The following is a 144,179-nucleotide window of genomic DNA, read 5'->3' on the forward strand; positions in this document are numbered from 1 at the left end:
CCATGGTATATGACATGGTGCGGTACTAATCAAAAGTATCGTAGACTCGCGGTATTACACACATTATGGTACTACTCACAGGTAATGAAATTCGCACATGTAATACAGACCTATGGTGTTTCACACATAGCGGCGCCATTTACAGGCAGCGCAAACCTATGGTTTTCATCACGTAAGTGTACTAACCACAGGGACTCGTACTATCCCGTGGTGTTCCTTATATAGTGGGTACTAATCATAGGCAAGCCAGAACCCTGGTGTCTCTCATATAGTGCTACTAATCACAGGTACCGTAAAATTCTGACCGCGCGGTGCTCCTGCGTGCTACTAATCACAAGCCTATTTGGTACCTGACATACTGGACTAAGGACAAGTAATTGCGACCCTTGGTGTTCCACGCCTGGTGGTACTAATCACAAGTAGTTTCACGGTTCTAATCCAATCATCCCTTGGTCGCCCATTTAGTCGCCTCTCACGACAGGCAGGGGATACCGTCTGCCTTCCCCACCCACAGGGAGTGTGTGTTTGGTCCGCGAGAGGTATTTTATTTCCCTCAAGTCCGCCGGCAAGCCGGTTAGGACCCCCTTATCCGCCACCTGGGACGCGCCACGTGGGAGTATCACCTCTCCCTCTGCTACGCCTGCGTAGCAGGTTCGTGGCCAACCGTATCACCTTCTCCACACACCTCCTTCACCGATACAAATTATCTGGCTTGAGTGACGGCGTCACCGTCTATAAGACCCTCCTCCCCCTTCATAGCAGGGATGAAAACAACAGTAGTTGTCCAGCTAACTTTTATGATGATTGAAATGTGAATGAGCATATATACTTAAAGTAGAAATATATTTGCTAGTTGTAGGTTTTTACAGAATTCCCTTCTTTTATTATTGCTATTGTTCATTTTATATCATTCGACCAGTACTTCTGTATGGTTCCGAGACATAGAGTATAACCAAGAAAGGGAAGTAGAAGTTGCAAGTCTTTGAGAATAAAGTTTATAGAAAATTATTTGGCCCGTGGTTCGATACTATCTCTCAAAGCTGGCAGAAAAGATCTAATTATGCGATTTGCAACCTTTCTCGACAACACACTCTAATGGGTGTGATAGAATCTAACACACTGCACTGGGCTGGACATATACTGAGGATGCAGGATAACAAAGCACAAGTAGATCTATACAAGGGATCTCTTAATGGGAAAAGATCTTCAGGGAGATCCCGAAGCACTTGGAAGAAGGAGATCAACAAGGTATGCCAGAACCACCAAACTGATAACCGTGAAGAGCGGGCGCAATATCGAAACTGATGGAAGAGGATTGTGAAATCGGCACGGGAACTTCACGTCCCTCAGAAGCCTACGGAATGAGTGAGTGAGTATTGTTAGTTTTGTAATTAGCCACGTGGCCCTGATCGTAAAGGCGCGAAGTCTACATGGTCTGCCACCGCGGTTAGCCGATTCGAGTCCAGCTGGTGGCAAATATGTTCATCATCAAAATAGTGACCAGCAGGGAAGGAGAGGTAGTGGTATACAATTTCTAATCACTAGATGACGTGTCATTAGCCAGGATTCAGTTTCAAACCTCTCCGCTGTGCTCACGTGGAGTGAGGAAATATGACGCTGTTGACGGTAATTCGTCTGTCGGATGGAGATGTAACGCTTTGAGCAGACCCCTTAGTGCTATTCGACTGAAGTAGGCTATGTGCCGGCACCGGGTTTCAACCTCTCCCTTCCTACTAACATATATCACGTCATTGATTTAATCTAATTAACTCCTTCGATAAGGTTGGCATCAGGAAGGGCATCCGGTCATAAAAATCGATCCCGTACAGCAGCGGGTTAAGGGTTGGACATACACATTGTTAGTTTTATAATTGTAGTTATCTTCATTTCACCGCCGTCTTAATCCTATGTACTGCCTGGTCTATGCTATGCGGTTAACATGCTGCTCAACGTGAGCTCTTGGAGTCACAAACCTCCGCTAGGGGCGCCAGCTAACGCACCCAGTCTATCTCCATACCCACGTTGTAGTGTTCCCGTTCGTTTGCACCGAGTGTCTCTGGTTGTAAAATGATGAATTGTTGTGTTTCTGTCTGTACATCATAGCAAGGAATTAACATTCTTCAGGTGTGAGATTTCATGACATCCCCCAAGTAAAGAACTTTGGGGAAATTGGCTTAACGCTATAACAAGGCAAGGATGAACCAAGGGTAGTCAATGGATTCCATACGATTATTCTCTTGTTTTTAGCCTGAATTTTAGAGATGAAGATAAAATATAAAACCAAAAGTAAACTATATTGAAGCCAGAGAGTGTGCCTAGTTCGTTTCCGAATTATCACCATATAAAATATTTAGGCCATATTGTTCTGGGACACTTCGTCAGTTGCAGCTGTAAGCAATCCAACATGTCTGCTCGCCATGTGACATTAATTATTTTTTGGGGGGTGGACCGAAGATCCATTTATCTTCCGACCATGTTAAGGCATAGGAACTGAAGTTTTTTGTGGTTAACATTATTGAATTCCAGCAACTGAGATATGCCCAACCTGTTATGCTATACTTGGGCAAGTGATTAATTTGAATTGAAAGGGCATACTTCTACGTCACGAGAACGGTGTTGTTTCAAACGATCTGCTCCTTTAACAGGAGCTGTGACAAGTTAAATTGTGTGTAGTCTGTATGCATAATTAGCTTCATAAAGGCGACTGAATATTTAAAATTAATGTAAGGTTTGTTGATTTTAAACCCAAGTGAATACTGAAACGTGCTTTGGGTTGAATTGAATTTTATTCCATGTTCTTTTTTATTTAATTCTTCATTTTCATTGTTGTGGTATGCTTCCGTCTTGATAACGGTTTGATTACCGCGCTTTGTCGCGGCGTAAGTCAGTGTTGTAACAATACTTGAGATGTTCTGACGCTCGTTGTTGTGTGGTGTACTTATGCCGTTGGTGTGATGAAATGGATCACGAGATGAGTTGTAATTGCTTCAATTTTATTGCGTTACTTTATAATGGTTTTCTTTCAATCATTTATTGTTTTCTCTTTTGACGTGGGCTCTTTCTTTATTTAATTTTAGCCTACCTTTATGTTACTTCTGGACATTATCGTTCTGTTGGGGGCGCGGATAGATGTTTTCGTTTGACACGCTTCCGTGTTCACTGAGGTATCTCAAACCATGGAATTATTTATTGTAAGCATATTTATGCCTGTTGGCCTTTACTTGATTAATAACAATATGGAAAATTGTAAATGGGTAAATTGAAAGGGGCGCGCACCCAGAAAGGTGCACATAAGGCAGGGCCTCCCAGGGTGCATGCGCCAGGTGCATACACTGTGGACGGTGCAAAAGACGACTTCGCTTGGATGACCAGAGTGCAGACCCCCACTCCTCGATTTGGAGCAATAGCGCTGTCTCTTTCTTTCTCCACGCCTGTCTCGCTCGCTACCCCTGTCTCCCTCTTCCTCACTTGCTCCGCAGCGCTCCAAATCCGAGCCGAGTTGAGCCGAGTAGCCCAGAGACGAAGCGTTGGTCCGAGCCGTGCCGAGCAGGACCGATGCACAGTGCACGGAGCTTTTGCGCCTCGATTTGCACGCGTGAGATTTTGGGCGTTTGAGAGGCCCTGACCTAAGGTATAAATGACATGAAAAATCATTATATCTTCTTTTAAAAGAAAAGGGATTCGAGCTCGAAAAGTAATTTGTTATGAACTTCAAATGTAAAGGTCAAGCTCAAGTTAAATTGGTTGAGATTGTAGGTATTCTAGCTTGGTGACCATACTTGGTGGTAATTCTTTGAAAATGAGCCTTTTCATTAGTTTTTCTTTTAAAGTTTAATTGATTTCTATTTGTTTTATATATTTATATTGAACCACCCACCAGAGTTAATTGTCTTTCTTATATTGTATTAAATTTGGGTCCTTAAGCGCGACGGTGTGTGTTATTATAGTGAATTGCTCTCCCCCTTCTACTCCTTACACTCTCTGTTATGGTCGTTGACCTATTGGTTTTGCCCAGATTCCATCGCTTCCCTATCCTGTGTTTGTGTTTTATCGAGGCCCTTCCCTCAATAGTTGGCGTGATTCCGCGCTGGAAGGCGCCTCTTATCTCTTTAGTGGTAGTGCTGACAGTCGAAGACTTGGGCTGCGGTATTGTGACTTCAGTTGTTTGTTTGCCCCACTTCTTCGATTGTTAGTACGCCACACTAGAACCAATGTTTCTATCTTTATACATTTCGTATAGGGAAAAGTGAGAACCTGTGAGACTCATCCATGTGATCGCAGTCGTAAATTTCTTTTCAGTTTTGACTATTGAATAAAATTAAAACCTACAACCTGTTTTCCAGTCAGTGGCCGGTCAGGAATGGAATGAATGAAGCCCCTATCTTGCGTCGAGGATAGGAATTGTGCCGGCTGCCGAGGCCTGTCACACTCCTCTGGAGCAATGATTAATGACTGCCGGATGAAATTAAGTGATATTGGAGTCTGTTGCTGGAATGAAAGATGACAGGGAAAACGAAGTACCCGGCGAAATCAGTTATGACTATTACCGTTTGATAAGAAATGTGAGATCACAGTTCCTAGACAGGGAAATAACAGTAATGGCGTCATCACCTCCAAATATGTGGAAGTTTATCGCCTCAGAGAGAGACTTGTATTTCAAGCCTGTTCGGCATTACGCAAAAACACATCGAACAGAGGAATTTGGAAAAGATGAATGTTTTGGTGTACAAATATTTCCCCAGCGGTTACTGCTACTATGAAAGTAAACCATGCCCTTTTATGAACACAAGTTTAGATTTTTCAGACGTGGAATCGACGTATGCTTCATGGAATCAATTTACAGACTTTTCACATTCCATGTCATCATTGACAGAAATCAGCACGTTCGGCAAAACAACCCAGATTGTGTGCATTTCTATTCACCAGCAGATAAAATGCTACAATGGTTGAAATATATTTTCATCGAGTACATTAAAATAATTCATTTGGAATCAAAACGTGCAAAACTGAAGTATCTGACTAATGAGACGGCAGATGCTGTCTCGTTAACTGTGGAATCTATAGTGGAATGTGTGTCTTATCTGTTGCAAAATGGGTTCTTTTATTCACTCACTAGATGGTTTTCTGGAGACGCAATAGAAGCTCCATTTAGTGCAGGAGGATTGGGTGGTGGATATAAAGACATGACGGACGCACGCACTGCAGTGTGTGCTATAAAACATATCCTGAAATCTGGTCATGAACATAGGGTCAGCGGAATAGTGATAGAGAAATGTGTGCGTCCACTGCTGGTAAATAACGGTAAGAAAAGGACTGAAAAGTTGCTCCGTTATTCCTGTCGAGAAAATTCTGAAATTTTATGTGCCATGCAGCAGTGGGATGATTCTAATATGTCTAATGTAACTGGTAAGATGTTATAAAATTTACGTTTCTATATCTTAGGCCAAGTTCATATATGAAATTTCAGTTTATGTATGTGTATTATATTCTCAATTAGGGTGACGTGAACGCTACTGATCCACGAAATATCACTGTAATATTTGTCACATATGAAAGGTAATCATTGATTTACTCAAATAAAGTCTAAAATCCCAGGTAGATTAAGAAATTATGGAAATATTTAATTTTACAGAATACATACTTTACTGCCTTACAGCTATATACAATTTTTTCTGCGTCGCAGGGCTTCCGTGTTTTGTTTATGTGTAACACAACACTTTCGTGTGTCATGTCTTTGCTCACGGTAATGCTTTGGTGTCGTGTCACTTCAACTGTCAATTGTCTAATAGTGCTGTTCCTTTAATAAAGTAATATATCTGTTGGTCCAGGGATCATGCTATTTTCCGGTTGCTTCGGCACGAGATTTAGCTCTTGTAATTTCCTTATTACATGGTGATTTTCGTCGTCAAAAAAAAAAAAAAAAGCGATAACATTCTTAATGTTGTTCACCTCCATTTTGCTTTTTGAACTGTCCGCGCTAGACAAATGCACAAAGATAATAAGAATTCACAGACATGGCACTTCCATTCATCGGTGCCAACCCTGGACCTCAAGAAACAAACAAAAGACGGCGCGAGCAGTGATATGCAACATGATGGACTCCTGTTTACAGCTCGTAAGTACGTATTCATATTTCTTGCTAGTAACGACGGTATTTCTTAATCTACCTGGGATTTGAGACTTTATTTGAGTAAATCAATGATAACCTTTCACATTGTGACAAATATTACAGTGATATTTCGTGGATCAGTAGCGTTCACGTCACCCTCAATTAGTAACGTGTTAAGGACTATTTTTCGTTTTATATTGGTGTTACGAACGAACTCTCATTTAACGAGCATGTGCTCTGGGTACGGTAAGTGCTGTCATCTGCAGTGTCGCTGTAAACGCAATTCTCGGCGCACAGAGCAGGAAGTATATAGAGATTCAGACGGCGGTGCTTCAGTTATATCGTCGTGTTATACATGCTATAATTGTTTATCTTATGACTATGTCCATATTTGCCCACTGCTACACTAGGACGAAACGTTGGTAATTTCTCGATTGCAAAGGCCGAATTTTTTTTAAACATTTGCAATCGATGAAATAAAATCAGGGTTTCCTTCTAGGAACCTTAGTTTTTGATATATGCCAAAGGCAGGCATTTATACAACTGGAGGTATTTCCTTCCCCTAGTGCACTGTCACTGCACTGTCCTACATAGGAGGATTGCAGCGGCGTCTCAACGGCACGCTAGCGCCAGCGTCTTGAAAGGATGAAGAATTCCAACTGGTGAGCCTACTGCCAATAATTTCGTGTGGCTATTTCTAGCCGAGTGCATCCCTTGTAAGGCAGACCCTCCGATGAGGGTGGGCGCCATCTGACATGTGTAGGTAACTGCGTGTTATTGTGGTGGAGGATAAGGTTTTGTGTGGTGTGTGTGTTGCAGGGATGTTGGGGACAGCACAAACACCCAGATCTCGGGCCAATGGAATTAACCAATTGAGGTTAAAATCTTCGGCCCGGCCAGGAATCGAACCCGGGAGCCACTGAACCAAAGGCCAGTACGCTGACCATTCAGCCAACGAGTCGGACAGCCCACTGCTACATTGGCGGGTAGTTTCTCGATTGAAAAATCCTGAAGACTTAAAGAGCTTATATGTTTGCGTTGAATGCGATAAATAATAAATATAATCTGAATCCAATAGCTGTAGCTATTAGAACAACAGTTCAACAAAGTCCACACATCTGTTTTGACTGGATTCACGGTCATTGTGGAGTATCTGGAAACGAGAAAGCTGATATTCTGGCAAAAGCAGCGGCTACATCTAATTTGGAAATTTCTTATGACAAAACGTCACCTACCTACGCTAAAAAAATCATAAAGAAGTACGTAATCAATCAATGGAACAACGTTTGGACTTCTTCCACTAGAGGCCAAGTCACCAGAGAAATATTCTTCCCTGAGGTTTTCAAAGGCCAGCAAAGTAACGTGTTGGTGCCAAGCTTTGAAATTACTCAATTTTTGACTGGTCATGGCAAACTTGGTTATTATTTTCATCGATTCGGAATAAATCGTCCTGATGGCTACGGGTGTGTCTGTGGATCCTTACAAACAGTGGAACACCAACTGTTTGAATGTGCTGCATTTGAAAGAAGGCATGACTTAAACTCTCATTTGAATTATTGCATTATCAAAACCCCTGTATCATTTGTTTAAGTAGCCATGCTGTTACAAATATTTTATTAACTTCAACCACTTCATTTTCCGTCGATTAGATACATGAATTCATTTTAATTGTAAAACTGAATATGTATTTTAATAATAATAATAATAATAATAATAATAATAATAATAATAATAATAATAATATTATTTGTTTTACGTCCCACTAACCACTTTTTGAGGTCTTCGAAGACGCCGAGGTGCCGGAATTTAGTCCCGCAGGAGTTCTTTTACGTGCCAGTAAATCTACCGACACGGGGCTGTCGTATTTGAGCACCTTCGAATACCACCGGACTGAGCCAGGATCGAACCTACCAAGTTGGGGTTAGAAGGCAATATGTATTTTAACTATAACCCTAGTATACTATGCAAAATAGGGTTCCAAACTGCTTTCGATATTCGATATTCAATAATAATAATAATAATAATAATAATAATAATAATAATAATAATAATAATAATAATAATAATAATAATAATAATAATAATAATAATAATAATAATAATAATAATAATAATAATAATAATGTTTTTCTGCTATATTATTTAAAATTTTCATAGTTTATTGTATTTTTCCTAGGACCAGGTTTTATTTTGTGATACAAGGAATTATTTGCCCATTATTTTGGTTTCCAGCAGAAGAAACATGCATTAGTTCAGCAAATACCTACTTATTAATGGATGTCTTCCCAGCCTTTCCCCAGTTATCTGGGGACAGCACATTGTAGAGATGTAGCCTGGTTGTACGACCGGGTGCCCTTCCTGACGCAAACCTTAGTTGAGGAGCTAATGAATATGAAATGAAATGGTGGATTCAATTGGGTAAGGAAATGGAAGGAACCGGCTGTGGCCTGTGAATAGGAACAGTCCCTGCATTTTTCTGGAAGTGAAAATGCGAAACCACAGGAAACCATTCTCAGGACAGGTAGTGGGGATCAAACCCACGCATCTCCCGAATGCAGAGCTTGGCTCCATAGCCGTAGAGCGTTATCACGCGCGGCTGCCCCAGTTGGTATATCCATACCAAATGTTAGCTCACTTGGTCTTGTAGTTCTGGTGTGATTGAATGAGAAAAAAAAAAAAAAACACCACCTCATTTTATGCTTTTATTTTCTACCGCTTTTCCCACACTGGTCGGGTTGCGGGTGCGAATTGTGTCGCACAATTGTTTTTCCCGCGTTTTACGACCGGATGCCCTTCCTGACGCCAAATCTGTATGGAGGGATGTAATAACTAACGCGCGTTTCTGTGGCGGTTGGTAGTGTAGTAAATGAAATGCCGTGTGGCCTTTTTGAATTGACTCCCGTAGGCGACCTGCGAGTCGTGATGAGGACGAAATGATGATGAAGACGGCACAAACACCTAATCCCCGTGCCAAGGGAATTCACTAATTATTGTTAAAATTCCCGACCCTGCCGGGAATCTAACCCGTGACCCCTGTGACCAAACGCCAGCACGATAACCACTTAGCCATGGAGCCGCACAGTAGTGTGGTGTGTTGTCTGAATACGAAGAGGAAGGTGTTGGGAGAAAGAGGAACACCCAGTCCCCGAGCCAGAAGAATTAAAGACAAGCGATTCAAATTCCAGACCTGGTCGGAAATCGAACCCAGGACACTCTGAATCGAAGGCCTCAACGCTGAGCATTCAGCCAAGGAGTCAGACGCCACCTCATTTTATGCTATTTCATGAAATTTCGCCCAATGATTTGTCGTGAAGACGTTTGGGAAGACGGATAGACAACCATCATTTCATTTTCATGTATAGAATTTCGCTGAAAAGTTAATCATGGTACACATCAGCTGAAACAAATTCGGCCTGACAGTAGAGATGTGCACATCATCAAGCATCTGTATTGGAACCAAACGGCTCGCTTCACAAATTGGAGACCCCATTACTCAAGAGAACACGATACAAAAAGTTGCGAGACAAGGCTGGATCCTGTCTGCAATCTTTTTTAACTTAAATTCTGAAGATATATTTTCGAATTGCCTTTGGTGAAGTTGATAAAGAAACAGAAAACACCATCCGCTACGCAGATGGCACGTTGATACTTGCTGGCAATTCAAAAGAAAATCAATTCCTTTTGGCGAAGTATGCTGATGCTTGTTCTTTAAAGGAACCTAACATCTAAGGTCTTCGGCCTAACGAAGTATGCAAGGAGTTTGGCTTTCAAATAAACATTCAAAAAACATAATTGAAGACAATCATCAAACAGAAAATATCCAACGCAGTTATAACCATGGATGGAATTTTTTTTTATGTTTCCAGTACAGTAGAAACTCGACTATCATGATCTTAGTTACAGGGACGTGAGGGGCGTGTAGCGATTTCTTCAAACCTGGCTGGATTTTAAGCTTTGAGACTTCATAACTCTTCATAATCTTTATATATTGTACCCTGATGAGATAGCCCCTAGTTTCATGATTTGATTTTGATATGAGAAATACAGATATATTGGAATATTAAATAAATACAGTGTCAGTTTTGTGTGGACGGGAGAATTTCAACATGATCGCGACAGTCCGGCGCCACGGTAAGCTTGTCATTAAGGGGAAGAAGGTTTCCTGGTCAAAAGATAAGAGGATTAAAATCTAGAGCTCACAACAACAGAATAATTACTACAAGGAAGTGAAAGAGTATATATTTCGGACCAAGGCCGAGCAGGTGTATCGCCAATACCGAGAATATGACGTACCGGGTATTTTCACGCCCGAGGCATTTGGTGTGGCCACGTTTCACAGGGAGAGATTTAAAACTAACCAAAGCGGTGCTGACCAATGAGAAAATTTATCGTAAGCCCGCAGAGAAACCAACATAAGAAAAACTCAGAGTGAACTCCAGTTAGCTTCTCCGATAACAATAATTAAATTATTCCAACCACATGATTGAATAGAGGGGATTTTTGTGATATCATTCCCATGTTGATTAATTGTAATCATAATAAATTAAGGTATTGAATTCGTGGAAATGACCCACGCTATCTCGCCATTGGTCGAGATGGGCACGCCATCAGGGACGCCGAGTTAGCGCGCGAAAGGTGGAGGACAGAAATTAAGTGATATTTCCATGATCACCGAACGATAGGAGTTCAGAATACGACACATGAATGTGTATCACCAGTGTATTAAGTAGGATAAAGCAAGAGATCCAACTCCGCCTGCATATGCCGATTTAGGATAACCAACCCCCCTCTCCAGAAGTTGACCGCGGATGACCCCGGCGGGAAATCATATCGTCCATAAAAGTCCAGTAGCAGACCTCACATCACTCAGTTCTTACCAGCACTCAGTTCTTACCAGTCACCAGTCGTTATCGGTCACCAGTCGTGTCAGTCGTAATGGAGTAGTTGAGACTTTGACACGTTGACTCTGTAAGTCAGTACCTCGGGACGTATTCGAAGTCAATTAGAGCTGAAAGTACGTGAATTATTAGGAGAATGAATACGAACAGTGAAATTATCCATAGTACCGAGTGTGTATAATCAGTACAATTGTATGTTGAATTTAATGAATGTTATGTGTTTAAATAATAAATAACTAACGGAACGCCGATAGTACCTTTGGAAGGCAGTGTGCGGAGCCTGAAGTAAACACCTCAAGATAGACGGTGAATAACTATCCGAGCAGGGAATTATAGGAGCTAGGCGATGATCAAGACGGCTTGAAAATAAACCAGGAAGTGCCGGTTGAAGACGCGATACGCGCCGGTTCAAATGAACGACATTTCGCCGTAATGTGTCACGACGTGTGTTTCGGGCGTATATGAAGAGTAGATTGTGCGAGTGTCATGGGTCTAGGAGCACCTATAAGTGTTTTGTTTGTTATTAATATTTTTGTGTAAAATAGTGTAATAAGGTATTAATCATGGGTAGTCACCCAGAAGTGTTTTATTGTGTAAAATTTGTATTGTGCGACATGATGGACGTGTAAATCACCATGGGGCCGTAAAGCCTATATCTCCTCCGCTACGAGACAATGGAATTCTACATAGGAATGAGTACACAATTTTGATATTTAGGGGATGTTATCGCGACTAAACGGGGTTCAGTGTAAATTAATTATGGTTACTTAACATGGTCCGCTTCCCGAGTCCATGATTTTATTTTTTTGTTAGACGGACGAACTAATTTATATTAACGTAATAATGGGTTAGATTAATTAATTTGAGCATTTGTTTGTTGTATATAATGTAAATATGGGATATATTTCTTTCAATTAATGCATGCTGTTTGTAATACTTTGACTTAAGTTCATTTCAAGTGTTAAATTCCTTTTTTGTGCTAACCCATTTATTTGATCTTCAATCACTGAGGTGATCATTTGTAATTTAATTAGGAACAATTTCTATTAGACAGCCAGATTATGAAAAAGCCAGAGTATGGAAGATTTGTGTTGCGTACGGAAGGTCATTAAAATACTAATAATAATCATGTTTGTGAGTCGACAAAGGAAAGTAAAATAATAATAATAATAATATTTGGGCGTGTAGAAGTTAAAGTATAATAATAATAATAATGACGGTGCTTCGCGAGTTAGCCAGTGCAAATATAATAATCAATGTGGAGATGACATGTAGCGTTAAAGACTTTCATTCGCGTAATCAGTTTAAATTTACGTTTTTGGACTTTAATTTAACCATAAAAATTTTGTTTAAAAGCGATATAGGCACGTGAATTAGAATGGTCACGATATGTTAAAAGCCCAGAATGATTTGAGCCCATATTTAGAGTTGGAAGTCATGAGGGACGAATATCCGGCGTGAAATAAGTTGAGCCGTATTGTTTGTAATGATGAAATAGATGAATCTCAAGGCCTAAGATGATATAAATGCATATGCCGGTGTTCTTAGTGGTAGAATCCACGCACCGAGGATTATTTTATGAATTAAATGTTTGAAGAGTTCCGATGAAAGGAAATGGACTTCAAATTTGAAGGAATAGTTTAGCAATCGCCGGCATTGGAGGTATTTGCCCAGCCGCGATGTGCCATAGGTTGTGAGATGTGTCTTGGGAGGACAGGTGTCCCCATATAAAATTAACGGCAGTACGAAGTTGAAGGTACGGTCCCGAATACCGTATTGTCCCGACCGATATAAAGCAGATCTTAGTGGTTCATAACGGGATTTAACATATGTGACTAAATTCTAAAGAGTGGAAATTAAAATATCATCTTTCCATTTTTAATAATAATAATAATAATAATAATAAATGGCTCCGGGAATGAACCTGGGGGGAGTCCATGTGACTCCGGACAAAAGGGAGTGAAATGCGTCGTTGCCGGCCATCTGCAACATAACATATTGGATTCAGCAAGAGAATCCAACTAGCCTCTTTCACTCCAACTCCAGCACGTAACCTGCACGAGGTGTCCCTGCTAAACTGAGCAACCCAGTGGAGGTTGGGTAACCAATCCCAGCGGAAACTGGGTCAGTGAACCGATCAGTGCTGGGGGCTTCAGGGCTTACAACCCTGATAGTTAAAAACTTGTTACCTTCGGGTGACCTAACCTAATCACTTGTGTGATAGACTGTATCAAACATGAAGTACAAACTTAATGAACATAATACCTCAGGTGGTAGACGATCCACAAGTAGGTCATCGGATTCTGGGGGACCTACACCTTCATGTGACCCAGTCGGATCTAAACGAAACTTGAAACGAAATATTACGTATCTAGCCACAATCAATATAAACTCCTTGATCAAGACCGGAAAGCTTAAGCATACACTTGATGTACTGAACGACAAGAACATCAGTATAGCAGCTCTCCAAGAGACTAGGTTTCCGGACGAAGAAGCCATAGAGTCTCAAGGATATAGAATATATAAAGGGAAACCTGGTAATAGAGTAATGGAAAATGTACCATTCCTTGGGACTGGTTTCGCAGTACACCATCTACTGGTTAAAAGCATACTTGACTTTTCATCACCAAACGATAGAACATCGGTGCTTTCCTTCAGATGCAAGAATAGGGGATACTCAATGATTAACTTCCACGCTCCTACCAATGACTCTAACAGGAAAAACCCAGAAATGACAAACCAGTACTGGGATGCCCTTGAAGAAACCCTTGATAAAGTACCAAATCATCATACGACTATATTGTTAGGAGATTTCAATGCCCAGATCGGTAGAGAACAGAAATACCGGAAGATTGTCGGAAGATATCCTGCCCATAAGAGAACCAACAAAAATGGGGAACGCTTAATCAGTGTCTGCACCAAGTATGGATTACTTTTGATGTCTACAGCTTTCAAACACCTTCCCAGAAAGGCAATGACATGGCGATGCCCAAATAGCATGATGGGTGAATTCCAAATTGACCACGTAGCAATAGACAAGCTGCACCACAGGGATATTATGAATGTCAAAGTGATACGAGGAGCCAACATTGACTCTGATCACTACCTGTCTCTGGTTAAAACGAACCTGAAACCACTAATAAAGACCACGGGTATGTTAGCAAAAAACACGAAGATCCCTAGGTTTGATATCACCAAACTCAAAGAAGACAGCACTAGTTACCAAGAGAGGCTGATTCATAATACCAACAGGATTAACACATCTACAAAATGGGATCAACTTAGGGATGCCATAACAGTAGCGGCTCAGGAAACAATCCCCAATAGACCTAAAGGGAACAAGCATCCGTGGTGGTCCAGCGAATGTGATAAAGCTATAGAAGCTAGGCGGCTAGCGTGGATCAAATGGAATGTACATAAGAACGAAGCTAATTTACAAGCCTTCATTGCACAGAGGAAAACTACGTCGAGCATCATAAGAGGGGCCAAGAGGAAGCACAACCAGGAACTGATTAAGCAAGCAGAGGAGGATTTTGTAAGGAACAACTCTAGAGATCTATACAAGGGCCTCAAGCAACAAACAACCCAATTCGCTTCCCCTGCTTTACATCTCCAGAGACCAGATGGATCGCTGTGTCTTAATGACAGCGATTGTACCAAGACCCTAGCTAACTACTTCAAAGGACTCTTAAATGCAGAAGAACCTATTGAACGTCTCCAAGTTACAGAACCAACTAACCCCAATACTGAGTTTATCCCTCCTCCAACGTATGAAGAAGTCAGAGATGTAATTAAATTACTCAAGAACAATAAAGCTTCGGGAGAAGACGGGATAGTAGCAGAAATGCTAAAACATGCCGGAGAACACACCTTCAGGAGCATACATAAAGTAATTCTGGACATATGGACTAGTGAGAGGCTCCCAGATGATTGGACGTCAGCCATTATCCATCCAATCCACAAGAAGGGAAGCAAAACAGATCCCAGTAACTACAGAGGAATATCACTCCTTGCTGTTACCTATAAGATATTTTCCAAGATTCTGGAACGCCATGTCACAAGACAGTTGGATAAAGAGTTAGGAGAATATCAAGCAGGGTTCAGAGCATCGAGGTCCTGTACCGAGCAGATACAAAATCTGAAGACCATCCTTCAATACAGCAAATCAAGAGCTCGACAATGGGTAGCTATATTTGTCGACTTCCAGAAAGCATACGACTCAGTAGATAGAATTACTCTTTACAATACATTAAGAGAACTAGGACTTAACGACAAGATCAACAGGCTGGTGCAAGCAACCTTGCACAATACCACAGCCAGAGTAAAGTTTAGAGGACAACTCTCGGAGAGTTTCGCCATTAAAACAGGGGTGAGACAAGGAGATGGCATCTCATGTATATTATTTAACTGCGTTCTGGAAAAGATAATTAGAGAGTGGATGAGATTCCTTCCAGAGAACACTGGATTACGGATGGGGATTAAAGCAGACAACCTGAGGATACCATGCCTAGCCTTTGCAGACGATCTGACTTTATTGGCAAATGACATACAGGAGGCTACTATTCAGCTCCAAACACTGCACTCAATAGCGGCTAAAACGGGTCTTTTGATCAACATAGGAAAGACCGAGTTTGTTACTAACATCAAAGATGCCCCTGGAAAGATGAGAGTCAGTGATAATATCTACATCAAGAGAGTCAAAAGTGTAAAGTACCTTGGGGAATGGTTCTCAGAGGACCTCAGCGAAACAATGGCTCTTGAACACAGGAGACTCAAACTAGATAAGGCTTACCATGCCTGTAGAAAGCTGTATGCTTCAAAAAATCTGTCGATGAATGTCAAACTAAGACACTACAATGCAGTAATCAGACCGTCAGTCCTCTATGCAGCAGAGTGTCTATATTTAACTAAGAAGACCCCACTAAGAGCCCTCGAGGTACAAGAAAGAAAGTTCCTGAGACGGATAGTGGGACCAAGAATTTTACCAGATGGAAGCCGATGGTATCAACCAAATCGTGAGCTATATAAACACCAAGAAAATCTCATAGATGCCATCAGAAGAAGGCGACTGGCTTTTTACGGACACCTATCCAGAATGGACTCAAATAGATTATCTCATAGGATCTTCAAGGCTGCTAACAAGGGCAAAGCTACTGGGTTCGTGTGGATGAAGCAAGTGGAGAAGGACCTTTCGGAACTCCACATAAATCAAAACGACATAGCTGATCGGAGTAACTATCATACAACTCTTAAAACTAAATCCTTTGTAACATCCCTCACAGAAGTTACCCACAGACCAAAAGACGAGACCAGGAAATGGTCTGAGGAACGTAAGATTGAATTTAGCCGGAAAATGAAGGACTACTGGGCCATCAGGAAAGCTCGAGGTACCAACAAGAAAACAGCTGCCAAACCAGCCGCTAAGAACACCAATTGTGGCAAACAACGACGATGACTTCAAGAAACAGCTAAAACACAAGCACCGTGGTCCATAGATGGCCCTAACGAATTAAAAAAAATAATAATAAATATTAAGAAAAGTACTTTTTTTGAAGAATAATTTTTTTATATTTTGGACATAATAATGATGTTGGGAGATGAAGTGAAAGATTTGAGATTTTTAACTAATAATAATAATAAATGAAATATTTGAAAAAGGAGAAGAAGAATAACCAATGAAGGTACTTTTTTTTAAACTTATTTTTTTTGATGAATTTAATAAGAGCGAGAAGTTGAAGTATTATAGAAAGGATGATTACGGGTTACGATAATCACGATTTCCACTATTAATAATAATAATAATAATAATAATAATAATAATGATAATAATAATAATAAAAATATTTATGAGGAAGCTGATCATTATATTGTGCGGATAATTTAGGAGGAAGAACTAACCTTCGTTTGAAACGTCGGCAAGGGTTGGCATATAATCATCCCGGATGACAAATGATAATAATCAAATACCGGATTATAATCGAAATTAATGATATAATAAAATTAATTGATGGTAGTCAAAGTTTATGCTAATGATCAGATAAAGAATGGTAATGATATTATATAATAATAATAGGAGGATATGCTAGGGACAGTCATCCTGTGTCGAACTGCTCCGAACCACATGTTGGGTTTTCACGGGGAGATAGCGGTAGATACGTAAATAACCCACGGACGGCACATGTTTGCAGGGTCAGAGCAGAGTAATGAACCTTTCCGTACGTCTTGTCGTATTGACAAGTGTAAATATTAAAGTAGCTTTTGAGTTAATGAACTCTACCTGGTGTGTTTGTGAATCTGGAAATAATAGGCTAGAGTTTGTCCGTATTATAAATTCCCGTTTTTTCGAGGCGATAACATTTTCTACGGTGGGTGTCCGGCTCACCAGAATGTACATACCGGAAGTGTCTCATGTCCAAACGGAACGAGGAGACGACAGTAAAAAGTTACTGTCGTGCCTTCGTCGCCGAAAGAATATCTCCAGCGGTGAAACGTCCAATCATACGGATGTGAATTCGATCCCCAGTAACCAATTGGGACGAATTCACCAGATGTTTTACACTACCAGAGTAGTGAGGTAAAATCCAAGTATTATGTCATTTATTTTTCAGGATTAAAAGTGTCCCAATGTAAATTTGTCATCATGTGTAGTATGCAAAATAAGTGAATAAATTGCTCCTCATTGCAATTTCAATAGGAAACAGCTTCCATATCTTTTCATTGTAGTTAGTCCAGTATGCCCATGGAATTTAAGTTGTCACTTCCCAGTCCTATTATGGAGTCAGAATTTTGTATCCATGAATGAGTCGTCCCCCGTAACCTTAAATTTTCATGCCCCGTTCATCCCTGTGTTCATTTGATGCGCCGATATATAATTTTTTTTGATATAAATTTTTTTTATTCGTTTTCGAACTGATCACCCCTGAGATAAATGCTAGTCTGGGACTCAGGAGGTGGGCGGGTGCAATATATATGACGGTTTGTATGTATGTATGTATGTATGTATGTCTGGAATGGACTAAAAAAACTACTTGACCGATTTCACAGAAAATTTCACAATTTGTTCTTATTACCCCTGGGAGGGTTTAGGAAGTGGTTTGTGGGAAATCTGATGGGTAGTTCGGCATAGGGGGTGAGAAGGGTAAAAAAAAGAGGAAATAGGGGAAGGTAAGTAAACCGCATGACAAGTCTGATCAGTGGGTTGCCTATCCAACAGTATGTGACGATTATGATGTGTTTCTTAAAACTCTTCTCTTTCTTCTTCTTCCTATATAAACGTAGATAAAAATTAAAAGTCCAAGTCCAGTTCCCATGGCATAGGGGGCGAAAAGGGGTGAAGAAAGAAAATATCGACAATGACAGAGATTACGGGTGAATAAATGTGTATGTTTCAGCACAGCTCTCAATCAAACTAGATACACATATAACTTAATATCTGAAAAAAATACTGTAGGGTCAAGAAATCCCTAGCACACCTAAAGGAAGGATTGAAATGTAAAAATCCGAAAAATGACCGATATTAGTGGCTGAGATGGACCGTGACACTCTGGATGCCGTTTGAGCTAAAGTTCATTCCCAATCGGGATGGGGGTTAGAAGGGGGTGAATGTGAAAATAATAGAAAACGACCAGTATTAAAAGTAAGAACGATGCATGTTAATAAATATAGTTTTTCTTTAGGATTTAATTAAACTGTTTAGAAAAATCTAACCGTGTTGAATTAATAAACGCGGGCACCTGCTAGTTGTTTTATATGTTTTACTTTCTGTTTACATGAGGGTTGTATATAAGTGATGTTAATTATATTTTCCCCGCACTAATGCGGGTTCTGTCAGAAAAATGGAAATATACAGATGGGAGTGGTGCTGTGAAATGTATGAATAACGCCGGGAAGGTTTACTAGGTGTAGGATATAAAACGAAGATAATGTCAGCCAGGGAATCTTTGTGCTGCATAATGTTTATACTCAGAGTAACCTTTACGGCAACCCTTAAAGTAGACCCCTAGATTGTCCACAACATGTTGCCAACGATGCGGGAGACTTCGAACACTAGCCGCTTCATCATGTGCGGATCTTTCAACCTCATGTTTAAAAGCGTTGGCAATTTCCTCTTGTGTCCCAAACCATCTCCCACGCAATGGTTCTTTCACTTCGGGGATGAGGTCAAAATCATACGGGGACAGGTCCGGTGAGTATGACGGATGTCCCAGTACTTGCTTCGTCACATCCACTCTGCACAGAGACTGACTCGCTACTACAGTGGCATCACCCTTTGCGTGGTCCCTGTCCAGTGCACCGCCATCTCCTGCTGTATCCATGTACTATGAGTGTCATGCTTCCCAGGACATTTGACCATTGTAAGGCAGCACCATGCAAATATGAGGAAAACATAGTAGCCATGAATTATACAATAAGCCTCGTATTATTACACTTCCTATGCATCTATCTCAATTTTAAAAACTTTGAGTTCATAAATGTTTAACATACACTACTTTATCTACTGCATGTTTTTTATATTATTCGATTTTTACTTATCCGGACGACCAGTATCTATTACTTTCAGATAATCGAGTTTCTACAGCACCTAGGAAGCTGGGTAACACAAGACGGGAATCTAGATGTGGACATCTAAACCAAAATCGCCGTTGAAAGCATGTGTTTTTGAAATTACAACAACTTGTGTGTGAAACAGTCACATCCGATTCGAAGCTTGTTGGCGTATCGAGCAGTGTTATGTGTAGAACTCGGATCTTCAGACAGTAATATGTGGTTGACTAGTAGGAAGAGTCATCTAACCCGCTCTTCCGTAATGTAGTGATAGTAACATAATTTTTAGGGGTTCTGGTAGGCAGTACCCCTAATGTGTATACAAATCTCATAGAAGAACCGTTGTGCAGGCTAGAATATACAGTACTTGTTACTCGCTTCAGTAAGTTTCTATTCCAACATACACCGTGCGGCCAAAAGTCACGGGCAGGGGTGAAATGTGACCCCTGGGCGTTGCGGCTAGCTGCAGCGAAGCTGAGCAGTCTGTCACAGACACCAGTGTCGTGAAGATGGCAACACGTTGCGAGTTAAGCACGGCACATGGGTCATAGCATTGCGGAGATTACACGCGAATTCGGGTTTCCGAGATCAACGGTGTCGATGGTGGATTTTCAGTATCGCAGAGAGAATGTTACCACACGCGTAAACTGCCGCACGGGAAGACTACAGGTGTTTGACGAACGGCCATCCCGTCGCCTCCGCATAACCATACTGGGGGCTCTCGTGTCCCTTTGCTGACACCACGGCACAGAGCTCAACGATGTGCATGGCCCCGCGAACATCGGCAACGAACCATGGAAAAGTGGTGGCGATTGGTATGGTCCGAAGAATCCCCGTTCCAGTTGTATCGACCTGATGGGCGCGTGAGAGTGTGGCGTATGCTGTGGATCCTGCGTGTCAACAAGGTTGTGTCCAGGCGGGAGGGTGGCTCAGTTCTGGTCTCGGCAACGTTCTCATGGTCGCAATGAAGCCCCTTTGTCCGGCAGCAGGGAGCGCGGACATGTTATGTGGACATTGTGTCAGACCATCTGCATTCCTTTCTGGCCCTGGAATACCCTGATGGAGATGCCATGTTTCAACAGGACAATGCGCCATGTGGTGACACGCAGGTGGTTGGAGGTGAGCTTCAGTGAAGTTACGACCCTAGATTGGCCCTCCAAATTCCACGATCCGGATCCAATCGAGCATTTATGGGATGCTGTCGACGTTGGTGTACACTCCATGAACCCCACACCAACTACACAAGACCAATTGTGGGTAACAATGCAAGATGCGTGGGTCCAGATCCCTTCAGAACGATTCCAACACTTGTTCAGTCGATGCCTCACCTTACCGCTGCCGTTTTGAGGGCTGGAGGAGGAGCAAATCGTTATTAACATTACATTCAGGCTCTTCCCATGATTTTTGGCCACTCAATGTATTAATGCCTCAGCATCCGGCACTATATATGTGTTACTAGTGATGTTATATGGTGTCGAATGATAGACACTAAATAATCAAGGAACCAAGTGGAGACCTTTGAAATGTAGATGTATTAGACTATATTCTAGCTTATTCAAAAAAGGCTTTCACGGCCGCAGATCTAAAAATCACAGGAATAGAACCAAAAGCTGGTTCTATTCCTGTGATTTTTATATTCTAGCTTGTTGGAAAATCCTTTGGATAGGCGGCGACACCAGCAAGTAGGTATTCCTTAAGTCTTTACCGTCGCACATCCTTGAAAATGACAAATACGATGTGATGCAAGATAGTACGGAAAGGTAGACGTGGAGAGAGAAACATCCAATGAATGATTGATACGATAATTATTTAAAGAATCCCAAAAGATGTTTCATTGCACTGTTCTGATGAACTGACAAAAGACAAGTGACAGGCGAGGGAGCGGGGGCGTGGCGTGGCGGAGGGTTAACGAACTGACTAGCCAGTTGGACTCACGCCTACGATACAGTACTGGTATTAAGCCACCTTGCACTCTATGCTAGAAGTGAGAAGTGGAGAATCCGTCCGTCCATCCGTTCTACTGGATCGATTTACTTCATTTTTCTTTTAATCTCTCCGAAATTACCTGCCGGTGAATCAGAAGACATTGACAGGTCTCTAAGTTAAACCAACTCTGAGTAATCATAACATCAAATCATTAAATGGTCACTCTAATAATTGCAGGCGAAGACTTACCCTAACCCGCAATACATTCTGTACTTAGCAGGTTGCTAAGCGACTAACACTTTGATTATTCTCTTGATTATTTTCTTCCTAAGTAATGTCATTGCATGCAGCATGTTTGATTACTACCTGTCAAGCCAGAGAGTATACACTTCCTGTGATCACAGAAGAATACTATTCCCTGCTAAATACTCTTCGATTGTCTAACTTTTTCAGCTTCCAAATATATTCAGCAGATGGCAGAGCGTTCCTAGTAACTTACATGCTGCTAAGATAAAAAATAAGTCTAAGTACAAACTGACCCCATCATGACATACGCTGTACACATTATCTGGGAAAATCTATTGAAAGATAACCTAGCAACACTAGAAAGAGTGAAGGCCGCGTATGTTAATTCTCTGTCTGGCAAAAACCGCTCCTTCGAGACTAACCTATGAGCTTTTTTTAATGTCACGCCGACACAGACAGGTCTTATGGCGACGATGGGGGAGGAAAGGCCTAGGAATGGGAAGGAAGCGGCCGTGGCCTTAATTAAGGTACAGCCCCAGCAATTGCCTAGTGTGAAAATGGGAAACCACGGAATACCATTTTCAGGGCTGCCGACAGTGGGGCTCGAACCCACTATCTCCCGGATGCAAGCTCACAGGTGCGCGACTCTAACCGCACGGCCAACACGCCCGGTCCCTCTGAGCTCATAAGACAGCCGTTCTATATATAAAAATTGGGATTAAAAGTACTATTGTCTCCTACGACACAATACCAAGCTTTACATGAAGAACTTCAGGATAAATAAGCGAATATATGGATAGGTTTTTAACAAACAGACGGCATGCTGTCGTCAGACTGGATGAATTCTGACCAAGAATTGGGGCATGCCATAACACACTTCTTATTAAATGTTCATGAACTTACTGAAAAGGGCAGGAAACAATATAACTACGACAGGAATATCAAGACGAGTTGTCAGACCTTTTTTTAACGAATGCTGCGGAGCAGCGCGGGTCGTCTACTTGTCTATTGAAAGCTTCTGGGCTTCATTTCTTCAAATACTGTCAGATGGACTTGGTCTACTATGGTTCTGAACCAGAGTTTGGAAGTAATCGACTTACTCGTAATTTTTAATTGTAATCGTTAGTTTTTACAAAAACTACTTTCTTTCTTTTTCAGTTTACCCTCCAGGGTTGGTTTTTCCCTCTACCGACTCAAGGGCAGTGTCCTGGAGCTTCAGACTCTGAGCCGGGGGATACAACTGGGGAGGATGACCAGTACCTCGTCCAGGCGGCCTCACCTGCTATGCTGAACAGGGGCCTTGTGAGGGGATGGTAATATTGGAAGGGATAGACAAGGAAGAGCGAAGGAGGCGGCCGTGGCCTTAAGTTAGGTACCACCCCTTTTTCCTGGAGAAGAAGTGGGAAACCACGGAAAACCACTTCCAGGATGGCTGAGGTGGGAATCGAACCCACCTCTACCCATTTGACCTTCCGAGGCTGAGTGGACCCCTTTTCCAGCCCTCGTACCACTTTTCAAATTTCGTGGCATAGCCGGGAATCGAACCCGCGCCTCTGGGGGTGGCAGCTAATGGCACTAACCTCTACACCACAGAGGCGGCCGTAATTTACTTCTCGAATTAAAACTGTAATCGTTACATTCTAGCAATCGATATATATCACATCGAGGTTTGGAAACGCTGTACCCCCAGCACACGCAAGAGGCGTCACGTCAAGGGAGTAAAGCCAAAGGTACTATACACACTCGTTCATTTACACGCAGCTAAAAATGTGGCGGCGAAGGGGTTAAGGAATTCTCATTCCCCTATTTGAATAAATATTTTGAATTCGAGGGCACTCAATAATAGCAAGAACACGAGTGTGAAATGTATTGGTGGAGAACAATTTTTGAACTATTCCAAAGTACCATGTTCAGTCTCACTGAACGATGAAATGAAATGAAATGAAATGTCGTATGGCTTTTAGTGCCGGGATATCCCAGGACGGGTTCGGCTCGCCAGGTGCAGGTCTTTCTATTTGACTCCCGTAGGCGACCTGCGCGTCGTGATGAGAATGTAATGATGATGAAGACAACACATACACCCAGCCCCCGTGCCGTAGGAATTAACCAATTAAGGTTAAAATCCCCGACCCAGCCGGGAATCGAACCCGGGACCCTCTGAACCGAAGGCCAGTACGCTGACCGTTCAGCCAACGAGTCGGACACTGAACGATGATAGTCACGTAATGTCTATATAAGCTGCCGTGGATTGGTGGTAGAGTGTCCGTCTCCGGATCCTAAGATAGCGGGTTCAACCCGGCGGGGGTAGTCGGATTTTTGACGGGTGGAGGAAAGTACATTCGACACTCCATATCGTACTATGCCGCGTGTAAAAGATTCCTGGTGACACATTTGGTGTTTACCCAAAAAAATCCTTAAAATTCACCCACAAACACCCAAGAGAGATTCGGTTTACTCTGTCTGCCATTTAGCAGGCCTAGAGTAAAACTGAACGTCGTCATTAACGAGCAGATGACGTCAAACTGAAATGTCTGCACACGGTTGCTGAGGCCATACCATTATTATTATTATTATTATTATTATTATTATTATTATTATTATTATTATTATTATTATTATTATTATTATTATTGTCTGCATACTAAAACAGGAAAAATCACACGACATGAAGTGATATATTGCTCTTTGCGGAATTAGGTGTCAATCTAGCCCCAGGTTAAAAAAATACGTCAGTAATTTCCTAAAGACTTGAGTTTCGTGATTTGTAATTTAGTTGAATAAAACCGTAACTAAGCCCAGTTTCTGTTATTTTATACTTTTCCAATCACAGATCTGAACCCTTCTTTTGAAAAATAGGGAAGCGGCAGAATTTCAGCTTTAAACACAGTATATAAAAGGAGAAGACTAGAGACAAATTGGCAACAGTGTCTATCATTCTCTTTCTCTCTTTCCGTATACATTGCCGCCAACTTTTCGGCACTTTATGTTATACCACCACGCTTTCTCTTCTATGCTACTGGTTGGAATTAATCACAGGGTTCCCTCTTCCCTCCTCCCACTCCCTTGTCCCCTCTTGTCCGCCCTGCCCCCCTCACCCTCACACAGGACGCCTTCTCTCTCGTTATTAAAGTTTTCTTTCATTCCTTCTCTTTCTCTTCTCTGTGTAAGTGAGAGAGATGTAGAGCGGCATGTGACGCAGGGATATTTTGTAGAGTTCGTGTGTGCACGGGCGAGTCTCCATAACTTGTAATGCTGGTCATCCCATAACCTTACTTCGTTTGAAAACTCTTCTTTTCCTCTCCCTCGTGCTTTCCGAGAAATTAATATGCCTGCCTGTCAAAAAAAAGCTCATTTAAGCCCGTAGTTTTCACACTACAGAAAATTATCCTGCGCACTCAACCTGCAGATTTGTTTGATCCTCACTAATGAGGAGTTATTATATTTACTGGTGAGATTAAGGAAGTCAGTGAGTGTGTGAATCCCTATTCAGTTCCTGAGGGAATAGCCACTGGCTATACGCCCCCCCCCCTCCGACTCCCCACGCCACAAGTTACGTCTATCGTATGAAGTTAAGGACTCTGATGTAGGGTTATAACGAGTTAATTTTGCCTTCAGTGTTCTTGTAAAAGGAGTACTTGTACACCTTGTTCAACCCAATTACACAAGAGGTTTAACAAGGTCATGAACAATTACTTGTACAATGTATGTATGTATGTTCAGTCCGTCAGCGATTCCGCTGGTGGAATCCTCAACAGCTCTGCCATCAGCTGTCATAGATGGCCTAGGCATCACTGAGGAGTCGTACTAGGGAAATGAGGAGTGAGGCATTTTCACGTTGCTTTCCTCACTGAGCCAGAAGTTGCTATTACATATCAGTCTGCCAAGCCCACTGAAATGCATGCACCAACCGACCCTATGGGCAACATTTTCACACCATTCATAGCAGGGACTGGCTGCATAAGAAATGGCATTAGTAGTGTCACTCACACCTCAGTCACTTTCATATTGTCAAAGCCAAGGATTACCGGGCGAGTTGGCCGTGCGCGTAGAGGCGCGCGGCTGTGAGCTTGCATCCGGGATATAGTAGGTTCGAATCCCACTATCAGCAGCCCTGAAGATGGTTTTCCGTGGTTTCCCATTTTCACACCAGGCAAATGCTGGGGCTGTACCTTAATTAAGGCCACGGCCGCTTCCTTCCTAGCAAAAAAAAAAAGCCAAGGATTAGACAGACACAGATCTATGAACGTAACAAAATTGCTCTAGCCTATACCAGAAGACATAGTGTACTGTAAACACTAGGTCCTGCCAGCAAAGGCATACTTGTACAGTGTGCTCTCCTTAATTCGAACTCCATGGGGAATCAGAATAAATTCGAATTATCCAAAAAGAGGATATACGTGCACCAACAATACTCTGCGTCCATACAACCGACAGCGTCAGCAACATAAGAGTAACATGACTGCTTCTGGCTTCTAGAGAGACCATCCCCAGAAATTAAATCGAATGGCGGCAATCGTACAGACTGGACAGAAATATTCAAAACAAAATTTGTTACCACGATTATAAAATTCTCAGTGGCAAAAATTCGGAACTTATTGTACAAAAATATAGTATTTTACAGCATAAAGATGTTCATATTCTTGAGTACATTGATATTTCTTTTACGAAACCAACAATTCAATTATTTTTCAAAGAACTTGTGAGCTAATCTGTGTGCTTTGGCAAACACGTATTGGTGTCAGAGAAAGCAAGAATGACTGACTATTTCCAACGAAAACACAGTCCAGCACCGTATAAACACACAAAATTAATTCATGGTAATGAAACATTATTACAATATTATGTATTCTACGTCCGCCTCTGTGGTGTAGTGGTTAGCGTGATTAGCTGCCACCCCCGGAGGCCCGGGTTCGATTCCCGGCTCTGCCACGAAATTTGAAAAGTGGTACGAGGGCTGGAACGGTGTCCACTCAGCCTCGGGAGGACAACTGAGTAGAGGTGGGTTCGATTCCCACCTCAGCCATCCTGGAAGTGGTTTTCCGTGGTTTCCCACTTCTCCTCCAGGCGAATGCCGGGATGGACCTAACTTAAGGCCACGGCCGCTTCCTTCCCTCTTCCTTGCCTATCCCTTCCAATCTTCCCATCCCTCCACAAGGCCCCTGTTCAGCATAGCAAGTGAGGCCGCCTGGGCGAGGTACTGGTCATACTCCCCAGTTGTATCCCCCGACCAAGAGTCTGAAGCTCCAGGACACTGCCCTTGAGGCGGTAGAGGTGGGATCCCTCGCTAAGTCCGAGGGAAAAACCGAACCTGGAGGGTAAACAGATGATGATGATGATGATGATGATGATAATGATGTATTCTACTGTACCTACTGTACTTTAGAGTAATGTTTTCACCCCAAAAATATGCTGTATAAACACTGGTAAAACCGTATTTACAGAATTTACAGTCGTATATACACAAAATTTAGTAAGTGTAACGATACACAAATTCAGGCGCGCCGACTTCAGGTCAATTATTGGTGGTGGTGGTGGTGGTGGTGGTATGATTAACACGAACAAAGACACGTGAAATGAGGAACAATTATTAATATAATACAATATTCACAAACAAACAGAAAAATAATAGAGCTAGTTTCTCAAACACTTTTTGAATGAGTCTTATGCATAGATTTTTCAATAATATTCACATGTAAACAGAAAAATAGAAGTTGATTAATAAATAATTACTAGCAGTTTCCCGCTGGCTCCGCCCGCAGTGTATAAAGTATGGTGTTGTTCGTTACTATCCTCACAGATGTATTTGTAAAGTTTCGAGTTAATGAAATAAAGCACACGATCTTCTGTGGTAATAGAATGTAATATTATGTCAACAAAACACTCGAAAGTACATCACACAAAGAAATTGAATTAAACGTTCCTTGGAACAACACTACACGCCGAACTGTTAAAAAGTCCTTCAAAGATCTCCGTCATGGAGACAAATGTACTCATAACTTATCTCAGAATCTACCAATTTAAGTAGTTGTTACTTCAAAAGAAAGCGCTTGATCCACTGAGTGTTTTCAGACCAAAAAGAACTGCGTACCTCAATTAGACCGAAATATATGATTGCTTCAATGAGAAAAAATGTTGAAGAAATAAGACGTGAAATTGAATGTGCACTCATAACTTCCCTCAGAATCAACCAATTTGAATAATTAAGAGCTGAAATGAAAGAGCTTGATCCACTGAGTGTTCTTACGCCAAAACAAAATCCGTAGCTCAATTAGAACCAAAGGTATCATTGCTTCAAAGAGAAAAAATTGAAAATCAAATAATTTGAGGAAGGCGGAAGTTAAGTAATTTATAGTACCTGATGACAAATCTGTGCATGAATACCTTTCATTCAAAAAATGAAGGAAATTGACCGGATAGAATGGTCGGACTGACTGACTTTAGTTTTCGTAATTTGTTTTAATATATAGATTTTGAAGGAATATTTTATGTCATTGAATCAATATTCTAAAGGCTAATTCCTTGTCGATGCAACCACTCTCTTCTTTCATTGGCTGTTCGTTTCAGTTCCATGTAATTGTCACAACCTAACCTCTTCTTCGTCCAAGTACTTCATCCTAGATATTCCTCTTCCTTTCTTCTCCAGCACTTTTATGAACGAACCTATACAAAATAATCATAAGTGCAAAAAATGGGATATCTCATTACTGTACTGTGTATTATACATTTCATGACACGAAATGTGAAAAGCTCTACCACCAGATGTACTGTCTGAACAGTATTTATTGGAAAACAAAGTTCTGTGAAGGAACGGCCGATTTCTAATCTCATTTCTTGATACAAAACCATCTACCACCTTCTCCAGATTTAGCGCCTTAGCAGCCTCCGCAGACTACCAAAATCCACATTTTAAGGGGACTTAACATCTAGGAGGAATTTTCTTTTCAAAATGGCACTCTGCGACCTAAGTGGCAGAAAACGCCTTTCCATCCCCCCTGCACTAATTCCATTGCTCACATTCGAGTAGCATCTAACAGATCAATTTTAGTTTGCTTCGTGTTATTTGAATAACAACCCACCGAGCTCGATAGCTGCAGTCGCTTAAGTGCGGCCAGTATCCAGTATTCGGGAGATAGTAGGTTCGAATCCCACTGTCGGCAGCCCTGAAAATGGTTTTCCGTGGTTTCCCATTTTCACACCAGGCGAATGCTGGGGCTGTACCTTAATTAAGTCCACGGCCGCTTCCTTCCCACTCCCAGCCCTTTCCTGTCCCATCGTCGCCATAAGACCTATCTGTGTCGGTGCGACGTACAGCAACTAGCAAAAAAAAAAAAAAAAAAATAACAACCTGCCGTCGATCAAAATGTTTTAAATCGTATATTGATCCATCGACTGCACAAATGTCATTATATTGGGAGGAAAATAGACTATAGTAATGTTCTTGAGTCTAGCAGTATTGTTATGAGTTGTGCAGTTATTAATATAGAGAAACATTTTTCTGTTAGCCCCATACATTTTCTTTGTCTAGCTCTAAAAAAATTCAAAACTTTCGCTAGTCATCCAGACATTTTTGTTAGCTTGTACTGTACTGGAAGACTTTTAGCAGCTTTAAAACATCTTCACTTATCTGAAATCTTCCATTCGTGAAATTAACTTGCGATAAATTCCTGACTTCAAAATATCCAAATTCAAGCTTTGAAAATTCGATTGATTAAAGTATGAATTTCAAGGGGAATAAACTTTTAATTTATCCAACTGTCGAATGATCCAATGTTGAATTAACCAGAGTCCACTGTACTTGGAATTTAGGGGACTCTTAGCAGATGTAGTTATGATTAGATGCCCGTGAAATCTTTAGGCGACTCGGTGTATAGTGTAATCACTCCTACCCATGTCACCGCGAGTTACCCACCTTATTCTAAAAGTCAGAAATGTGCATTCGAGTGGATGAAATCTTGCCGATATCTTGCGCCAATTTTTCTTGAACATGTTCGTAATGGAATGTTACAACGCTATCGAGTGCCAACCTCTTATCTGGTTCTAGCAATTCCCTCGGGGTCTCGTCGCCTAATTTTCTCCTTTGCTCGTAATCGGCAGGTTCTAACGCGGTCAAAGTAACTAAAAGATCAAGGAACTTTAATTTGACTGGCTGGAAACCTGAACCAATATTCAGAATTAATCATTTAAAGGTGTCCTTGAAAAAGAATCCAATATTTACAGAAGAGGCAGCACGCAACAAACGGAGAAAATAAGATACTATAAACATTGGTCGCAAATCCAACATCTTTGAGTTATGGACCGCTATCACCTCTATCAATGATCATGATGTTCCGATAATTTACGGAGAATCTTATGCAACAAAAGACGGAAATAACGTTTCTATCTAAACATTGGTCGTAAACGTAGTAGCGTGTTGTCTTGTTATGAAGTGGCACCGGCCCATTTTCATAAGCAATGGATTGCTCGGGGAGGGCCAATATCTTGGCCTGCCCCTTCGCCTGACCTTAACCATAAGGATTTTGGTTTTGAGGTCCCCGTACATTATAAGGATACACTACGAGAACGCGTGATCAATGTCTGTGATGCAATCTAGCAAGAGCCAGAAGTGGTCCAACCAATGTGACGTAGGGCGGAAGACTGCTTTGCAATGGACGGCGGTCACAAGAAGCACATGTGAAGAGTAGATCAAGGACATCGTGATGATTGATGATAGCGGATCATAACTCTGAAGATACTGGGTCTGCGAACAATGTTTATAGGACCTTTTCTCCTTCGTTTGTTGCGTGCTGCCTCCTCGGTAAATATTGGACCATTAATTTTTCAAGGACATCATCCAGTATGGAGCGAATCAGCTGCGCTTATTTTTCTTGGAACACATGCAATCTGCTAAGGATTGATTGTCTTTTAGTCGTATCTTAGGCAAAATCTTAATTTTATGTAGACTACATATATTGCTTCCCAGTGCAAGAAGCAGAAAGTGAAGCACATCTTTAAAATATTAGAGCCTTTTATGCAGTGCCCAGTCCACTTCTCTAGTCATTTTAAGATATATTACTGTACCGTGACGGGCGAGTTGGCCGTCCGGTTAGGGGCGCGAAGCTGTGAGTTTGCATCCTGGAGATAGTGGGTTCGAGCCTCAACGTAGGCAGCACTGAGGATGGTTTTCCGTGGTTTCCCATTTTCACACCAGGCAAATTATGGGGCTGTACCTTAATTAAAGCCACGGCCGCTTCCATCCCTACGCCTTTTCCTATCTCATCGTCGCTATAAGAGCAATCTCTGTCGGTGCGACGTAAACAAATTGTAAAAATAAAATAAAAATACTGTACTGTAAAAACTGTGTCCACCTCTATAGCTGTTGCTGGAGAATTGCATATCTCATTGGTCCAAGAGTCCATTTTCTTTGAGAGTAAAGGGTGGACGTGGTATCATGGAATACGTGATACCTTAGGACTCAATACAGACGTGACTATTCATCCATATTTTGTGCAGTCTTGTCACATCAAAATTAATACAAGAAGTTTCTTTCAAATTATGGTATCAACTATTGCACGTAGTATATTATGGCACACACTAGGCGTGATAGTTTACGCCATGTAACCCAATTATTACAGTTATAACGTTCAAGAAATGCTTAAAATCGGGCCATAGGCCTAAGGCTTTAAGACACAATACAATTATTTTACCGGGCGAGTTGGCCGTGCGGTTAGAAGCGCGCAACTGTGAGCTCGCACCCGGGAGATAGTGGGTTCGAATCCTACTGTCGGTAGTCCTGAATTCAAAAACTTAATAAAATAAGCCCATAAGACAAAATATCACTCCGAAAACAATTACTTAAATTACCAAAATCACCAGATAAAATACACCCTATAAAATATAAAAGTTATAAAATATATTAAAGATTGAACCACCCATAAATAATCAATAAAAACATAGAGGGATTAAAATACAATTATAAATATAAACTTTAACCTTGTAAAACTCTAAATGTTTGAAAAAAAATCATTACCATGAGTACGAATTATAGAAACCAATACCGATATTCCTAATGCCCCTTCGCAAACAGAAAAGGTAAAAAACATACTAAAATACATTTCATAATAAAAAACTTAAATATAAATAAAGAAATCCAAATAAACTCAATACAACAAATTCTAAACTCAACAATATAGACAGTACCTTAATTATGCCATGGCCGCTTCATTCCCATTCCTAGGCCTTTCCTGTCCCATCGTCGCCATAAGACCTATCTGTGTCGGTGCGACCTAAAGCAAAATAGCAATACAATTTTTGAAGTGCGAAATTCGGTCTTCTGGAGAACGCAAGTTATAATGCGCACAACTACACGCTTCAAGTTTCTGCGTGGAATTACGTAAAGTAGATAACTGACATCTCAGTTACTGATCTCTTTGTAAGGAAGATATATTAATAATGATGATATAATAATAATAATCGCATGGCCTCAACTACCGTGTGCAGACATTTCATTTTGACGCCATCTACCTGTCTGCTTGTCAATTTCAACGTTCCGTTTTACTCTAGGCTCACTAGATGGCAGACCGAATAAACCGAAATTCTCTTGGGCGTCTATGGCTGAGATTTAATGAATGTTGTCGCGTAAACACCAAATGTGTCACCAGAGATGTTTTACATGCCGACATCGTACGACATGGAGTGTCGAATGGACTTTTTTCCGCCCTTCAAAAATCCGACTACCTTTGCCAGGTTTGAAGCCGCTATCTTGGGATCCGGAAGCCGACACTTTACCACCGATCCACCGAGGTAGCTGAAGTTTATGATGATGATGATGATGATGCTTTTTGTTTAAAGGGGCCTAACATCTAGGTTATCGGCCCCTTATGGTACGAAATGAGACGAAATGAAATTACAAATTAAAAACCCCAAATCCTCCACTGACCACAATTCCAAACGTGAGGACGAAGAATGAATGACCGAGCTCGATAGCTGCAGTGCGCTTAAATGCGGCCAGTATCCAGTAATCGGGAGATAGTGGGTTCGAGCCCCACTGTCGGCAGCCCTGAAGATGGTTTTCCGTGGTTTTCCATTTCCACACCAGGCAAATGCCGAGGCTGTACCTTAATTAAGGCCACGGCCCCTTCCTTCCACTTCCTAGGCCTTTCCTATCCCATCGTCGCCATAAGACCTATCTGTGTCGGTGCGACGTAAAACAAATAGCAAAAAAAAAGAATGAATGGATGGATAGATATGAATTTAAAACCATCAGTGGAACCGACCCAAAGTGCCTCACATGCACAGAAGCTGGCGTGGAACAATAGTATTACTACTACTACTACTACTACTACTACTACTACTACTACTACTAATAATAATAATATCGTATGGCCTCAGCTACCGTTTGCAGACATTTCGATTTGAGGACATCTGGCTGTTTGCTCGTCAGTTTCGACGTTCCGTTTTACTCTAGGTCCGCTATATGGCAGACAAAGTAAACCGGCTCTCTCTTGGGCGTCTATGGCTGAGATTTAATTAATTTTGTCGGGTAAATACCAAATGTGTCACCAGAGATCTTTTACATGCCGACATCGTACGACTTGGAGTGTCGAATGGACTTTTTTGCGCCCTTCAAAAATCCGACTACCTCTGCCGGGTATGAACCCACTATCTTGGAATCCTGAGGCCGAGACTCTACCACGGATCCACAGAGGCAGTGACCAAGAGACTGCCTCTACAGCACGATACTGAAACGATGATGCTTGTAGTCGAAAGGAGTCCAAAATACAAGTCATCGGCCCCTCATAATGATACTTATGGATAGAAAAGTAGAACCATGGTATTTGTCATGTTGCAGTACTAATGAAGAGTAGCGTAGACTCGCGGTATTCCACACATTATGGTACTACTCACAGGTAATGAAATTCGCACATATATTACAGCCCTAGGGTGTTTCGCACATTGCGGCGGCATTGGCAGCCAACGCAAACCTATGGTGTTCATCACCTAAGTGTACTAACCACAGGGACTCGTACTATCCCGTGGTGTTCCTCATATAGTGGGTTCTAATCATAGGCAAGCCAGAACCATGGGTTCCGTCATCCCATAGTGTCGCTCAAAGTGCTACTAATCACAGGTACTGTAAAAGCCGTCGCGCTCTCGTTTGCTACTAATCACAAACCTATTTGGTACCTAACATAGTGGTACTACGCGCAAGGAAAAGCGACCCATGGTGTTCTCCGCGTGGTGGTACTAATCGCAAAGAGTTTCATGGTTCTAATATAATTACCCCTTGGTCGCCCCTTTTAGTCGTCTCTTGCGACAGGAAGGGGATACCGTGGGTGTATACTTCATCTGCGTCCCCCACCCACAGGGGCGCTGAAGTTATATTAAATAATATAAACATAATACAAATCTCCACATAAACGCAACTATGACATACGAAATGTAATTTTTGGAGGGACAGCTCCGAACGAGACATCCTGTAGCGTTCATGCCACTAACTCCGAATCACTACCATCTGCAACTTCTGTGGTGGCGAGCTAGAGCTTATTGGAGGGTTGAGTGGAGATCCGTTGTGTTCTCAGATGAGAGACCTTTTTTGTCGTGGTGCTAGTGATGGCTGTAAGTTGGTAAGGAGTAGGCCAGGTGAGCGCTAGGAACCAAGCTGACAGCGACGTGAATATACTGGAACTATACCAAGAGTTATGGTCTCGGGAGCATTTCTTTTGGCAGCAGGAGCACAGTTGTCGTTATCCCAAGAACCTTGACAGTAGATTTGTACGTCAGACTGGTGACCGAACTGGTTGTGCTGCCATTCATTTGCAGTATTCAATGGAGTGTTTTCCAGCAGGATAACACTGATCCTCATACCGCTGCTGTCCTTCACAGATCGTCGACCAACTGCCTTGGTCTGAGGGATCACCAGATCATTCGTCCCTTGAGCACGTATGGGATATCATTGGGCGACAAATCGAGGGTCATGGAATACCAGCATTAACCGTGTCTGACTTGACCGACCAAGTACCACAGGCGTGGACCTCCATCTCACAAAATGACATAGGCTACGACATCTGTGCGGCACGTTTACACGCTTGCATTCACAATCGTGGCGGCTACAGCGATTTCTGATGTACCAACATGTCCCATGTGTATCTCATAGGCTACTTGAATCTGCAGCCTTCAATCTTTAATCAAATAAATATGTTACCTAGACAATCAGTGGCGTAGGTAAGGTGGAGGGTGTGTTAAGGCGGGATATATCCCCCCATGAGGCACTTGGCACGTCCATTTTCAAAAACATCCATTCAGAATGTGTTTTATTGCACCGTATTTGTATTATTATTACTTTTCATATCCTCTCGTAAGGGCCTCCCTGGCTCAGGCGGCAGGGCGCCCACCTCTCACCGCTGGGTTCCGTGGTTCAAATCGCGGTCACTCCATGTGAAATTTTTGATGTACAAAGCGCAGGCAAGACAGGAACTTTTTCTCCGAGTACTTCGGTCATCCTTGTCACCTTTCATTTTAGCAACACTCTTCGTTATCATTTCATTTCATCTTTCAGTCATTAATCATTGCCCCAGAGGAGTGCGATAGGCTTCGGCAGCCGGCACAGCTTCCATCCTCGCCGCTAGATGTGGCTTCATTCATTCCATTCCTGAATCGATAGAAATTGGAAACAGGCTGCGGATATTCATTTTCATCCCCCCCCCGTAAATTGTATTTAAATTGCCCCCTGGCATTTAACATGTGGTTATTATTATTATTATTATTATTATTATTATTTCTTTATTTCTTTCTTTTTCTTTCTTAATCTGTTTACCCTCGAGGGTTGGTTTTTCCCTCGGACTCAGCGAGGGATACCACCTCTACCGCCTCAAGGGCAGTGTCCTGGAGCGTGATACTTTGGGTCGGGTGATACAACTGGGGAGTAGGACCAGTACCGGTACCTCGCCCAGGTGGCCTCACCTGCTATGCTGAACAGGGGCCTTATGGGGGGGGGATTGGAAGATTGGAAGTGATAGACAAGGAAAAGGGAAGGAAGCGGCCCTGGCCTTATGTTAGGTACCATCCTGGCATTTGCATGGAGGAGATGTGGGAAGCCACGGAAAACCACTTCGAGGATGGCTGAGGTGGGAATCGAACCCATTGCTACTCAGTTGACGTTCCGAGGCTGAGTGGACCCTGCTCCAGCCCTCGTACCACTTTTCAAATTTCGTGGCAGATCCAAGAATCGAACTCGGCCCTGCGGGACTGGCAGTTAATCACGCTAATCACTACACCACAGAGGTGGACTATTATTACTCCTATACCCCTCAAGGAAAAGTTGAATCTACGCCACTGAAAACAATTGCTTAGCCTAAATTGCATTCCTCTAAACTAATGTCTTCTAGGTGTCGGGATTTAATTTTCCACCAGTGCATACTCATCGGTAAAAGATCAACTGGCCTCAACTCCGAATCATACTTCTACTTTAAATTTTGTAGAAAAAAGTTCAAGTTGTTCTTATAATATTTTAAATGTCTTTACAGTATTTATTTCACAAATTGTCTCTTAGAATAGTTTACCATTGTAAATAGAATGTCACAAATCGCTTGTATTATGTCGACTCTTTTATTTATTTTTAATTTTTTTTGCTAGGGGCTTTACGTCGCACCGACACAGATAGGTCTTATGGCGACGATGGGATAGGAAAGGACTAGGAGTTGGAAGGAAGCGGCCGTGGCTTAAGTAAGGTACAGCCCCAGCATTTGCCTGGTGTGAAAATGGGAAACCGCGGAAAACCATTTTCAGGGCTGCCGATAGTGGGATTCGAACCTACTATCTCCCGGATGCAAGCTCACAGCCGCGCGCCTCTACGCGCACGGCCAACTCGCCCGGTCGACTCCTTTACAAAACTATTGATTGTGTAGACATGATATAGGCAGAGAACTCTGCGAAACGCGGCATAAGCCCAAAAAGCCTCTATCATGTCTATAATTAGGCGTCGTGGAAGCATGAATGGTAATACTTATTGTGTCTTCAGGTACCCTCCAGGTAGAGGAAGAATTTAATATAAAAATTCAAAGAAACATTTTGTATTATGTTGTTATTGCGGAAAATCACCATCCATACCAATATGATTATACGACCCGTCACTGCTGTAGTTAACGTGCTTTCGTCTGTGTCACTGAGTTATTATAGGGGATTACTTCCTTCACGTCTTCGGAGTATTATTCCACAGGCCTGGAGTAGATACAATTTGATAGCCAGTGCATTTCAAGTTTTCACTTTAATTCTCTTTTACTTCTCACCTAGAGCTGACCTTCGTTACACTCGCGTGAATGTGTATGGTTATGAGTGGCTTTAAATCTTTTGCCAAGAGCTGTAAATCATGTGTGAGTGATAATACAGGGGAATGTTAGAAATGTTAAGTTATTTATGCAAAGAAAGTGTACACAATTAGAATCTGTGGGTTATTAGTTTGTTAACAAGTAGATATTACCAATTTACAGAAACATTCACAAGGTCTTCTTGGTGCTACAGCGACCGCCCGTAGATGATAAAATATTACAACCTATTAATGGCCACATTACACGTTATAAGCGGGCAGTAACTCAAGTGCTTGGTGCAGCAAAATGAGGTAGTTGGAAGGATAAAGTCAGTATATCAGAGTAATCAAACTGATTGATCGTAATTGTAAACACTACTTAGCTAAGTTTGCCGGGTAAGAGGATGTTTCATTTGTTTACATACACGATTGTTTACTTCGTTCATGATTAGGATGATGGTGTTTACAAGGCGTTGATGTTAGTGATTTATTTTACGTTTCATCTTTTTTCTCCACGTCTCTCGTCCTTTACATAGACGTTTGCGGTCATACTCTTTCCTGACAGGCAGCTTGTTTTGAATGGCTCAGCTAATATCATGAGCGTTCACGATAATAATGTTCCTTCGATATAAAAGGTGTCTTTCTTCGCGCCCTCCTCTACCTTTCCTACAAAGTTGAAATTAAGAAGGGATATCTAATTTACATCGCCAAAGTATTATTTTGTTAATAGTTGGCGTGGCGCTTTTAATATGGGTATGATTTTTGGCTGGGGTCTATCTTTAATTAGTGTCATCAATTTTCCGACACCATTCTAAGCATGGAAAATAGTGTTCATCTATGTATACTAGGTCAATAGGGTCATGTTTTCACTGTGCGCTTGAGAAAATCTCGTATAAAGTAGTGAACCTCGTTTTAGTCCTCAGTCTAGAATTAAAATCCCTCAACTGGCCGGAGAAAGAAACCAGAGACTTGGAATAAGAGACAGGTACGCAATTTCTTGTGGCCTTTCATGTGAAACACATTTTAATAATTAGATCGCGATGACGAGAAATTTGAGCACCCGCCTGATTCAAGACGAAGAGGAGGAAATCACGACGTGAGACGCCAAGCGAACTTTATTCACACATTACTTATTATGAATTGAAACCGTATATAATTTATATTCGCACGATAAATCCTCGTAACGCATAGTATGAATTGTTAAAGTCGTCAATCATCATCTTAGCCATATTTTGGTATATGCAACTAATTTAAGACAATAACAACTCTAGAGTCTAGACTAGACTCGGTTTCATTTATACACAATGCTCGCTCATAGCTATGTTTCAAGACTGACAAGAGTAATGTCGCCTTGCTGCTATTTGGCAAAATTATCAATATTTGTTTTATGCATCCTCAAAAAATAAGTCAGTGTTCTTATGTGTGTTATAATTATTTTGAGGACAACTTGAGATAGACCTGCGAATGATTTTAACGGTGGAAATAATAATTCCCTGACCAGGTATCTACAATTGCTGCGTGGACGCAACAATAGGAATGTTAACTTTTCCAATTCTAAACAAGCCGAAGTAAAATAATATTGTTACCATGAAGAAAGGAATACCACATAATACTGAGATTGTACATGAATAATAGTGGTTTACTGCGACAAGATTTGAGGAAGTGAATTTCAGTTACATGTCAAGTGCCTATTTGATTTTAGACTATTTTTCTCATCGTGTGTGTAATGAGTAGAAACATATCATAACGCACAATAGTGGTTATTATAAATTTTGTAAATACATTCGAAGTAAGATTAGCATAGATGGTATTGTCTTGTATACGGTGATTGTAATTAAGGGAAACAAGGTTAGTATCTCGCCATGTTCAATGTGTTTAATATGACACACCGCGCTGAGTTACCCGATTATTTTGTTTGGAGCTTCACACGACCACTCCATTCTCATGATGTACGTACAGATCGCCCCCCGTACGTTGCACTCTACACCACAGGGCTGGGCAGTAATAGTATTATATTTACGAGGTCTAGAATGAATTTCATTTTCTCACAAATCATGAGCCGTGAAGTGGATACACCAAGTTTTCTTCTGATTTATCGGAACTCTTTATATACCCTGTGGGTAGAGCCTGTACCCTCTGCATGTAGTAAGTGTTCACTAAGAAGGGAAACAGCCAAGGAATCTGTACTCACCCTCTCGTCTTCTAGGCCCAAAAGCATATCCATGATTCTATGTTTCTCCGTGTAGCGGAGAAAATGTTCGACTAAGAATTTCCGCCCTTTCTTATCTCTTCATAGCTCCATTTCATTTATCAATCAATACTGATCTGCATTTAGGGCAGTCGCCCAGGTGGCAGATTCCCTATCTGTTGCTTTCCTAGCCCTTTCCGAAATGATTTCAAAGAAATTGGAAATTTATTGAACATCTCCCTTGGTAAGTTATTCCAATCCCTAACTCCCCTTCCTATAAATGAATATTTGCCCCAGTTTGTCCTCTTGAATTCCAACTTTATCTTCATATTGTGATCTTTCCTACTTTTATAAACGCCATTCAAACCTATTCGTCTACTAATGTCATTCCACGCCATCTCTCCGCTGACAGCTCGGAACATACCACTTAGTCGAGCAGCTCTTCTTCTTTCTCTCAATTCTTCCCAACCCAAACATTGCAACATTTTTGTAACGCTACTCTTTTGTCGGAAATCACCCAGAACAAATCGAGCTGCTTTTCTTTGGATTTTTTCCAGTTCTTGAATCAGGTAATCCTGGTGAGGGTCCCATACACTGGAACCATACTCTATTTGGGGTCTTACCAGAGACTTATATGCACTCTCCTTTACATCCTTACTACAACCCCTGAACACCCTCATAACCATGTGCAGAGATCGGTACCCTTTATTTACAATCCCATTTATGTGATTACCCCAGTGAAGATCTTTCCTTATATTAACACCTAGATACTTACAATGATCCCCAAAAGGAACTTTCACCCCATCAATGCAGTAATTAAAACTGAGAGGACTTTTCCTATTTGTGAAACTCACAACCTGACTTTTAGCCCCGTTTATCAACATACCATTGTCTGCTGTCCATCTCACAACATTTTCGAGGTCACGTTGCAGTTGCTCACAATCTTGTAACTTATTTATCACTCTATAGAGAATAACATCATCCGCAAAAAGCCTTACCTCTGATTCCACTCCTTTACTCATATCATTTATATATATAAGAAAACATAAAGGTCCGGTAACACTGCCCTGAGGAACTCCCCTCTCAACTATTACAGGGTCAGACAAAGCTTCACCTACTCTAACTCTCTGAGATCTATTTTCTATTTTCTATTTTCTATTTCTCTGAGATCTATTTTCTATTTTTATTTACGTTGCTTTACGTCACACTGACACAGATAGATCTTATGGCGACGAGGGGATAAGAACTGTAGGAGTTGTAAGCAAGCGGTCGTGGCCTTAATTAAGGTACAGCCACAGCATTTGCCTGGTGTGACAATGGGAAACCACGGAAAACCATCTTCAGCGCCGTCTACAGTGGGATTCGTACCCACTATCTCCCGAATGCAAGTTCACAGCTGCGTGCCCCTAACCGCACGGCGACTCACTCTAAAATGAAAATTCAGGAAACTCAATCGTCAAAAATTACCAGTGTTTCGCCCAGAGTGCGGCATGGGCTCATCAGTTGGATTCCGCACCTTTTTCGAGACACTGGCCGGCTAGCACGCTGGTAGCGACACCAGTGCAAGCCATACACGTGATAAGCACAATGCAGTGACGACGTACGAGTTGATTGAGTTTCCTGAATTTTCATTTTAGCTATCTCAATCGGAAGCCATATTTTGGTACGGCGACTAACTCTGTTTGTTTCATTTAAATCGATATAATTCATGATACATCAGACAGCTGTAACACCATAAATGAAGGCTGTATATTCGTGTAATTGTTCCCTCGATAAAGGTGCATGGTTCCTTTCGTAACAAAAAGGAAAAAAAGAACACGCGGCATCCCGACATCTTTTTTGAGTTTTAAGTTCAGACGTATTTTGCATAGAACATGTTTCAGTTTGATGAAAACATGCCTGCCTTCCTCTATACATCTCTTGATTTATTCTTAAGGTACTGTGCCTACCAGGACCATATGTGACTTGAAAGGGGGCTCATTGTACAACGCATATGATTTAAGAGAAAAACTGTGGGTAGTATGACGATCAGCATCACATGACAAATACCCCTTAACCTATCCTAAGTTTTGATACTAATTTTCACCACTTCATATCAGTGTCGCTTCAAGCCAAGGATACTCTTTATGACTCACCTATATTCTGAAACTCATGAAATATAAAATTCAAAACAATTTAAGAGCGAGTGTCAATTTTGACTCTGTTACTGTACGGCAAGAACACACAGTAAAACTAGAAATAACTTTAAACTTCAGTTTAAACTGAAGTTTAAACTGAAGTTTTTTGAAATTGTTCCACATGGTTTCTAATGGTTATGGACGAAATTGTAAAGGAAACAAGGAAGAATATGGGAATGGGGAGATATTGTTGACTGGGAAGCAAGCAGCAGCGGCTTACGAGCACAACTTGATGCACTGAACAAGAAAATAGAAAAGTATAATATGAAAATCAGCGCAAACAAGAGCAAGACCATGGTGAAATCAAGACGAGAAAGACAAGAAAAAGGCATTGCGAAAACGGCTGGTCGAAGTCTTAAAATTGTTAACAGTTTCAAATATCTAGGAAGTGAATTAATTCAGAATACAAGACTGGACATGGAGATTAGCAGGAGGGTGCAACAGGGCAATATATTCTACTAGAACAGCTTATAAATCTCATATTTTATCCCGTATTGGCTCAACACAACTAAGTTATAAGTAGGTTCCCACCTTCCAATACTTATCAATATCTATATAATAGTTTTATTAATTACATAATATAAACCAGCTTAATCTTTAGGACATGTTTCGTTCCGATTATTGTCAAAATTTTAGCTGAAGATGTTCCATTATCGGAACGAAACATGTCCTAAAGATTAAGCTGGTTTATATTATGTAATTAATAAAACTATTATATAGAAATTGATAAGTACTGGAAGGTGGGAACTTACTTATAACTTAACCTTAGTTAATTCTACTAGAATGTAAGAAAGCTTGTACGGAATAATGAAGTACCAAGGAAGTATAAAGAGATAATGCACAAAAATGTATTATGCAGCCATATTGACTTATGTGGACAATAACAAGTAGGGAGGAGAGGAGAATTCAAGCCAGCGAAATGAAATACCTAAGAAGTATGATAGGAAAGACAAGGGAATGCAGACTGAGAAACGAAGATGTGTGAAAGGAGGTCGGAATTGAAAGTCCCAAATGAGAGCATTGATGGGAGTAAACTAAGATAATTTGGACAGCTAAAGAGGGTGGAGGAGAAAATATACCAAAACAGATGGTGGAGATGAATTGCGTGTTATAAATCTCATTCCGTATTGACGGCCATCACTTTACGAATAGGAACGTCTTTATGTTATCCTCCTTTACAGTAGAAAAGTGTTTAACTGTGTTAGATGGGACAATGTCCAGGTATGTTTCGGCTTATCTAAAAGGCATCTTCAGTAATGCATATAAGTAACATTTTATATTAGATAAGCCGAAACCTGTACTGTATAGACATTATCCAATCTAACACAGGTGGACACTTTTCTACTGTAAAGGATGATAACATAAAGACTTTTCTCTTTGTAAAGTGATGGAGGTGAAGTTCGAAACAAAGAGAGCGAGTGACAGATCTAGAAGAAGTTGGATCAATTCAATAAAGAGGAGTGCAAGAAGAAGAGACCTGGTCTCGGACAAAATGATGAGAGCTGAATGGCGGAAGGAGAGAGGGAGGTGGAGAAGGGGCATAAATACCTCGACCTGGCAGGAGATGGATAAGGGGAAAGGATGATGATGATGATGATCGTCACCAAATTAATTTGATATTTACTTTCAGTTTAGAAGTTTTTGATTCCCTGGTTATTTTATTGGGTGAAAATGTGTGCAGTTTTATAGAATTTTGTTATTTTGTATTAAGTTCATTATTTTGAACAAAGCGGTCATCCCTGCTCTTGTGTATGCTTTACAGACTGCTGAAATAAGGCAAGTACCAGTTAGCTTATTGAAAACCGAAGACAAAATGATAAAGAACTCCTAAAATAAATTATGCAGTTACCCACGGATACAACCGATAGTGCTCTATATTCTGATTTAAGATTCAAAGGCCTCGGAATTTTGAAAACAACCTGGGAAGTGCGTCTGCAAAAAATAAGTGCATGCAACGCTCTTCGCCCTCAACATCACAGATATTAATGGATTATCTAATGAAGGCAGCGAGCTTCCAAATCCAAGAACAATCCGCCAAAAACTAAGATATCGTAAAATGGCAATTTGGCTCACGTTCTGGGTTCTTGTCCCTAGGGAGAAAAACTGAGAAACTCACGCCACCACAGATAAGATCACCGATTGCAGAACTCTGCAGTAAAAACTGTGTACATGAAGAAGTCCACGGGTTGTCTATGACAGGCAGTACAAGACGAACTGTCATTATTGCCCTTAAAGATAATAACAAGATGATGATGATGATGATGATGCTTGTTGTTTAAAGGGGCCTAACATCTAGGTCATCGTCCCGTGATGTAAGAAATGAAATGACAAATTAAAAGTTCAAAATCATCCACTGACCAAAATAAAAATGTCATGAAGAATAAATGGATGGATATGAATTTAAAACAATCACTGGATCCGTCCCAGAAACTATCATAAAAACAGTATTACTGACCAAGGGACCACTTCTAAAGTACAATACTGAATCGAGGATGCTTGGTGTCTAAAGGGGTCCAAAATACAGGTCAACGACCCCTCATAATGGTACTTATCGCTAGTAAAGTAGAACCATGGTATTTGTCATGTTGGGTTACTAATCAAAAGTAGCGTAGACTCACGGTGTTCCACACATGATGGTACTACTCACAAGTATCGTACGTCGTGCAACAACGCAGACCTATGGTGTTTCTCATATAATGTCGCCACACATAGGCAACGCAAACCGATGGTGTTCCTCACCTAGATGTACTAATCACGGGTGCCGGTATTCCCGTGGTGTTCCTCATATAGTGGGTACTAATCACAGTCAACGCAGACCCACGGTGTCGCACATATAGTAGTACTAATCACAGTCAACGCACAGACCCGTGGTGTTTCTCACAATGGTACTAATCGCGGATACTGGAAACCCACAGTGAACCACTCTCTCCTACTACTAATCACAAACCTATTGTGTACCTAATATAGTGGTACTACCCACAAGTAAAAGCAACCCATTGTGTTCCCCGCGTAATGGTAGTAATAACAAGTCGTTTCATTGTTCTAATACAATCATCCCTTGATCGCCCCTCTTAGTCTCCTCTCACTACAGGCAGGGGTACCGTAGGTGTATTCTTCGTCTGCGTCCCCCACCCAGAGGAGGTGATAATGACAAGAAAGGCTTCATTATCGATCCGACCATCCGAATCGAGGACCATGTCGGCCAGTCTACCGAAGTCCATCTTGAGAAGCTGAGCATATAAGCACCCACCCAAAAAAGTACCAGCTGAATGAAGTAGAGATTATCGGCCTAATGTCTAGTGCTCGTGGCACAATACCTGGTTTGTTCATAGAAGTTCGAAATGCCTATGAACAGCATTGGAAAAATAGTTACCACCGACATACGAGCATAATATTCCATATTGGCCGGAGTCCTAGCTTTCGCATACTTAATTGGCCAACTCTAACCACTGATATCAGGTAAGAATGACTTAGAATTTCATAAAATACTGTCTAGTTCACCTTCACACGCATGGAGGTTTGATTAAACAATAATATCATAATGCTTAATTTGTTGGTACTGATCTTCATGCCAAACTCCTTAAACAATATTTACTTATTGAATGATGAACATAAGAGGCTTTTGCCCAATTAGGATGTTCACAGTATACAAACACGAATTACACTACTAAATATTAACTCAATAGAAAGAAATAAAAATACATATTGAAGAATGTAAGGGCCATTCAAAAATAAACAAGCCGGAGGCTATAAACTGAAAACCTGTACCGTTATTTCAAAAGTATTGCCCACCAATGCTGAGGCACTTAACGCACTGCGACACAAGGTGATGAATGGCCGTCTCGTGAAATTCCTGGGGCTGCGCTGTGAACCAGTTCCGAATGTACTGCTTGATATCGTCGTCCGAGGTAAATCATTTGCCTCTCAGAGCCTTCTTTAGCTCACCTTGGATTTTTTTTTGGATGGAAATGACTCTGCACACTTCCACTGGGGACTATGTAGTTTTGACTCGGGTCCGAGGTGATGACACCATGTCTCGTCTCCAAAGACCACTCGTGACATGAACTCATTGCCTTCCTTGGCACAGAGCAGCAGATGTTCAACAGAGGGGTCCATTCGACATGCTACCTGTGCTGGTTGACTGCTATAAGACACCCACTGGGGGCACTTTTAGCAAAATTTCAGTCTGTCCTTAATGATGGCGTGAACTCTTCCTACGCCCACTGCGACCTCTGCGGCAATGGCTGGTACCGTAACTCGCTGGTCTTGTATAATGAGGGCATCCACCTGCTGGACAGTGGCATCAGTAATACGGTGTGGCGTTCAAGACCGTGCATCATTGGCCAACGACATACGTCCTTTCCTGAATCGCTGTCCCACTCCTTGGCACTTGCAACGGACATGTAGTGCTCTTCTTACACTTGTACCATTCTTCGATGAATGTTCGTTCCTCTTCACTCCTTCTGCTGACAGGAAATGCTCTACACCCTTTTGATCTTCTTTTGAAGCCTCCATTTCACTGTTGTCAGCACGACTGGGTGCAGTGAACGATCATCGGGTGCGCGTGCTCATTCTGTCGTCACTTGTTGTGCACCCATGTCCCTCTAGCAGTGAGTTTAGGACCTCAGCGCTCTTATAGGGACCGCACAGGCAATTGCATTACGATCCTTTCAGCGGTTTTAATTTTGTAGCATCCGGTAATTTCTTTTTGAATGGCCCTCGTACATTGAACTGCCTAATTTAGATTTGAGGATTCCAAACAAGAGAAAGTTGGTAATACAATAAAAATATACCGTTACCAAAATAAATTATTTTTGTAACGGTGCGTAATAGAAAGTAACAGATTTAGTTATGAAGTTAAATTAAGCAAACGATCCTAGAAGAGAGAGGGCGAAATAAATATGACACTGTATGCAAAAATAATATTCTGAGAAGAGAAATATAATATTTAGCATATATTGTAGGTAATTAAAGAAACTGCGGATTCAAATAGAGTATGAATTTAACAACTGAATGTGTACATAAGGAAGATAAGAACAACTAGCAGAATGAAATCAGACATATACACAAAACGGAGATAATCTTTAATAGTATATTGTTTTTAGGAAAGTATCACATGCCAATCAGAAGTTGATTTGATTCATAGAAAAGAATATAATACATTAACTAGAACGCTTAATGAAGAATATGCATCTATCCAAATTATTTGTAATAATCAAGATCTTGTGCGCGAAGGAAGGACATAAATGGGAGCGTCAGTCACGTAGGACACTATCCATATCTCCCTCTCTCCCTCTCGCCATCCCTCCGTCTTATCAAATCACCACTGATCTGGATTTAGGGCAGTCACCAAGAGGGCAGATTCCCAATCCCTTGTTCACCTAGTCTTTTCTTAAAAAATTGTGAAGTACTTGGAAATTTATTGAACATCTCCCTTGGTAAATTATAGAAATCCTGAATCCTCTTTCTATAAATGAATATTTGCCCCAATTTGTCCTCTTGAATATTCCAACTTGCATATTGTGATCTTTTCAACTTTTAAAAGCGCCACTAAGAGTTGTTCGTCTACTAATGTCATTCCACGCCATCTTTCCACTGACAGCTCGGAACATACCACTTAGTCGAGCAGATCCTCACCGTCCTCCGATGTCTTCCCAGCCCAAACTTCGCAAACATTTTTGTAACGCTACTCTTTGGTCGGAAATTTTCTTTAGATTTTCTTTGGATTTTTAACAGTTCTCGAATCAAGTAATCGCGGTGAGTGTCCTATATATTGGAACCATACTCTACTTGGGATCTTACCAGAGATATTCACTCTCCTCTCCCTGAGGCTTCACAATTCTTTGAGAAGGGTGGAAGTAAATAGCGTAAAAGTGGAAATGTAAAGAGAGAAAAGTATGATTTATCAAACCATCAGCTTTCCCTATGTAAGAGCTGGCAATAATGGATTCAGTATACAAATGTAAAAGGTTCAAGGCTGAGGACTTTCATAGTTTATCACTCGGCTGATAGATGGCAGGGTAGAAATCAAGAATGTGAATTATTGTACCGGGCGGTACACCTCCACGCCGCGAATTCAAATATTGCGCCAGTTGAAACTTCTCTACAGGAGAAAGCCTGAACTTTAACAAACTGTATTAACTCAACGGTTTCTCGGAAGATGTCTCTACTGTAAATTTGGTAATTTTGAAGTGTTCTGAACTGTGTCTATTTTGATTTGTGTTTGTCTGCTCCGTATCAAGAAGTTTGAACATTCTCTAACAGATGTTGCTACCCAAAACTATGGTAACACACTCTGGTGCAATGGATGAACTTTCTTGAAGAAATATTGTATCCCCAAAATTTATTTTTACTAAATTTTGTTCTGTGGGTTGTGGGTTGGCAATATAAATCCTTTCTTTCCGCCCGTTTTGAATGTAACCAATCATGAATTTACGTAATTAATTTTCCACCAATGAGGTGTTTCTTCCTCGTCTTGTGTATTAGTTTTTGCTGTTGGCCAATAAAACTTTGTGGGCGGGTTGTTATCATTCATGAAAGGTCTCGAATGTTCCACGAGGGTATATAAACTGCTGATTTTCTTGACTCGGGGCCACTTCAGTAACTTCTCTCTTAGTGTGTGAATATGTAGCAGGGGGCGGGAAGCGCCTCTTTCTTCAAGCAGAAGTTCTTCAACAAGGTAATGGCCTGTTAACATCTTTATTTTTCGCTAGCTCCGCAGTTTAACTCTCGGGGAAGTTTCGAAGCCTTTAATATGTAACCTATTCCTTTAAAATGTAAATTTCCTTTCTGTGTATGTAAAAACTTCTAATCTCTTTTACTACAAAGCGGGGAGAGAGAGTGCTTCACCCTCTCGAACTCCCCTTCATTTTGAATTTGAGGTGACTATGTTTTCGTAACCGTTTTCCTGTTCCTTCTTAAAGTCTTAAACTTATGTTGCCGACTAGTCACCTCCATAGACTGGGATTAGCCCCTGTATCATCGGCCTAGCGTCATATAGGTTTTTAGACAAAAACGTTGTGTAGGAGTGCAAGTTATCGCCTCCATTCTATTTTGCATTATGGGCCAGTAACTTAACCTGATGTTTGTTTTTCCTCATGTAAAGGCCCTGTAGGTTGGGTATCTAATACCCCTGTTTCTTGGTGTGCCTTGAGGGCAGTCTGAGGTGAAAGTTGTTGTGGCCTTTGAGAGGCTTGTCAAATTGAGAACGGGTCTGCTCTTCTTTCCTTAACATTGTAATTCGGAGCATGTGCTCCTTGTACTGAGGGGTTTTCTGCCCTTTAGCAATTGTGATCGTGAGCTGAGAGCTCAGGAATTAGACTTGGGGCTCGAAGCCCAAATCTGGTAACAAACTGTAATTGGTTAATTTGTTGATTTGCTACTTGGTACGTGTTATACTCTGTTAATTGTTGATTTTGAAAAGAAAATATAACCTTTGTTAAAGTTTTAAATTAACTTTAATTTTGTAGTTGAGACCTATGCCTGCCCGCACCTTCTTTCACCTCTGCCTTCCACGGATATCTCCGTAACAATTAGTAGCAGAGCGTATTTGAATGGGTCTCAGTTTAGCCCCTTTTCACGGCTAAACATTGTTTTCGATTCGAACTCTAACAATTTTCTCAGTTGCTGGATTTTTTTTTTATTTTTCTAAAAATTTTCTGTCATCATGTCCGGCCCTCGCGACGTCCTCCATCCCGGCTATTTGCGCAAGGAGGAATTGATCTATGAATTAACGATTAGGAATGTACAATCTGGAGGCACGGTTGCAGTAGATACCAATAAACTTAGGGATTCCCTTGATTTGCCTATTACTACCCCAACTTTGGGAGAGACAGAGATCGATGACGCTCTCTCCACGATCACTGAAAATATAACTGAGCTAGCGTCTGTAGTTTGTTTTTTTGAGGAGAGGAATCCATCCCCTAACCAACTTAAACGTGTGCAAGCTAGACTATTCCATTTTTATAATAGACTTAATTCTTTATTGTCTCTTAAGTTGAGTGACGTTCAGGGAAAGGAGGCTAGTGCTCTTATTGAAAACTGTACCGGGCGGTACACCTCCACTCCGCTAATTTAAAATGTGCGCCAGTTGAAACTCCTCTGCTGGAGGAAGTCTGAACTTTATCTACGCTATTAATTCTCTACTTTCTCAGAAGATGTCACCACGTGGAAAATTTTGAGTTTTTGAACTGTGTCATTTTTGATGTGGTTTTGTTTCACTTGAAGTAAGAAGTGTGAACTTTCTCTTCTAGAGGACACTACTGAAGATCAACAATAGTGCAACCTAGTGCGGAGTCAAAGAACTATTTTGTTGAAGAAATTTTTATTTCAAGAGTTTGTTCTTTGTTAAATTTCTTTCTGTCATTGTTTAAGTTGGCAATATTTACCCCTTTCTTCCCCTTGTTATGAATGTATCCAATCCCGAAATTCTTCTATTAATTTCTGACCAATCTGGTGTATCTTCCCCCAACTTGTATCGGTTGCGGGGTCCTATCCAATAAAAACGTTGAGGGAGGGTGTTTTCTTTCCCCTGACGCCTAGAACCTTCCGCGAGAGGATATAAACTGCTGATTTTAGGGTCTCCGGGCCACTTCTGTTCCATCTTTCAGTGTATTAAGGACATCGCAGGAGGCGGGAAGCGCCTCTTTCTTCGGCAGCGGTCAGCAATAAGGTAATGGCCGATTAATAAATTCTTTCTTTTCTTGCTCAGCAGTTTAACTCTCGGGGCGGGTGCGAAGCGTTCTACCATGTAACCTTTTCCTAAAATGTAACTACTCTTTTCTTCTGTTCTCTTGTAAAGCTACATTCTGGGATAGAGAGTGCTAACCCTCTCGAGCTCCCACTCATATTGTTTTGAGGTGAACTTATTTTTCTCAACCTATTCTTCGATAACGTAAAACAAATTGTTCTTTTCTAAGTCACCTCTGTAGTATGGGATTAGCCCTTGCATCAGTGGCCTAAGAGCCAAAGTAGGTCTTAAAATCTAAGTGTATTAGGAGTGCAAGTTCGCCTCCTCTCAAATTGTTTTAGAGGTCATTTAATTAACCTGCTTTTCATTTAATAGACCTCAGTAGATTGGGTATTTTACCCCTGTGTTTATGTCCGTTAAGGACAACTTGAAGGTGGAGTTTGGTGTGGCCTGGGAGAGGCTTAAATTAAAGAGCGAGTGGCTCTTTTGGAAACGGAGTGTTGTGTGCCTCGAGGAGGCTTTACTGTGTAATTGGGAGCAAGGGCTCCAGGGTTTGATTGGGGTCTTCTGCCCCTTTGTTAAAATTTGTATATCGGAAAGTTGGGCTAGTTGCTCAAGAATTGTGAATTCAGGGCTCGAAGCCCAAACTCTGTAACCCCTGTAATTGTACATTTCAAATTGTATTTCGGCTACTAAGTACCTGTTCTTTGTTATTACTTAATATTGAAAAGAAAATATAACCTTGTTAAATTTTACATTAACTTTGATTCCGCAGTTTGAGACCCATTCACGCCCGCACCTTCTTACACCTCTACCTACCACCAAAACACGGTAACAAGTGGTAGCAGAGCGTGGTTGAATGGGTCTCAATTTAGCCCCTTTTGACGGCTAGATATTGTTTTGATCCGAACTCTAACCATTTTCTCAGTTGCTGGAATTTTTTGATTTTTTCCAAATTGTTCTGTCATCATGCCCGGCCCTCGCGATGTTCTCCTTCTTAACTATTTGCGCAAGGAGGAGTTGATCTATGAATTAACTATCAGAAATGTGCAATCTGGAGGCACGGTTGCAGTGGACACTAACAAGCTTAGAGAGTCCCTTGATTTGCCCATTTCCATCCCCAATTTGGGAGAGAAAGAAATTGACGACTCTCTTTCCACGATCACGGAGAATATTACTGGGCTAGCTTCTGTAGTTAGTGTTTTTGATGAAAATGATCCGTCTCCTAATCAAATTAAGCGTGTGCAGGGCAGGCTATATCATTTTTCGAATAGGGTTAACGATCTGTTGTCTCTAAAATTGAATGACGTTCAGAGGAAGGAAGCTAGTACGCTCCTGGAAAATATTTCCGAATTATCTAGTAAGGTCACTCAATTGTTAACTGGGGAAGTTCCTCCCAAATCTGATCAACCCACCATAGTGAATGCAGGTAGTGAGGAAGCGCCTCCCAAGGGAGAAGTTAATAGGATAACCGTTGCTGCTCAAACTATCCCTGCCCCATTGGACAACGAATCTGAACGTCGTGCATCATTGAGTAACATCCGTTCTGAATTAACTTCCTTGCCACTTAAACCTTTACCTACTATGTCACCCGGGTTTAGCAGCTTGCCTCATCCATTGGCAATGTTGCTCAGAGGTATCTCTAAGTTTTCGGTTAATACCACCAGTGATGTAATTTCATTTTTAAGATTTCTAGTGGAATTTCAGGATCATGCCCTCGTGTTTTCTCTTTCTCCATGTCAAATTTTGCAAATCATCTATCCCTATGCAATTGGCATTCTCTCCGACAAAATAGTAAGAGCCATAGCTGAACAGTCATCCATCGAAGATTTTCATGCACATCTACTTGCAAATTTTATTCCCGCCCGCGCGAGGTCATCTCTGATTCAGAAATACTATTATCGAGTACAGAGGTTGGATGAAAACCTTGGCTGATTTCATACAAGACATTAAGTTTTATACTAGGGTGTTTGCTCTGCACTTCCCTGAGGATCAGATTGTACAAGCCATTGTGGAAGGCATTTCACCATCCTATAGGTCATATTTGTGTTTCGCGGCGTGCCCGCAAACTTTCTCTGAACTTGAAGCATTGGCCGTCTCAGCGGAAGGGGTTAGATACGCCGATTCTTTGCGTGTCGCGAAAGAACCCCCGCCTTCCTTTAGTAACACTCGGCCTCCACCTCGCCGACCAGTCAATCCCCGTAAATGTTATGCTTGCGGGTAGCCTGATCATCTGCGCAACAAGTGTCCACTGATCAAGTCAAGTGGGACGAGGAATGGAGCCGGGTCATCACAAGGCTGTTTTAAGTGTGGGGCCTTCTCACATATCGCCAAGAATTGCCCAAACTCGAATAGCACCCCCTCCTGCTCAACTTCTGGTGCAAATTCCACCTACGCCAATAACAAAAAGTGACTAGTGGCTTCGGCTGAGTCGACTAATCCATCTTCCCGAGACTCAGCCCCTGGTAAACAGGTTGTAAATTCAGAGGACGATCAGCCTTCAAATTCATCTTTTGAATGCCCTAAAGAATGTCTTAGGATTGCGGCGGATACACCCGCACCTGTTCCTTTTCTTAAGATTGAGTTAAATAACGAGCCTATAACAGCTCTCTTAGATTCAGGCAGTGTTTGTTCGATTATTTCGGCTGAATGGTATTCTAAATTGAAATCGGTTTGCAAACTTCCTGACTATGTCTCTTCTCCTGTTCAATACGTTTCGGCTAATTCATCTCCATTAGAAATTCTAGGTTCCTTACTGGTCAAAATTCGTGTTTTTAAGTTTACATGGAAAGTTAAATTGTTTGTGGCCAAGCAATTGTCTTGCCCCATTATATTGGGAGCTGACTTTATTTCTCACACTGGTCTTGTGCTCGATCTCAAGTCTAGGTCGTGCACATTCAAATTTGCTTCTAGTTGTAAAATCCCACTATTAAAGTGTAATTCTGTGTCATGTTCTTCTATTTCGCCTACCCAGGATGAGATGTTGTTAGACCTTAGACATCTACCTGAGGAGCAGGCCGATAGTATTCGCAAACTGTGTCAGTCGTTTCCCGAGGTGTTCTCTGATACTCTTGGTGTTACTGACCTTATTGAATACAAAATTGAGGTCACGGATTCGATTCCTGTCCGTTTTCCACCTTATAGGCTATCTCCACCTAAAATGAAGGCTCTGAAAGAAATTATCGATCAGATGTTGAAGGATGGTATTATTAGGCCCTCTAAGTCGGCGTATTCATCGCCTATTTTTCTAGTCCCGAAACCCCAAGGAGGCTTCAGGCCTGTCATTGATTACAGGGCTCTCAATCGGAAGGTGGTGTTGCAATCTGTGCCCCTTCCTGACCTTCATTCTTGTTTTTCATGGTTTCGTAAGGCCAAGTTCTTCACTATCTTGGACTTGAATCAGGCCTATAATCAAATTCCCCTTGCCGAAGAGTCTAAACATCTTACAGCGTTTGCCACGGACTGGAATTTATACGAATACAACCGCGTGCCTTTCGAGCTCCCCACCGGAGCAGCTGTACTCACTAGGCTACTAGATAGGGTCTTCTCCGACATCAAATTTGAGTACTTATATCACTACTTGGATGATGTCGTCGTATTTTCAGAGACTTTTGAAGAACATCTAGATCATCTGCGAGAAGTTCTCGATCGCCTTCGTAAGGCTGGGTTAACTGTTAAGTTGTCCAAGGTTGCCTTTGCTAAGCCCTCTATGTCATTCCTAGGGCATATTGTGTCACCCGATGGGGTAGCAGTCGATCATTCTAGAACACAGGTCATCCGTGATTTTAAACCTCCCAAGGACATTAAAGGTATCGCCAGGTTCATTGGTATGGTGAATTTCTTCAGGAAGTTTATTCCTAACTTCGCTAATAGAGCGGCGCCCTTAAACCTTCTTCGTAGGAAAGGCATCAAATTTGAGTGGGGACCTTCTCAACAAGCCGCTTTTGAAGACCTTAAATTAGCTCTCTGTAATGCCCCTGTACTTGCTATGCCTGATTTCTCGAAGAAATTCATCGTCCAAACCGACGCGTCGTCGTCGGCGGTAGCTGCAGTCCTTCTCCAAGAGACTGATCTAGGGAGGCGCCCCATCGCCTATGCATCTAGGACTCTTTCGGCTCAAGAAGCAAAATACTCCATATATGAGCTTGAAGGTTTGGCAGTCTTATTTGCCTTAGAAAAGTTCCGTCTGTACCTGGAACATGTCAAATTCGACCTGGAGACAGATAACCAAGCCTTAAGCTGGGTCTTAGGGAGACCGCGTCGTACTGGTCGTATAGCCCGTTGGGCCATCCGTATTTCTGCCTTCCAATTTGATGTCAGGCATATTAGAGGTACCGAAAATGTTGTTGCTGATGGACTCAGCCGTATGTTTTCAGACGACGTGGAGAACCATGAACAGGTCGACAGTTCATCACCTCCCGAGTCCATGCTATCTGAGGTTAATGCCATCCTAACAGATGCTCCCATGCTTTTTAGGGATATCGAGAAATACCAACGCGAAGATCCGACGCTGGCTCCGATAATGGAAACCCTTTCTTCTGGGGAACATGTTGTCCCTTATGTTCTGAGGAATGGTGTTTTATGTTGCCCTTCGAGGCATGACAAGATGATGAAAGTTGTCGTTCCAGCTGTTCTGGTGCCTATGATCTTCAAATACTATCATGAGACCCCATTGGGGGGGCATCTTGGAATCTTTAAAACCCGTGAAAAGATTCGTGAAAGGTTCATCTGGAAAGGTATGGACGGTGAAATTCGGGAACTTGTAAAAGCTTGTAAATCTTGTTTGCTCAGTAAACCCACCATGTCCACTAAAGTAGGCCTTTTGTCTTCTCATCAAGCGTCGCGCCCCATGGAACGCCTGTATATTGATTATGTAGGACCCTTCCCCCAGTCAAAGGGGAATGCCAACAAGTTCATCTTGGTATGTGTAGATGGTTTTACCAGATTTTCCTGGTTATTTCCGACTAAGCTGGCTACCGCTCAGTCCACCATTACCTGTCTAAATTCTATTTTTGCTTCTTTTGGTCCGTGCCAATATATTGTATCTGATAATGCTAAGGCGTTCACATCAAATCTTTTTCGTAAATTCTGTTTTGACTTGTCCATCTCTCATGTAACTACTTCTGCTTATTACCCTCAACCATCTCTGGCTGAACGGGTTAATCGTAATCTCAGGTCCGCACTTATCGCCTATCATCATGAAGATCCTTCCAGGTGGGACACGTCCCTGCATTGGTTAGCTCTTGCTTTGAATTCGGCGGTTCATGAATCTTATAAGTTCACTCCAGCTTCCTTGATGTTCAAGTTTGTTCCCAACACGCCGCTCTCTAACCTCTGGTCTCTGAGTGACATTCTACCCGAGACAATAGATCCGGATAATATCAAAGATCTTTGGAAGAAGGCTAAAGCCAATCTTATGGTATCTCATGAAAAGGTTAGGGAAAAGTATGATCGTGGACGGAGACCCACCACTTTGAATGTAGGTGACCAGGTAATGGTCAAGAATTTTGTTCCCGCGGGCAAGCTTGCCCCCAGATTTCATGGGCCATGCATCATTCTCTATTTTCTCACACCGGTTACATTGTTAGTAAGCAATCGAGCCACCGAGAGGATATTTAGGGTTCACCTGTCCCAGGTGAAACCGGTGTAAATTTTGTGTCAACTTGCTTCATATAATTTGATAGGAATATGATGGTTATATTTTTTTTTTTGAGTTCCACTCTTAAGGCATTCTGCTCCTTCTATTTTATTTTATATGTAAGCATTTCTTGTAAACCTCCCCCGATTGTTAAAACTGCCATCCTGTCCTTGCCACGGCCATTACCACGCTCCCGTCTCCTGCTCCACTACACACAGTGGCTGGCTTAGATGAAACGCCATGGATATCTCCACGCCGCTGGCCCCTCAATCTCTACATGCCTGTGCCCTCAAAAGAAACATCATGGTCCAACACAATTCTGCCGCCTAGCTTTAATGTTTCAGTGCCCCCGCAGCCGCGCGGCGCCGTGCAGCAACTGGGGCGGGGGATGGGCCCCCTCCTCTCCAGCGAGGACGACATGTGCACGGCGAGCCAGAGCTCTCCTCCCGGCCAAGGCTGATGTGCGGCGCACGACCTGCTACTTGCCCGCAGCCTGTATATGTTCACCGCGGGCGCGGCGTGTTTCAACACCTCTGCTCCCCTCATAGTGCGGGCGAGCGGTATCTCAGGGTACTTGAGGGGTCCGAGCGGCCTCCTTTGGACGCAAGCTGCAACGGCCGGTCTGGCCATCCAACTTCATCAACATCAACTACATGGACAGTTACGATAAGCAATGACTACACTTGGGAATTCAACAGCAATATTTGGTGGACATTGCAAAATTTTTCATCACTTTTAAGTATTAAAAGTTTATCCTCAGAATCCTACTTCTACAAACTTAAAAACTATTCTTCATCTGCCACAACAAAATTTTGAAACCAAATCAAACCAAATTAAGAAAATCTTATAAATTTTTTGGCAATTAATCTGCATCAAAACTTGGACCTTGTTTTCAAACAATTTCATGTGTCACCCCGGGAGGAACTTTTTGGGGGCGAGGTCTCTACCGGGCGGTACACCTCCACTCCGCTAATTTAAAATGTGCGCCAGTTGAAACTCCTCTGCTGGAGGAAGTCTGAACTTTATCTACGCTATTAATTCTCTACTTTCTCAGAAGATGTCACCACGTGGAAAATTTTGAGTTTTTGAACTGTGTCATTTTTGATGTGGTTTTGTTTCACTTGAAGTAAGAAGTGTGAACTTTCTCTTCTAGAGGACACTATTGAAGATCAACAATAGTGCAACCTAGTGCGGAGTCAAAGAACTATTTTGTTGAAGAAATTTTTATTTCAAGAGTTTGTTCTTTGTTAAATTTCTTTCTGTCATTGTTTAAGTTGGCAATATTTACCCCTTTCTTCCCCTTGTTATGAATGTATCCAATCCCGAAATTCTTCTATTAATTTCTGACCAATCTGGTGTATCTTCCCCCAACTTGTATCGGTTGCGGGGTCCTATCCAATAAAAACGTTGAGGGAGGGTGTTTTCTTTCCCCTGACGCCTAGAACCTTCCGCGAGAGGATATAAACTGCTGATTTTAGGGTCTCCGGGCCACTTCTGTTCCATCTTTCAGTGTATTAAGGACATCGCAGGAGGCGGGAAGCGCCTCTTTCTTCGGCAGCGGTCAGCAATAAGGTAATGGCCGATTAATAAATTCTTTCTTTTCTTGCTCAGCAGTTTAACTCTCGGGGCGGGTGCGAAGCGTTCTACCATGTAACCTTTTCCTAAAATGTAACTACTCTTTTCTTCTGTTCTCTTGTAAAGCTACATTCTGGGATAGAGAGTGCTAACCCTCTCGAGCTCCCACTCATATTGTTTTGAGGTGAACTTATTTTTCTCAACCTATTCTTCGATAACGTAAAACAAATTGTTCTTTTCTAAGTCACCTCTGTAGTATGGGATTAGCCCTTGCATCAGTGGCCTAAGAGCCAAAGTAGGTCTTAAAATCTAAGTGTATTAGGAGTGCAAGTTCGCCTCCTCTCAAATTGTTTTAGAGGTCATTTAATTAACCTGCTTTTCATTTAATAGACCTCAGTAGATTGGGTATTTTACCCCTGTGTTTATGTCCGTTAAGGAAAACTTGAAGGTGGAGTTTGGTGTGGCCTGGGAGAGGCTTAAATTAAAGAGCGAGTGGCTCTTTTGGAAACGGAGTGTTGTGTGCCTCGAGGAGGCTTTACTGTGTAATTGGGAGCAAGGGCTCCAGGGTTTGATTGGGGTCTTCTGCCCCTTTGTTAAAATTTGTATATCGGAAAGTTGGGCTAGTTTCTCAAGAATTGTGAACTCAGGGCTCGAAGCCCAAACTCTGTAACCCCTGTAATTGTACATTTCAAATTGTATTTCGGCTACTAAGTACCTGTTCTTTGTTATTACTTAATATTGAAAAGAAAATATAACCTTGTTAAATTTTACATTAACTTTGATTCCGTAGTTTGAGACCCATTCACGCCCGCACCTTCTTACACCTCTACCTACCACCAAAACACGGTAACTTTGGGAGAGACAGAGATCGATGACGCTCTCTCCACGATCACTGAAAATATAACTGAGCTAGCGTCTGTAGTTTGTTTTTTTGAGGAGAGGAATCCATCCCCTAACCAACTTAAACGTGTGCAAGCTAGACTATTCCATTTTTATAATAGACTTAATTCTTTATTGTCTCTTAAGTTGAGTGACGTTCAGGGAAAGGAGGCTAGTGCTCTTATTGAAAACATTTCTAAATTGTCCAGTAAAGTTAGCCAGTTGCTAACTAGGGTAACGATTCCAAAAACCGATCCGCCCCTAGGGGTAAACATGGTTAGTGAGGAAACCTCTTCCAAAGGGGAAGAAAATGGAACATCAGCGGTTACTCGATAAACCACTGCCCCACTAGACACCGAGGCTGATCGTCGGCCCTCAATGCCGCCCTTCTTTTTGAATAATACTCCATCCGAGCCTCCGTCACTCCCTAGGCAGTTACTTACTATGTCACCTGGGTTCAGTAGTTTGCCTCATCCATTAGACATGTTATTTAGGGGTATTTGTAAGTTTTCGGTCAACTCTACCAGTGATGTAATTTCATTTTTGAGATTTTTGGTAGAGTTCCAGGATCATGCTCTAGTGTTTTCCCTCTCTACTTCACAAATTCTTCAAATTATATATCCGTATGCCATAGGTGTCCTCTCGGACAAAATTGTTAGGGCAATAGCTGAACAGTCATCGATTGAAGATTTTCATGCACACCTTCTTGCAAATTTCATTCCTGCTCGTGCGAGGTCATCTTTGATTCAGAAGTACTATTATCGAGTACAGAGACTGGATGGAAATCTTGCTGATTTCATACAAGACATTAAATTCTATACCAGGGTGTTTGCTCTTCATTTTCCAGAAGATCAAATTGTTCATGCTATTGTGGAAGGAATATCAGCATCCTACAGGTCATATTTGTGTTTTTCGGCACGTCCGCAAACCTTTTCCGAACTAGAAGCATTGGCTGTCTCAGCGGAAGGAGTTAGATACGCCGATACCTTGCGTGTCGCGAAAGAACCCCCTCCATTCTCTAGTAATCTTCGGCCCCCACCTCGCCGAACCTTCACTGCCCGTAAATGCTATGCTTGTGGGTCGCCTGACCATCTTCGGAACAAGTGTCCATTAATTAAATCTAGTGGGACCAGGAATGGAGCAGGGTCATCACAAGGCTGTTTTAAATGTGGCGCTTTCTCAAATATCGCCAAGAACTGCCCTAATGCTAATAGCACCCCTCCTGCTCAACTTCGGGTGCAACTTCCACCAACAACCATAAGTGACTAGTGGCTCCGGCTGAGTCGGCAGATTCATCTTTTCAAGGCTCAGCCCAGGATAAATCCGAAGAAAATTCAGAGAAAAGTCTGAAATGTTCTACATTATCTTTTGAATGTCCCAAAGAATGTCTTAGGATCGCGGCGGATACCCCCGCACCTGTTCCATTTCTCAAAATTGAATTGAATAATGAACCCGTAACTGCTCTTTTAGATTCAGGCAGTGTTTGTTCCATTATTTCGGATGAATGGTATTCGAAATTGAAATCTGTTTGTAAACTTCCTGACTATTGCTCGTCTTCAGTTCAATATATTTCGGCTAATTCTTCTCCATTAGAAATTTTAGGTTCTTTATATGCCAGAATTCGTATTTCTAAATTTACTTGGAAGGTTAAACTGTTTGTGGGATCTGATTTCATGTCTCACACCGGTCTAGTGCTCGACCTTCAGAGCAAGTCGTGCACTTTAAAATTTGATAGTAATTCCAAAATCCCTTTATTAAAATGTAGTTCTGTGTCATGTTCATCTATTTCGCCTACCCAGGATGAGATGTTGTTAGATCTTAGACATCTACCTGATGAGCAGGCTGACCGTATTCGTAAGTTGTGTCAGTCGTTTCCAGAAGTTTTCTCGGATACTCTTGGTGTTACTGACCTTATTGAATACAATATCGAGGTTACGGATTCGATTCCAGTCCAGTTTCCGCCTTATAGGCTGTCTCCACCGAAAATGAAAGCCTTGAAGGAAATCATAGATCAGATGTTGAAGGATGGTATTATTCGCCCCTCTAAGTCGGCGTATTCTTCGCCTATTTTTCTAGTCCCGAAACCCCAAGGTGGCTTCAGGCCTGTGATTGATTATAGGGCTCTCAATCGGAAGGTGGTGTTACAATCTGTGCCCCTTCCAGACCTTCACTCTTGTTTTTCATGGTTTCGTAAGGCTAAGTTCTTTACCATCTTGGATCTTAACCAGGCTTATAATCAGATACCGTTAGCAGAGGAATCTAAACACATGACTGCTTTCGCCACTGACTGGAATTTGTATGAATACAACCGCGTGCCTTTCGGGCTCCCCACGGGAGCAGCTGTGCTTACGAAACTGCTAGACAGGGTCTTCTCCGACATCAAATTTGAGTACTTGTATCATTACCTGGATGATGTCGTCGTATTTTCTGAAACTTTTGAAGAACACCTTGATCATCTGAAAGAGGTCCTAAGTCGCCTTCGTAAGGGAGGGTTAACGGTGAAGTTGTCCATGGTCGCATTCGCTAAGCCCTCCATGTCATTTCTAGGGCATATTGTGTCGCCCGATGGTGTTGCAGTCGATCACTCTAGAACACAGGCCATCCGTGATTTCAAGCCTCCCAAGGACATCAAAGGTATTGCTAGGTTCATTGGTATGGTGAATTTCTTCAGGAAATTTATTCCAAATTTTGCCAATAGAGCGGCGCACTTGAACTTAATTCGTAGGAAAGGCATTAACTTTGAGTGGGGACCTTCTCAACAAGCCGCTTTTGAAGATCTTAAATCAGCTCTCTGTAATGCCCCTGTTCTTCCTATGCCTGATTTCTCTAAGAAATTCATCGTCCAAACCGACGCGTCGTCGTCGGCTGTGGCCGCAGTCCTTCTTCAAGAGACTGAACTAGGGAGGCAACCCATTGCCTATGCATCTAGGACTCTATCGGCTCAAGAAGCCAAGTATTCCATCTATGAGCTTGAAGGTTTGGAAGTCTTATTTGCTTTAGAAAAGTCCCGTCCCTATCTGGAACATGTCAAATTCGACTTGGAGACAGATAACAAAGCCTTAAGTTGGGTCTTAGCTAGGCCGCGTCGTACGGGTCGTATAGCCCGCTGGGCCATCAGGATTTCTGCCTTCCAGTTTGATGTTAGGCATATCAAAGGTACTGAAAATGTTGTGGCAGACGGATTAAGCCGTATGTTTTACAATGATGTAGAGACCCATGAACTGGTTGATAGTTCTTCACCTCCCGAGTTCATACTACCTGAGGTCAATGCATTTCTAACAGATGCTCCCATGCTCTTTAGAGATCTCGAAAAATATCAACCAGAAGATCCGACGCTGGCTCCGATAATGGAAACCCTTTCTTCTGGGGAACACGTCGTCCCTTATGTACTGAGGAATTGTATTTTATGTTGCCCGTCGAGGCATGATAATAAGATGAAAGTGGTGGTCCCAGCCGTTCTTGTGCCCATGATCTTCAAGTACTATCATGAGACCCCATTAGGGGGGCATTTAGGTATCTTCAAAACCCGTGAAAATATCCGGGAGATGTTCATTTGGAAAGGTATGGACGGTGAAATTCGTGAACTAGTTAAAGCTTGTAAATCTTGTTGGCTTAGTAAACCCACCGTGTCAACTAAGCAAGGGCTTTTGTCTTCTCATCAAGCGTCGCGCCCCATGGAACGTCTTTACATCGACTACGTAGGACCCTTCCCCCAGTCAAAGGGGAATGCCAACAAGTTCATTCTTATGTGTATAGATGGCTTTACTAGATTTTCTTGGTTATTTCCGACTAAGCTGGCTACCGCACAGTCCACTATTTCCTGTTTAAATTCCATTTTTGCTTCTTTTGGTCCGTGTCAATATATTGTGTCCGAAAATGCTAAAGCTTTCACTTCCAATCTTTTCCGTAAATTCTGTTTTGATCTAGCCATCTCGCACGTAACTACTTCTGCTTATTATCCTCAACCATCTCTTGCTGAACGGGTCAATCGTAATCTGAGGTCGGCTCCTATTGCCTATCATCACGACGATCATTCGATGTGGGACACGTCCCTGCATTGGTTAGCTTTCGCTTTGAATTCGGCGGTTCATGAATCCCATAAATTTACTCCATCTTCATTGATGTTCAAGTTTGTTCCAAACACGCCGCTCTCTAACCTTTGGTCTCTTAACGATATTCTACCTGAGACAATAGGTCCAGATAATATTAGAGATCTTTGGAAGAAGACATAGGCCAATCTGAAAATTTCTCATGAAAAGGTTAGGGAAAGATATGATCGTGGACGGAGACCCACCAATCTGAAGGTTGGCGACCAGGTTATGGTCAAAAATTTTGTTCCCGCGGGCAAGCTTGCCCCCAGATTTCATGGGCCGTGCGTCATTTTAGATTTCCTTACCCCGGTGACGTTGTTACTAAGCAATCCAGCCACCGAGAGGATATTTAGGGTTCACCTGTCGCAGGTGAAACCTGTATAATTTCCGTGCTAACCTTGTCTTTATAACTTTGTAAGAACACTGAAGGTTATATTTTTAGTTTCATTTTAAGGCCTTCTGCCTCTTATTGTTTTACATTCGGTTGAATCTGCCTTGTATAAATTTTGTGAAACTTTCCTTGAAGTTACTCTGCTGTCCCTTCAATATGGCCATTACCACGCTTCCGTCTCCTGCTAAATCACACCAGTGGCATTAAAATAAAAGTAATAAAATAAAGTTCCACGCCGCTGGCCCCTCAGCCTCGCCACAAAGTCAGTACCCTAAAACATTATATTCCAACAAAATTCTGCCGCCGAGATCTTACTATTTCAGTGCCCCTGCAGCCGTGCGGCGCCATACCGCCACTGAGGCGGGGTACGGGCCCACTCCACTCCAGCGAGGTCAACCTGTGTACGGCCCGCCGGAGCCCTCCTTCCGGCCAAGGCTGATGTGCGGCGCACCACCCGCAAGCTACTTGTTGACTGTAAACGAAACGTCGCATCTGCAGCGTGCAGCACGACTACCCCTCTCATAGTGCGGGAGAGCGGTATCTCAGGGTACTTAAGGGGTCCGAGCGGCCTCCTCTGGACACAAGCAGCGGCGGCAGGTCTTGCCGTCAAATTAAGCGACATATAATGTTCTTCTTCAGCTACATGGACTCTCTATTCGGCAATTAAATACTCCTTCAATCATTTGGTGTACTTTAAAACAGTTTTTTCTTCTTTCAAGAATTAAAGTTTTTTTTTCTGAATTCAACTACTACAAACATAGAGACCTTTCATCAAAATCTACTACAAATGGTTTAAAAATGCACTTAATCTCGTCGCACCCACCTATATCAAACAACTTCTGAGACCTCGAACTACTGAAAAGTTATATTTTTCTCTTCTAAATTCTTCAACTCATCAGCAAAACTTGGACTTTTTTTTAGAAACAAATTTGTTGTTTTCTTCCGTGTCACCCCTTGGAAGGACTTTTGGGGGAGGGGGAGGGCTGTACCGGGCGGTACACCTCCACGCCGCGAATTCAAATATTGCGCCAGTTGAAACTTCTCAACAGGAGAAAGCCTGAACTTTAACAAACTGTATTAACTCAACGGTTTCTCGGAAGATGTCTCTACTGTAAATTTGGTAATTTTGAAGTGTTCTGAACTGTGTCTATTTTGATTTGTGTTTGTCTGCTCCGTATCAAGAAGTTTGAACATTCTCTAACAGATGTTGCTACCCAAAACTATGGTAACACACTCTGGTGCAATGGAATGAACTTTCTGGAAGAAATATTGTATCCCTAAGTTTTATTTTTAAAGATTTGTTCTGTGGGTTGTGGGTTGACAATATAAATCCTTTCTTTCCGCCCGTTTTGAATGTAACCAATCATGAATTTACGTAATTAATTTTCTACCAATGAGGTGTTTCTTCCTCGTCTTGTGTATTAGTTTTTGCTGTTGGCCAATAAAACTTTGTGGGCGGGTTGTTATCATTCAGGAAAGGTCTCGAATGTTCCACGAGGGTATATAAACTGCTGATTTTCTTGTCTCGGGGCCACTTCAGTAACTTCTCTCTTAGTGTGTGAATATGTAGCAGGGGGCGGGAAGCGCCTCTTTCTTCAAGCAGAAGTTCTTCAACAAGGTAATGGCCTGTTAACATCTTTATTTTTCGCTAGCTCCGCAGTTTAACTCTCGGGGAGGGTTCGAAGCCTTTAATATGTAACCTATTCCTTTAAAATGTAAATTTCCTTTCTGTGTATGTAAAAACTTCTAATCTCCTTTACTATAAAGCGGGGATAGAGAGTGCTTCACCCTGTCGAACTCCCCTTCATTTTGAATTTGAGGTGACTATGTTTTCGTAACCGTTTTTCTCTTCCTTCTTAAAGTCTTAAACTTATGTTGCCGACTAGTCACCTCCATAGATTGGGATTAGCCCCTGTATCATCGGCCTAGCGCCACATAGGTTTTTAGACAAAAACGTTTTGTAGGAGTGCAAGTTATCGCCTCCATTCTATTTTGCATTATGGGCCAGTAACTTAACCTGATGTTTGTTTTTCCTCATGTAAAGGCCCTGTAGGTTGGGTATCTAATACCCCTGTTTCTTGGTGTGCCTTGAGGGCAGTCTGAGGTGAAAGTTGTTGTGGTCTTTGAGAGGCTTGTCAAATTGAGAACGGGTCTGCTCTTTTTTCCTTAACATTGTAATTCGGAGCAAGTGCTCCTTGTCCTTAGGGGTTTTCTGCCCTTTTGCAATTGTGATCGTGAGCTGAGAGCTCAGGAATTAGACTTGGGGCTCGAAGCCCAAATCTGGTAACAAACTGTAACTGGTTAATTTGTTGATCTGCTACTTGGTACCTGTTATACTCTGTTACTTGTTGATTTTGAAAAGAAAATATAACCTTTGTTCAAGTTTTAAATTAACTTTAATTTTGTAGTTGAGACCTATTCCTGCCCGCACCTTCTTTCACCTCTGCCTTCCAGGGATATCTCCTTAACAATTATAAACGACGTTAACGCGTTGTAGATGTAAAAGTAAATGTCCTCCGCTTAACTGTTGATTTTTCGTAGTTTTAAGATAAAGTAATTCTTTCAAATCATTCATCCTTACTCCTTAAGCACACTAGCGACTGGTCAACTTATTTTTACAAGCCTTTATCAGCGTTTTCTAGCAATACACTAACGTCAGGATATCAGATGTTACAAATGATATACCCATTCATGATAATGACATGTTTTAGTCCTGCCTCCCCGGATACTAACGAATATTGTTTTCGTGTACGTATTAAACAGCAATGGTGCCATTACGTATCCTTGCAGTGCACCCTATTTTTAATTAAATTGTTAATGATTTATTTATTCGTGTCAGAAGTACAAAATATGCAACATGAAAACATAACAAGAGAAGAAGCATGAAATGGACACAAGTACACAAGTATGTGTTTATCGAGTGACTTCAAACAATTCCAGCCCAAAACTTAGCCACTTCGACGGCACTTGAATTAGCTCGAGTCAAATCAATGACTGTACATCTGGATGGGCAAAACAAACAACATAAGAGATACTGTGTTGTTTGAAATTCGCCACAATCACATAAAACTCTCTTGGTCGGAAAATGCCACATATATGTAAATTGTCCCTTGTTCTTGCAACTTCAGCTCGCAGTCTGTCAAACGACTTCCGAATTGGCCAGTTCTCTATATGCCCAGGAAGAAGAGTTTCCTTCGGTTCCATCCATTCGGACACATTACTAGTTCTCTCCTTCCATATGGCAACTCCTGCTTTTGCAACTGTTCGTTGTAACGGCTGAGTACTTGTTAGGAAGCTCTTTCTCGATTTGAATCTCCTTTCAGCAGGTTGATATCCGTAGAGTGGATGTGAGGTCATAGTAGATGATCTTCTTCTTTCATTGTTGGCAGCACTTCTCTTCTGATGTCAGATGGAGCAAACCCAGCTAGACACTTCACTTTATTGATGGGAGTTGGCCTCAAACAAGCTGAAATAATCCTGCAACTCTCATTTAAGGCAACATCAACCTGTTTTCCATGGGCTGATTTATACCATACAGGGCAGGCATGTTCTGCTACTGTTTAGCATAAGGTAATGATAAAATGGAGAGTATTTAGCATACTGGTAATGAAAAATTTGATTCAGATATAATAAAGATATTTTTCTGAGAATAAATAATTTGGAAGTCGTATGATGGCAAAGCTGTTATGTACAGATAAATCTAATGACGTACTTGTGTGTATATGAAAGGATTCGTAAGAATCTATGGAACAGTCTACTCTATCCAATTCATAAACAAGGCTTCATTCGCTACAAAATACATGAAAGGAATTGTTAATACCGAATGGGTAATCTCACGTCAAATCGTACATCGACTTGCTGGGATTCCATTTTATAACCTTGAGCACTGGAAACAAGCATTTAGTCAAATACCTTCCAAAGCCGGTTTTAATTACCGACACCATTCCTCATTTAGCTGGGCAGAGCATTGGTTACAGAGCAGCCTATTTTTCACCCTACATTTGAATAACTATTCTAATACACCCGTTCGGAGTAAATCCTCCATTCTAATTGTTGTGCATAATTACAACGCTACACCTTCTTTTTTTAATGGAGAAAATAATGAGAGAAAAATGAGAAGGAAGTGGGGTAAAGGGAAGGGAGGAGCGCATCTCATTCCTTTATTTCCTCCCCTTGTAGCGCACAATGGGTCAATGGAATATAGCCCCGCAATGGCTGATATTCATAACAATACGTGCAGGGTGCAGTGTTCATATAGGAGAGGACTTACGTCAATATGACCACTATCACTAAGACTTCCAGTGACCAGCAGATCCCAGACGTCCCGCTTTACTCGGATAGTACCGTTTTTTGGTAATTTTGCTAAGTTCTCGATGCGAAGTATATCGATTACAATTTTATATTCAGAAGTAATTTACGAGTAATAATTGAATCGTTTGTTTTTAAAGGGGCACTTGACCACAATTCCGCGAAATTAACACCTTTTACGCTTAAATGCACCTTTTGTGAAGAAAAGGCAGTTCTATATGCAACCATTAGGTGTTTGTAGATGCCAGAAAAAACAATTTTATTTTTAAAAGGACACCTTTTACGCATTTGTGCCGTCTTAAAAACAAACGAATGATAACAGCTGTTACCCGCTACTTCGCTCGCGTGGATTTCATAAGTTGAACTCCTTCACTTCATTGCATCCCCCGCTCAAGCGGACTTACCGAAATCTAAAAAGACGTGTTTATTTCTTTTAAAAAATATTCCAAATACCAATATTCACGTCTGTAATTTATTCAGTTAATGGTGTATAAGTATCCCAATTAAAGGATTCAATCCCATTTTCTACCCCTTTCACCCCTTCCCATTAAGTAAATTTTCCGAAATAACTTGTTTCTTTATTTATAAAGGAGATTCCAAATACCTATTTTTACTTCTGTAACATGTAAAGTTTTTGAAATATGCTCATTTCAAAATTTCACCAGTTTTTCGTTTCTTTTAACCGCTTAAGAGGATTTTCCGAAAGCTAAAATTTGCGTGTTTCTTGATTTTTATAACAGAGACCAAATACCAGTTTTTACGTCTGCAATATGTTAAGTTTATGAGGTATACTCATTTTAAAAATTCACCCTCCTTTTCACTTCATTTCATTTTCCGAAATAAATACGCATTTCTTTATTTTTAAAGAAGTTTCGAAATACTCGTTTTCAATTAGTCTTTGAACTGTCCTGTTTTTGAGATGTACTCATTTTAAAATTAATCCCACTTTCCACCTCCCCCCCCCCCAAGTGACAGAATATAAAAAATCCTCGCCCAGTGAACACCTACACTCTAATATAAATTTACCCCCAAAATTTCATTTCTTTATCTCCAGTAGATTTTGGGTCGGGGAGGATCAGTCAGTCAGTCAGTCAGTCAGTCAGTCAGTCAGTCAGTCAGTCAGTCAGTCAGTCAGTCAGTCAGTCAGTCAGTCAGTCAGTCAGTCAGTCAGTCAGTCAGTCAGTCAGTCAGTCAGTCAGTCAGTCAGTCAGTCAGTCAGTCAGTCAGTCAGTCAGTCAGTCAGTCAGTCAGTCAGTCAGTCAGTCAGTCAGTCAGTCAGTCAGTCAGTCAGTCAGTCAGTCAGTCAGTCAGTCAGTCAGTCAGTCAGTCAGTCAGTCAGTCAGTCAGTCAGTCAGTCAGTCAGTCAGTCAGTCAGTCAGTCAGTCAGTCAGTCAGTCAGTCAGTCAGTCAGTCAGTCAGTCAGTCAGTCAGTCAGTCAGTCAGTCAGTCAGTCAGTCAGTCAGTCAGTCAGTCAGTCAGTCAGTCAGTCAGTCAGTCAGTCAGTCAGTCAGTCAGTCAGTCAGTCAGTCAGTCAGTCAGTCAGTCAGTCAGTCAGTCAGTCAGTCAGTCAGTCAGTCAGTCAGTCAGTCAGTCAGTCAGTCAGTCAGTCAGTCAGTCAGTCAGTCAGTCAGTCAGTCAGTCAGTCAGTCAGTCAGTCAGTCAGTCAGTCAGTCAGTCAGTCAGTCAGTCAGTCAGTCAGTCAGTCAGTCAGTCAGTCAGTCAGTCAGTCAGTCAGTCAGTCAGTCAGTCAGTCAGTCAGTCAGTCAGTCAGTCAGTCAGTCAGTCAGTCAGTCAGTCAGTCAGTCAGTCAGTCAGTCAGTCAGTCAGTCAGTCAGTCAGTCAGTCAGTCAGTCAGTCAGTCAGTCAGTCAGTCAGTCAGTCAGTCAGTCAGTCAGTCAGTCAGTCAGTCAGTCAGTCAGTCAGTCAGTCAGTCAGTCAGTCAGTCAGTCAGTCAGTCAGTCAGTCAGTCAGTCAGTCAGTCAGTCAGTCAGTCAGTCAGTCAGTCAGTCAGTCAGTCAGTCAGTCAGTCAGTCAGTCAGTCAGTCAGTCAGTCAGTCAGTCAGTCAGTCAGTCAGTCAGTCAGTCAGTCAGTCAGTCAGTCAGTCAGTCAGTCAGTCAGTCAGTCAGTCAGTCAGTCAGTCAGTCAGTCAGTCAGTCAGTCAGTCAGTCAGTCAGTCAGTCAGTCAGTCAGTCAGTCAGTCAGTCAGTCAGTCAGTCAGTCAGTCAGTCAGTCAGTCAGTCAGTCAGTCAGTCAGTCAGTCAGTCAGTCAGTCAGTCAGTCAGTCAGTCAGTCAGTCAGTCAGTCAGTCAGTCAGTCAGTCAGTCAGTCAGTCAGTCAGTCAGTCAGTCAGTCAGTCAGTCAGTCAGTCAGTCAGTCAGTCAGTCAGTCAGTCAGTCAGTCAGTCAGTCAGTCAGTCAGTCAGTCAGTCAGTCAGTCAGTCAGTCAGTCAGTCAGTCAGTCAGTCAGTCAGTCAGTCAGTCAGTCAGTCAGTCAGTCAGTCAGTCAGTCAGTCAGTCAGTCAGTCAGTCAGTCAGTCAGTCAGTCAGTCAGTCAGTCAGTCAGTCAGTCAGTCAGTCAGTCAGTCAGTCAGTCAGTCAGTCAGTCAGTCAGTCAGTCAGTCAGTCAGTCAGTCAGTCAGTCAGTCAGTCAGTCAGTCAGTCAGTCAGTCAGTCAGTCAGTCAGTCAGTCAGTCAGTCAGTCAGTCAGTCAGTCAGTCAGTCAGTCAGTCAGTCAGTCAGTCAGTCAGTCAGTCAGTCAGTCAGTCAGTCAGTCAGTCAGTCAGTCAGTCAGTCAGTCAGTCAGTCAGTCAGTCAGTCAGTCAGTCAGTCAGTCAGTCAGTCAGTCAGTCAGTCAGTCAGTCAGTCAGTCAGTCAGTCAGTCAGTCAGTCAGTCAGTCAGTCAGTCAGTCAGTCAGTCAGTCAGTCAGTCAGTCAGTCAGTCAGTCAGTCAGTCAGTCAGTCAGTCAGTCAGTCAGTCAGTCAGTCAGTCAGTCAGTCAGTCAGTCAGTCAGTCAGTCAGTCAGTCAGTCAGTCAGTCAGTCAGTCAGTCAGTCAGTCAGTCAGTCAGTCAGTCAGTCAGTCAGTCAGTCAGTCAGTCAGTCAGTCAGTCAGTCAGTCAGTCAGTCAGTCAGTCAGTCAGTCAGTCAGTCAGTCAGTCAGTCAGTCAGTCAGTCAGTCAGTCAGTCAGTCAGTCAGTCAGTCAGTCAGTCAGTCAGTCAGTCAGTCAGTCAGTCAGTCAGTCAGTCAGTCAGTCAGTCAGTCAGTCAGTACATGCTATTTTATATATATATAGATTAGGGGACACTCATTCCTTCCCTGTGATCGAGATTTCGAGGTTGTGAAAAATCGAACGAGTCTACACACCAGAAGAATATGCTCGAAAGATTGCAGAATCAAGTAAATCTGGTAACTTGATTGTAAAACTGATGAAGACTGATGACATCGATGATTATAAACGATGGTGGACAAAATATTATAAGAAAGATATACGTTCTGTAGAGTCTTTGGGGAAAAGTATTCCTAAAAAAAAACGATCTTTAGCAAATCAGCCAATTTTCACACTGTGTACAACCGAAAAGCATCGAGAACGGACTTCTAAGGAACATCTTCAGACTGCTAAAAATCTCTGAAGGGATATTGGTAAGATGCAGTTGCCAACTTCAAAAGCTTACACTCAGAGAAAACGTAATTATTCAAAGAAACTGCAAGACATCAGCAAGGTGATGCAGTGTATCCCTCACGAACATGAAGAATTTTACAAGGACATTCTGACATGGCCAACAAATGATTGCGAACATGATGGACTTTGATGCTATTACGGGGACAGTTCGAAGATAAAAATCGATATTTTGGTCATTTTGATGAAAAAAAAGGAATGCTATAGCTGAAAATGAGTTTCTTCTTTCTTGTTATTCCCTAGAATTCATACAATTTATCAGTCTGCACGCAGCAGAAATTGGAGTGGTGTCTGCTTTGCATTACGGTAATTTATTATTCCCAGATTTGCCCGTAATATTATACCAAATGGAACTTAATTTTTATGGTATGTGTATCACAGCTATTTTAGGAAACCTGTGTATGGAATTTTTATTGCAAAACTTTTTGAAGCTGTAGGGATATTTCAATAAAAAAATTTAGAACATAACAAGTACACAAAATTTTGTACAATATATCTCTTAATAATAAATTATGTACAGAAAAATAAATACACACGGCTTTTTAAAGATGTATTATCTACCTAATTCCAAATTTTCATTGAAATCTCTATTAATTTTATAAAAATGGAATGGAAAAGGTAATAATTGTATATGAAATAAAGTTTCGTGATTCCCTACTTTCATTTAGGTGACATTACCACAAAGTTCCGTCAAAATCCATGCATTAGGTAAAATACTATTAAGTAGCAGCTCTTAATTATTCCTGTGTAGCAAAATGATTTCGTTTACTGTTGAAAGGGCACATGTCCACTAACGTTTACCGCACACGGAAGAGATATTCTGGCCATCCTGAGGTAAGTTTCCGCTCCTTTTCATCTTGTGATTTTATTCTGTTTTTTTTCTGAGGGTGTCTGTTACTTGTGTATGTATGTATGTATGTATGTATGTATGTATGTATGTATGTATGTATGTATGTATGTATGTATGTATGTATGTATGTATGTATGTATGTATGTATGTACGTTGGGTATTCAGCCCGAAGGCTGGTTTGATCCTCTACAGCTCCACCATCAGCTGTCATGGATAGCTTAGGTGTCACTGAAGAGGCATGCTAGGGAAATGAGGAGTGAGGTAGTTTCCCGTTGCTTTCCTCACTGTGCCAGAAGTTGCTATTACATATCAGTCTGCCAAGCCCACTTAAATGCATGCAGCAACCGACCCTATGAGCGATACTTTCACACCATGTTTATGTCCGCTAATTTCGGTACCATGGCGGCACAAAAGTAACTCAGTTATTTATACACAATTACTTTCTAACTCTGAATATTAACACGTTCATTTGGAATTCTGACTTAATTTCACGTAGTAATTTCGGCTGACGAAGACAGGATTACGTATTAATATATTCATATGATGTTTGATTATTTGTTTTAATGTTTAAAATATCACCTATTTTATGAATCTACTAACAATTCTGACTTCCATTCGCGTGCAGTTATCTTCAAGTTTCAACCTTTATTTTCGTAGGTTTGTCAATTAAAAACTTCTGTTTCATCTTTTTTGAAAGACAAAGTATAAAAATTGATGTTTATTTCTGTTTAACGATCTAAATAAACCACCAGATGCTTACTAACCGTATTTTTCTCCTGCATATGAAATAATTACGAATATACGAAATAATATGAAAATAATGATATATTTTATTACGGAAATGAAATGAAATGGCGTATGGCTTTTAGTGCTGGGAGTGTCAGAGGACATGTTGGGCTTTCCAGGTGCAGGTCTTTTGATTTGATGCCCATAGGCGACCTGCGCGTCGTGATGAGGATGAAATGATGATGAAGACGACACATACACCCACGCCCCGTGCCGGTGAAATTAACCAATGATGGTTAAAATTCCCGACTGCCGGGAATTGAACCCGGGACCCCTGTGACCAAAGGCCAGCACGCTAACCATTTAACCATGGAGCCGGACTTTCTTATGGAAAATTCAACATAATGTATCTCATAACTCTGTTTCTCATGTTTATCGTGTAAATGTAGTTGAACATTTCGTTGTGAATTAGCCTGTGTTATTGTAATTTAAATGATTGTAGCAAATAATTGCACTTTACACATTTATGTCCATTTTAGCTCCACCAATATTCAGTGCGGAGGTTTGTTGGTGGAAATATGCGCACACATTCACATACCAAACTGTGCACAAGAATTCTACTACATATTTCAGGCACTTGGCAGCATTCCCTCGCTCCTCTTTTGTCGTTCTTCTTTTCCAGAACAAACATACAACCGCTGAACAACAAATAAAGTGCACATGATTGACTACAATCATCAAATTCAGTTACATCATCATCAATATGTACGTTGCGGTGAGATACATCAAATGAATTTGCAATAAAGTGTATTTGATAAATTATAGTTCTGTGTAAGTACTCTACATACAGCTTTCAATTGCGCCAAATGAACTGTCTGTGAATAAACTGTATAAACAGAAGGGATTGAGCGTAATTATAGAACTAGGATTTCATTGAAATCAGATCCAGTGGTTGGCACGTACAAAGACGTTTGATTATGATGATGTCTACGTATTATTATTATTGCCTGCCTCTGTGGATCAATGGTAGAGTGTCGGCCACCGGATCCCAAGATAGCAAGTTCAAACCCGGAAGAGGTAGTAGAATTTTTGAAGGATGGAAGAAAATATATTCGACACTCTATGCCGAACAATGCTGGCATGTAAAAGAATTGATGGTAGAATGGGTTCTTTGTTCAAGTTACTTGAAGGAGTTAGACAAGGCTGTAATCATTCACTTCTCTTGTTTGTAGTTTACATGGGTCATATGCTGAAAGGTTTTAAGTGGTAGGGAGGGATTCAGTCAGGTGAAAATGTAGTAAGCAATCTGGAGTATTCTGACGACTTGTCTTAATAACAGATTGTGCCGAAAGCCTGCAATTTAATATATTGGCACTTGAAAATAGATGCAATAAATATGGTATGAAAATTACCTTTTCTAAGACTACTAGATTGATGCTAGCAGGTAAGAAATCCAAGAGAACTGAATGTCGGATTGGGAAAAAAAAGCTGAAACAGCTAGATAATTTCAAGTATTTAGGATGTGTGCGGTCCCAGGATGGTAACATAGTAAGTGAGATTGAATCAAGCTGCAGTAAAGCTAATGCAATGAGAACGAAATTGTCATTAACAGCATTCTGTAAGAAGGAAGTCAGCTTCCGTTCGAAACTATCATTACACCGGTCTGTTTTCAGACCAACTTCGCTTTGCGAGAGTGAAAGCTGGCTGGAGTACTCTTACGTGCAGAACATCTGCCCCATTCTTACAAATAGCGATAGTTTTCTTCTTTCCCTAAGAGTTCCACATTTACTTACAGTCTTAGGATTGAAAGAAGCGTTCTGACAGCTAGCGCAGGAGGGAGGAGCTACTGTAATGCCGTTGTTGAGAAGTGAAAGGTCTGGCAACTCAAGTGGACAGCAGGCTCGTCTCCATGGCGACCGGAGTGGGTCCGCCCACGTTTCCGTGGCAACCATATCCCTACCCCGTTTCGTCCAGCCAGTCAGGCAGCGAACAGTCCTTCCCTGCACTAGATGTCAGAAAATTTCTTTTAATATTAGCACTATAGCTAACATCCGATTCCACCGAACAGTTACTGCTTCTTTTTATGACTTCTTTCTTTCAATGCCGTAAGTGTAGCTATGCCTAGTTACTCCCATCGGAGTCCGCTGATATGAAATGAGTACTAATTTCTTGAGTGTACCAAATCCAGAAGTGTTTCGAGGGATCTCTTTCATGTGTCTTTTGATCTTCCTCTTCTCTCAAGTGGTTCTTCGACACTTAGTCTCTCTGAACAAGATAATTATCGACGTCTCCAAACCATTCCACCTGGTGTTCGTCCGTTTTACTCCCATTCTGTCACGAATGTGATAATGTTTGATCAGACCTTCACGTGTCTCACCCACTGACAAATGAAGCAGTTTCTGACAATGTTTCACCTGCCTGAGCCACGTCTTTGATCGTCCGTTCTCATTCTCATATCACACATCACACCGGTGACAGGTTGCCACCGACACTGATTCAGTACCAAACATCAGAAACTGCTATTGCCTTGTTGTTGATGATGGATCCAAGGCACTTGAATTTATCTACCAGCTTTAGAGGCTCGACATCCAGGAAAACTGCACGTTGGGCGCCAATTTGTTGTGGATAGGAAAGTTTGATGTGCATATACTCGGTATTCCCCCTACAGTCCGTCCCCCTCTAGCGCTAGCCTCTATCTCTCAAGACAATCTTCAACCCGCTATCTTTTTTCACCAATCAAAACTAGGTCGTCCGCACGCAAACTGCTGCATGATGTAAGAGATGTTTAATCAGACAGTGTATAACTAAATTAGCAATGGGCTAAGCACTGAACCTTGGTTCTCTTTATGACTGGCTTGAAGAAAATTCGGTGAAAAGAATATTAAACAATAAACGATGGCAAATGAGGAGTGGGTGAAAAATAGTCACCCTCAATGCAATTAGCTATGATTGGAGAGAATAATCTGAAGTGGGGAAGACCAATGTGATATGATTAGAGAATCGACTTTGTAGTAGAGGGAGGGGTGAGTGTTACCCTCCACTCATCTTTCGTGGGGAGATAAGTAACTTGTCAAACATGCTGCTAGAAACATGTAAGAGGGGAAGAAGGTTGACACTGAAGAAGATGGGGCTGTTAGACATTTCATTACCAAACTAGATCACCATTTTCTCGCAAGGGTACAATGATGAGCTTGGTGTCGACTAACTCAAACACTCTTGAAATGGGTAGAAACTAACTTTGTGAATTTCCTTGTACCCACCATAGTTTCAGTATAGTGCAAATTTAAAAAAATGCTATCACACTCGTACATTTTCTCAGCTACACGATAAAGCACAGAACCAGGTATATATTTTGGGGCTTAGAAGGATGATTGTGTCCCTCTTAGTAGCCTCTCACGACATGCAGGGAGTACAGATAATGCATCCTTTGCCTCGACCCACAGGCGAGATAAAGATTTCCTATAAATCGAAATAAAAATAATGTATCCCCAAAAGAACCGTAAGGCTCATATTGTGATTAAATGGAATACTTTATAGACCTCGGAAATGTACTCGTAATTTTATTATTATTATTATTATTATTATTATTATTATTATTATTATTATTATTATTATTATTATTATTATTATTATTATTATGGTTCATGGTTCATGGTGTGGGTTACTGTAGTCACGTTCTAGTTCGTGAACCAGACGCCGACACTATCGTGAAGACAGATTACGTGTTATAAGTCGCCGGTAGGAGACGAACAATTTTTTTTCGCTAGTTGCTTTACGTCGCACCGACACAGATAGGTATTATGGCGACGATAGGAGACGAAAAGGACGATCAAAACAGTGATGGGCCGGTACCCTTCACAAAGATCTGAAGAGTATCAGTCTCCACCCTGACATGGCCCAGGACAGAACTAAATCCATGTCGCGGACCCCGCCAGCAGGAGGGAGAAACGCTGAAGAAAAAGAAAGAATTTTTATTATTTTTTTACTTCATTGGCCACATTCGCCCACTTGAGTCATTCTAAGTTCACTTTTTTTTTTAAGGTTGTACTGTTGTACTGTTGTACTGAAATCGCTATAGCTCTTCTATGCGTTTTTTTTGTGCTGAAAATTTGTGAGCCTTAAGAAGGGCATTAATTTGATTTTTGTTCTATGCATCTGATTTCTCAAGTCCAAGTGCTTTAAAATCTTGCTGAATTTCGTGGATCCATTGACCTCCTGTTTTCTTTCCAAGATTTCTCATCACCAGTTGTCGTAAAAACTGATTTTCTGGCAGTCACAATATGTGAAAGAAATCCAAGATTCTTTTCTTCTTCACTGTGCTAGTGATTAGATCAATCTCTCAATAAACAGTTTCATTAGGGAGGACTCTCGAGACTCCTTTGACCTGGTATTTATTATTATTATTATTATTATTATTATTATTATTATTATTATCATTATTATTATTATTATGCGTGAATGGTCCTTTTCAGAACACACGAAGCTTTATTTATGATTTCGTTTGCGGAGGATCCAGGATGATTTCATGTGTTGACTAAAGATCCTCTTCCTTTCTTCCGTCCACTTGGTACCTGCTCTTTTTGGTACTTCATTCTTTGGAGTAACTTCCCACTTGTCAATTTTATTTCTACACATATTTCGATTCAAAATTTCTTCAGGTTGAATTTGTGCGTTTTTCATGTCCACTTTCGTTTGTTGTATCCAAGGAAAATTCTTCAGTCTGTCAACTCTTTCAAGAACTTGGTGGGTTAGTCTGGTTTCTGGAAGCCTCTTAACATGTCCATAAATTTTAGCCTTCATTTCCTGAGGTCTGCCGCAATATTAGATAATTTTTCTGTGGATTTCCGAGTTTGGAGGCGTTACCCTTCTTCTGTGTATCATATTCCTAAAATTTTCCTCCTGATTTTTCGCTCTTCTTTTAGGATATTTTCCAGCTCGCCCTTTCTATGAAGCGTTAGAGTTGTCCCTGTATATAAAGCCTCAGGTTTGATTACAGTATTGTAATACTAGCTGCCTCTGTGGACCCGTGGTAGAGTGTCGGCCTCCGGATCCCAAGATAGCGGGTTCAAACCCGGCAGAGGTAGTCGGATTTTTGAAGGGCGGAAAAAAGTCCAATCGACACTCCATGTCGTACGATGTCGGCATGTAAAAGATCTCTGGTGATACATTTGGTATTTACCCGACAAAATTAATTAAATCTCAGCCATAGACGCCCAAGAGAGATCCGGTTTACTCTAGGTCCGCTAGATGGCAGACAGAGTAAACCGGAACGTCGAAATTGACGAGCAGACAGCCAGATGGCGTCAAATCGAAATGTCTGCAAACGGTAGCTGAGGCCATACGATTATTATTATTATTATTATTATTATTATTATTATTATTATTATTATTATTATTGTACCGGGCGGTACACCTCCACGCCGCTAATTCAAACTTTGCGCCAGTTGAAAATCCTCTACTGGAGGAAGTCTGAACTTTATCTAATGTTTTAATTTTCAAGTTTCTCAGAAGATGTCACTACTTGGAAAGTTTGAAGTTTCTGAACTGGGTCGTTTTCGATGTATTTTTGTTTTACCTGTAGTAAGAAGTGTGAACTTTCTCTTCTAGAGGACACTACTGAAGAACTACAATGGTGCACCCTAGTGCGAAGTGAAATAACTGTTTTTTGGAGAAATTTTTATTTCAAAAGTTTGTTCCTTGTTAAATTTCTTTCTGTTATTGTTTAAGTTGGCTGTATAACCCTTTCTTTCCCCTTGTTTTGAATTTAGCCAATCCCGAATTTCTTTAATTAATTTATAACCAATCAGATGTATCTTCTCCAACTTGAATATCTTACTTAACCCTAGCCAATAAAGTTTTTGTGGGCGGGTGTTCTCATTTCCGAAACGCCTCGAACTTTCCACGAGAGTATATAAACTGCTGATTTTCGGGTCTCTGCGCCACTTCTGTACCATCTTTCAGTGTGTAAAGTACCTAGCAGGGGGCGGGAAGCGCCTCTTTCTTCGGGCAGCAGTTCAACAACCAGGTAATGTCCGTATAATGACTTCGTTTCTTGCTAGCTCAGCAGTTTAACTCTCGGGGCGGGTCCGAAGTTTTTCCACCATGTAACTTTTCCCTAAAATGTAAAGACTCTTTGTATCTATTCTCTTGTAAGCTACATATTGGGATAGAGAGTGCTTAACCCTCTCGAGCTCCCACTCATATTGTTTTGAGGTGAACTTATTTTCATAACCATTTCTTCTTTAACGTAATGTAAATTGTTTCTTTCTAAAGTCACCTCTTTAGTATGGGATTAGCCCTTGCATTTGTGGCCTAGAGCCAGAGTAGGTTTTAAAACAAAAAATATTAGGAGTGCAGTTCGCCTCCTCTCACATTGGTATTGTAGAGGCCATGTAATTATCCTTTTCTCGCTTAATAGGCCTCAGTAGGTTGGGTATTTTACCCCTGTGTTTACGTCCTTAGAGGACAGCTTGAAGATCGAGTTAGGGGTGGCCTTTTGATAGGCTTAAAACTTTGAGAGCGGATCGCTCTTTTGAAATTTGTTTCTGCGTGCCTCTAGGAGGTCTTACTGTGTAATTTGGAGCAAGTGCTCCTGGGCATGATTGGGGTTTTCTGCCCCTTTGTTAAACCTTATGTACATGTAAGCTTGGGCTAACTGCCCAAGAATTGTGAGTTCGGGGCTCGAAGCCCAAAGCCTGTAAATACTGTTGTTGCTCTTTTGTTGCCTTGCTACTCTGTACCTTCCATGCTTGTTATTTCTTGATTTTGAAAAGAGAATATAACCTTGTTAAATTTTACATTAACTTTAATTTCGTAGTTTGAGACCCGTTCACCCCCGCACCTTCTTTCACCTCTACCTACCACAAAAAAAAAAAACGGTAACAATTATTATTGTAATATTTATTCTTAACGTGAAGAGACATACATTTTTTGTAGTAGATTTCTCTTGTTCTCCCATTATTACTGCACTTCCCTCAAGTTTCTCCACCCGTTTCTAGAGTTGAAATGATTTAAAATTGGTATGAAATTAATATTTTAGTTAAAGCAAAAAATGTGGTGAGAATCAAAACACAATTAGGAACATATGTAATGAGTAATGAGATACCATCAAGCAGGCACGACTAAAATTTCAAGAATAAAATATTGTAAATGTTCCGGGGTATCCGTGGAAAGCAGAGCTGAAAGAAGGTGCTGGGGCGAATGGGTCTAACTACGATGTCAAGAATAGATTTAAAACTTTAACAAAGGTTATATTTTTTTTAGAACTTCAAACTTAACAATTTTTCATTACAATATTACAGGTACACATAGCAAATAGCTTAACACTTTGGGCCCTTAGTTTTACAATTTTACAAGAGGAAGAGGTATTATTTAATGAGGGGCAGAAGTCCCCTAATTCAAGAGCACTTGCTCCCTAAATCACAATATCTAGCCTCCTAGAGGCACATTTTATATTAACAAAACTTGTGAAAGAGCTAACAGGCTCTTTGTTTCTTTCAGCCTCCTCGAGGCAATCTCAAAAATCTTACACTCTCTAACCTTCCATGGCCCAACTTACAATTTGAAACAGGGATATCTCGTACCCGATCTACAGTGCCTTTGCGGAAAAGAACAGGTTAAGTAAACGGCCCGGAACACAAACTGAATGGAGGCGAACTGCGCTCCGAGATAATGAACACAAAAAAACCTAAAGGTCTCTAGGCCGATGAAACAGGGGCTATTCCCAAACTACTGAGGTGACTCGTATAAGGTTAAATTAATTCATTACGAAAAGGAAGAAAAACAGTTACAAAACGTAGTCACCTCAAATCAAGATGAAGGTGAGCTCAAGAGGGTAATTCACTCTCTATCCCCGATTTACAGTTAAAGATTTTATGAAGTTTTTACATTGGCCGGAAGAAGTTACATTTTAGAAAAGCTAGGTTACACAGCTAATGATTCGGACCTTTCTCTCGGGTTACTGCGGAGTTAGCAAGAAAGAAAGATGTTATGTGGTCATTACCTTGTAGATGTACTAGCTGCCGACGAAAGAGGCCGCCCACCTCCTGCTAAGCGCGCACACACTCAGATGGACGTTGATTAGTTGGACAAGAAACGTGAAAAGCCGCAGTTTATAAACCCTCAGGGAAGGTTCGAGATCATTCAAGATTACACCAGCCACACCCTCTCAATTTAATTGGTCAATTCAAAAGGTAACACTAAAATGGAACAAGAAACCTGTGATAGGTGGAAAATTAATTACAAAAATTAGGGATTGGCTAAATTCAAAACTGGTGGAAATCAAAAGGAAATATTGCCAACCCAAAAATAAATGAACATCAATCAGTTAAAAGAACGTAGAAATACAAAACTTCTTTAAATGATAAGTTCTTCCACCTTGCACCAGGGTGCATGACCATAGTTTTTAGTAGTGCCATCTGTAGAAGAATGTCTAAACTTCTTGATGAATGGCAAACAAAACAAGGATAAAATCACTCAGTTTAGGCAACTGCACAATAGCAACATTACATCATATTTCTGTGGTGAGATCTTCTGAGTAAAGTTCTAAGTTGGTGTAGTTTCAGTTTCACTGGTTTGCCACTAGAGGAGTTCATTTAGGCGCTAGTTTTGAATGCGCGGCGTTGAGGTGTACCTCTCGGTACAGTAAATATTAAATGTCCTCTATAGAGAACGCGAGGAACATCGGGATGTGAAAGTAATTCACCTCAGTCATCCGGTGATGCCCAGGAGACACGTTTCATGGATATGATATATTTATTTGGCTAGACTCCAAAGGAAAACGCTTGATGGAACGTACTCGGCGAGTCCTTTTGTAAACAATGTCACGAATGTTGTCACCCAGTGACAGGAGTGTATGCTGCTCCTTCTGTTTGGTCTAAATAGAAGCAAACCTTCAGGTGGCGTAGAAAACAGAGTTAATGTATTTCTTACTATTCGATCGAACATCACAAACAAAACACAATATATAATGAAACCGTACAGTGTCCTGTATAGCTCATTGGAATTTTAGGTGCCTTTCTACTTCATTAAAATCACTCCTAAAGGTCGCGTCATTGGTAGTAGTATGGGCGATGGGGATCGAGCAGCGTCCGGCCAGAATGGAACCCGCGAAAGAGCGCCTGGAAAACAAAGGGAAGACAGAGCAGGAGCCAAGCCCCCGCGAAAATACCCTCTCAACTTGCAGAGAGAGCTAGAAGAGGACGCGATGCTGGAGTAGTCAGATACGCCCCGAGGTGTGGCTTAGCTTCCCAGAGTTCCAGACTAACATAAGGAACTTCCGGTTTTTTATGCACGTGTTACGGGTGCCAACGTCGGATTTTGGCGCGTAAAAATGGGATGATATTTTGATCCAGACATAGGAAAATTATGTGAGACACACCAATGAATAGAGCTGAATTTTCTGCGTTTCCCAGACTAAAAATAAGTAATAATTTATTCAGGGGAAGAAATGAGGTCACCAGCTGTCCAGATGTAACATATTGCTAACACATGTGAATACAACAGCGTCACCCAAGCTAAGAGTCGCGCTCAAAAGATGACTCCACCCCCCAAGGGACGCTAATGAATTAATCAAAGGCGGGAAGCAAATTGCATAAAAACTGCCGATCGTAGGTCCAGCACGCCTTGCTCAAATGAAAGAGGAGATAGAGGGCCACAAGATGCACTATTTAAATGTCTTCAATTCTTGGTATGAAAGGAGCTCTTGTCCTTAATGAACCGTGAACGTTTACGCCCCCAGACTTCCGGCGGGGAAAATAATATAGGCCGGGCTGGCCATCGCAGAAGACAGTTCTTTGCGGGTCGTTGAGAAGGGACAGTGTGTCCCGTGGTGCTCCAGTTTTATAGTCCGAACCCATTGACCGCTTACTAAGAGTGTATTGTGTCCGTCGCGTCGTGAAGTACAAAGCCTTTGTGAAGTGTAAACGGGAGGCCAAACGAGCCTAGGTGAATTGTCTCTGTGCCGCGTGTCAAACTAGTTAATCCGCGAGCATAATTTACAAACGAGTAGCGGAAGTCGGCTGGGACAGTGCCGGCTTAAATGAGTCAGTGAAATTCATTAATTGGTATCACCCAAAGTGTTACTCTGAATCAGGGTGCTCGAGTCTCGTGAGCCACCCGATCCCTGCTGTGAACGCGCCCGCCGTGATTTGAAAGACCTGCTTATTCGTGGTGTAAACTCTAGAAATAGAGGCCGTGTGACGAGTGGTGAAGTGTTACCCATTTGGATTACTGTAAGATTTCAGCTGTGAACGAGTTCCCCAGGATGTCTGACTTGTATGGACCAGGGATGAAGGACTGCACGCCCGCCTCCAGCCCCGGGGTCATGCAGCACTAAACTCTACCATGGGTCTCCCGTGGAAGGAAAAACAACGGCCACCAAACAGATAAGTGGTGTCCAAATCTAATTTTCTTAAGCATGATAATGTAACCGGGGATAGGATTAGCTTTCCTTTGTAAATATCAAAATGTTGTAAGATAATGCATGTCCTAATATGGAAATTTTATTGATCTTTATAATGTTGAAGTAAATTCAAGGGAGCTGAATTCCTGGACGACCCATTTTTTCTTAATGATTAGCTTATCGTGAGGGTTTTATTTTTAGTAATATGTAGAGTGTCCTAGCAAATATGGGAACAAGGTTAGGAGAATATTTGAGTTCCCCTTAGGGGTGGCTGGAACAATAATGCTGGCGAGCAGGGAAAACCATGTCAAAATGTTGTTAGTTACTGTCCCACGTGGCTATCGTATATGCCGGGGAAACTCATGGGTCAGTCAGACAATGCATGCCTAGCTTACACATATAATCAGTGCATGTACAGCAAGAGAGAAGAAATCCCGGCCGGGAGAGGTATATGCTGTGTTATTTAGGTAGTTGTGAGAGACCATGTGCAAGTCTCCCTTGATTTTTGATTAATTGGCCAGAATGTCTGGAGTATTTTTTTAATCTATAGCCGGGGTGAGACACAGAGGCAGGAGTCTCTAATCTTTGGTCAAAATATTTAAATATATGTATATTTCCTGTGCGAGGAACGAGGAGTATGGAAAGGTTGACTGAGGAGTCATGAGAGCCCTATGCCCAAGGAAAGAAGATACGCGATATGAGACGTAATGAGAGGGGCGAATGCCCGAGGAATTTACGATGATATGAGTTAGAAGTGATCGTACCCACCGTCGGCGTTCAGCGGTAATTATGAGAAGGGAGAGAATAAAAGTGTATTTCTTGGGAACTCAGCGGTAAGATGATATAAACAAATGAAATGGGCCAGGGATATGTGCCCCGGCTGGCCATGGTAACTGAGAGGGGTCAAGAATCTGCCGTGGCTAATGAATGAGTGATGGCTGGAGTAGCGAATGACCTTCCCTTCTTTTTTTGTGAATGTCTGCTCCTCGTCCCTCACGACAGAGCTGGTCCCGCTGTGCTATTATAGTTAAGGTTTGAGGCTATGGGCCTCCACCGTAAGTTACTGTTGTTTAACTGGTTCAACTAAAACACTGCCGGCAATGATAATATCACGCTGATTTAGAAGGTAATTAATAAATGAGTAGGGATCTCCCCCAAATATCCCGTAATATGAGACTGTAGCTAGTCTAGGGATTTTCAGAAATCCACAGTACCTTTCGGTCGGGAGTCGGCCAGTTCGATCCTGGATCAGGATGGCTCCCTTGAGCGAGCTGCTCCAAGCTTGCGCCTTGGGCCGGAGACAGTGATAACCATGCTGTTTCTTTCTAGGAATGGCTCTCCTGCATGCATGAAGTGTATATATATATCTGTGTATGTGTAGAATTAATGTGCATATATTTTTGAGTTCAAACAGAACCGTTGTACACCGTTGTGTGGTCTTGGTGATAGATGAGGAAGTCCGGGGTTTAGCTAAATGGTATGTGTGTTTGTTTGTGTATTATGCAAATGTTTCTTTTAATATGGTAATTATGTAGCGTAGGCCCCGGTTATTTTCGTGCTAAGAATAGGAAGTAATATGTGAGTAGGGACATCAGATCATCTCACGGTGTGATCGACAGAATAATATAAAAATGTCATGAACGGTATGAACTAATGAGAAAAGATGAACGATAGCAATCGCAAAACCTCAATTACACCGTTATGCAGACGACGCCCATGGGCGATTCATATTTTAAAGTGATCATTATTTTCTTTTCCTCCCATATGCGGAGAGTTCATTGTATAGAGTTGTATCAATTTCTTTAATATGTCATATTTGAATAAATTAGTATTCGTAACCCCTATTTATGATTCTTGTCATTTGTAGCAGTGCTAAGCAGTATCCAGTAGGCATTTGAACCCAGAGATCCTACTTTCATATTATATACATAAGGCTCCATCTTAAGTATTTGTTTCTTTTTTTCTTTCTTTCGAACGTACCACTCCCCAAGTGCTCATGCTGCCGGGCCAGCACAGAAAGTAAGAAGGGGAGCGGTTCGAAGATCGTTAAGCAATTCGACCCGCTCTTCAATCCAGTCTCATCCGTAGGTGTTTACCCCGTTTCGTGGAGGCATTCTTATGCGTGGGTCATCCATTCGAAGCCCGGAAGGGTGTAATATGTTTTACTACTCAAATAATAAATACTAGATATTTATATGGTTGACAGTATGGATAGTGCGGAATGCCTCGCTTGCAACATATACAGGGTGTCGCAGGAGGAATGGTCAACATTCAGGGAAATGATAGGAATGATCATTTGAAGCAAAAAACTTCATATGGACATATGTCCTATTCTGAATGGTTTCCGACATGGAACACATTTAATGCACATTTGGTTTTGGGCTAGTGGCGCGCACGTATGTATTTTACTCACCCAACCTCTTTGACATTTTGAAATTAGTACAATTTTTCTGCATGCAACGAAACATTGATGCGTGCAGAAAGTCGCCGTGTGCCGGTGGTATGACTACACTCCATCATTTCAACAATGTGTTCCTGCACAGGTTGTTGAATTACACGTTCAGAAGAAAAATGAAAACTTGGAAGAATACCTGTTCCACGCAATGTGCTGAAAACTCTAGTGAACACTCTACGACGTGTCGGAAAGCGCTCGACAGCAGCGGGGGAATTACCATCGCAGAAGCTGAAAAAATACCTGCATATTCTTCATTAGAGTAGATGTGTGGCATTTTAGCCAGCGCGTGTACATATACAGTGAACCAATGTTTCTCTCTCACACACTCTCAGTCCCTTTCAGTACATCACTCACAGCACACCATGGACTTCTGCGCGTTCAACGGGCTACTTTAATGGCAGAAAGACATCCCGAGCAAAGAGGTTGAAAGCAACGACCTTGGTTGGGCTGGAATAAAACTCCAAATAGTTTGAGTGGGTAAAACCCATACGTGCACGCCTTTAGTTCAAAAAACAAATGTACATTAAATGTGTTCTATCCCTGAAACGATTCCATATGGAGTTTTCAGCTTCAAATAATCGTTCCTGTCTTATCCGTGAATATTGACCATTCCTCCTGGGACACTTTCTATACCAAGAGGTAAAACGGAAATAAGTTGCTATTACAATCAGCCTTACAGGTGGAATAAAATCTGTTTTATAACGGTATGATATTAATAGGGCCCGGATTATTTTTAAATACATATGCGCACATGCAAGTGCACATTTTGAACGTCAGTGCATATACAGACATATTTTTCTCTTTTGTGTGATCAATAATCTAAGATTTCGGAACGAAATTAAGAATCCAATGAACTCTGTATGTTGTATATCCCTTGGCAACATAAGAAGCATTCTCTGACCAAGGAAATAGGTTTCATTCTCACAATACAAGCAGGTAGACAACAGCTATTTCTTTTTCTCTGATATTCCTTCCTCCTTCTCCTTACAGTAGCTTCCCAAGGTTTGCTTAAACAAGTGCGTTCATCTGTTAACTTTCTCTTCGTCTATTGCAGTGTTTCATCAGGGTAAACTGTAAAAATGCCTAAAGTCTTTGCCAGAAGAATGTTGCGAGCAGTCAGTGCCAGTGTAGAAGTATTGGCCAGTTACGTCCGACGACGTAGAACGATCATTTATAACGTATAAACTAATTCTGGCCGACAACAGAGTGTCATTGACTCCTGAAAACATTGAAAAACTGTTGAAACCTACTTCCATGCATCATTTTGCAAGGAATTATTTCATGTTTATCAATTTAACAGTGAGTTAAAATTAAATAATTCTTCTGGTGAGTGTATTTTGTTTTATTTTAGTGCATATTTTTGTGCATATTTTCAACATTTTTAGTACATATGTGCATGCATATTTTCGGAGTTTTTAGTGCATATGAATCCGGGCCCTAGATATTACATAAAAGGGCATTTAAAATACATTTTCATCAGCGTGTATACTAAGCGAAGAACAATACAGCAATGGAAGTATGTGATTATGAGACCTTGTGAGCTTCGGCAATTACGATACATAAATAATATGACCCCTTCCAATGCAGTTTGTGACATATATTCCGATTACCATGCCTATGCTACAAGATATGCTAATAACGTTCACATTGCATCATTTCATTCCACAAAGCATGACCACGAATCTTTGTGTCATTATTCAATAAATAGTAAACGTCTATCTCCGTATTTAACAAATTTCTTTTGATGTAAATTTATTGTATTAAATAAATTACTCACAACTGGATAGTATTACGCATCAACAAACTAACGAGGGAACACATACATGTGTTACAATCGAATTCGATTGAAATTTGGCAGGAATATTTGTGGGAGGCAGTAGAATGCTAAGGTGAAAACTGCATGTGCTCAGTGCAAGTTTAAACGCCAAAATTGAACAAATAAATAGTCGTAAAAAGAAGTGCCGCGGGGGAATCGGGGTGTGGCGGAGAGGTAGGGAGGAGCGGAGCAGCGGACGTGAACCAACCAGGCTGTAACGAGCTGCGCCGGCAGCCAGGCAGCGTATAGCTAGCGCGTTTCCCTTAACTTCCCGATCAGATATGCAAAACGTAAATATTAAAACAGCACATGAAATAAGTATACAAAGGACGATGTTTGAACAACGATGCCAATAAGTTTTGAAAAATGCACGCTCGAGATCTTGTTACTCATTGTAATTTTTGAAACCTTATTGGGATCGTTGTTCAAACATTGTCCTTTGTACACTAGTTTCATGTGCTATTTTGATATTTACGTTTTGCACATCTGATCGGGAAGTTAAGGGGAACGCGCTAACTATACGCTGCCTGGCTGCTGGCGCAGCTCGTTACAGCCTGGATGGTTCACGTCCGCTGCTTCGCTCCTCCCTACCTCTCCGCCACACCCCGATACTCCCGCGGCACTTCTTTTTTACGACTATTGATTTGTTCAATTTTGGCGTTTAATCTTACGCTGGGCACATGCAGTTTTCACTTTAGCATTCTACTGCCTCCCACAAATATTTCTACCAAATTTCAACCGAATCCGAGTGTAACACATGTATGTGTTCCCTCGTAAGTGCCAAAACTCAATTTTGAGATATTGAGGAAGAAGTTAATTTATATGTATTAATTCGGGATTTGCTTGAAATAATTCCATTTTTCTAAGTTAAGCTAGGGTTAAACATTACCTTGGCACAGTATCAGAAGTGGATTTATTTTTCAATTATTGCTTTTATTTAAAGAAATGGCACTTATTCAAGTGTTGCTTTATGGGATCGAAGTATTATTGTCGTTTAGCATTATTAGACAATATAGCAATATGTCGCGTAGACAATTAATGCAGTTTGCAATATATCGCTAAATTGTACTTTATTACTCAGCAATATTGGTGAAAATAGTGAAAATCAGTAGTGCAAGATTTTTAGCGTCTTAGAAAATACACTGTGTGGCCCAACGTCATGGGAAGACACTGAATGTGATGTTGAAAACACGTTGTGCCCCTAGAATGATAAAAATACGGCGAGGCATCGATTCTACAAGGTGTTGGAATTGTTCTGGAGGGATCTGGACCCACGCATCTTGTACTGCTACCCACAATTGGTCTTGTGTAGTTGGTGCGGGGTTCATGGAGCATACACCAGCATCGACAGTATCTCATAAATCCTCGATTGGAATAAGATCGGGAAATCTGAAGGACCAATTAATGGCGTAACTTCACCACAGAGCGGTGGCAAGGCACATTGTCCTGTTTAAACATGGCATCTCCATCACGGTACTCTAGGGCCAGAAAGGGATGCAGATGGTCTGAAAGAATGTCCATATAACGTGCACCTGTCAGCAATCCCTGCAACCGGACAATGGGGTCTAACTACGACCATGAGAACGCCGCCCAGACCAGAACTGACCCACCTCCCGCCTGGACACAACCTTGTTGACACGCAGGATTCATAGATTCATGGGGCATACGCCACACTGTCACGCGCCCATCAGTTTGATGCAACTGGAACCGGGATTCGCCGGACCATGCTCGTCGTTCAGCTCTGTGTCGAGGTGTCAACAAAGGGACACGAGTTGGCCGTCGGCTGATGAAGCCTATGCGGTGCAGTTGCCTCCTTACAGTCCTAGTAGAAATGGGCTCCTGACTCCCAGCATTCAACTGGAGGGTGATCTGACTCACAGTAGCCCATCGAGCGCCCAGTAGGTTTCTGCGGAGGTGACATGATGTCCGTTCATTAAACACCCGTGGTCTTCCCTTGCGGCGGTTTACGTGGGTGTTAACATTCTCTTTGCTATACTGAAGATCCACCCTCCCCACTGTTGACCTCCTCCTACACCCGAATTCGCGCGTAATCTCCGCAATGCTATCTCCCACGCGCCGATGATATTCCACGTTCAAAGTCGGTGAACTCGCGACATGTTGCCATATTTAAGACACTGGTGTCTGTGACAGACCGCTCAGCTACGCCACAGCTAGCCGCAACGCTCAGGGGTCATGCACGGCAGGTTTTCTAATGGGATATCCCTTCCCGTAACTTTCGGCCACTCAGTGTATATCAAGAGCAAGAAAAAGATTATATTTACGGCTGAGACAAATGTTCAAATAATTAACACAACAATGGACTGCCTCCTAAAGTGTCATAGGTAAATGACTAGAGCCCGGATTTTTAGGTGTTGATGGGTTAGACTGCAAACTTATTTAAGCCAATAAGAAGTGTACCCTACCGTGTACAACAATTATGCTATGAGGTTTGCATTGACATTAGGAGTACGGCCTATAGAACTCCTAGAATTTATGTTACTCTTGCTACAGTATGGAAGAGCGGGTTGTGCGACACTTCTTATTAACCAAATCCGTTTGAATTCTAACCTATTACCACCTAAAAATCCGAAGTCTATAAATGACGTACAACAATCTTTTTAATTTACACTAAATGGTACTGTAAATATCACACAGACAATCCTGCTGTCTTAAATGAGAACATCCGACATTAACAGAATGTAAAGGACTGAATCCTAAGTCTCTACAATCTCGAAGTCTACATTTATACCATCAATATCGTCCTCAATACTGGGATCACTTAAAAGTATTTTGTAGAAATGTTTAGAATAATTTGGAATGACCTTCATTTAGAACGTATGTCGTTCAATATTGCCTGAGAAATATGTTTTCCATTTGATCACAACGGTGTAAGGAGATGCCGAAAGAATAGAAATCCTCCAGTTCGTGATTTACGCTCAGCTATTGATTTCTGAAAGTTTATTTAAATGGTTCGTCCAGCAAATTGTGTTTCGAAAAATATATTCTCATGATTGCTTCTTTACAACTGAATTTCTCAAGTCTTCAACCAGGTAACTTTTTCAATTTTTGAGCCTACTTTCCGATTTGTGATAGTCTTCTCGAAGGCAGCAGTGCTTAAGAATTCTTCACTAGTAACCCCATGAACTACAAGAGGATTACTTTTCCGGCAAGTCTTCATTATATTCATGTAGTCCTCTGGAGTGTACTGAGGAGCCGCTGGAACATTTTTTGTGTTAGCTTCTTCTCTTCCCAGTATCTCCTCATCCTCTTGCTGTGCTCCTTTTCACGTTGTTCAGTCCATTCTGTCTTTGGTGGTGGTGGTGGTGGTGGTTGGGGGGGGGAGGGTTTACAGGAAATTTGTGTTTGTGAGTTATTATTATTATTATTATTATTATTATTATTATTATTATTATTATTATTTTGATTCGTTGTGCCCAACTGTGGAGCGCGTTTGAACTTATTTTGCACAATGTGTCTTCTTTTCTTCCCAATATCTCCTAATTTTTTCACTGTGTTCCTTTCTGCGTGTTTCTGTCCAGCCTGTATTTTTTCTTGTTGGTTTCTCTGCAAATTTAGGTTTGTTTACTAAGCTTCTAAATTTTATTCTATCTTGAATGGTTTCGTCCTCAATACCCATTTCTTGTAGATCTTCATGAATTTCTGCTAACCAATTGTTGCGGATTTTCAGGGTTAGAGCTAGATTTAGAATTTTCTTTGTCAGCCTGTTGTTATCCATTCTGTGTAGGTGTCCGTAGAATTTTAGTCGTCTCTTTCTGATGGTATCTGTGATTTTTTCTGTGAATTGAAAAATTTCGTGTGGTTTCTTTTTCATCCAAATTCCATTTTCGAACTTCGGTCCTAGGATTTTTCTGAGAATTTTCCTCTCTTGTTTCTCAATGCTTGTCATTTGTGACCTGCCGCCAATGATCAGTGTTTCAGATGCATAAAGTGCCTCTGGTTTGATGACTGTATTGTAGTGTCGTAATTTTGCATTTTTTGATATACATATTTTGTTTTGTCTGTTCCATGTGATTTTGTAAGCCCTGTGCAGTTTAGCAGTTCTTTCTTTGTTAGCTTCCTGATTTAACCCTGCTGGCTGAATAATTTCACCTAGATACTTGAATTTATCTACTTGGGAAATTATTCCACATTTGGTTATTAATGGTTGATTGTCGAATCTTGATTTAGTTCCTTCCATAAACTGTGTCTTTTCAAATGAAATTTGAAGTCCGGTTTTTGCGGCTATTTCATGCAATTTTTCTATGGAGTGGATTGCTTCTTGTCAGTTGTACGAAAGGATCGCAAGGTCATCTGCGAAAACTAAGCAATCAAGGTGAATTTTGTCTTTAAGAAGTCTGTCAATGTTTAAACCTTTAGTTTCTTTTCTCCATTCACGAATCACTTTTTCCAAAACTAAATTGAATAGTAGTGGGGACAGTCCATTTTATTATTATTATTATTATTATTATTATTATTATTATTATTATTATTATTAAACTTAACTCCAGTACTTACTAATGCTTATGAAGGTATGCACTCCATCCTCTGTCGAGGCTAAGGGATACTGGAGGTAGATTCAGGCCTTGTATGCTAATTACTTCAGATAAGAGCCCCGTCCAGCCCGGTACATACCGGCACAAGACCTGTGGCAAGTTTGTCGTAAACATTAACTTGGGCCTGCTAAACTTTCCTCTCCCCCTCTCCTTTCTGTTACCAAACGTGTACTCTCGACTAATGAATACACAACAGTCACGCCATCTGGTATGATAAAAAATGGAGAGCAACGGTGTGTGTGTGTGAGAGAGGCTTGCACACATGTACGACAGATAATGTACTTCTTTTGATTCGTGGTTCCCATTGACTGAGAGACAGACGGCACGGTAAAGTTTTCTACTGGCAGATTTTCAAAGCCCAGCTCAGGTAGCTTCAATAACATGGGAGCTGTCCTGTTCAGACTAGATCAATTTTAATCAAACTCGGTAACGTGATCAATTAAGACATCCTGAACTTAATTGTAACAGTCGATCTGTTCAAACTTAATATTTATATACTTAATAAGAGAAATATATTGCTGCAGCTTTAAAACGAACGTGGTGTATTGGCGCTATCGAATGCAGTGGACCGCCTCTGTGGTGTAGTGGTTAGTGTGATTAGTTAGCTGCCACCGCCGGAGGCGCGGGTTTGATTCCGGACACTGACAAAAAATTTGAAAAGTAGTACGAGGTCTGGAATGGGGTTAACTCAGCCTCGGGAGGTCAACTGAGCAGAGGGGGTTTCGATTCCCACCTCAGCCATCCTCGAAGTGGTTTCCCACTTCTCCTCCAGGCATATGCCGGGATTGTACCTAACTTAAGGCCACGGCCTATTCCTTCCCTCTTCATTGTCTATCCCTTCCAATCTTCCCATCCCGCACAAGCCCCCTGTTCAGCATAGCAAGTGAGGCCACCTGGGCGAGTAACTGGTCCTCTACCCCAGTTGTATCCACAGCCTAAAGTCTCACGCTCCAGGATACTGCCCTTGAGGCGGTAGAGGTGGGATCCCTCACTGAGTCCAGGGGAAAAGCCAACCCTGGAAGGTAAACGGATTAAGAAAGAAAGAAAGAAAGAAAGAAAGAAAGAAAGAAAGAAAGAAAGAAAGAAAGAAAGAAGGAAAGAAAGCAATGGAACTTTGTAGGTTGATGGATGGATGAGGGGAGACGTTCACGAAAATCTTTAAAACTATGAACATTTATTGCTGCTGAAATTGGTAACTTCATACATTGGCAATATAGTCACAAGGGGCTGCCTGGCCGAGGCGGTAAAGACGTACGCGTTTCACTCCGAAGGACGAGGATTCGATTCCCTGTCAGGAAGTCGACAAATTTAAGAAACGAGATTTACACTTCCGCAGGTGCACATGACCCTGAGAGGTTCACTCAGCCTACACAAAAAATGAGTACCAGGTTAATTTCTGAGGGCAAAGGCGGCCGGGCGTGGAGCTAACCACTCTACCCCACCAAGTGCCGAGGTTATGGATAGTGGAAGTATTTACCGTCCACCTCTCCCAGGGCCTTCATGGCCTGTAATGGAGAATCCTTCACAAGAAGATTTAGTTGAATTCAGTACCTAAGTGCACTAAATTCCCAAAGAATACGCGTCAGGTTATACACTCACTTTTTCCATGCATTCCTTTTTTCATGCTTGTTGAACTCTTTAAGTCTGTTTAGTCAGGCAGTTGTCAGTATCATACTTAGGAGTGTTGAAGAAGGCTGTGATGCATCATTTCTGGTTGGCCAATCGTGGCGATCACCGCGGTAAGTTTGTTTTGATTTGAGAGATACAATGCGAGTTTGCGTCTTGTGAAATTCAATCGTCATTTCCTGGACTTCATTTATCCATGACAAATGTACCTTTTCCTCTTGAACTACTAAAGATATAAATCTGAAATTTGATAGACAGGCAGACTAAACACTGTCATACATTTGTCTGCAAGATGATTCCAAAAATATATATTTTTATGGACTTTAGAGTTTAATTTATACTTGTTTTTTTGTGGACTTTTCAAATTAGAAAGCTCATTTATTTTTTAAAATCAAAATAGGAATGAAATTAAAAACTCCTACAGTCATTCTCAGAAATCAGTAAAATTAATTACAAAGTTCAGGACCTCAGCGTTGCTACGGAAAAGATACATGGATATTACCAAAATTCAAATTTGAAAAAATTAAGAACCAACTTATCTAAATTCACTAATTTATGCTTATAGCTAAGAATAATTTATTTTAAATCAGTGTGCAAGGTTTTATGACTCTAACTCAAATAACGTCCAAGTTACAGAGAATTTAGGAAATCAATGAACTTTCGTACACAAGGAAAAACATACTGTTGCGGTACGACACACACAGCGCCCATTTGGACGGGGAAGGAAAAGGGGAAAAGTATAAAAGTATGGATTCTACATTAATATAGGTCGTTTCCTATTATGTTTATAATTATAATACCAATATTAATGTAGAATGTATAGTTTTTGGGGTCGCTGAGGTGAACAGTGACACTCCAGATGTCGTTTAAGTCCAAGTTCAAGGCGGTGAGAAGGGTTGAAAAAGAAAATGTCCAAAATGACCGAGATTACGGATGAATGTGAACATGTTCCCACACAGCACTCAGTCCGACCTGGTACACATATGATTTACTATCTGGAAGAACGGCTGTAGGGGTAAGACGCTCCTAGCACCCCTGGGGAAAGGTGTGAATATATAAAGCCGAATGTCTCTCCTTCCTTCCGTTCCTTATACAGATTCATACCCTTCCACCAATCTGAACCAAATTTTGTATAGGCTACATATCTTTTAAGACCCTGGGGGTAAACTTGACTACAAGAAATTTTAACAGTCCTATCCAAAGGGAGTGTAGAATCCATAGTATTGGGAGTCACTGAGATCAAAACATTAAAAAGCGTACCCGAGCAGAACCGAGCCCTACAGCTAGGAAATGTATAAACGTGCCACTGATGGTCTCTTGCAAGGAGACATTGTACAATATGGAGTGCAGAATATTATTTTATTCGCTCTTAAATAAATCACCTTCCTTTGCTGGGGTCCGGTGCCGATAATCTGCCACTACCCCCCAGAAGAGTCAGATTTACTCCCTCTCCACAACATTGTAGTAGTTTTATGCCTACCAGTTTCCAGTTTGTGATGTTACATTGCAAAGGTTGACACAAAAATGGCTCGACGAATTGAGCTCAAATTTGGTATGCATTTTGGTTACCGGATTCACAAATAGGTCGAATTTATTTTTCATATCCTTTACAGTTTATTAGGAAACCACGGAAAATCCACGAACTGGAAACGAACACTATGAACCGCGAAAATACTGAAGCATATTTCCCATCAACAGGTTCGAAGTGTAATTTAGAAAAAAAATTAAATGGCGTATGACTTTTAGTGCCGGGAGTGTCCGAGGACAACTCCGGCTTGCCAGATGCAGGTCTTTTTTTGGATGGTCCCCGTAGGCGACCTGCCGTTCTGATGAGGATGAAATGATGATGAAGACGACACATACACACAGCCCCCGTGCCAGCGGAATTAACGAATTATGATTAGAATTCCTGACCTTGTCGGGAATTAAACCTGGGACCCCTGTGACTAACCATTCAGTCATGGGGACGGACTCTAATTTAGAGAAACTCAGCATAAGAAAAAGGAATACAATTCCATTTTTTAACTAATACACACCAATAATTACCACTCTCTTTGTTCGACTTCTTGGCTGAACGGTCAGAGTCAATGCCTTCGATTCAAAGGTGCCGGGTTCGATTTCCGTCTGTTTCGCGAATTTTTATCGAGTCACCTTAGTTCCCTTGTGTCGGGGACTGGGTATTAGCGTTATCTCAACACGCTGCTTTTTATATTCACACAATACAGTACACTAATGACCATCAAGGAAACACGCAGAGTGGCACAAGGAAGGGCATCCAGCCGATATACAGGGTAAAATCCATATATGCGATACAGTTCGTACGTGAGACCCCATCATCATAGCTTGTTCTGCCATCCTGCAGGTCCATTCATGGCTGTAACCTCCATATCTCTCGATCTTGTGCCCATCAGGATGTGGAAAAAACAATTAATAATAATAATAATAATAATAATAATAATAATAATAATAATAATAATAATAATAATAATAATAATAATCATCATCATCATCATCATTCTCATTACCTTCATTTCGAGCCTCCGTGGTTCAGGTGGTAGCGCGCCGGCCTCTTATAGCTGGATTCCGTGGTTCAAATCCCGGTCGCTCCATGAAAGATTTGTATTGTATAAATCAGAGGCAGGACAGGTACTCCAGATTTCCCTTTCATCTCTCATTCCAGCGACACTCTTAAATATCATCTCATTTCATCTGTCATTCAAGCATCATTGCCCCAGAGGAGTAAGACAGACTTCGGCAGCCGGCACGATTCCAATCCTCGCTGCTAGATGTGGGCTTCATTCATTCCTTCCTAATCCGGTTGAATGACTGGAAACAGGCTGTGGATTTTTTCATTGCCTTAATTTCCACACTTCTATCCGTAGTCGATTATACATAATCGAATCATAAATTACACATCACCCGAATGAATCAAAGCCAGTAATATGGCAGAACTCCCTTCCGACCAGCTCTCTCCTAGCCTGTACCGTGTGACTCCAGTAAATCAATAACATCTGATCCACCGTTTGACTTCAATATTCTCTGTTTATTGGCCTATAAAGTGGCGTGTAATGCTCTAAGCCCCTAAAACTAATCAACAATAACATAACACAATCATTAATTAAGGTGCTGGATTACACTACTCCTGAGGGGATTGTGCAGATATGTATTCTGCCATCACTGATGGGTACAATAGCTCTAGTACTTAATAGTCTGACAATCAAAGCCGCGTGCGGAGCGGACGGCAAAAATGCCAGCGAGTGACGATAATTGGGGCACAGCTGCCTCAAAGTGGGCGGGGCCAGCAGAGGCCAACAATTGGCGATTGCAAATTATTGTGATTCGCGATAAGGACGCTCCTTGAATAAGCTGGATGCTGATAAACAATGGACCAGGCGACCAGTACGATCTAGAAGTGGTACAAAGTAGAATTTTCTGCGAGTCCATGATCTGGAAGCGGTACATACTACAAACTTCTACGAGTCTATGATCTGGAACTGGTAGCCTACATAGTAGAATCTTCTTCGAGTCTATGAACTGGAAGTGGTACGTAGTAGAATCTTCTAAGAACCTATGATCTGGAAATGGTATATTGTAGAATCTTCCAGGAGCCCATGATCTGGAAATGGTATATTGTAGAATCTTCTAGGAGCCTATGATCTGGAAGTGGTATATAGTGGAATCTTCTACAAGCCTATGATCTGGAAATGGTATATTGTAGAATCTTCCAGGAGCCTATGATCTGGAAATGGTATATTGTAGAATCTTCTAGGAGCCTATGATCTGGAAGTGGTATATAGTGGAATCTTCTACAAGCCTATGATCTGGAAATGGTATATAGTAGAATCTTCTAGGAGTCTATGATCCGGAAATGGTATATACAGTAGTAGAATCAAGTACAAACCTATGACCTAGAAATGGTACACAGTAGAATATTCTACGATCCTATGATCTGGAAGTGGTACATACTAGAATCTTCTTCGAGTATATGATATGGAAATGGTACATAGCATGATATTCTATGAGCTTATGATCTGGAAGTGGTACATAGTAGAATCGTTTTTTTTTTGCTTGTTGTTTTACGTCGCACCGACACAGATAGGTCATACGGCGACGATGGGACAGGAAAGGGCTAGGAGTGGGAAGGAAGCGGCCGTGGCCTTAATTAAGGTACAGCCCCAGCATTTGCCTGGTGTGAAAATGGGAAACCACGGAAAACCATTTTCAGGGCTGCCGACAGTGGGGTTCGAACCTGCTATCTCCCGAATACTGGATACTGGCCGCACTTAAGCGACTGCAGCTATCGAGCTCGGTAGTAGAATCTTCTTCAAGTCTATGATCTGGAAGTGGTACATAGCATGGTATTCTATGAGCCTATGATCTGGAAGTGGCACATAGTAGAATCTTCTTCGAGTCTGATCTGGAAGTGATACATGCTAAAATCTTCTGCGAGCCTACGGTCTGGAAGTAGTACACAGTATAATATTCTACGAGCCTATGATCTGGAAGTGGTACACAGTATGATCTTCTACGAGCCTATGATCTGGAAGTGGTACATAGTAGAATCTTCTGCTGTTGTTACAAGTTGTTTTACCTCGCACCGACACAGATGGGCCTTATGGCGACGATGGGATAGGAAAGGGCTAGGAATGGGAAGAAAGCAGCCGTGGCTTTAATTTAGGTACAGTCACAGCATTTGCCTGACGTGAAAATTGGAAACCACGGAAAATCGTCTTCAGGGCTGCCGACAGTGGGGTTCGAACCCACTATCTCCCGAATACTGGATACTGGCCGCACATAAGCTACTGCAGCTACGGAGCTCGGTAGTAAAATCTTCTACTAGCTCGTTTGGAGGGGGTAGTAGGTAAGGCCAAGTCAGCTGAGTACAAGTTTTTCAGCTCTATGAACGCGACATGAGTAGAATATTTTATGGTACATCATTTATTAAAATAAGACGGTAATAACAATTATTGTTATTATTCTTGTTTTCAATATTCAAAATGAACACGACCTGAGTAGAATATTTTATGGTCCATCATTTATTAAAATTAGACGGTAATAATAATTATTGTTAATATTCATGTTTTCATTATTCAAAATTGAGGAATCCTATGATAACTCCTGGCTCTCATTTACTTGCATTTTCGGCAAATAATTTATTTATTTATTTATTTATTTTATTTATTTATTTATTTATTTATTTATTTATTTTTTTATTTATTTATTTATTTATTTGTCCATTCTCCCTTCTTTTCTTTACATTCTAGACAGTAAACGTTTCATTCACTTTGGATGAATTTATGTTCACAATTCATTAAAAAATAAAATAAAAATAGAGTCCTTTACACCATACCTTTATTTGTTGCCCACACAATAAAATAGCTCCCACCGCCCGTGCCGTATTGCTCACAGACGGGATTAAGGCGATTAAATACGGTGTTGTCCAAGTACCGACTAAAACACAAGGACTGCAGTTCTTGCACGAACGTTGCACTGTTCAGCGAATACATGTAATTATTCCACTTCTTATAGCATTTAAGTCCTAGCAAATGCGGACGAAAGTTAACCGAGTTAATTGTATTTCATATAAATTGTTATTTACCATGTTTTCAGTCGGCTAATAGGAAGTAGCTGAATAGAATTGTGCAATAATGATTTCTTTCCTTTTACTTTGCTTCCAATTATTCCTCTCTTTCATCTTTCCTATCTGCCCTTCCTTGGTCAACTCTTGTTTTCTTCCGACCGCAACGGTATCAGGCTTGCGAGGCCTAGGGTGTCTTTCATTTTTCACAACCTTCCTGGCCCTTTCCTGTCTTTTGACGATATATTTTTTCCAAAGGTTCGGGCCTGTTCTATTCAAGTGATTAGTGTTACGAGAGGATGGTGACCTAGTTGTACTTCCTCTTGTAACAATAATCACCACGTCCCTTTGCAACGGACCAAGCTTATTTTTATTTTAAAAGAGTGTGAGAACCTTTCCCGAGGGCGATATCCGCTTGACTGAACTACTGAGGAAGGTAAAATAATTCAAACGAATACATGCTACAACAGCCCATTAGGGCCATGGCTTGCCAAGACAGCTGTTTACCAGAGAGATGGCAAGCGTGTCACGTGGCAAGCGTGTTGACGTCCTCTGCCGTATTGCTTTTTTGACCGGGTCCAACGCCCTTCATAGAAACAATTCCTCATCTGAGGTGACGAAGAAATACACATAAATGAAGTCTGTTTTTTTTTAAAATTTGCTTTACGTTGCACCGATACAGGTAGATCTTACGGTAACGATGGGACAGGAAAGGTCTAGGAGAGGGAAGGAAGGAAGGAAGGAAGGAAGGAAGGAAGGAAGGAAGGAAGGAAGGAAGCGAATGTCGCCTTAATTAAGGAACAAACCCAGCATTTGCCTGGTGTGAAAATGGGAAAACACGAGAAAACCATCTTCAGGGCTGCCGGCAGTGGATTTCTCACAAAAGTAAGCTGACAGCTACGTGACTCAAACCACGCAGTCTCTAGCCTGGTGAAAGAAGTCTGAAACAATCGCTATAAATATAAATATCCGTGCAGGTCGTGAAAGAGAGGAAGTTTGCTGCTATACGTATCAGCGCAGCTGCTTTATACTCGACCCCCTGGAATTTTCTTGGTACCCATTTCTGTTTTTAGCTGAGTGGTTCCGTGTGCTATGCGTACCTCCAGACGTGCACATTTCCCTTTCAAATGACTCGACATACTGGCGTAGAGTCGACTCCTTTTTCTTTCCGCTGACCGAAAAGCTGTACTGGTTATAGTACTCTGATGGGGAACGTAAACATAAAGACTAACAATTTATTTATTTATTTATTTATTTATTTATTTATTTATTTATTTATTTATTTATTTATTTATTTATTTATTTATTTATTTATTTATTTATTTATTTCTTCTTCTTCTTCTTGTTTTCGAATAGGTCTACTATGGACCACGTTAAGCATCATTCATTTACGGTTCTTCCTCTTTCGATCGGCCCAGTACATCTTCATCCTTTCGGAGTGGGCTTCTTTACGTTCTCGTGACCAGTTGTTGCCGGTCCGTTTTTTGCTACTTTGATCTCGGAATCCCTTAATTTTGTTGATGATTTTTCTGTATTCCTGTCTGTTGTATACTGCCTGCTGTGATATATTATTTTCCTCCATATCCTCCTTGACCCCTTTAAGCCAGCTAGTTTGTGTCTTCTTGTTCTCCATGTATTCCAGAATTCGCTTGGCTGTTCTCTCTGGTGGCATTCTTTTAATGTGTCCGTAGAAGCAGAGTCTTCTCTTCTTGAAGGATGTTGTGATTTTTTCGGTCCTTTTGTATAGTTCCTCATTTGGTCGCAGTCTAAATTCTTGACCCACTTTCCTGGGCCCTAGTATCTTCCTCAAGATCTTCCTTTCTGTCTTTTCAATGTTTTCTAGTAAGCCCTTCCTGTTCAGTGGAATACATTCGATCGCATATAGACTTTCTGGTTTGATGACAGTGTTGTAATGTCTGATTTTTGCAGTGAATGAATCTGATTTTTTATTGTAGACATTTCGACATAACTGGTATGCTGCTTCCATCTTTCTTGCCCTTTCCTGTAATGCTATTCCTGGTAGTCCTGTTGGGGTTATCCATTCCCCTAGATATTTAAACTTCTGTACTCTTTTAATTGTTCCATATTTGGTGACAATATTTTGTGTCGGATCCTTTTTGTCCTGAATCATTAGTTCCGTCTTCTCGAAGGATATCTGAAGTCCCGTCTTTACAGCAGTCTCTTGAAGTGTTTCAATTTGTACCTTGGCTGTTTCAGTGTCTTCTGCCAGTATTGCCATTTATTTATTTATTTATTTAATCCATTCACTCTCCAGGGTTGCTCCCGCCCCCGCCCACCCCCTCGGATCAGCGAGGGATCCCACCTGTACTGCCTCAAGGGCAGTGTTTTGGAGCGTGAGCCATTTGGTCGGGAGGATAAAACTGGCGAGGAGGACAAATATCTCACCCAGGCGGCCTCACCTGCTTGTTGGGGATAGGAAGATTAGAATGAATGGGCAAGGAACGGGGAAGGAAGCGGCCGTGGCCTTAAGTGAGGTACTATCCTGGCATTTGCCTGGAGAAGAAGTGGGGAAACCACGGAAAATTACTTCGAGGATGGCTGAGGAGGGAATCTAATCCTCCTCTCCTCAGTTGACGTCCCGAGGATGAGTGAGCCCCGTTCCAGCCCTCGTACTACTTTTCATATTTCGTGGCAGAGCCGGGAATCGAACCCAGATCCCCGGGGGTGGCAGCTAATCACACCACATAGGTGGAAAATAACACATTATTTTGACATAAATATCTCTTATGTCTCCGAATCATATGAAAAATTGCGTCACGAAATTAGCGATAAAAAGGTGTGATGCGATATTACCTAGCAAACGTCCACCTTCGTAGCGTAACGGTTAGTGTAGCTAGCTGCCGTCCTCGGGGGCCTGGGTTCGATTCCCGGTACTGCGAGAAATTTAAGAATAGCTGAAGGGCTGGTATGTGGTTGAAATGGTACGTGCAGCTCACCTCCATTGGGGGTATGCCTGAAAAGAGCTGCACCACCTCGGGACGAGGACACAAGTTTACTTTACCTAGCAAACGTGCAGGCTGTGATGTGAAGTACTGATGGATGGCCATGACTGAGAAAGATATAGAGCGCTCTTTTATCAAGGAGTTCTAATCTCATCATCTTCTAGATAACTGATTATTTCCTGCGTGGTAGATTTTAGGCCCTGAGTCAGTTTTTCCCTTTTCATGCACTGAATCCTACACTTGTCCGGATCCATGGCTAAATGGTTATCGTGCTGTCCTTTGGTCACAGGGGTCCCTGGTTCGATTCTCGGCAGATTCTGGAATTTTAACCATCATTGGTTAATTTCGCTGGCACGGGGGCTGCGTGTATGTGTAGTCTTCATCATCATTTCATCCTCATCCCGACGCGCAGGTCGCCTACGGAAGTCAAATCAAAAGACCTGCACCTGACGAGCCGAACATGTCCTCGGACACTCCCGGCACTAAAAGCCATACGCCATTTCATTTTTTTTCATCCTATACTTGTCGACTCCAAATTCCATACAATGTTTCCCGGAAACAATTAAATCAGTCATTATCAATTTGATTTTCATTTATTCAACGATTTTTCCAAAGGAAAATTTGACACCATTGCTTTCCAGATCATCTTCTGTCCAAAGGAGTAGAATTAAATAAGCATGCTGCTTTCTATGAAGACAAAACAATGTGGAGGTAAAACACCCCTCAAAAAACAAGATAGTCCTCCAATCGGATTTCTGGCCGAGTTATCAGGCGGGAGAATTGTCTGCTGAATTTAATTATCGGAACATCAAACGTCAGGACTCCATTACCATGTGTACTTTCCAGTTGGTGAGAGTTCTGAAAGAAGTGCTGCAATAATAATATTAAAAAAGTATGCAGCGAAGTATAATCAAGTTTGAAGCATACAGTGATAGATTGATATGCATCAAGTTGAAGGGATCAGCAGTGGATATTCTGATAACAGAGGGGCATCCAGCTGGTAATCGAGCCCGCAGTAATCAAGACAGAGTGCATACCAAACTGTTTACAACTTTATTTTACAATGAATCATGTTCATTTTTAAACAACAATGGAAGTCACTTCATCAGGACCGTGTCTGTTCGTGAACATCTTTTATCATTATGACGAATCCAGCTATGTTTTCCTTCATTCGCGTGAGAACAGGTGGTGGTTAATTCTGTTTTCAGGGGAAGTAAGACTGGAAAACCATTAGGGCCTGTCTCTTAACACTAATCAGAGGGAAGAAAGGAAAAGATATGACCGTTCGAAAAATTAAGATATCGGCAAGAGAAAAGGAAAGACCACCAAGGGCATGAGAATGAAAGACACTCTACATTGCAATCCTAATACTGTCGGGGATTAAAAGAAACATTTGACTTCATATCCTTGACAGACAAAACAGCCATCCAAATATTACAAGATACATTTGTTATACAGGGTCGGAAAACTAAAACGGGCATGGAAAGTATTTAAAAGGTCGTCGCGGAATTGACCCTTGTTAATGAGCAGAAGAACTGACCATAAAAGGAAATGCTGGAAATCGCGATTTCGATGCACCAATGGGTTGCTGTCAAATGTCTGAGCGTGGGCATCTAGCGCATGCTCCGTCCTGAGTACGTCGCTCTGTCATTATGTGTGAGTGAGTCAGACGTGTTTAAGGTCTGCATACAGCAACGTGGGACGCGGGAGCGGGAGCGGGAACGATCCTGTCGCGAACCATTATGAGTACAGCGGGATACGGATGCATTCAGATCGGTGCGTCACTCTCCCGCCTACATGGCGGGATTGCTGCGAATCATTTTCAGTTCGCTGCATGCAGCGTTTTCCCGCGTCCCGCATTCATTGTAACAGTAGCAATGGCGACTGCGCGTTAAGAAACATCCAACGCTTTACGACATGAGTAATGAAGATTACAACAATTTAAGGAAGAAAGGTATGTTGTGGGATGAAACAGGAAAATAACTGCGTATACCTGGTAAGTATCAAATCTTAAATAATTTTATCACTGTGACTTTTTTTGCACACGTTTCTCCGTTCGTGAACTTCCAAATACATGTAAGATGTATACTAAAACTATCTATACACTGTTGTTATGCATTATTATTATTATTATTATTATTATTATTATTATTAGGGCTAAATGGTGTGCAGTATAGGTGTAAGAAAGGTAGTCTAACTACAGAGTACGCCGTAGGTTGACATTATTATTATTATTATTATTATTATTATTATTATTATTATTATTATTATTATTATTATTATTGTACCGGGCGGTACACCTCCACACCGTTTATTTAAAAGTTGCGCCAGTTAATACTCCTCTTCTGGAGGAAGTCTGAACTTTATCTACGGTCTTAATTTCCAAATTTCTCAGAAGATGTCACTACCTGGAAAATTTTGAGTTTGTGAACTGTGTCATTTTCGACGTACTTTTGTTTTGCTTGTATTAAGAAGTGTGAACTTTCTCTTCTAGAGGACACTACTGAAGATCAACAATAGTGCAACCTAGTGCGGAGTCAAAGAACTATTTTGTTGGAGAAAATTTAATTTCAGGAGTTTGTTCTTTGTTAAATTTCTTTCTATCATTGTTTAAGTTGGCAATATTTACCCCTTTCCTTCCCCTTGCTTTGAATGTATCCAATCACGAATTTCTTCAATGAATTTCTGGCCAATCAGGGGTATCTTCCCCCAACTTGTATCTGTTGCGGGGTCCTACCCAATAAAATCTTTGTGGGAGGGTGTTTTCTTTCCCCTAACGCCTAGAATTTTCTGCGAGAGTATTTAAACTGCTGATTTTAGGGTCTCCGGGCCACTTCTGTTCCATCTTTCAGTGTATTAAGTACATAGCAGGAGGCGGGAAGCGCCTCTTTCCTCGGCAGCGATCTACTACCAGGTAATGGCCTATTAATATCTTCTTTTCTTGCTAGGTCGGCAGTTTAACTCTCGCGGCGGGTTCGAAGCGTTTTCCATCATGTAACCCTTTTCCTAAAATGTAACTACTCTTTTCTCCTATTCTCTTGTAAAGCTACATTATGGGATAGAGAGTGCTAACCCTCTCGAGTTCCCACTCACATCGTCTTGAGGTGAACTTATTTTTCTCAACCAATTCACCCGTAATGTAATGTAAATTGCCATTAAGTCACCTCTGTAGTATGGGATTAGCCCTTGTATTAACGGCCTAGTGCCAAGTAGGTCTTAAGCAAAGTGTATTAGGAGTGCAAGTTCGCCTCCTCTCAAGTTGTATTTTAGAGGTCATGTATTAATCTTTCTCTCCTAATAGACCTCAGTAGGTTGGGTATTTTACCCCTGTGTATATGTCCTTTGAGGACAACTTGAAAGTTGAGTTTGGTGTGGCCTGGGAGAGGCTTAACTTTAAGAGCGAGTGGCTCTTTTCTAAAACTGAGAGTTGTATGCCTCGAGGAGGCTTTGCTGTGTAATTTGGAGCAAGGGCTCCAGGGTTTGATTGGGGTCTTCTGCCCCTTTTGTTGAAATTGGTATATCGTAAAGTTGAGCTAGTTGCTCAAGAATTGTGTTTTCAGGGCTTGAAGCCCAAATTCTTTAATCCCTGTAATTGTACATTTCAAGTTGTATTTCGGCTACTAAGTACCTGTTCTATTTGTTGTTACCTAAGTTTGAAAAGAAAATATAACCTTGTTAAATTTTAAAATTTAATTTCTCTTTAGTAGCTTGAGACCTATTCACCACCCAGCACCTTCTTTCATGCTTAACTACCACAAAAAATCACGGTAACAAGTGGTAGCAGAGCGTGGTTGAATGGGTCTCAATTTTGCCCCTCTTGACGGTTAAACATTGCTTTAATTCAAACTCTAACCATTTTCTCAGTTGCTGGCATTTGTGAGTTTTTCAAAATCGTTCTGTCATCATGCCCGGCCCTCGCGATGTTCTCCTTCTTAACTATTTGCGCAAGGAGGAGTTGATATATGAATTGACTATTAGAAATGTGCAATCTGGAGGCACGGTTGCAATAGACACTAACAAGCTTAGAGAGTCCCTTGATTTGCCCATTTCCGTCCCCAATTTGGGAGAGAAAGAAATTGACGACTCTCTTTCCACGATCACGGAGAATATTACTGGGCTAGCTTCTGTAGTTAGTTTTTTTGATGAAAATGATCCATCTCCTAATCAAATTAAGCGTGTGCAAGGCAGACTGTATCACTTTTCAAATAGAGTTAATGATCTGTTGTCTCTAAAGGTGAATGACGTTCAGAGGAAGGAAGCTAATACGCTCCTTGAAACTATTTCTGAATTGTCTAGTAAAGTCACTCTATTGTTAACGGGGGAGGCTCCTCCCAAATCTGATCAACCCACCATAGTGAATGCAGGCAGTGAGGAAGCGCCTCCCAAGGGAGAAGTTAATAGGATAACCGTTGCTGCTCAAACTATCTCTGCCCCATTGGACAACGAGTCTGAACGCCGTGCATCGTTGGGTAACATCCGTTCTGAATTAACTTCTTTGCCATTGAAACCTTTACCTACTATGTTACCCGGGTTTAGTAGCTTGCCTCATCCATTGGCAATGTTGCTAAGAGGTATCTCTAAGTTTTCTGTCAACACCACCAGTGAAGTAATTTCATTTTTAAGATTTCTAGTGGAATTTCAGGATCACGCCCTTGTGTTTTCTCTTTCCCCTTGTCAGATTTTGCAAATTATCTATCCGTATGCTATTGGTGTTCTCTCAGATAAAATAGTTAGAGCCATTGCTGAACAGTCATCTATTGAAGATTTTCACGCACACTTGCTTGCAAATTTCATTCCTGTCCGCGCGAGGTCATCTCTGATTCAGAAATACTATTATCGAGTACAGAGGTTGGATGAAAACTTGGCTGATTTCATACAGGACATTAAGTTTTATACTAGGGTGTTTGCCCTTCATTTTCCTGAAGATCAGATTGTACAGGCTATTGTAGAGGGAATTTCACCTCCCTATAGGTCATATTTGTGTTTCGCGGCGTGCCCGCAAACTTTCTCTGAACTTGAAGCATTGGCCGTTTCAGCGGAAGGAGTTAGATACGCCGATTCTTTGCGTGTCGCGAAAGAACCCCCGCCTTCCTTTAGTAACACTCGGCCTCCACCTCGCCGACCAGTCAATCCTCGTAAATGTTATGCTTGCGGGTCGCCTGACCATCTGCGCGACAAATGTCCACTGATCAAGTCAAGTGGGACAAGGAATGGAGCCGGGTCATCACAAGGCTGTTTTAAGTGCGGGGCCTTCTCACATATCGCCAAGAATTGCCCAAACTCAAATAGCACCCCCTCCTGCTCAACTTCTGGTGCAAATTCCACCTATGCCAATAATAAAAAGTGACTAGCGGCTTCGGCTGAGTCGACTAATTCTGCTTTCCAAGGCTCAGCCCCGGGCAAAAAGGTCGAGAATTCAGGGAAGGAGCAATCTTCAAATTCTTTTTTTGAATGCCCCAGAGAGTGTCTTAGGATTGCGGCGGATACCCCCGCACCTGTTCCTTTTCTTAAGATTGAGTTAAATAACGAGCCTATAACAGCTCTATTAGATTCAGGCAGTGTTTGTTCCATTATTTCGGCTGTATGGTACTCGAAATTGAAATCTGTTTGTAAACTACCTGTCTATGACTCTTCTCGTATTCAATATGTTTCGGCTAATTCATCTCCATTAGAAATTCTAGGTTCCGTACTGGTCAAAATTCGTATTTTTAAATTTACCTGGAAAATTAAACTGTTTGTGGCTAAGCACTTGTCTTGCCCCATCATACTGGGAGCGGACTTTATTTCTCACACTGGTCTTGTGCTCGATCTCCAGTCTAGGTCGTGCACATTCAAATTTGCTTCTAGTTGTAAAATACCACTATTAAAGTGTAATTCTGTGTCATGTTCTTCTATTTCGCCTACCCAGGATGAGATGTTGTTAGACCTTAGACATCTACCTGAGGAGCAGGCTGATAGTATTCGCAAACTGTGTCAGTCGTTTCCCGAGGTGTTCTCTGATTCTCTTGGTGTTACTGACCTTATTGAATACAAAATTGAGGTCACGGATTCGATTCCTGTTCGTTTTCCTCCGTATAGGCTATCTCCACCTAAAATGAAGGCTCTGAAAGAAATTATCGATCAGATGTTGAAGGATGGTATTATTAGGCCCTCTAAATCGGCGTATTCATCGCCTATTTTTCTAGTCCCGAAACCCCAAGGAGGCTTCAGGCCTGTCATTGATTACAGGGCTCTCAATCGGAAGGTGGTGTTGCAATCTGTGCCCCTTCCCGACCTTCATTCTTGCTTTTCATGGTTTCGTAAGGCCAAGTTCTTCACTATCTTGGACTTGAATCAGGCCTATAATCAAATTCCCCTTGCCGAAGAGTCTAAACACCTTACAGCGTTTGCCACGGACTGGAATTTATATGAATACAACCGCGTGCCTTTCGGGCTCCCCACGGGAGCAGCTGTACTCACTAGGCTACTAGATAGGGTCTTCTCCGACATCAAATTTGAGTACTTATATCACTACTTGGATGATGTCGTCGTATTTTCAGAGACTTTTGAAGAGCATCTAGATCATCTGCGAGAAGTTCTCGATCGCCTTCGTAAGGCTGGGTTAACTGTTAAGTTGTCCAAGGTTGCCTTCGCTAAGCCCTCTATGTCTTTCCTTGGGCATATTGTGTCACCTGATGGTGTAGCTGTCGATCATTCTAGAACACAGGCCATCCGTGATTTTAAACCTCCCAAGGACATTAAAGGTATCGCCAGATTCATTGGTATGGTGAATTTCTTCAGAAAGTTCATTCCTAACTTTGCTAATAGAGCGGCGCCCTTAAACCTTCTTCGTAGGAAAGGCATCAAATTCGAGTGGGGACCTTCTCAACAAGCCGCTTTTGAAGACCTTAAATTAGCTCTTTGTAATGCCCCTGTTCTTGCTATGCCTGATTTCTCGAAGAAATTCATCGTCCAAACCGACGCGTCGTCGTCAGCGGTAGCTGCAGTCCTTCTTCAAGAGACTGAACTAGGGAGGCGCCCCATCGCCTATGCATCTAGGACTTTGTCGGCTCAAGAAGCCAAGTATTCCATCTATGAGCTCGAAGGTTTGGCAGTTTTATTTGCCTTAGAAAAGTTCCGTCTCTATCTGGAACATGTCAAATTCGACCTGGAGACAGATAACCAAGCCTTAAGCTGGGTCTTAGGTAGGCCGCGTCGTACTGGTCGTATAGCCCGTTGGGCTATCCGTATTTCTGCCTTCCAATTCGATGTCAGGCATATCAGAGGTACTGAAAATGTGGTTGCTGATGGACTCAGCCGTATGTTTTCAAACGACGTTGAGAACCATGAACCGGTCGACCGTTCATCACCTCCCGAGTCCACACTATTTGATGTTAATGCCATTTTAACTGATGCCCCCATGCTCTTTAGAGATATCGAGAAATACCAACGTGAAGATCCGACGCTGGCTCCGATAATGGAAATCCTTTCTTCTGGGGAGCATGTCGTCCCTTATGTTCTGAGGAATGGTGTTTTATGTTGCCCTTCGAGGCATGACAAGATGATGAAAGTTGTCGTTCCAGCTGTTCTCGTGCCTATGATCTTCAAATACTATCATGAGACCCCATTGGGGGGGCATCTTGGAATCTTTAAAACCCGTGAAAAGATTCGTGAAAGGTTCATCTGGAAAGGTATGGACGGTGAAATTCGTGAACTTGTAAAAGCCTGTAAATCTTGTTTGCTTAGTAAACCAACCATGTCCACTAAGGTAGGCCTTTTGTCTTCTCATCAAGCATCGCGCCCCATGGAACGCCTGTATATTGATTATGTAGGACCCTTCCCCCAGTCGAAGGGAAATGCCAACAAATTTATCTTTGTATGTGTAGATGGTTTTACTAGATTTTCCTGGTTATTTCCGACTAAGCTGGCTACCGCTCAGTCCACCATTACCTGCTTAAATTCTATTTTTGCTTCTTTTGGTCCGTGTCAATATATTGTATCTGATAATGCTAAGGCTTTTACATCTAATTTATTTCGTAAATTCTGTTTTGACTTATCAATATCTCATGTAACTACTTCTGCTTATTACCCGCAACCATCTCTGGCTGAACGAGTTAACCGTAATCTCAGGTCCGCTCTCATTGCTTATCATCATGAAGATCCTTCCAGGTGGGACACGTCCCTGCATTGGTTAGCTTTTGCTTTGAATTCGGCGGTTCATGAATCTCACAAGTTTACTCCAGCTTCTTTGATGTTCAAGTTTGTTCCCAACTCGCCGCTCTCTAACCTCTGGTCTCTGAGTGACATTCTGCCCGAGACAATAGATCCGGACAACATCAAAGATCTTTGGAAGAAGGCTAAAGCCAATCTTAAAGTGTCTCATGAAAAGGTTAGGGAAAGGTATGATCGTGGACGGAGACCCACCCCTTTGAAGGTAGGTGACCAGGTTATGGTCAAAAATTTTGTTCCCGCGGGCAAGCTTGCCCCCAGATTTCATGGGCCTAGTATCATTCTCGATTTTCTTACGCCGGTTACTTTATTGTTAAGTAATCCAGCCACCGAGAGGATATTTAGAGTTCACCTGTCCCAGGTGAAACCGGTGTAATTTCTGTGTTAACTTGCTTCATATTATTTTGAAAGGATATGAAGGTTATATTTTTTTTTGAGTTTCACTTTTAAGGCATTCTGCACTACCTATAATATTTTGTTTCAGATGTAAGCATTTTTGTAAAACCTGTCCCGACCCGTTAAACTGCCATTCTGTCCTTGCCACGGCCATTACCACGCTCCCGTCTCCTGCTCCACCTTACACTGTGGCTTCATAATATTTAAGGCCATGGATATCTACACGCCGCTGGCCCCTCAACCTCTCCATAATGCCTGTACCCTCAATGAAGACGATGGTCCAACACAATTCTGCCGCCTAGCTTTAATGTTTCAGTGCCCCCGCAGCCGCGCAGCGCCGGGCAACAACTGGGGAGGGGGATGGGCCCCCTCCTCTCCAGCGAGGACGACATGTGCACGGCGAGCCGGAGCTCTCCTCCCGGCCAAGGCGGATGTGCGGCGCACGACCTGCTACTGGCCCGCAGCCTGTATATGTTCACCGCGGGCGCGGCGTGCTTCTACACCTCTGCTCCCCTCATAGTGCGGGCGAGCGGTATCTCAGGGTACTTAAGGGGTCCGAGCGGCCTCCCTCGGACGCAAGCTGCAACGGCCGGTCTGGCCATCCTTCTTAATCTACATCAGCTATATGGACAGTCACCCTAAGCAATAACTACTCTTGGAAATTCAGCAGCAATATTTGGTGGACATTGAAAATATTTCCTTCACTTTTAAGTATTAAAAGCTTATCTTCAGAAATTCAACTTCGATAAACATAAAAACCTTACGTTACCAACTACAACAAAAATTTTGGAACTGAATTAAGAAATTTCTCAAAAACTTCTGCAAGTTATCTTAATATCAACATCAAAACTTGGAACTTATTTTCAAACAAACGTTTATGTTCTTCTGTGTTACCCCTTGGAGGAACTTTTGGGGGGGGAGGTCTGTACCGGGCGGTACACCTCCACACCGTTTATTTAAAAGTTGCGCCAGTTAATACTCCTCTTCTGGAGGAAGTCTGAACTTTATCTACGGTCTTAATTTCCAAATTTCTCAGAAGATGTCACTACCTGGAAAATTTTGAGTTTGTGAACTGTGTCATTTTCGACGTACTTTTGTTTTGCTTGTATTAAGAAGTGTGAACTTTCTCTTCTAGAGGACACTACTGAAGATCAACAATAGTGCAACCTAGTGCGGAGTCAAAGAACTATTTTGTTGGAGAAAATTTAATTTCAGGAGTTTGTTCTTTGTTAAATTTCTTTCTATCATTGTTTAAGTTGGCAATATTTACCCCTTTCCTTCCCCTTGCTTTGAATGTATCCAATCACGAATTTCTTCAATGAATTTCTGGCCAATCAGGGGTATCTTCCCCCAACTTGTATCTGTTGCGGGGTCCTACCCAATAAAATCTTTGTGGGAGGGTGTTTTCTTTCCCCTAACGCCTAGAATTTTCTGCGAGAGTATTTAAACTGCTGATTTTAGGGTCTCCGGGCCACTTCTGTTCCATCTTTCAGTGTATTAAGTACATAGCAGGAGGCGGGAAGCGCCTCTTTCCTCGGCAGCGATCTACTACCAGGTAATGGCCTATTAATATCTTCTTTTCTTGCTAGGTCGGCAGTTTAACTCTCGCGGCGGGTTCGAAGCGTTTTCCATCATGTAACCCTTTTCCTAAAATGTAACTACTCTTTTCTCCTATTCTCTTGTAAAGCTACATTATGGGATAGAGAGTGCTAACCCTCTCGAGTTCCCACTCACATCGTCTTGAGGTGAACTTATTTTTCTCAACCAATTCACCCGTAATGTAATGTAAATTGCCATTAAGTCACCTCTGTAGTATGGGATTAGCCCTTGTATTAACGGCCTAGTGCCAAGTAGGTCTTAAGCAAAGTGTATTAGGAGTGCAAGTTCGCCTCCTCTCAAGTTGTATTTTAGAGGTCATGTATTAATCTTTCTCTCCTAATAGACCTCAGTAGGTTGGGTATTTTACCCCTGTGTATATGTCCTTTGAGGACAACTTGAAAGTTGAGTTTGGTGTGGCCTGGGAGAGGCTTAACTTTAAGAGCGAGTGGCTCTTTTCTAAAACTGAGAGTTGTATGCCTCGAGGAGGCTTTGCTGTGTAATTTGGAGCAAGGGCTCCAGGGTTTGATTGGGGTCTTCTGCCCCTTTTGTTGAAATTGGTATATCGTAAAGTTGAGCTAGTTGCTCAAGAATTGTGTTTTCAGGGCTTGAAGCCCAAATTCTTTAATCCCTGTAATTGTACATTTCAAGTTGTATTTCGGCTACTAAGTACCTGTTCTATTTGTTGTTACCTAAGTTTGAAAAGAAAATATAACCTTGTTAAATTTTAAAATTTAATTTCTCTTTAGTAGCTTGAGACCTATTCACCACCCAGCACCTTCTTTCATGCTTAACTACCACAAAAAAACACGGTAACAATTATTATTATTATTATTACCAAATACATTTCAATTGTGAGATATCCCGGCGGATATATATTCTTACAGTACTATGAAAAAGACGTTAAATGAAAACATAAATTACCTAATGACAAGCAATTATATGAAAGCAAGACACTGCAAGAAATTATAACAAAACCAGGAATTTCATGATAACGAAAGGAGAAGCATAAAAAAAGGCAATATATAAAAACAATTTTTATTTTCGCAAATTTAAAATGATTTTCCTACAGCATTTCATTCCCTGCGTATTTCATCGAACTGTGGGTCCCTTCTACTGAGACCATGTCTGTCTATTAAAGCAGTTTTATTGCTAGATAAAGCAGGGCCACATCCAAATAAACATGAACTCGTATGTGATGTGATGTGATGTAATTCGTGCTTTATTTCTGCCCCCTAACGTAACGAGTTCCGTTTTAGAACGTTTAAGAAGGAAGTATCGGCACCGCCTGCTACATTCACTCCTGGAAGCAACAGAATGTGGGGAAACCATCACAAACTTCCTCCAACAGACAACCATGAAGGACGTAATGTATAGGACGAACTTCGCAGTGACCGCGGGATTGTAAGTTTCGCTCCCGCTCCCCTTCCCGGTCCCGCTTCCCGCGTTGGTGTGTGCAGAAAGATCAACTTCGCAGCGACCGCGGGATTGTAGGTTTCGCTCCCGCTCCCGCTCCCGCTTCTCGCGTCCCGCGTTGGTGTGTGCACAACTTTAGTGTCCAGTTGAATGCAACACAAAATGGTGCTCACGATAAAACATCGCATGTTCATTGTCGAGTGTTATCCGAAGCACGATTCATAGAAAATCTATGCGGAACTCTTTGCGCAAGAGTTTAAGGCTGGAAGCGTTTTGACAAAAAGTCTAGCAAAGTCTGCAATGCAGAACTTATTAGTGACAAAATGACGCGAAACTAGCTCTGTAGTGAATAATAACCGTAACTATCCGAAAAGAGTTCAAACACCAGAAAACGTCGCTCGAGTGAAGGAAACCCTGGAACGAAATTTCAACGCTGTTCATCTGTCGAGTGGGAATCAAGAGATCAGTTTTGGGCAAGCGTTAACGCGTCCAGACGAACCTTCGCGTGTTGAGGTCTTCCGGTGGTTTCTGAGTGAAGTGGAGTTAGGACTTTAGGATTCTCAGTTTTTCATTTCTTCAGATGAGGCCATTTCCAGCATATTTTGTGTTGTTCATTAACAAGGGTCAATCCCGCGTTAGTCCTATTGCAAACATTCTCCGGGACGGAAAACAATTTGTTTAAACAATGTGTTTTACGTCGCACCGACACAGACAGGTCTTATGGCGAAGATGGAATACGAAAGGGCTAGGAGTGAGAAGGAACTGGCCGTGGCCTTAATAATTAAGATACAGCGCCAGCATTTGTCTGGTGTAAAAATGGGAAACCAGGGAAAACCATCTTTAGGGCTGCCGACAGTGGGGTTCGAATACACTATCTCCCGCCCCTAACCGCACGGCCAACTCTCCTGGTATGAAATAATATGAGGATGTATAAAACTTTACATATTAACTTTCTATGAATTATAAGCAAATGCATATACAAATTATATTATCTTCTTCTTCATCTGTTTACCCTCCAGGGTCGGTTTTTCGCTCGGACTCAGCGAGGGATCCCACCTCTACCGCCTTAAGGGCACTGTTCTGGACCTTCAGACTCTGGGTCGGAGGACGCAACTTTGGAGGATGACCAGTACCTCGCCTAGGCAGCCGCACCTGCTATGCTGAACAGGGGCCTTGTGTGGGGATGGGGAGATTGGAAGGGATAGACAAGGAAGAGGGAAGGAAGCGGCCGTGGCCTCAAGTTAGGTACCATCCCGGCAATTGCCTGGAGGAGAAGTGGGAAACCACTTCCAGGATGGCTGAAGTGGGAATCGAACCCACCTCTATCAGTTGACCTCCCGAGGTTGAGTGGACCCCGTTCCAGCTTTCGTACCACATTTCAAATTTCGTGGCAGAGCCGGGAATCGAACCCAGACCTCTGGGGGTGGCAGCTAATCACACTAACCACTACACCACAAAGGCCGACATATTATTTTTCTATGGGATTAAAATTAGATTCCTGTAATATTTTTACACAATATTTTCAAGGAGACTCATTTTGCATAAAGTTACAACTGTACATATACATTTTCTATGCTTCATAAATACATGCAAAATGATTATATACTGCCACTCTGTGTGCTCGAAATAACAACATAATTTTTATACACTGCATTTCAAGAAGTCGCTACTATACAGTATATTCCGCCAATTTTTCATATTGCATTTTAATGAGGCTCTGTCGAACCTCTAACGTTTTCACCCCAGTGCCAGTTGATTCAATTTGCGTACATTACATTTCACTGTCATACATATTTACCCAATACTATTTCTATGTCCGCCTCTGTGGTGTAGTGGTTAGCGTGATTAGCTGCCACCCCCGGAGGCCCGGGTTCGATTCCTGGCTCTGCTACGAAATTTGAAAAGTGGTACGAGGGCTGGAACGGGGTCCACTCAGCCCCGGGAGGTCAACTGAGTAGAGGTGGGTTCGATTCCTACCTCAGCCATCCTGGAAGTGGTTTTCCGTGGTTTCCCACTTCTCCTCCAGGCGAATGCCGGGATGGTACCGAACTTAAGGGCACGGCCGCTTCCTTCCCTCTTCCTTGCCTATCCCTTCCAATCTTCCCATCCCTCCACAAGGCCCCTGTTGAGCATAGCAGGTGAGGACGCCTGGGCGAGGTACTGGTCATACTCCCCAGTTGTATCCCCCGACCAGGAGTATGAAGCTCCAGGACACTGCCCTTGAGGCGGTAGAGGTGGGATCCCTCGCTCAGTCCGAGGGAAAAACCGAATCTGGAGGGTAAACAGATGATGATGATGATGATGATGATGACTATTTCTATATGTTACATTGCTCTGAGTCTCATGTGTGATACAACGTTACCTGATCATCATCACAACTACTTTTTTTTTGCTAGGGTTTTTACGTCGCACCGACACAGATAGGTCTTGTGGCGACGATGGGATAGGAAAGGCCTAGGAGTTGGAAGGAAGCGGTCGTGGCCTTAATTAAGATACAGCCCCAGCATTTGTCTGGTGTGAAAATGGGAAACCACGCAAAACCATCTTCAGGGCTGCCGACAGTGGGATTCGAACCCACTCTCTCCCGGATGCAAGCTCACAGCCGCGCGCCTCTACGCGCACGGCCAACTCGCTCGGTCATCACAAGTATAATATACTATTTGTCCACATTACATTGCAGAAGGACCCAGATTAAATCACTCATATTTGCATGCGAACCGTCGGTGTTGGAGAAGAACAAGAGACCGAGCTCGATAGCTGCAGTCGTTTAAGCGCGGCCAGTATCCAGTATTCGGGAGATAGTAGGTTCGAGCCCCACTATCGACAGCCCTGAAGATGGTTTTCCGTGGTTTCCCATTTTCACACGAGGCAAATGCTGGGGCTGTACCTTAAATAGGCTACGGCCGCTTCCTTCCCACTCCTAGCCTTTTCCTGTCCCATCGTCGCCATAAGACCTATCTGTGTCGGTGCGACGTAAAGCAATTAGCAAAAAGAAGAACAAGAGATGGCCAAGGAAGGTCAAGTGTTGATTTTGTTTACTGTCTTCTTCATGTCGCACCGATACAGATAGATCTTATGCAGTCAATGGGATAGAAAAGGGCAATGAGTTGGAAGAAAGCGACCGTGGTCTTAATTAACCCTCTACTGCATGAATTATTTTTCATTGTTGTTTGGTGAAGAAAATTTCAAGCTTTAATGTTCAACATACGTTCAGTGTATTAGATGTACCAGCAATTCTTAATTGGGGCTAATAGCTTAACACTCATATGTGATGTAGATTGCCATAGTTGAATATATATACGACTTTTCACGATTTTACGCTAAGCTTTGAACATTCAAAGACCGAACACTACTGGCCATGGGTACGTACTGCAAGGCGCAAGTACAGCTTGCAGAACCGTAGGTCGGTAATGTCTGCAATATTTATCCATTTATACAGGTGAAAAGTTATTTGTTGCCTAAAGGCAACAGTATGCAGTAGAGGGTTAATGTACAACCGCAGCTAGCATTTGCCTGGTGTGAAAATGGGGAACCATGGAAAACCATCTTCATGGCTGACGACAGTGGGGTTAGAAGCCACTATTTCCCGAGTGTAAGGTAATAGCTATGTGGCCCAAATCGCACAGGCACTTGGTTGGTACACAGTGGGGCCTCGTGAAGTCTATTATAGGAGGGACACGTTATCATTTAAATACAGACATGGATAATACAGTATACTGTAAAGGTAAAATATTCACACATGTTTACAGATAGAAGTATAAACAATAAAAGGCAATTTGCAAAAATACACTTATAGGTGGGCCGGCGTAAGGTTGCACATGACAGCTACGCAAAATGTTGGTCATACTGCAGTGGCGCACGAAGCGATGTTGCCGCCATAGCAACAGCTGATTGCACGACACGTAAGATTTTAGAAACATGAGAGAAATGTTTTTAATGCCATCGCGACGATACACGATACAAATGAAATCGGCCGACAACAATCGCACTTTCAAGACACCGATTAAGTTTACAAGGAAATATATCACACAAAATGATACGAGATAAATCTACTACGAAGTTCTTATTATCCCAATGTTAGAGAATGCGTAAGAAATCGGCAGACAAGAAACTCACTTTAAATACACCAATAAATGTTACGATAATATACACCGGTGCTAACACAAAATATTTCGAGTAAAATCTATTAAATTTACGAAGATTCAGAAAAGTTATTCTTCTTACCTTGTTTACATTGGTAGAGGTTCTATACCCTCCAGATCACTGCCATCACTACCGTCGCCTTCGTTGTTGTTGCTGTTGTTGTTGTTGTTGTTGTTGTCGTCGTCATCATCATTGTCGTCGTCGTCGTCATCGTCCAGGCAGATCATCAACTCCGGACAGTCACTGATGATGCCATCTATGGCCATCGCCGAGTTAATTAATGTTGCGACATGGCCAACTTTCTTCCTCCAAGAAGCCGCATCCACTAGAGCAATACCCTCTCGGAACAGTCTTTCCACTTCAGTAATTGTGAAGGATTTGTTATTTGTGCGAACGTAGCGTTTCACATCACTCCATACCAATTCAATAGGGTTGAAGTGACAGTGGTACGGCGGCAACCTAACAACCTCGTGTCCTTGTTCCTTCGCTACCTCATCAACTACGTACGTCGGTGAAACCGGTTTGTTTTGTTTCACCAGTGCATATAAGGCTAATTTAGTCATACCCATATGCGCTGGGATATTTCTTGCCTGCAGCCATTCCACTAACAATTCTTTACGGGCGCTCGAAGTAGGGGTCTTGTCCATTATTACCGAGTGGTAAGGTGCATTGTCCATAACAATTACGGAAGGGCCTTTGAGCTGTTGCAGGAGCTTCTTAAACCAATCTAAAAAGCGAACATGGTCCATATCTTCGTGATAATCACCGGTTTTTTTCGATCGGAACATTAGAAGACCACCTTCCACAAAACCACTGGATGAACCCGCGTGCGCTATTATTAATCTGGCGCCCTTCCCAGTCGGTTGATTACCGGAGCTTTTAGGACTGTCATCAGTCCAAGATTTATCAATGCACTCCCCAGCATTCACCCACGTCTCATCCAACCATATTACCTCGTGGAGATCCTTACCGACAAGTTTATTTAAGAAAATACTCCTAGCCATCACGATGTGCGACTTTTCAAGCAACAGTTTTCTTCCGTTCAGTTTTTTGTATCTGAAACCTAAGGCTCGCAATACCGATTTTAAGGAAGTTTTACCCCCGGAGAAAAGATTTTTCTGTTTAAGGGAGACTAGTAATTTTGCCACCACAGGATATTCCTTCCTGCTGTAATAATCGTACACGTGTCTACGTATTGCATCAGCCTGGAAAGAATCAATTCCTGTAACAGGAGATGGCTTAAATCGTTTCTTTCCTGGCGTGCTAAGAAACAAGTCCCCACTCTCAGCCTTGTTTCCGCCACTGCTAGGTTCCCCAGTCCATTTTTCCTTCAGTTCCTGGAGGAGAACACCTTTCTGAACCACAGTGCGCTTTGAAAGCCCTAATGTTTGACTTGTTCGTTCCACGACTTGATCTGCAGGAACAGAGGGACGACCATGCAAACGTACGAATTCCCTCTCCCTCTCGTAAAACTCGCGAGTTCTCCGCACTAATTCACATGCCTGACTATTAAGGGGCACTCCTCGGCGCAAAGGATTATCACTTCGCGATTCATCATATTGTCGTTTCCGTGACATCGCACTGCACTAGTTACAAAAAATAATCACAGTTATCTCACAAAAAAACACCACTTTCATCAACGCGCGAACCACACCTGACCACGTGCTAGCAACGACAGACAAGCGGCAACACTTCAATACGGAAGTCAAGGTAGTTATAGATGGCACCACTATACTAGCCATATTGCCAACAACGACCAAATGAAAATAGTTCATCTTTATTTTGCAGCTCGCTTAAACATTACAATTTTTTTAAAATGCTCATGTTTTTGTAAGTATATAAAAGGTTATACGCACTCTACAGAATTAAATACGAACTAATATGTATAAAATCGATTAACTGTATCTGACATAAAAAGTAATGGATTGGTCATTCTGATTGACGGGTGACGTTCTTCAATTATTTTTTGTAGTAATGCCAACATGAACTATAACTGTCAAGTGCAACCTTGTAGCGGCCCACCTATAGGTTTACCTTATTATTAATTCCTATGTCAGATCCATCCTTCTTTATTTAGCTGTAGCAAATCTCTCGAGATCATAGCCTGCGCATTTTTTGCTATTTGCTTTATGTCGCACCGACACAGATAGGTCTCATGGCGACCGCACGGCCAACTCGCCCAGTCCTGCGCGTTTTTACCTGTCATTTGCTATTGTGCTTCTCAGGAATGCCTTTATTCTATCTATTGCCATCGGTATGGTTATAGTATTATTTCCAACAATAGCACATTCGGAAATACAACTCAATGAACTGTGTAACTTTCTTTCGTTTTTAATTTTTCCTACCGTTCTCGGTCATTGTTTGCTTGTGACCGTGGCTCTTCCATTACAACAGGCCTGTTCCTTAAAGAAACATTGCCAGCGGCAACGTTTGGAGGCCATGTCTGCTCTGCGGTCACATGGGGGTTGTGACCGGGAGCTGGGATGTACGATTGCTTTATCCTGAAGCCAGATTTCACAGTTTAGAGGTAATAGTCATCTTCTTTATGAGCTTAAAACCTGTATCATGCTGTGTACAATATACTGAGAAGTCATTAATTTAATTTCCGTGTCCGATCAGAATTTAAAAAAAAAACCTGTTGTTTCCTCTAGAAACATCTTGTGATGTGCATGGGTTGTCCAGAAGGGGGCACGTAAGTACAGTAGATGGCCTGAGTCTTGTTCAGCACCATATTCACACGAGGTGTCTGTGTTTGCTGGGAGGATCGCCCATTTCTTCAGGTTGGTCTTGCATCGAGAGACGCCCACTGTTAAGCGGTTGACGAACCTCCATACAGGCTAAGATAGGTCAGTGCCAGTAGCTAGTTCTTTCTTTGGCGACATTTTCTTTTTTGCTATTTTGCTTTACGTCGCACCGACACAGATATGTCTTATGGCGACGATGGGATAGGAAAGGCCTAGGAATTGGAAGGAAGCGGCCGTGGCCTTAATTAAGGTACAGCGCCGGCATTTGCCTGGTGTGAAAATGGGAAACCACGGAAAACCATCTTCAGGGCTGCCGACAGTGGGGCTCGAACCGACTATCTCCCGATTACTGGATACTGGCCGCACTTAAACAACTGCAGCTATCGAGCTCGGTGGGTGACATTTCTATGGGCAGTGAGCTCCATCTGAGAAGTAAAGATTAAAAGATCCATGTTCATAAGGAGGGCACGTGAGCCTGTGACCTTATGTCCCAGCCGCCACTGTCGGTACAAACAGGAAAGATGAAAGTGAGGAGACCAGCACAAGTAAATGGGTTCAATGCTAGACCCTCCCACGTTGAGAGCCACTGGTCATTCTTACGACAGGCAGGAGGACAACTAAATATCGTGGATAGGGCAGGGCGGTGGTTCACTCGAGCAGTGCCGTTCTCGTAACCGAGGTGGCTAGCCACTAAGCCATCAATAACCCTGGTAGCGAGCACACTGCGTTAATTATGTAGTGACCGGTTAACAGGCCTCTCTCTGTGGGGATCGGCCTCCCTAATCCTTACGATATGATCGCTACAGTCATGCCACAACGCATTTCATCAGTTGCATTCATGGTTCAGATTTAAGAAGCCTTGTGGTTGAATACGTTACTTTCCTGTAATGGAAAGTATTTTGTTGTTTAGCAACCTAAGAGCTGGTCACTGCCAGATTTAGACCATGGTAACCTACGCAGTACGACAGCTTACAGGGAAGGGGCTTTGGCGGGGGGCTTTGAAATAAATATGTTTTATGGCTGGGGGGTCATCTGAAATTAACGATACAAAATCTGTTACGCGATCTTATCTAACAAACTCGTAAGGGGATTATTATTATTATTATTATTATTATTATTATTATTATTATTATTATTATTATTATTATTATTATTATTATTATTATTGTTACGGAGTTATCCGTGGAATGCAGAGGTGAAAGAAGGTGCGGGCTGGAATGGGTCTAACTACAAGTCTGAAAGATGAATTAAAATTTCAATAAACGTTATATTTTCAATAGACAACAAGATTTAACAAATTTTCACTAGGTGAAATAACAATGAAAACACAGGTACACTGATAACAGTTAAATAATAAGAAACTTTTACATAAGCCGGCACTAAGTTACATTTTCCGAAAGGTAGGTTACATTGAAAAATTTTCCGACCTTCCCCGAGGGCTAAACTGCTGAGCTAGCAAGAAATGAAGATGTTAAAAGGCCATTATCTTGTAGAAGAGCTGCTGGCGGATGAAAGAGGCGCTTCCCGCCTCCTGCTATACTTCCATACACTAAGCTAGATGTTATACGAGTGGCCGAGAGCCAGGAAAATCAGCAGTTTTTATACTCTCGGGGAAGATTCGAGACCTTTCATGAATGATTAAGACACACCCACAGTCGTTTATTGGGTAGCTTACAGTTACACATCAACATTGGGGAAGAAAGACGCTTTTGGCTGAAAATTAATGACAGAAATTTACGATTGGCTAATTTCAAAACTGGCGGAAAGAAAGATTAATATTGCCAACCCACAAATGAAAGAACAACATTTAGTAAAGAACAAACTTATGAATACAAAATATCTTCAAGAAAAGTTCCTTCACTTCGCACCAGCGTGCATGATCATAGTTTTTGGTAGAGACATCTGTGAGAGAATGTCTACACTTCTTGATAATTAGTAAACAAAAACAATTCGAAATTAACTAAGTGACATCTTCTGATAAACGGTTGAATTAATTCAGTTTCAAAGTTCAGAGTTGCAGCTGTGGAGGTGTACATTAAGGCGGGAAATTCAAATGTGCGGCGTAGAGGTGTACCAACCGGTACAATTATTATTATTATTATTATTATTATTATTATTATTATTATTATTATTATTATTATTATTATTATTATTGTTGCGGAGATCTGTGGAACGCAGAGAGACGAAAGAAGGTGTGGGCTTGAATGGGTCTAACTACGATATCAAAATTTAATTTAAAACTTTAAATAAAAGGAATTTTTTTTCAGATCTCAAACTTAACAAAATTCTTCACTTAGTGAAGAGAAACCAATGCATCAGGTAAAATGACAATTTTGATACCAGAATAGAAAACACCAGAATAGGGAATTTAACAGTTTTAGGCTTCAAGCCCCAAGTTTACAATGTCGCCAAAGTAGCGTTTAATTAGACACAAAATTCCAGAGCAAATTGCTCCAACCGATACAATTTACGGCCTTCCAAAGGCACCACTCTCAATATTACACTAAAATCAGAAAAGAGTTTACATGCTCTCCGAATTCAACAAAGGAGACTGGCTCCCAATTTCTTACAGCCTACACAAGGCAACTTTACAAAAATCTTATAATCTCTGGCCTTTCTAGGCACAACCTACCACTTACAATTTTGTTAATACAGGGGTGTCTAGTACCCATACTACTAGGCCTTCGTGAAAAAGAGGAACAGGTTAACATTACTGACCCAAACTCAAAATGTAGGGAGGCGTACACTTGCACTTCTAGAAATCCAAGAATAAAACCCTACTTGGGCTCGCGGCTACTGAGGTGACTAGAAAGAAAGGTTAATTAATGTTTTACAGAAAGAGAAACAGTTACAAAATCGCAGTCACCTCAAGATAAATTGAAGGGGAACTAGAGAGGTTAACGCACTCTCTATCCCCGATTTAAAGTTTAAAAATTTATGAAATTTTATATTAGAAGAAGAAGTTTAAATTTTAGGAAACAGGTGGTTACATAGTAAAGATTAGAACCTTCCCCTGAGGTAAGTCTGCGGAGGTAGCTACAAAGATATAAAACTGGTGGCCATTACGTGGGCTGATGTTCTGCCTGCCGAAGAATGAGACACCCTGCCTCCTGTCTAAACACACACACACTCAGAACTTCGACGATCAATAAGACAAGGTAACTTTGAAAAGCCGCAGCTTATATACCCGAGGGGAGGGATCGAGAAGGCTCTGGACTAAATCCGGACACACCCTCTCATTTTTATTGGCAGAACAAAAAGCTACAAGAAGCCTATAATTGGATGAAAAATAATTACAGAAAATTTATGTTTGGCCAGACTCAAAAGCTGGCGGGAAGGGAAGGAAGTGTTGCAAACCTTGAAGTACAAAAATAAATGAAAGTTGATTTAGTTGCGAAAACCTATGAACACAAAACTTCTTCAAATCATTAATAATTCCACCTTGCACCAGAGTGCATGACCTCAGTTTTTTGTAGAGACATCTCTGGAGAAAAGTTCAAACTTCTTGATGTACACCAAAACAAAACAGATAAATCCAGTTAGTTTAGGAAACTTCGAAATAACATATCACTCAGTTATTCCGTAGTGACATCTTCTGAACAATGTCCCAACTTTATGCATTAGCAGATTCAAGATTCGTCTGATAGTGTTCCTCAAGGCGCTTCTTTTAAATGTGCGGGGTTGAGGTGTACCTCCCGGTACAATTATTATTATTATTATTATTATTATTATTATTATTATTATTATTATTATTATTATTATTATTATTATTATTATTATTATTATTCGTTGGGGCCATCTAGGATCACGTTACGTCTTGTTACATTTGGCAGTTTGCTTCGCTTTATTTTGAGCCCAGAATTCCCTCATTTTCTGTGAGTGGCCAGCTTACGTTCCTCTGTACAGGTGGTACTTTGTTTTCTTTTCGGTAGCTTGTCTCGGTTTAACCCATGTGTCAGTATCTTTTTGTGGAAGAGATCTCTATTGAAGGCGTCTTTGGGTTTTATATGCAGCATTTGGAGGTCTTATTTGTTGTTCATAAACCAGGGCATTGTGGTTTTGGGTTAGAAGTCAAAAAAGTGAAAGATCTGTTTAGTCAGCCTGTTTCCGTCCATTCGTTTGAGATGACCATAGTATCGTGCCCGTCTCTTACGAATTGTTTCTGTAATTTTTTCTATTTTACTGTACACTTCTTCGTTGAACTTTTTATAATGCGTGCCATTCTTGCAATTGGATTCCATGCTACTTCTGATGATTTTTTCGCTCTGTTTTCTCCAGTTCTTCGAGGAGTTCCTTTATTAGCATTTAGGGATAGCGTTTAGGCTGCATACATAACTACTGGCTTCAGAACAGTTTCATAATGATGTAGTTTAGTATTTTGGGACAGGTATTTTTGTTGTAGATCGAGCGTGACGTTTGATAGGCTATTTCGAGTTTGTGTACTCGTTCCTTATGTGCTTCTTTGGCCAGTCCATTTTTCATTGTGATCTCACCCATATAGTTAAATGTTTCTACTCGGTTGATCTTCCCGTATTTTGTCTGGAGTTTTGCTGGGGCATGTTTGATATTAGTCATTACTTCGGTTTTCTCAAAAAATATGTGCAAGCCAGTTTGTTCAGCGATTTCTTTTAGAAGGAATATTTGCACCGTAGCAGTTTCTTCATCGCTGGACAGAATGGCGATGTCATCAGAATACGCTAGGCAGTCGATCATGATTCCCTTAGATTTTGTTCCCGCTCTCAGAGGACTATATTTAGCTTCTAATAATTTTGTTCGCCAGGTCCTAATGGTCTTTTCGAGCACGCAGTTGAAAAGCATCGATGAGAGCCCATCACCTTGTCTGACGCCTGTTTTGACCTCGAAGGATTATGATAGGCATCCTTGGAACTTTACTTTGGATTTTGTGTCAGTCGGGGTGGCTCTAATTAATGCCAGCAGTTTCAGGTCAACCCGGAATTCGTTGAGGATGTTTAGCAGAACCTCGCGATCTATCGAATCGTAGGCCTTCTTAAAATCCACAAAGACTGACACGTACTGTTTGCACCTGAGATTACAATGCCTGATGATCGTTCTGAGGTTGTGGATCTGTTCAGCAGTTGAACGACCCTTCCTTGAGCCCCCTTGTATTCACCTATTTGATGCTCGACTTGGGCTTCTAAACGCTTCAGGATAGCAAGTGAGAGAATTGTGTACGTTATCCTCTGTAGTTGTTGACGTTTTTCACGCTGCCTTTTTTTTGTGTAACAGATGGATCAACACGTTTTCCAGTCTTCAGGTAGGATTTCTTCTTTCCAAATTTGTTCTGTTTATTATTATTATTATTATTATTATTATTATTATTATTATTATTATTATTATTATTATTATTATTTACAAGCGAATGGACCACTAAGGATCATGCTCTACAACTTCATTTCTTTCTCTTCGTGCGGAGTTTTCTCTGTGTCCAATACTCCTTCATGCGTTCGCTGGCCTGCTTCCGTTGTTCATCTGTCCAGGCTCTTCCGGTCTTCCTAGTTCTTCCTGCGGCTTGAACACCTTCAAATTCTTGAGTGTGTTCCTAAACGTATTATTATTATTATTATTATTATTATTATTATTATTATTATTATTATTATTATTATTATTATTATTATTATTATTATTATTGTTAAATAGCAACTGAGAAAGCTGTGATGTGAATTTTTATTACAAGTTGCTTTACGTCTTACCGATGCAGATAGGTCTTACGGCGTCGATGTGATAGGAAAGTGCTAGGAATGGGATGGAAGCAGTCGTGGCCGCAATTAAGGTACGGCCCCAGTATTTTCTTGGTGTGAAAATGGGAATCCACGGAAAACCATCGCTAGAGCTGCTGACAGTGCCGTTCGAACCCACTCTCTCCTAAATATTGGATACTGGCCGGACTTAAGCGACTGCAGTGTGATGTATTGATGGATGACCATGACGGAGAGACATAAACAGAAGGCTCTTTTATCAAGGAGGTCTCATCTCATCATGCTATAGAGAGCTGATTATTTCATTCGTGTTAGTGGTAGAGTGTCAGCCTCCGGAATTCAAGATAGCATTTTCAACGCCGGCGGAGGCAGTCGGTCTTCCGAAGGGCAGAGAAAAGTATATTCGACAATCCATGTCATACGATGTCAGCTTGTAAAAGATATCTGGTGAAAATTCACAAAATCTCAGCCATAAATGCCTAAGAGAGATACACTTTACTCTGGCATCTAGTAGGATTGGAGTAAAACGAACTTCGAAATTGACCAGCAAGCAGCCAGACGGCGTGAAATTAAAATGCCTGCACACGGCAGTTGAGGCTATACAATGATTATTGATGATTATTATTACCGCACATCCATATGTTCCGCCGACTCATCTTAAGAACACAGGCAGACCTTGGAAATTGCCCACCGCCGCTAATCCAATGGATGAAAGAACTTGATGTTCAAGGCTATCTTTATCTTTCTGATGGCCGCACTGCATTGTGCATTACATATTTATTTTCTAATTCTGTACGTAGTCCTATAACGATACGATAAATAAATAAATAAATAAATAAATAAATAAATAAATAAATAAATAAATAAATAAATAAATAAATAAATAAATAAATAAATAAATAAATAAATAAATAAAATCATCATTATTTTTCTTACTTACTTCCTCTTCATGGATTAGGCTATTAGCCTGTTCCAATCTCATATTTCATACCATCTCTTCATGGGTCGACCAATCTCTCTTCTTCCAATCGGATGATATTGAAGGACAAGCTTCGGGATGATTCTGTTCCGTAGCATGTTTTTATCTTTCAATTTACCCTGTTACCCTTTTATTCACCCTCATCTCGCTTCTTTACATCACAATTCTTATGAGATGTTTTTAAAATAAGTTTTCATAAGAATTGATTAGCTGGACAGGGTAAATTATTGGGTACATATTCGTGACTGACTGACTTATTATTTTGACGAATTTTTTTGAAATATTTATTTACATATATAATTCTGTCAGCCATTTATAACATTCCTGTTGGTGAGTAGGTTGACAGAGGCCTCCTGCTTGGATCCAGAGGTAGTCTGCCAAAGAACACAATCGCTTCCTTCCAAAATTTGAAAATTCCTATTTTTAACGCGGAAAAATTCTTATTACAAATCTTCAAATTATGGAGTTTGATTTATGCCTGAGATCGTAATGTCTGACTAACGATGAATTTTCTTCGAGATTCATGAAGAAGTCCACTGTGTAGCAGAAGGTGTAACTGTCATCAATCGGAGACAAAACAAAGCAGAAATCATTGTCCCTAAGATAATGTTTGAAGACTCTCTTTCCCAGCCAGATGACGTAGATAAACAAAAACAGGTTATATATGCACCAACAATACCCTACTTCCGGAGAGCGTACAGCGTCATCAACATACGATTAAGAGTGTTTCTGGATGCTAGAGCGACCATCCCCAGAAAGTTTGCTGACTGGCGGCAATCGTACAGTCTAGACAGAAATATTCAAGACAAAATTGTTACCATGATTATAAAATTGTCGTTGGCCATAAGACGAAACCGTTTGCATGGAAAACATACTAGTTAATTTCCTCCTGGCAGCATAAAAATAATTTCATATTTTTGAGTATATTTTACGAAACCAACAATTCAATTATTTTTCAAAGAACGTATAGGTGTCAGAATAGATAATAAATAAAATATAATTATATAGGCTACTATTTTTTTTACCGTAAGTTATGTATTTCCGGATCTTAATGGTCATTCTCACTGGAGCACGGATGATTTAGTTCTAATTAATCTCACCTAACACAAACATGAACACCAAGGCCAGGATTTTGATGACCTAAAAATGTTTAAAAAATGATCTATAAAATGACGGGAAAATTCCAGTAAAATGATCCGAAAACTTAGAAAATGAAAAATTTTAAATGAAATTTTACAATCAATTTACTAATTTACTAATTTACTAATAGACATTATAATAAGCTTTTGAGCTTTTTTCATGTCAAGAAAACAATAAGATTCGCAGAGAACTTTGCTCAGCGTCTTCAGAAAATAATCTCGACTGTTCACGAGGAAGATCTCTCCAATTGGAGGTGTCTCTCCTGGAATGTAGACACTTCCAAGAAGTAAGTGGTGAACACCCTGTCTTCAGTACCCAGATTGACAAAGCGTTGTGAAAATTCTCAAGTCTCCGTAGGCATCCTCACTTAAAGTTGCGATAATATCCAACATCACACGCGTAAATGCTTCAAAAAATCCTCAAACATGTAAGAAAATAACTCAAAAAGTATACAATAGTCTAATAAATTCCATAAAATGACCAAAGCTGACAAATCATCATCATAGGTTGTTCTGCCATACGGCAGGTCCAATCATAGCTGTGACCTCCATATCTCTCGATCTTGTGCCCTTTTCTTCACTTCTGCATAATCTTCCTTTCTTTTTCTAATGCTGTCTAATAACTGATATCGTCTCCTTCCTCTTCCTCGTTTTCCCTTTTTTTTTTTTTTTTTTTTTTTTTGCTACGGGCTTTACGTCGCACCGACACAGATATGTCTTATGGCGGCGATGGGATAGGAAAGCCTAGGAGTTGGAAGGAAGCGGCCGTGGCCTTAATTAAGGTACAGCCTGGTGTGAAAATGGGAAATACTTTTAGCATCCCTTCAATTGCAACTCGTAGTAAAGTGTTGCGTCTTACATTATGCCCTATCCATTTTTTCTTCATATTTTGGATTACTGTCAGCATACTCCTCACTTTTCCCACTCTTTTCAGAACTTCCTCATTTTACTCCTTCAATTCTTATCCAAATCCACATCTCAAATGCCTCTATTCTTCTCTGTTCTTCCTTCCTTAATGTCCATGCTTCAGCGCCATATACTCCACATGTAACACCGTGCAAGTCTGTTCCTCAGATCTTTCTCTAGCGGGCCACAATATGGTTTTTTTCTTCTTGTTGAAGTTTTTCCTTGGCTAAGGCAATTCGAACTTTTATGTCCGCTATAGAGTGACAAAAAATGACATAATAATTTAGCATTTCTACAATGTGGAAATTATTATCAGGATTTCTGTACAAGGTACTGAGATGGCTTTGCTTTGCTTGCTAAAATGCATACTGGGAACTAAAATTCTTTGACCTATATTTAAGTGAAGTTGGAACTCTGGTAAAACCAATCGCCTTGTTCAATAGCTAATAGTAGAATTTTAAGCCCGCCCTCTTCTCAATTGGATTACCTCGGGCTAAGTACGCAACATCCCAGTATCTCTGTTTGGCCGTAAATTTGTGCCAGAGACGGGAATAGAAGCCAGGAAGCTCTTATGCTAATCCCTACAACATGGAGTGATTCCACCTCCAGGTTTCTCTTTGTGTAACATACAATTTGTGAGATGACAACTCCACATTCTGACAGTCATCTGGCATGCCGGGACGAACACCTGTCCACAACTCTACAATCCACTTGTCGATTCGTGACAATGTATGGCCTCTCGGTCGTTAGCTCTATCATATTATAATGCGCTAGTTCAACCTCGAACAGTCTTTGTTAATAATCCTCTGTCATTAAAGCTACTTGTGCTCTGTTCTCTGTCTCTCTCGCTCTTCTCACAGCATTGTTATCCCCCCTCCCTCCCACCCTCCCAACCCTCCTCTCACTCCTCACTTAATCCAGTCCACCCCTGGCTTATTGTACTATTGCATGCTAGGGCGGGCAAGTTTTTAATCCAAGCATTTGTAAGCCCACAAAACCCAGCAGTGGGGATGAAGTATTTTAATTAAACAGAGACAGCGAAACATCAAAGACTATTTTTTTTTAATAAAAGTCGTTTTCTTTAGTTCTAAACGCTGAAATGTCATACTCTCAAATTTGGCATATAAACCATACAGTATTTTGGCACATAATATGTGTATAGTTTCGAAACCGTACTTAAGACGGCAAGGGTTTAAAAAGAGAAAACAAAAAACAATCCGAAACCCAATTTCATAGCTGCACGGTTAGAGTCACCTGGCTGTCACCTTGCATTCGGGAGATGATGGAATCGAATCTCGCTGTCGGCAGCCCTGTAGGTTTTCCGTGGTTTCCCATTTTCAAACCAGACAAATGCTGCGGCTAAACCTTAATTAAGGATAACGTCACTATTTTTTTTCCTTTCCCACCGAGTGAGTTGGCCGTACGGTCCAGTGTTGCCAGGTCTACAAATAAAAAATCGCTAGATTTGACGTAAAAATTTCGGGAGTTTTAATGAAAATTTCGGTAGTATCTCGGGCACTGAAATTTTATAACAATTTTTTTTTAAATTCAATATTCATTTGAAGTTTTTATGAGAAAAATATACAATTTCACTCACCCGCACTCTCTCGCCACTCTCTTCTTCTTATTCTTCTCCTTCTTCTTATTCACCGAGCTCGATAGTTGCAGTCGCTTAAGTGCGGCCAGTATCCAGTATTCGGGAGATCGTGGGTTCGAGCCCCACTGTCGGCAGCCCTGAAAATGGTTTTCCGTGGTTTCCCATTTTCACACCAGCCAAATGCTGGGGCTGTACCTTAATTAAGGCCACGGCCGCTTCCTTCCCACTCCTAGCCCCTTCCTGCCTCATCGTCGCCAATCTTATTCTTCTTCTGTCCACTCTTCCTGTAGATGTCGTTGTGTATCAGGCGTAGAAATTGTATGCCAGTTTTGAAGTCGTAGCAGCATGCGAGTCGGGGATTTCCCTTTGAATGAAGCAGTCAAGCGTGAGTTTTGAGTTCAATACGAGGGGAGAGATTACGTAATTCGAGCCTGAAATGAATGCTGGGAAGTACCTAACGAGTGATGTTAACGATTAAACGTCACGTAGTGAGACGAGGAAAGGGTATTTCGGCATAAATACACTATGTACCATTAATAATTATTGTTCATTTACCTTAAATTTGGATTAGAAGAATTTTCCGGATATTTTTGGTTTTTTCAGGTTTTCTGGTGTGTTGCAAAAAAAATCGGGAGATCTCCTGAAATTTAGGGAGACCTGGCAACACTGGTGCGGTCAGAGTCACGCAGCAGTAGACTTGCATTCGGTAGATAGTGGGTTCGAACACAACTGTCGGCACTGTGGTTTTCCGTGGTTTCCCATTTTCACACCAGGCAAATTTTGGGGATGTACCTTAATTAAAGCCATGGCCACTTACTTCCCACTCCTAGCCCTTTCCAACTCATCGTCGCCATAAGACCTATCTGTATCGATGCGACGAAAAGCATAAAAACATAGTTCATAATATATGCATTTGCCTGTGCAATTCTGCTCTATGTCGGCTGAACATTTTCCATCTCGTAATCAATTTCTCGACACCACTGTAACCATGGCAATCAAATGTTGATCGTCTATGTATACTAGGTCAGTAGCGTCATCTGCACGCAGCTATAAGAACGCAAGATCTTAATCACATGTTGTTTATACACTGAACAGAAGCTCTTAGTTCGATTCCAGAAGATTAACAGATTTCTACACGAGTTTCTTCTCTCCACTCTAATGTGGACGGAGGAAAAGTATTTAGATCTCACATCGGGCATGGCACAGAAGCTGATCAGTATGTTCTACGACGAACACGCCGAAAAGCGTTCGTTCCCAAACATCTACCTCGGCGGTAATAATATTATTATTAAGATCCACTAACTACTCTCACGGTTTTCGGAGAAGCCAAGGTGACGGAATTTAAGCCTGCAGGAGTTTTTTTTACATGCCTGTAAATCTACCGACATGAGGCTGACGTATTTAAGCACCTTAAAATACTACCGGATTTAACCAGGATCGAATCTGCCAAGTTGGGGTAAGAAGGCCAGTGTCTCAACCATCTGAACTAGTCAGCCCGGTTATACATCGCTGAAACGCGAATATTCAAGATCGAGCACGTCATATACATTATCTAAAGCGACAACGATGATTGTCATAAAACATGGAGCTACTTAAAACACAGTTTTATTGTCCCATACGTCCGACTCGTTGGCTGAACGGTCAACGTACTGGCCATCGGGTCAAAGGGTCCCGGGTTCGATTCCCGACCGGGTCGGGGATTTTAACCTTAATTCGTTAACTCCAATGGCATGGGGGCTGGGTGTATGTGTTGTCTTCATCATCATTTCATCCTCATCACGACGCGCAGGTCACCTACGGAAGTCAAATAGAAAGACCTGCACCTGGCGAGCCGAACCCGCCCTGGGCTCTCCCTGCACTAAAAGCCATACGACATTTCATTTCATTGTCCCATATCATAACCGTAAGTCATAATTAGGGCCCGGATGTTTATGTCATGTTATATTTTATTTCTTTATATTTTTTCAATGGAAAATACAAGTTAAGCACAATTTTACCTACGGTCACTAAAATTATACAATTTTTCGGGTGATATAATATCATATTTTGGCTCTTTTAAAGTTTTTTCATTTTCCGGTAATTTTTCACATTATGATCATATTTCCCCGTGAAATGTCGTGTTTTTATCACATTTTAATCTTTTTATTCCATTTCGCATACCCGCTTGCAGTCGTCTCAAAGACGGATTATTTACATTTCCTAATTTGTTGTCCTGTAATTTCTTACAATTATCTTTCTTAGAATTATATATGTATGTGAATTAGGAGGGTAATCTGTATAGAAAGAGAGAGATGCGTATAAGGCGACAGAAAAGTGAGCCTCAATTGAACTCTGATGATTTGACGTAGGTATTTCAAACATGACTCTATAACATCCTGCGATGTTGAGCGGTCTTTATCCCGTTACTAGTCAATGCTGCGTGAAAATAGAAGATCGTTCCTATTCGAAAACGTTAAAATGTATGTGATTTGCTATAATAATTCTTTCTAATCGTCCGTCAAAATCTGACATTTATTTCATTCTGTGCAGTCTAGAGAGTACCCTTTGGATTGAGTAATTAAGAAATTCAAATTATAATAATAAAATTAATATTGTTATTTATTTTTTATTATTGATTGTTCCAATATAATGTTAATTCAAAGAGCGGCAATATTTTGAAGATTTTGAAAATGTAACCAAACACCTTTTAAGTCATACTTATTGTCATGTTTTAATACATTTTTAGGTCATAAATGCTTGCATGTTTCTTAGGTCATAAACAACCGTGCCCTAGTCATAATTAAATTAATGAAAACTACAACCTATTTTCCAGTCATTGACCGGGTCAGGGATGGAATGACTGAACCATATATAGGCTATTAGTACGATGGGGTCGCCACTACCAAAGTGATTTATTAATGACTGAGAAATGCTATGAAATGATAATAGAGAGTGTTGCTGGAATGAAAGATGACAGGGAAAACCGCAGTACCCGGAGAAAAACCTGTCCCGCCTCCGCTTTGTCCAGCACAAATCTCACATGGAGTGACCGGGATTTGAATCACGGTATCCAGCGGTGAGAGGCCGACGCTCTGCCGTTTGAGGAATATTTTTTGCAAATTTAGCGTATTAATACTATTTTGCTTTTGCTGGCGATATGTAGTGTTTACAGTGCACTATGTCTCCTGGTATAGGCTGGAATAAATTTGTTACTTTCATTGACTTTTCTCAGTCTCATCCTTGGCTTTGACAATATGAAAGTGACTGGGGTATGAGCGATGCTACTAATACCATGCGTTATGCAGCCAGTCCCTATTATGAAGCGTTGGTCCGAGCCGAGTGGGACCGATGCACTGTGCACAGGAACTCTGCGCCTCAGTTTGCACGCATGAGATTTTGGGCGTTTGAGAGGCCCTGTTTTAAAGTATGGAATCACAGAAACTCTAATTCAACTCCGAGTACCAATCAAAGACAGACTTAGGCAGGTTCATCAAGAAGAAGTCAGTGGGCTTAGCAGACTGTTACGCAATAGCAACTTCTGGCCCGGTGAGGAAAGCAAAGGGAAATTACTTCACTGCTCACACCTCTTCAGTTACGTCTAGGCTATCTACGACAGCAGTTGGCGGAGCTGTGGAGGATGAATCCAGCCTTTGGGCTGAATATCCATCATACATATATAATACTATTGCATATTTCACTGGTATTTACTACATGCTTATGTACTTTGATATTTGTTACATAAAAGTCCGCGCCATAATAATCACAAACTGACTCATGCTACCCTGATTGGCCATAATTTTGTTAATACAGACAATTACTTCTGTGATAACGTTTGTACACCAGACATAAAAATATAATCACGTGGAAAATGTGCTTGCTCTTGCCTGTCAATGAATGGACGGAGGCTCATCCCCTTTCAGAAGGGGTCCTCCTCCTCGCTGCTTCATTAAATCAATTTGTGTGACTCTCCAACCCTCCCTTAATCAAACCGTTTACGTCTTAATTACCGCGTGATGCCTCTGCCTTATTGTAGAGGAGGAAGACGAAGACGAGGGTGGAGCGGTCAGAGTCAACATTCATGTAACTTAGTCTCAAAGAGAAGGTCAAGGCTTTACAGCGTCGAGTCCATCATTACCAACGTATCATGTCACACTTAGTTATTTACTAGCATGAACTACACTAAGAGCCATATCTCTGAATGATTTCAAAATAGTTGCATTAAAAAAATACATACAGTATATTTCCACATGAACATCAGCACACGTGCTGTATGTGACCACAAGGAATCTAACAACTTACAATTTTTTTTTTGCTAGGGGCTTTACGTCGCACCGACACAGATAGGTCTTATGGCGACGATGGGGTAGGAAAGGCCTAGGGGTTGGAAGGAAGCGGCCGTGGCCTTAATTAAGGTACAGCCCCAGCATTTGCCTGGTGTGAAAATGGGAAACCACGGAAAACCATTTTCAGGGCTGCCGATAGTGGGATTCGAACCTACTATCTCCCGGATAAAATACAAATTAGTTCCGTAATTATTTTGTAGATTTGCATGAATTTTTAAAGTGTGTACATTTCATGAAAGTGAATTTTTTTTATGAACTTCAACCTGTCGAACGAAACTAAATCACCTACGTACAATCTTTCCAATAAATTTGAATTTGAATCTTACAGAAGAAATATCAACACTTAAATATTGTCAAGGAGGGAACATAGAACTTAAAATGCTACTTCTGGTGTTCATAAGACGTTCAAATGAAGTAATCAAATACCGTAATAAATAAATATTATTTAACTATCGTATATGGAAATGTCCGCCTCTGTGGTGTAGTGGTTAGCGTGATTAGCTGCCACCCCCGGAGGTCCGGGTTCGATTCCCGGCTCTGCCACGAAATTTGAAAAGTGGTACGAGGGCTGGAACGGGGTCCACTCAGCCTCGGGAGGTCAACTGAGTAGAGGTGGGTTTGATTCCCACCTCAGCCATCCTGGAAGTGGTTTTCCGTGGGTTTTCCACTTCTCCTCCAGGTGAATGCCGGGATGGTACCTACCTTAAGGGCACGGCCGCTTCCTTCCCTCTTCCTTGCCTATCCCTTCCAATCTTCCCATCCCTCTACAAGGCCCCTGTTCAGCATAGCAGGTTAGAACGCCTGGGCGAGGTACTGGTCATTCTCCCCAGTTGTATCCCCCGACCAAGAGTCTGAAGCTCCAGGACACTGCCCTTGAGGCGGTAGAGGTGGGATCCCTCGCTGAGTCCGAGGGAAAAGCCGAAACTGGAGGGTAAACAGATGATGATGATGATATGGAAATAAAGCAATGTATTTTCATTGATACAAAGTGAATTACTTTCTTTTTCTTATTTTTCTACCGTTTTTCTCACACTTGTGGGTTCGCGGGTGCGAACTGTGTAGCGCACATGGGTTTGGCCCTGTTTTACGGCATGATGGCCTTCCTGACGCCAACCCTATATGGAAGGATTTAATCACTATTGCGTCTTTCTGTGGTGGTTGGTAGTGTACTATGTTGGATGAATGTGAAGAGGAAAGTGTTGGGACAAACACAAACACCCCGTCCTCGAGCCAGAATAGTTAATCGGACGCGTTTTAAATCCACGACCTGGCCGGGAATCGAACTCGGGACCCTCTGAACCGAAGACCTGAACGCTGGCCATTCAGCCAACGAGTCGGACAGAAAATGAATCACATTGCTTTTAGTAAAATAAAAATCTTCTCGGCTAGTCTGCCGTGATCCACTTCTCTCATTCCTGACAGATGTTTCGAATACTGCTGCGGTAGTCATCTAAGTACTCTCGTCTGGTAGAAATGAGAGGAGTGGACCACGGCATAATAACTGGGGAGATTGTGATTATATCGACTCCGACCTTCATATTTTACTATTAGTTATTGTACCGGTTGGTACACCTATACGCCGCACATTTGAATTTCCCGCCTCAAAGTACTCCTCTACAGCTAAAACTCTGAACTTTAAAACTGAATTAATTCAACCGTTTATCAGAAGATGTCACTGTGTTAATTTCGAATTGTTTTTGTTTACTAATTATCAAGAAGTGTTGACCTTCTCTCACAGATGTCTCTACCAAAAACTATGATCATGCACCCTGGTGCGAAGTGAAGGAACTTTATTTGAAGATATTTTGCATTCATAAGTTTGTTCTTTACTAAATGTTGTTCTTTCATTTATGGGTTGGCAATATTAATCTTCCTCTCCGCCAGTTTTGAAATTAGCCAATCGTAAATTTCTGTCATTAGTTTTCAGCCAGTGGCATCTTTCTTCTCCAATGTTGATGTGTAACTGAAAGCTACCCAATAAACGACTGTGGGTGTGTCTTAATCATTCATGAAAGGTCTCGAATTTTCCCCGAGATTATAAAAACTGCTGATTTTCCTGGCTCTCGGCCACTCGTACAACATCTAGCTTAGTGTATGGAAGTATAGCAGGAGGCGGGAAGCGCCTCATTCATCCGCCAGCAGCTCTTCTACAAGGTAATGGCCTTTTAACATCTTTAATTCTTGCTAGCTCAGCAGTTTAGCCTTGGGGAATGTCCCAAACTTTTTCAATGTAACCTTCCTTTCGAAAAATGTAACTTAGTGCCGGCTTATGTAAAAGTTTCTTATTACTTTAACTGTAAATCGGGGATAGAGAGTGCTTTACCCTCTCGAGCTCCCCTTCATTTTGAGTTGAGGTGACTACGTTTTCATAACCGATTTTCTATTCTTAATGAATTAACATTTTCTTATACGAGTCACCTCCCTAGTGTGGGATTAGCCCCTGTTTAATCAGCCTAGTGCCCCTTAGGCTTTAACACGCGTTCATGTAGGAGTGCAAGTACACGCCTACATTCATCTTGGTATTTTGGGCCATTTAATTAATCTATTCTTTTCCACGAAGGCCCAGTAGATTGGGTACAAGATACCCCTGTTTCTTTGTAGGTGTGCCTTGAGGGCAGTTGATAGTAATGTTGGTTGTTGCCTTTGATAGGCTCGGAAAATTGAGAGCGGGTTATCTCTCTTACTTGTGGTAAATGTGCCTCAGAGAGGCTTGAGATTTAAAGGTGGGAGCAAGGGCTCCATGTTATAAGGGGATTTCTGCCCTTTGGTAATATGTAGTTGTGAGCTGAGAGCTCAGGAATTGTAAAAATTAGGGATTGTGGCCCAGATTGTTAAAGTCTCTTTAAATCTCGGCTTTCTTGGTCTTGTACCTGATTTGACTTTTTGTTATTTGTTAAAATCTGAAATTTTTTGTGAAAATTGTTAAGTTTTGAACATATAACCTTTATTGAAATTTTAATTCATCTTTCGGCCTTGTAGTTAGACCCATTCCAGCCCGCACCTTCTTTCACCTCTGCTGATCCACCAAAACACGGTAACAGTTATTATTAGTTTTTCGCAAACACAAATAATATTTTCAACCTAATTACACGGTATTTTGAATACAAGTGTAATCAGTCCAGGCTCTAGAAACGGCCTTGAAGTACTATAATTTTGCAACTCATATTGCAGATGGGCAGAAGTTAGGAAAAGGGAGAAATATTACGAGAAATCTTTCCCTACTTAGCAAGAATTGCATTCAAAACCAATTTTATGCCCCCAAATAGCTTGGGAAGTGATAGTTTTGTCAACGATGATTTACAACAAGAAGCTCAATAGCGAATGTTGGGATTCACAGTTTGGAATTCATCAATCTAAAGGGTGGAGAAGTGTGTAATGGTAGAAGTGTTTACCTCTGTGTTTTTCTGAGGTAATAAACTAGCACTGTGGAGATGTCGGTTTTCATAAAAGTATGTCTAACTCTTTAAATGTATTTATTACTGTGGAGGACACTTAAACTAATGAACCAGGCTTACAGGAGGGGAGCTAACTTCGTCACTGTGGTGATTCATGTGTCTGTGTAATGACAGGCAGGGGAAAGGCTTCGCTATGTCCTTTTGTTCACACTCCCTCTTTTTTTTACATACCCTCATCCCTTCCATCTTTATCCCCCTCTTTCACCCTAAGACCTGTTAGATTTTCATTCAATGTGTAATCATCAGTCAAGTAGCCAAACACAATGGTGAAGTATGCTACTGGAGCAGTAGGTGGTAAAATGAACGGAAAGGCCTGATGTAAAGGGTACAGATCTACTTTGTAACAACATCTACAGTATCAGTATTGCAGCTCAGTGGTGGAGCGCTGGACTCTGAGTTTAAGCTGGCGGGTTCGATCACGGCTCAGGTACTCAAATACGCCAGCCTCTTGTCGGTAGATGTACTGGAATCTATAAGAACTCTTGCGAAAAAATCCGGAATCCCGGCGTCTCCGAAATCCGTAAAACCAACATGAGTATTACTCATATCGGTATCACCCTCAATTTAACTACGGGACCCACATAATCTTTGTTAGTGCTCTGAAAAAATGTTCTTGAATTTGTATTCTCCATTTACAAATAAATAAATAAATAAATAAATAAATAAATAAATAAATAAATAAATAAATAAATAAATAAATAAATAAATAAATAAATAAATAAATAAATAAATAAATAAATAAATAAATAAATAAATAAATAAATAAATAAATATAAATCGCCACTATCGTCTTGGAAATGTGTGACAATCGAACTATCGAGCGCACTGCTACACTGGGACGAAATGCTAGTTAATTTCACGATTGAAAAGACCTAAAAAGTTTGATGTTTCTAACATTTGAAATTGAGGACATTAAATTATGATTTTTCTTCCAGGGAAATTTTTGAAATAAAGCTTCCTTTGAAACCAACGGTATTATTTTATTCCTCATAATAAATATCCCTTTCCCTGTCTTTTTTCTCCCGTTATAAAAACGATGCAAAACCAAGGGATACACATCACACTGTATTTACGAGACATACTGTAGGTACATAACCATTTTGCGTGGTTCGGATCACAACAAGGAAGCAGCTAACACGGCAAGACCAGCGCCCATTCCCAACCGCTAAAATCTAAAGTTGAAACATTATTGATTTTTCAAAACGTAATTTTATGAATGAATTACATGTCTGAATTTTTGACATTTGAACATGTTTACTAGGGGCAGAAATGACTATAGTTCTTTCAAATAATGGGGCTGTACATTAATTGAAACTACGGTCGCTTCCTTCCCACTCCTAGCCATTTTCTGTCTCATCGTCGCCATAAGACCGATCTGTGTCGGTGTGACGTAAAGCAAATTCCAAGGGATTGGAATAATTTATCTAGAGAAATGATCGATATATTTCCAACTTCTTTAAGAACATTCTGAAAAGGCTAGGTAAACAATTGACAGGGAATCTGCCACCTGGGCGTTAGCCCTAAATGCAGATGATTGATGATTGATTTATTGATTGATTGATTGATTGATTGGGTTAAATTATTGATGGCATCTCTGTTTGATATTCTTCGTTTCATAGCATAAGAACCCCCCATTCATACCACTACTTTAGTTCTTGCTATTTCCTCGTTAACGAACTGCACGCTTTTGAAGCCTAGCTGGCCGGCGGTGTTTACATTCCTTCTCTGCGGAGTGCCAGAATTTCCCCAACTCGAGACTCACCGTTGTCAACTCTCCGTTTTAAGTACTTAACCTGAGAGCGAGCAGCGAGTCTGGACAGAACTGCGTGCGGATGTACAACACTGGAGACCTGACAAGCGAGCCGGCTTCAGGACCGGCACGCTTTGAAGTACTCCACGTGGACTGTCACTGACAAAGCAAGCATGCTATTGGTCAAGAGCCATCTCCTATTGGTCAAAACAGACGTGACTGTAGAGAGTCATAAATCTGGTTACTGTCGAGGAATGGTATTGCTAAACTGTTGAGTCGCCGGTCGTTGACGAGGAAATTGAGAGAACTATAGCAAAATGATGGGTACTGTTAGGGAATAAGTTTCCAACTGTTGCCACGTTTACTATTTCGGTCTCTCTCTCTCTCTCTCTCTCTCTCTCTCTCTCTCTCTTTCTTTCTCGCCAGTGGCATATTATGCACGATATAGGACACTAACATAGTAACTGAAACCCTTTGTAACAAGGCCATTGCCGCAGGGCAGAAGGCAGAAGAGAATTGACAACAATTTTCGGGAGGTCGGCTTGCAGTGCCTTTGTCGGTTCCTTCGCTAATTGGTGTTGCGCGCCCGTCAGTTTTATGGATTCTGATCACCCATGATTCTCTAGTCCTAAAACGAAGAATATATCATATATCTCGTTCATATATTGTAACTAACGTATGGTCACTCCCAGTTATCTGGACGTTACCTGGAGGTCTCAGGTTAGATTCCTGGCTTGTCTATAACTGTAGAGGGTTGGCACCGAATTCAGTTTCGTGAGGTCAACTGACATGTGTCTATAATGACCTGGTCGACTGCGTCTAATGTCACACAGCTCATCACTTTGACCACACAAGGCTGAACGTACCCAGTATCAACCCTCTATCAGGATTAAAATCCCTGGACGAACAGGGCAATGAACATAAGACTTACGGGTATCTCACGGACACACTCCTAGGCATAGAAAATATTATTTTATAACCCAGCACCTAACTGTTCTTGCTTGGCGCACGGGGAACAGGTTTTCACAGTGATCATGCTAGTCTGCTTGGTGTATCTGTGTGATAGACTGTCTCAAAACCGATGTTCCTCTAATTGTTATTCATTAAGACATCCATGGCATTTTTTGATCTTAACGATATTGATTTATTATTTTATTTTCATGTAAGAATACGAATGTTTGTTATCTAAACGGGAATTCGAAAAATTGATGTTCTTTAAAAACTGCAATGAAAACCATTTGATGACACATTGTTTTAAGGAGCAATATATAAGTAATCTTCATGTGAAATAAACAGTAAGGAAATAATGTGAAGGATATATCTCATCCCCATAACAGTGTACGAGGCAGAGACTTGGCCTATGATAAAAGAAAAGCGAAAGCCGTATCCAGGCAGGTGGAATTAAGTTTCTGAGGAACATGACTGAGGAGACAAGAAGGGAGAGATTTAAAAAGGTGGGCGTAAGGAAAGGAAGGAATGTTGAGATGGTATTGGCACATCAATTGGATAAGTAATGAAAGGATGACAAAACAGTGTTTGGAACTGCATATGGAGAGGGGTGGGAACGGCGAGGGAGACCACGAAAAGTAGGGATATATTTAGTGAAGAATGGCCTTAGAAAATGCAACATCGACTAGTGAATGAGGACTGGTGAAACAACCAAGAAAAGTGAAGAGGAATCATATTAGACCCAAACTGTAACGAGCTGGTCAAGGGGAAATTATGATGACGACGACGACGACGACGACGACGATGATGATGATGAAATGATCAGAGAAATTAACGAAATGATATCATTTAAATAGAATGTTCATGCCCAAGTTTATGAATTTGAATGGGTGATAGCAGATGTTAAATTTTAGTAAGAAAAATCCCTAAAATTGTCAAACATTCTTTTAAGTCCTTTTATAACCCGGAACAGCAAAATACGTGTGTACGTGGAACTTGTGTGCTCTATATTGGTTTAAATGGTTTTTTTATTTCTAGGTCAATGAATGCCATACGTACGGCGTCTAAGGAGATTAAGTTGTTGCAATATTGAATTTATAACTCAAAATATACCACTTATTGCATCTGTTGCCTAAAAATCTGTATCCTTTTGTTTTTAGGGTTGAAATTTCCACATTCCCTTAAATTATCAACTTTAGATGATGTAAACAGTACTGGAATTATTCCTTATTGCTTGAGAGGAGAACTTGATTATATGAATAAAATAGGGTGTCGTGGAATTTTGTGTTTTGAGGCTGGATGTGTCCTTGGGATGTTGAGGTCTATCTACTACAGCATTTCACTCCGGCATTGACGTAGATTATAAATAGTCTTGGTTCCATGAGCTACCCCTGAGGAACACCGCAATATATATTTTACCCCTCAGATACTTATTATTGTTATTCTTGTTATTATTATTACCCATCAGATACTTCTTAATATTATTCTTGTTATTATTATTGTTGTTGCTATTAATTTTATTATTACAACATTATCGCAATGCCGATGAGAGCACACGTCATGTTCTCAATCAAGCCGGTTTGTCACTCGAACAAACCCCTGCTGCTATGTAATGCGAGCCCGACAGGGGATGGAACAGAAGGGAGGCTATTCGTTAGTCCGGGGGAGTTACGTGGCGGTGGGTTTGCAAATAGCAAATCTGTCGGATTAAAGGTTTGTCACAACCGCCCCGTGTGCACGATATTGGGTTAGGGGGACAGTGTCCATCTCACTGGCATGGCGAATAGAAATTAATTTACATCTACAGGCTGCCCTCGTAACTCGATCTACACGGCTTTCAATGGGGAGACCCGAGTGCGCTGGAAATTTTATTAGACTAGTGTGGAGATTTCGCGGTTTATAAACATTTCTCACAAATCATAATAAAAATACTGAACAATTCCAAGAGGAGATTTTACAGAATAATGTTTATTAGGAGAGCGTTTCTTAAATCAGTTTTGATCTCTGGCAGTAGTTGAGCACACTTTACACGTTTCCTGAAAGATTATATTTAAGTGGTTTACTCCTGGTAAAATATGTTCAAGTGTATTAGTAACATAACATTAACAAGTAGGATAAAAATGACGCTTTCTCTAGATGATGATGATGTTGTTTATTATTATTATTATTATTAGATGCGAAAAATACCAGAAAACTGATCACGCAAAGCTCACTTTGAAGTTGTGGATTTTCTTTGCCAGGCAGCCTTCAATTTTTCTTTCATCGTGGTTGTTCGTTCTTCTGTCCACTTGGGTCGTGTCTTCTGCTTGTGGTTTATCTCTGACTCTACTTCCCAGTTGCTGATTTTCGTTCTGTAGCAGGTTCGGTCTGCGATGTCGGCCACTTTGATTCCTAATTTTTCCAGGTCTTGGCGGATTTCCGATGTCCACCTACTTGTTTTGATGTTTTCTGTTGCATCTAGTAAGATTCTTGTAATTCTGTTTTCTGGAAGGAGTTTGATGTGTCCGTAAAATTTCAGGCGTTTTTTTTTCTGATGTCAGCGGCAAGGTTTGATAGCTCGTTTTTGTACGAGATTGCAATCGGTATCCTTCGTTAGTCAGTTTTGGGCAGAGAATGTTTCTGATGATTTCACGTTCCTCTTTCAGGATGTCTTCGAGTACTGTTTTCCTGTGGAGATCCAGTGTTTCACTCGCGTATAGTATTTCAGGTTTAATCACGGTGTTGTAATGTCGAATTTTGGTGAAGATTGAGAGGTTTTTTGTTGTAAGTGTTTAGCGTTTGGCTAGGGCTTTCTTCATTTTCTGGATGCGGACCTCGAGGGCCTTCTGTTCTTTTCCTGTTGGTACTATAATTTCTCCGAGATATCGGAGCTCAGTTACTTTTCCGATTCTGCCAAATTTCGTGTTCAAATTCTGGAGGTAGCAGTGGTTGCACATGAGAAGGAGATTTGTAGGCCGTATATTTCTCTGCATTTCTTGAGGGTTTCGATTTGGCTGATTGCCTGTTGTTCGTTTGTTGCGAGGATCGCTAGATCATATGCGAAAGCGAGACAGGAGATTTTTAAATGTTTTCGTGTCATACTTAATGGTTGCCAATATCCTTGAGCTTTTAGAGGTTGATCCCATTCTCTCATGATTTCGTCCAGGGTTATGTTAAGAGTGGTGGGGAAGTCCATCTCCTTTTTGGACAACGGTTTTTAGGTGGAATTTTTGCAGATATATTTCCCATGAATTTTACTTAAGAGGTTGCGTTGGTGAGAGTTAGTCTAATGATTTTTTT

General features: G+C 41.4%; 1 protein-coding gene across 1 annotated transcript; it reads right to left on the bottom strand.

Annotated features, from left to right (window-relative positions):
- Positions 1 to 29,638: 29,638 nt before the first annotated feature.
- LOC137502675 (uncharacterized) lies at positions 29,639 to 119,062 on the bottom strand. Its single transcript, XM_068229610.1, has 2 exons — positions 117,588 to 119,062; positions 29,639 to 29,877 (listed from the first exon to the last, which is right to left on the bottom strand). Exons 1-2 carry the CDS (start codon positions 118,918 to 118,920, stop codon positions 29,639 to 29,641), a joined length of 1,572 nt encoding a protein of 523 aa, XP_068085711.1. The 5' UTR covers positions 118,921 to 119,062.
- Between the last annotated feature and the right edge of the window lie 25,117 nt (positions 119,063 to 144,179).

The sequence above is a fragment of the Anabrus simplex genome, chromosome 11 (genome assembly GCF_040414725.1).
Source record: "Anabrus simplex isolate iqAnaSimp1 chromosome 11, ASM4041472v1, whole genome shotgun sequence".
NCBI classification, from domain to species: Eukaryota; Metazoa; Arthropoda; class Insecta; order Orthoptera; family Tettigoniidae; genus Anabrus; species Anabrus simplex.

What these genes read in the sequence shown, in the direction of transcription:
- LOC137502675 (XM_068229610.1), bottom strand. Translation starts at nt 118,920, where the DNA reads ATGTCACGGAAACGACAATATGATGAATCGCGAAGTGATAATCCTTTG. An exon ending in GGCCATAGATGGCATCATCA is followed by an intron (nt 29,878 to 117,587) that starts GTGACTGTCCGG and finishes ATATTGGTTCAG; the next exon opens with GTTTCCAGCCAGTCAAATTA.